This window comes from Benincasa hispida, chromosome 7, assembly GCF_027475165.1.
Source record: "Benincasa hispida cultivar pf3 chromosome 7, pf3_genome.v1.1, whole genome shotgun sequence".
Classification (NCBI taxonomy): domain Eukaryota; kingdom Viridiplantae; phylum Streptophyta; class Magnoliopsida; order Cucurbitales; family Cucurbitaceae; genus Benincasa; species Benincasa hispida.
In genome coordinates this window covers 53638134-53782312 of record NC_143484.1, presented here as the reverse complement: position 1 = coordinate 53782312, position 144179 = coordinate 53638134, and the positions used below count along the sequence as shown (strand labels likewise).

At 33.5% G+C, this 144179-nt stretch overlaps 8 protein-coding genes and 1 non-coding gene across 10 annotated transcripts; 4 read left to right on the top strand and 5 right to left on the bottom strand.

The window, feature by feature from the left end:
* The first annotated feature begins 5771 nt into the window (after positions 1-5771).
* On the top strand, positions 5772-6846 carry LOC150035246 (uncharacterized). Its single transcript, XM_090315827.1, has one exon. The coding sequence runs from the start codon at positions 6050-6052 to the stop codon at positions 6581-6583; it is 534 nt and encodes a 177-aa protein (XP_090171953.1). The 5' UTR covers positions 5772-6049; the 3' UTR covers positions 6584-6846.
* Positions 6847-9326: 2480 nt separating this feature from the next.
* LOC120081967 (phosphate transporter PHO1 homolog 3-like) lies at positions 9327-15808 on the bottom strand. Of its 2 annotated transcripts, XM_090315826.1 has the most exons (15): positions 15410-15793; positions 15130-15262; positions 14876-15015; positions 13015-13390; positions 12345-12393; positions 12146-12217; positions 11435-11564; positions 11213-11333; positions 10829-11087; positions 10637-10741; positions 10512-10556; positions 10264-10413; positions 9886-10164; positions 9658-9794; positions 9327-9557 (listed from the first exon to the last, which is right to left on the bottom strand). In XM_090315826.1, exons 1-15 carry the CDS (start codon positions 15678-15680, stop codon positions 9458-9460), a joined length of 2367 nt encoding a protein of 788 aa, XP_090171952.1. In that variant the 5' UTR covers positions 15681-15793; the 3' UTR covers positions 9327-9457. The 2 variants fall into 2 exon arrangements, with proteins under 2 accessions (XP_090171952.1, XP_038893080.1); XM_039037152.2 differs by having other exon boundaries at positions 14876-15262; positions 15410-15808.
* A 15569-nt stretch (positions 15809-31377) lies between these two features.
* LOC120081517 (O-fucosyltransferase family protein) lies at positions 31378-44658 on the bottom strand. Its single transcript, XM_039036473.2, has 8 exons — positions 43785-44658; positions 43062-43129; positions 42854-42942; positions 42608-42770; positions 36479-36768; positions 35974-36178; positions 32095-32252; positions 31378-31990 (listed from the first exon to the last, which is right to left on the bottom strand). The coding sequence occupies exons 1-8, from the start codon at positions 44047-44049 to the stop codon at positions 31717-31719; spliced, it is 1512 nt and encodes a 503-aa protein (XP_038892401.1). The 5' UTR covers positions 44050-44658; the 3' UTR covers positions 31378-31716.
* A 4427-nt stretch (positions 44659-49085) lies between these two features.
* On the bottom strand, positions 49086-55915 carry VIK (VH1-interacting kinase). The gene is made up of 11 exons (XM_039037220.2): positions 55196-55915; positions 54081-54155; positions 53537-53653; positions 52824-52918; positions 52241-52361; positions 52055-52134; positions 50947-51006; positions 50644-50765; positions 50470-50555; positions 50272-50387; positions 49086-49708 (listed from the first exon to the last, which is right to left on the bottom strand). Exons 1-11 carry the CDS (start codon positions 55535-55537, stop codon positions 49582-49584), a joined length of 1341 nt encoding a protein of 446 aa, XP_038893148.1. The 5' UTR covers positions 55538-55915; the 3' UTR covers positions 49086-49581.
* A 22669-nt stretch (positions 55916-78584) lies between these two features.
* Positions 78585-78746, top strand: LOC120082266 (U1 spliceosomal RNA). Its single transcript, XR_016530980.1, has one exon. It is a non-coding gene; the product is annotated as a U1 spliceosomal RNA (small nuclear RNA).
* A 112-nt stretch (positions 78747-78858) lies between these two features.
* LOC120080886 (Early-responsive to dehydration stress protein (ERD4)) lies at positions 78859-87842 on the top strand. Its single transcript, XM_039035554.2, has 10 exons — positions 78859-79746; positions 80166-80321; positions 81394-81457; positions 81824-82033; positions 82224-82415; positions 84193-84491; positions 84934-85210; positions 86485-86760; positions 87024-87257; positions 87342-87842. Exons 1-10 carry the CDS (start codon positions 79466-79468, stop codon positions 87495-87497), a joined length of 2145 nt encoding a protein of 714 aa, XP_038891482.1. The 5' UTR covers positions 78859-79465; the 3' UTR covers positions 87498-87842.
* Positions 87843-93947: 6105 nt separating this feature from the next.
* Positions 93948-97856, top strand: AGO7 (Argonaute family protein). The gene is made up of 3 exons (XM_039036280.2): positions 93948-94774; positions 94951-96169; positions 96281-97856. The coding sequence occupies exons 1-3, from the start codon at positions 94360-94362 to the stop codon at positions 97737-97739; spliced, it is 3093 nt and encodes a 1030-aa protein (XP_038892208.1). The 5' UTR covers positions 93948-94359; the 3' UTR covers positions 97740-97856.
* A 4943-nt stretch (positions 97857-102799) lies between these two features.
* Positions 102800-105248, bottom strand: LOC120080772 (Son of sevenless protein). Its single transcript, XM_039035398.2, has one exon. The coding sequence runs from the start codon at positions 104757-104759 to the stop codon at positions 103674-103676; it is 1086 nt and encodes a 361-aa protein (XP_038891326.1). The 5' UTR covers positions 104760-105248; the 3' UTR covers positions 102800-103673.
* A 32327-nt stretch (positions 105249-137575) lies between these two features.
* Positions 137576-143124, bottom strand: LOC120081413 (DHHC-type zinc finger family protein). The gene is made up of 9 exons (XM_039036255.2): positions 141943-143124; positions 141736-141849; positions 140527-140928; positions 140300-140368; positions 140129-140200; positions 139585-139713; positions 139297-139377; positions 138958-139146; positions 137576-138851 (listed from the first exon to the last, which is right to left on the bottom strand). Exons 1-9 carry the CDS (start codon positions 141982-141984, stop codon positions 138069-138071), a joined length of 1881 nt encoding a protein of 626 aa, XP_038892183.1. The 5' UTR covers positions 141985-143124; the 3' UTR covers positions 137576-138068.
* Positions 143125-144179: the final 1055 nt, after the last annotated feature.

The window sequence follows — 144179 nt, the reverse complement described above, 5'->3', positions numbered from 1 at the left end:
TCTTGAACTTATTTCTTGTAAAAACATGCTGTAACTTAACTTTAAATGCATATCTGTTGTATGTTTAAAGTGAATTTTGCATTCAATAATTTATGAAATTTGGTCGATTTGCTTCCTCTCAAGGTTCTCCTCAAAAGAGTACTTTCATCATGGACATGCTCTCATCCTCTTCATGAGGTCTTCCCCTATCTATTTTCCCTCTCCCTCACAAAGGAGGCTTCAGTTAGTGATTCGTGGAAGGTGACAGAGGGTTGTTGGGACCTTAAACTCTTAAGGAATCTTTATGAATTTGACATATGTGAGTGGTCGAACTCTCTGTTATTCTCTCTAATTACTAACCTCTACAAAGCGATGACAAATGGTAATGGACACTTTATCCATTTGAGATCTTCTCCATAAGCTCATTGATTGCTCATATGCAAAATATGTTGGGTTTTATGTCCTAAAACTCGTGGTTTGTAAACATCAAAACTTATTTTGAAAATTCAATAGGTTGTTATTGAAAATATGGATTGCTTATTTTGTTTTAGAAATCCAATAAATTAAAAGACTTATGACTGTTACATGAGTACGTGAACTTTATGTGGAGACATAAAAGTGGATCTGATTCGAGTAAATGATCTATAGTATATAATGATGTTGGGTGCCTTATTCTGGTAACACTATTGGATGCGACCTACTTTGTAGTTGTTACAAAGAGTTGTAAAGTGCTACAGACGATGTGATCTTAATTCATACATGTTATAACGTGAGGAGTAGGGACGTCCTGTGCAATGGGTTTGTACAAGATCAGACCACGAAATTAGTCACTCTTACTTTATAACGTTGTTTACTGTTTAAGACTAACTATTTCAAAGCGATGACCTCGGTAACTTGACCTTAATCCTGAGTTAACTATGAACTCCTGTTTATTTGGGATTATCCTTAGATTTGCATAGCATAGGCTATGAAGCACAGACACAGATACGGCTACACGATACGGATACGATCGGATACGGCGATTCATCAATTTCTAAAAAACTAAGATACGGATACGTCTAAAGATATGCTATTTTTTATATTTTTTTAATATATATATTTCTAAAAATGAAGATACTGATACATTGAAAATACATTTTTTTTTCCTTAAAAAAATATAGGATATAGATAAATTTTGCATACAAGTTAATAACAAATGCACAAAATAGAATAGAAACACTAAAGTACAATACAAAAAAAAGCAACATCTAAGATGTTGAAGTACAATAGTTAATAAAATGCAATAGAAAAGTGACTCATATTGCAAAAAGAAGAAGAAGAAGAAGAAGATTAGAGAGAGAAGTATGAAGATAAACGAAGAACTTATTGTTGAAGATATCCAAATGGTTTATATTTTGGTGGACTTTGTGGGGACTCAAATGTGAAGATGAAGATTATATGATTCTAGTTTAGGGTTTGGTCCGTTTTTTTTTTTTTTTTTCTTTTAGTTTTGGACTCAAGTAATGAGCTTTTTAAATAGGTTACCTAATTTTATATTGGAAAAAATTAGATGAGTTACTTGTCTTTTTCTTTAAAAAAAAAGTACACATAGAAATAGATACGTCAAATCACATGTCAGATACGTATCTGAAAAGTATTTGAAAGTATAGATACGTCAAATCGCGTGTCAGATACGTATCTGGGAAGTATCTAGAAGTATCGGTATCCGATACGTATCTAATACTGATTCTTTACCTCACATGAAGTATCTGTGCTTCATAGTGCATAGGTGAGGGTTGGCTCAATAGTGTCGGCTTAATAAACCTTCATTTCAAGAGTAAGATCAAGTAGATATCTGGGGACATAGGGTGTAATATGGAATTCACTCCTACCCACTTTCAGAGATAGTAGAGAGATTGTTCCCTTAAGTGCTGACTTTGGGTCTTAAACAAGGGACCCCACCCTCTCATTGGCCCGAAAGGGACTCGGTTTGTTGATCGAATCACAAATCAATTGTACATTAAAGGATTAGTAGAACTTAAGGAACAAGAAGTAATCTCGGGGGTAAAACAGATATTTGACCCAGCCATTATTACGAATAACCTGTGAAGGGTTAACTTACTAATCATGGTTATATCGAGTGGACATAATATATCTACAGTGAGGGGAGTGCAACTGTGGGCTGTAGTGGAGTGGCCCATTAGTTGACGAATGAGGGTTAATTTGATGCAAAGAGTTTAGCCAATTAATCTCGGATTGTTGAAGCCCATGATCTGTAGGTCCACAATATCTCCTATTAGCTCGTAAATAGATTAGCTTTAGAGTAGCATGATAAGTTAATTTGAAGCGATCAAATTAGAATTAAGGGAATTAGTAATTATATGAGATATAATTACGCGTTTAATTTTGGAATTAAACGGAATTGGAGAATTAATTAACATTTAAATATGATTTAAATATTAAATTTATGAAGGTGGAATTTGTGTAAAATTAATTTAATATTTGATACTAAATTAATTAGAATTAATTGAATTATTTAATTAATATTTATTATTAATTTTGTAAAATTAATAAAGTTTTTCATTTTTTGAAATCAAAGTTGTTTTTAGAAATCAATTTGGAAATTTTAAAATTGGAAAACAAAAATTTTGGAAATATGGATTTCTCCACTATCAACCAAGTTGCTCACTAAACATCCACTTGACTCTAGCTTCAATGCTCCAAGCATGAGCTGCATCTCATGTAATCTTCTTCTTTGCATGAATGTCCTGCAATAAATAAAGAAGATGGAAATGGAATTGAGGCATGCATCAGTTGAATTTTTATAGAAAAATTTGAGTTGAAGAAGGTGTTCTTCAAGTGGATGGTGCAGTGAGCTATTCTCCAAGTTCCCTTCATTCATGCTTATTTTGAGTCTCACAACTCAATCTAAAGCTCCAAGAGAATAGTAGAAAAGATCTTGAGGTGGTTCACAACGAGATTTGGAGAAGATTTGTAGCTGAAATCGTGATTCAAAGAGGCTCTACAAAAGTATTACTTGAAACCCTCTTATTATTGCATGACCATGCTTTATTAACAGCCAAAATTAATGAATTAGAATGCTTATTGATTCTTGTTGCTTTCGCTGCATGCTGATATACTCCTACAAAACATTCTTACACCAATGCTTCCGCTGGCCCTTTCAAATCCATTTGGTCTGACCATTACCCAGAAAGATCAATTTTTTTTTTAATGGGAGCTTGCGCATAAGGGCATTCTCACTCAAGACAAATTACAACACTCCTGTTAGAGTTGGCAAAAATCCCCGCAGGTACCTGCCCTGATCGGGGTGAGGAATTCCTTGTTTGACCGGGGACGGGGAGCATATCCCCGCCCCATCCCAAATATATATATATAAACAATAGCTTTAAGTTTAGGCTACTGTTTTTATTTTTTTTATTTTTTTATTTTATTTCATAATATTGGTTTTTATTTTTTTTTTATTTTTTTTAATTTTATTTCATAATATTGTTATATATATATATATATAACAATAGCTTTAGCTATTGTTTTTATTTTTTTTATTTTATTTCATAATATAATTAACTTTAATTTTTTTATTAAATTTTAAAATAAAGAAATGTTAAAATATTGTTTATTATTAAGTTAAATAAATAAAACAATAATAATACTAACTTGTTACCTAAAAAGTGTATCGTTTCAATAGAAATACAAAAAATTATTGGTTCTAAATAAAAAAATTAAAAAGAAAAACTAATGGGCAATGATTTTTTTCTCTGCAGGGACCCGATTCCCGAACGGGGATTCCTCAACCCCAACCCCAACTCCTCAAAATGTGGAATGGGGCGGGGATGGGGATTAAAAATCCTTGCGGGAACGGGAACAGGGAGTACATCCCTGACCCCACCCTGCCCCCATGTCCAACTCTAGTCGTTGTCCATCCTTGCCTATCTCCCCCAGTTGGTGCACCCTTTGCTAAAACGACAGCAAGACATAAAGGCACCTTTTTAACTCATGCCCTTTTTCTACAAAGTTTTGGAACCACAGTCTCATCGCTTTCAATTGGACATTGGTCTTCCCTCTGAACATTAGGTGCTTCCTATTCCTTATGATTGAGGGTCACCCTTTCAACGGTAGAAAGAGCCTTCTTTAGTTGCAACTTGTCAAAGCTTTTTTGTGGTTAGTTTGGATCAAACGAAACAACTACATTTTCAATGTTAAAGTCCAACACTACAACCTCTTTTTGGAGCATGTTATCTTCATTACTATCGTGTAAATTATCAAAATTATTCCATTTTTATAGTTTTAATTGTCTTTTGAGAGAACTCTTTTGTAACTCCATTAGTTCGAGGCTTCTCTTCCCCTTTATTGTAATTTCATACATCAATGAAATTGTTTCTTATCAAAATATATGGTTGTAATTAACCGGTTAGCAGGAACAACTGTCTCGTGTTCAAAAGAATAGGACGAAGAGTTTGTTGCCAAACGACGAAAGTGGAAAGACATTAAGAGAGACAGATTATTCCTTTATTCTAGGCGTACAACCTTGATACATGAAGATTTTTATCAGTAGGCTAGTTTATAATTGTAAGGTGGTCTTAATAAATAAGAAGGAGAAGAGCTAAGATTTCATAAAGGAAGTGAACATTATGCCCACGTTAATATTGTAATCTATTATCATTTTTTTAAAGGACAACGATGAAGTGCAACCTAATCTCATGCATTCCATTTTCTTATTGGTTAAAAAAATAATCTAATTTTTTATTAAAAGATAAGAAATCGTAATGGGTTGAAATTTAAATATGTTATTTTGTAGGTGTGTGACTCGTATTTGATATTTTGTAAATATGGCAAAAACTTCAAATATGGATTTCAAATTTTTTTTATTCCATATTTGCCATAAACAATCAATTAATAGAGAGAGAAAAGTGGTAGTTGGCGACTTGAAGAGTGGTGGTCGATGGAGGTAAGGGGAGAGGAGGTGGAACAGTACTAGTAGGTGAAAGAGAGATGTTGGAAAAATAAAGATAGAGAAAAAAGAGGCGATCGGATGTGCGATTATCGACGGAGGTAAACGAGGAGGAGGTGGTGTAGCGGCCAACGATAAATAGTGTGGAATAGTGTTGGTTGGTGAAAGAGAGATGTTGGGAAGAAGGGTCTATTGCAGCGAAGAAAAATAAGTACAAGTTTTCTCTTTTTCCTTTTCTTTTTCTTTTTTTATTTTTAATTTAAGTGTATCATTATATAATATATCAACTCAATTAAGTATGTCATTATTAAGTTTATCGACAACATATTAGTCAAGTATAACAGTCAAGTGTATCAAATTTATCAGCGGTTCAAATGAGTAAATGATTAACTAATTTATCAACAATTTATCAGTCAAATGCATCATTATCAAATCTATCAATAGTATAAACAGGTACATAGTTGACAAGTATATCATTATCAAGTATATTGATAGTACATCAGCTATATCAAGTGTATATCAGTAGAAGGCATTTATGACATTTTATATCCTTTTATATATAGGTTGAGTTTTGTTTTTGCCATTTTTGTAAATATATGGGCTATGAATCTAACTAATATAATTTGTTTTGCCCTGCAAGTGTAAAATATATATATATATATATATATATACACCACATACTAGATTTTTATGGGTGAATGGGTATTCGAAGATGCGTCCAACCAAGTTTCTTTTTTCTTTTTCTTTTTCTTTTTTTCCTTTTTTAAAAATAAAAAATTAGAGCATTGGAGCTATATGAGTTATATTTAAAAAAAGAAAAAAAAAAAATTTGAACCCTACACGAGTACATCTGTTTTGAAATCCTTGGGGCTGAATTTAGGATCAAAGTTAAGTTCATACTTAACAGGAGTGAAAAACATGGTAGCTTTCCGTATTCTCACAACAAAAATTACAGTCAGCCCTCATGCTTTGACCTTAAGAAACCCCTGTTGAGTCATTCCTTTCCTGAGGGTTTTGGGGGTTTAAGCCGGCGGTGCAACGACGAACGATTCCGCCACAACAAGCCTAGCGACACCATCACTGCCAGCTTCGAATCCGATTGCTCCTCCGGCACCAGCTAGGATGTCCACTTCGGAGTCGAAACTCCAAGACGCAGAATCAAAAGCCGCCGCCACTAAAACCCTGGAAGATCAACCACAATCGGGTTCCTCAAATCGGTCTGAGGAAAAATATTCCGAGGAATCAGCCCAATCAGGAAGGATTCCCGAAAGTGGAGGTGGAGATGAAGAAGGAGAGGATCTAGAAGAGGAAGAGGAGGGGGAATGTGGGTTTTGCTTGTTTATGAAAGGGGGTGGTTGCAAGGATAGCTTCATAGAGTGGGAGAAGTGCATTGAGGAGGCGGAGAAGAACAAGGAGGATATTGTAGAGAAGTGCTTTGAAGTAACCGGGGCTCTGAAGAAATGCATGGAGGCTCATGCGGATTATTACGAGCCGATTCTGAAGGCGGAGAAAATGGCAGAGGAGGAAGCGATTATTGAATTGGAGAAGGAAATAACTCCAAATGCTACCCAGCAAAATTCGAATTCCAAAGACCTGGAGGTAAATCCGGGTTCCGAGAATTTGGAAGAACAGAAGGCCTCTGCTGGAGGTAAGTGAAGTTGGTTGCTGCTCGTTAGATCTGATTCCTGAGGCGGAAAACATTATTTTTTTAGAGTATTTTAGTTTCTAGTCTATCTTTTAACAGGCTGTGGAAGATATCTTCCTTAAACTCTTTGTCTTAGTGCAACGGAAGCTGATAATTTTATCTCAAAGTATCATAGGAAAGAAGAGGTCTTACCTTTTTTGATTTAATTCAAACTTCTGAATAATTGTTTATGCCATTGTTGCCTAATATAATTTTTCACAATCATATTCCCTAATGCTGCCTTTGTCATTTAGATAAAGACTCCATCTGAATTCCCCCTTTCAGCTATAGTTGGAAACATAAGCAAAAATCATTTCCTATCACTTCATGTATGAACTGTGTTCTTAATAAGAACTTAATTTGTGAACTATATAACATGTGATTTTTTTTCCTTTTAGAAACTTTCTGGTTTGTATGTATGAAAATTGCATGGTTTAACTTTTCATCTGGACTTTGGAGAACTAATTTAATGATTTGTTGGTTTCCTGTTTATGGCATGGGAATTAAGCCTTGTAGACTGTTGAAAAGAGGTGTATTTGAAAGCTAACCATGTCTTGTGATTTGGAATTATAACTGTATCTTAGTTATAAGTTTTGTTTTTGGTTTCTATTTATTTGATGTCTTCTACCTCGTTAGGATTTAGGTGAAAGGATTGAGGCTGTTAGCATTTTCCATTTTCAGATTGGTGTGTTGTCTCCCTTTGTAGTGAACGATTCAATGTTGTTGGCAAGAGAAAATAGAATGCTGTTGTAATATGGTGTATGATTTGTTTTAGGAACGATCTGATCGTTCTTCATAGTACTCTTAGAACACTGGTGGGATAGAATTATCAGACTTTTAGTAGCTATTATTACGTCTTAGTGATAAATGATGTGCTTATGAATTTTAATTGTGTTTGGGGCTTACAATGCCCCCATTTCAGGATTTTATAGATCCTTTCCCATAATAGTTACTCACAAAAGCTTTTTGTATTTTAATTAAGAATGAAATGCACGAGGAAATTATTGACCACATATTGGTTTGAGATTTAGACTTTGGTTACAGGCTTCTAATGTATGTAATTGTCGAACTGGCATGAAAAAGTACCCTCCTTACCTTCAAAACCGTATGACTTAAGAAAAATTAATGATCATTCCAAAATAGTGAGGGCAAAATACTTGGAACCCTTAAGATGACATACGTAAGGATCAAGGAGAGCTTGAACATGTTCCTTCTTTTTCCTCCTTTAAAGGTAACTGGAGTTTTGTGATTTGAATCTTGGATGTTTAGTTGCACAATTTGATCTTTTGCCAATTAGGCTGTCACTGTGAATTATATCAAGAAGAATTATGTGTAATTAGTATGGAACCAGTACTATTTATTGCATGAATGTGACCATTTGACAGTTGCAAGATGGAAAGTTTCCTGATCGGTCAGAAAAGTTATCTACACTGGTATACTTTCTTTCAAACTTACGGCAAGATGAGCCATTTGAGTGAGATGGATCGGTCAGGTTTATAGTTCTTTTCCAAATTTTGGTGTACAAATTCTTGAGATATAGGAGGTTGAGATTAATAAGATGGCTCACAGTAAGCCTGTGTTTTTGTTCCAAAAGTTCAATACACTCACCCCTTAAACACCCGGAGGGGTGTCATATTAGGAGTTTGCTTTGATGCTTTGCAATCTAATAGTTTTTCTTTTCAGATGTACACTGAAGCTAGGTTCTATCTATACTCTTGAGGTCCATCTTATGCTACTTGTAAGGATGTTTTGAGATGAATGGTGAGATAGGGTTCTTTAGCTACTGAACTCCGAGTTGCAAATATATGGTTGTTGCATGCACGTATGTGTTTGTGTGCGTTTGAAAACTTGGTTGTCATTTCAGCTACAAAGCACAAAACTTGCATGTGTTTTATTGTTTTTTTTAAAAGGATACAAAACTTTTCATTGAGAATATGAAAAAAAATTAATGTTGAAGGATACAAAAAGAGATTACAAAAAGAAACAAAAATACTGCATACAAGAAAAACATTAGATAACTAAACAAGGGCAAAGCTAATAACTGTAAGCCAAAGCTTAATGATGTTCTAAAAAAACAGTCCAACAACGATAGATATCTTGAATTGAGACTCCTTCGAAGGATTTGGAAAAATGACACCAAGAAGAAGCCTTAAACGAGCCAAATCAAACTGAGCAAGAGAACATTGAGAAGAGTTCTGAAAAATGCGGTTTCCTTTCCTGCCAAAGTTTAGAAAGTGATGCCTTTACAGCATTCATCCATGTTCATGTTGATTTTACTCTGTAGGCTTCTCATGTGTGCATCAACTTGGTATTTCAGAGAACATAACCTTCACTAATGTAAACACTGATCACTCTTCAGGCTTATTACAGGGAAGAGTGCCAGTAGTTTCTCTGTATTTCAATTTCCAGTTTCTGAACCTTTCCTTTGTACGATTACTGCAATTGTGGTTGGATCTTTTCCATCTCCCTGCTAGAATGTATAGGCCTGTCTACCAGAGTGTCTTACTTGTAGCAGTATAGACAACACGCGAAATTCGTGAAGTCGTTAGATGTGAAAGAACACTGTGCTGTGTGAGAAGTACCGGAAATAAAGGTGGGCAGCACAGTGTTCTCTCGGAAATTGTTCATTCTGTGCCCTTTGGATATAACTATGATCGGATTGCAGTGATTGTTCCTTTTTTTATACTAATTCCATTAGGTTTGAAGGAATCATCAGAAGGTCAAAGATATTGCAATGATAATATTGCAATGGTGTGTTATTAAATATATACGGTAAAGAAAAAAAAATTGTTTACATTTAGAAACAAGTAAACTGTATATGTTGAAAGAATACTGTCCGAAAAACTTCAATCATCTTTGTCATCATCTTCATCATAGTTGAAAGGCAGTGGTACAGATTTGAATGCACGATACTTCCCAACATTGTTCAGATGCTCATTCTCCAACCTAAACCAAAAGGGCCAAGTCAATAAACCATTTAAGATTTCAGAAAGAATTGCAGGCAGTTGAGGAAAGATCCTTAAAGAACTGAATTTCAAAGTCATACCTGAAGAAATTCCATATGCCACGACGAATGATCTCGAGGCTGGCCACTATTGTAATCAAACCTTGTGTATGCAGGAAGGAGAACTGGAAATCTAACACAGTTTGCAGCCAAGCAAACCTCAGTAAAACATTTAAGACCTGCATTTGATTAATACAAACTTGTTCAGATTACTAGAATAAGTTAACTCTCATCTTTCCTTTTGCAGTGAATATCCTATGAGAAACCCACCATTGCCACATAGTATACACTGTTGTGACCAACAAGTAGCTTGTCTCTCAGCCATCGGTTTTTTGAGTGGCGCTGCAGAAGGCCCCAGTCGATGGCGATGTCCCAATATGTGCATATAATGGCAGCAACAGCCGAGAAAATTGCAGCTAGCACTTTCCAGGTTATTCCCCTGTTCAGATTATAAGCTGTCCTTAAGCAAACAGCTACAATTGTCAAGAAGTACTTGATTCCATTATACCCCTGCATTGCGTCTTTCTCCTCATACAGTCGCCTGAGACACTGCAAGAATGAGAATCCAACAAAAGTTTTTGTGTAAGTGATATAACTTTTACCTGTTTTAGATAGAACTCAAAAGCTGGATGATGACAAGATTCAAACCTGAAGGAGACGTGACCAATATGGAATAACAGCAATGATGAAGCTGAAAGTGTTGAATACGGTGTTAGTTGCACAAGTATTCCGTCGATGTTTGTAATCTCCCCAACCGTAATAGCAAATGTAGAATTCCAAGCTACGAAGTGCTTGCACCTGAATCGATTCGAAGTAAATTGTTTCAGTATCTAAGATGGAGGTAAATTCTTGAACTGAAGAACCTTGTGAGAAGAAAAAAGCTTGATGCAACTAACCTGGCTGGTTAACTGATCTGCTAAGAAGAAATCGGGAAAGATGACCTATCAATGAAGAAAAGTATCTGAAATTAGAGGATAGTTCAACCTTCCATAATGGTCAGAAGTTTGAATCTCTAGCTTACCGTGTAGAGAGGAGCACATATGCAGTGGTACACAGTTCTTATGAGGAAGAAGCGACTCGAGCGATATAAGATGTTGAGTGGACATAAGAAGACTGCAATCACAACCTACAAGCAAGGACAAAGACCAGATTTTTAGCCACAAGTTAATGGCTTTATGGCCAAATGAGTAGGTTTTTGTGAGATCAATCTTACAAGGAGCAAAACTAAAGGGAGAAGTTCAGTCACTGCTTGATATGACTTTGTTACAGGGTCCATCTCCATGTCAAGATTAGAAAGAACACAGGCCAAAGCAAGAGTTGCCACAGCAAAACTGGGAAGGAGAACCTCTCGATATGCCAATTCAGTGCCTTGCTTGAAACCAAATATGAAGGAATAATTCACTTGGTATCGCCTCCAAAAGTATATGTTTGCTGCATACATTAGCAGGTGCAAGACAACGAATCCGAACAAGCTGCATTAAACAAGCAGAGGAATGAATAAGAATACTAATGTTTTAGAAAAATGTTCGGTTACTATTCACTTCTCAGAAATGGAAAACAGAAAACAAGAAACGAAAACAACAGCCTTTTAAGTTACCTATAAAGAGGAAACATGGTTTCCATATACTGGGTGCTGCCTTCTTTGTCTATTATATGCCGGGCTCGTGTAATAAAAATGAGGGCGACAACAAGAGCTATGGTGCAACCAGCAAAGAAACCTGAAATATTTGTTCGAGTTGACCAAGAGTTTGAACGTCAATTAAGGGAATTATGTGATGGAAAAAGTTAGAAATGAAAGCAATTCATGATGGTTATTTACCAACTGAAAATGTAGTTCTATGTCTTTCTTTCTTTGCTTTGGGTCTCAAGATGTTCATTCCTTTGGTACGATTGGCATTGCAGAAGTGTTTGATAAATGCAGCTTCCACCCTCTCCATCAATTTGGAAACCTGGTTTAATGCCAATAATGTCATCAGCAGGACTCGAGATATTACTTAAATACGTTCATCTTTATTAGAATATAATTGCAATTGTACGATCAAATTCAAACCATTCATCTTACAGAAAAATTATCCGTATCTTAACTAATTGAACTATGCTCGTGTTAGTAATATTATTCAAACGTGTCAAAAAGGATGTGATAGTTGTGTTTATACTTGGACTGTTTTTTACCTTTCTGACAAATTGGACTATTTCATATAATGCAATAGTAACATAAAAAGATAAAATAAGAAGGGGAAAAAACTTGACCTAGTGGGTATTTAAAGTCATTTCTAAAATCTGAGGATAATAACTTTGAAAATTGTAGGTAATTGTATAAAAATATATACAATGTGGTAGGTGGGAATGGAAATTTGAGAACTTTCAGTCTTAACTTCTTGAAAAATGGGATTGAAACATTGCATTTTTATATGTCCTATTGGACAAAACACTTGCTTCAAAAAAAAAAAAAAAAAAAAAAAAAAAAAAATTGTTCCATAATTTCAAAATAACTAATTAGCAGCTAAAGGATTTTGAAAATTCAAACAACCTCATCAGAACTCCCAAGATAAGAGCTGTCCACCATCTTCATATATGACTTTCCTGCATCTCTTGATGTAATCTGCACCCATTATTATCAAATTATATGCATCCAAAATTAGAACTTATAAGCTGAAATAATATATATTTATGCTCTTTTCAAAGCTCATCTCTTGAATATAACAAAGAATTCAAGTTGAATGTTTTACCTTATCATATTTCTTCATTATCTTTGAAAATGCCAAAGTATTTAAGAAGCTGTTTCATCCAGAGGAAAATTTAGAAAATTCCATACATTATTAAAAAAAAATAAATAAATAAAAAGGAAGAAGAAGAAAAATGATGCATATTTATAAAGCCTTGCTTGATAAACATTTAGGTCCTGCTTGATAATCATTATATTACTTTCACCTCCAAGTTTCTTCCATCATTATTTATTTTTTTATCAATGGTTTAAAAAACTAAACTAAATTTTGAAATCTAAAACAAGTAATTTTTAAAATTTTGTTTTCGTTTTTTGAAATTTGGCTAAAGATTCAACTATTGTACTTAAGAAGCAAATCATTGTAAAAATAATTATCAAACGGGATTTTTTTTTTTTTTTTGAAAATTTAGCATATTTTCTATCGATTTCTTATAAGAAAGGAATAATAAAGTTGAATTCTTAACTAAATTTAAAAAATAAAAACTACTTTTTTTAGTTTTCAAAAATTATCTTAATTTTTAAAAATATTGATAAAAAATAGATAACAAAAATAATAGATTTAGAAGTGAACATGATATTTAAAGGCTTAATTCTCAAAACTAAAAAAAAAAAAAAAAAAGATCAAATAGTTATCAAACTATCATTACGAGACCAATTATTAAATTTAAAATTACCTGAAGCTCTTGAGCAGCCTAAGCTTGTGGTAAAACACAACAAAAGCCTTCTTGAGTTGGTTCTCAATTTTGTTGAGATTTTCTTTGTTGAATTGAAGTTCAGAATTTTTGGGAAAATTGAGAAGGCCTTTAATGGTGGATCTTGGGGTCTCTAGAGTTGTGTTCATCGTTACACGGTCAAGAACTTCAATTGGAGGTGGTCTGTTGGCCTTCATTTTTCTTTCCTGCCCTTCATTATCTTCAGTACCCTTTGATTTCTTCTCTCCATTTTCATCTTTGTTATCATCTTTCCATGATTCCTTGTTTGGTTTATGGCTGCTATGCTCATTGTGGCTCGACCCTTCTTCTATGGAATCCATCGCTATATGAACTCTTCCTATGCAATTAACCAGAATCTCTAAATTCAGACACTTATTTAATAGTGATAATGTCAAAAAAAAAAAAAAAATACAAATATAGCAAAATTTAAATTCAGTTCTCGAATCTATCAATAAAAGAAGTTTATCAACTTTAGAATTTATCACTAATAGATTTTGTTATATTTGTTATTTTTTTTTTAAATATTGTCATGTACTTAATTATTTAATACTGATTAATGATTACAATTAGTCTATTGAAAAGTATTTTTGAAATGAATGGTGAGAAATTATTGCTATAAAAGTATTTTTATCACTTAATTATTGCTATCAATAAAAGAATTTATTGTCATTCTAATTATTGTCCAGCCTATCAATAAAAGAATTTATCAATTTTAGAGTTTATCACTGATAGATTTTGTTATATTTGTTATTTTTTTAAAATATTGTCATCTACTTAATTATTAGTCCTAAAAATAATAAGTTATTTTGAAAATAAATTATTTTTATCGAAATCTTCAGAATATTAAAAACACTTTAGTAAAAAAAATACTTCTAAAATAAATGCTATTCTACGACTATATTTGATTCTACTCTACAAACCCTAAAATGATGGGTTGAGTCGAAAAATAATACTAGGGTTTTATTTTATTTTTTTTGGACCATTACGAGACATTAAACCATCAATCCTTACAATAAAAATACTCTTTTCATACAAAATCTTATCATATTATTTAGTAGGATATACCGTGTTATACATATATTCTCTAACTTATTAAGACCTCATTTAGTAACTATTTCGTTTTTTGTTTTTTGAAAATTAAGTTTATTTCCTCTCTGTTTCTGAAAATGATTTGCATATTTCTTTATTACAATAATTGAATTATTAATCAAATTTCAAAAACAAAAATAAGCTTTTAAAAGTTAATTTTTATTAGTTTTAAAATTTTAGTTATGTTTTTTAAACTATTGATAAAAAGTAGTTTACGAAAAAAGAAATTTGGAGGTAGAAGTAATGTCTATAAAATTAATTTTCGAAAACTAAAAACAAAAAACTAAATGATTATCAAAGGGCTTAAAACTTTTAGATTTAGGAGTACTTTTAAGTCATATTTGCTACAAACTAAAGGCTCTTTGTCATCTCAATTTTGATAATTTCCTCCATCCATATTGATAGTCATTAATTGAGCCATATATTATTCTAGAGAAATAGTGAAGAAATATAAATAATAAAAATAAAAATATATATATACACACAATAGTTTTAATTATTATTAGAAAAAATTGCAAAAACCACCGTAAAATATAGTGAAAATTATTAAATTAAAAGCATTGAGTCATCAGACTTATTAATTGTTACAATTTGTACTGTTCTTTTAACACTTACACAAGTTAGAGGTTCAATTTTCATGGTTAAAAATTGGAAGATATAATTATAATTTCCATAAAATTTTAGGGTAGATTTTACAATTTATCATTTTTATTAATTAGGTTAAAAGACTTACTGCTAGCTCTGACCCCAGAAGGAGTGGAAGATGACAAAGCAGCAGTTGAAGCAGCAATATCAGTGGCCAGCCTTGTAATCTCCTCCGTCCGCCGGTTGCCGGAATAATCCCAAACACCCTCTGGATTCTCCACTTTTATTCTGAAAGCAATTAAAGCATTCATTTGTTTATTCAACACACTCGCCTCCTTCACCACTTCCTCCACTTTCGACTTATAAAACTTGTCTACTTTATTGAATTCCCTATCCAACGACCTGAAATACACCAGCTCATACTCTCCTCCTTCCTCGTCCGCCATCAAAAACGTCGTCCGATACTTCTTCGTCCCGTCCCGGTTCACCGCATTCACCAATATCGCCTGCTCCTCCACCGCATCCTGAGGCGAACCTGCACACGCGATCACAAACTTATAACAATTCTTATAGCCAAAACTTAATTCAGTAACTACTAAATCACTCCATCGACCTAAAAGTATTATCCAACGTTTCTAAGAATGAGTAAAACAAAAGACCGTCAGCATGAGTTTTACCAAACCTGCAGGACTTGTTGGATGGCTGTTCGGGCCATGGGCATGGGCATGAGCGTGGCCGTGGCTATGGCTGTGGCGGAGCGTTAAGCCGCTAAAAGCTCTGTAGAGAGTGAGGGTTCTCCGGAGCTGACCGGAGTGGCTAGTAGGGTGGTTTCTAGCGTGGGTTTTGTTGAAAGTGTCAATTTGCTTCAAGAGAGATTTGAGAAAATCGTAATCCATGTAAGCTTGTTGCCATTCTGGAACCATTTGTGCAGTAAATTGTTTGCCGAACTTCATATTTGATGATGTTGGGGAAGAAACTCTTGTTTGTTTGCATAAAAAGAGAGTTGCAACAGAGAGCTGATGTGTTCTGATATATATATATATATATATATATATATATATATATTTATGAGTATGAGAATAGGATATAGTGGTAGAGGAAGCCAAAGAGGAGTATTTATAGTCGAAAGATTCCAAATATGAAAGAGACATTTCAAAAGGGTGTATTAAATTATTAATTTATTTCTCATAACTTTTGATTAGTATTCATTACATTAATAATTTATGAAAATGCATGAAATTTTCAAACAAACGGTGGGAAGAAAAGAAAACACGCGTCCATGCACTAAGGGAGAAAAGGCTTAGTCGGTTTCATTTCATTCATCTTATCATTTCCCCTTCTCCTTAGTGTATTTCCTTTTAACACTTCTAAAAGTTATAAATAGCATTTTTCCTTTAGTTAAAAGGATTTCTTTTAGAAATTAATTATCATTTGGACTCCATATATTTTAAATTATGTATCTAATATCCTCCGACATATTCAAAATTTTAAATAAATATAAAATAAAATTTTAACATCTCATTGGATAATTATTTGATTTTAAAAAAATAATTAAATTCATAAACACTACTTCCAAGTAATTTTTTATATTTTGTTATTCATTTTCTACTCACATATTTTTAGAAAACCAAGTTAAGTTTTGAAAGTAAACTAAAATAAATTGTAGTTTTCAAAAACTTGTTTTTGTTTCTAGAATTTAACTAGGAATTTAAGTGTTTTTTTAAGATAGGTGATAACCATGATAGAGAAATGGAAGGAAAACAAGCATAAATCTTAAAGACTAAAAACTTAAAAGAAATCGTTATTAAATGAAACTTAAAATTTCAACTTTATGTTGAGTAGAAACGTGAATATAAATAGAAAACTGTTGAAAATATTTTCAAATATAGCAAAATAATGTCACTATCTATCAATGATAGACAATAATATTTTACTATATTTATATATAAGTTGACTCGTTTTCTAATATTTAAAAACAATCTTGTATATGTGTGCATGTGTCTAATAGGTCAAAATTTATTAGATGTAAAATTAAAAAAATTTAAAAATTTATAAGATACAAAATTACGCATTTAAGAAAATTAGACTTTCGTTGAAATTTAGAATTAAATGAACATATAATTGAAAGTTTAAAAATTTGTTAGATATACGTATTCGACCTATAAGTCTTTATTAAATATTTTTAAGGGTAGTTTTTAGAGACCTAGACACAATTCTATTAATAGACTAAATTTGTAAATCTCTCCCCAAAAAAAATTGACTTATGAAAAAATCACTACTTTTTCTCATTCAAAATTTAACAGCCATTTTGTTTTTCTAACGTTCATCCCTCCTAGGTTGGTCAAATAGGTAGGTTAAGATTGAGGAGCTAATTAAGTATTATTAAGAGAATATATATATATATATAGTTTTGTAACTTTAATTAAGTCTAATATAACACAACTGAATAAGATATATGTAAAATCAGTGATTAAAAAAACTAAGATATACAATAAATTCGTCCATATATATTTGGAAGGATTGATCGAAAAAATCATTAGATTTGGAGATTAAAAGAAGTAGGATGAAAATTTAGGTAAGAAAATGAAATGATATATTAATATGTGGCATGGAAAAAACAAGAATAAAAAAAAAACATTGACTGAGTTTTAATTTTGTGAAAGAAAGGATGAGAGAGATTGTGTCAATCAGATCAATTTTCAAAGGGAACACTGTTCAATGTAAGAAACTTCGGAATTCGAAAAGCTTTTCTTTGATTCTCTTTATTATATTAAATTATATTAAATTAATTAATTAATTAAGATTTGTTTTGTTAACTAAGAATTCGTTTTTCAACAATATGCCCAGCCCACTATACAAAATTGGCCATTATTTTATTTCTTTAGGGGGAAAAAAAGTACAAAAAGCATTTATCAGGCGATCTTTGAATTAGAATCGTTATCTCGACTCGGAGTTTGAAGTTTTAGACCCGAAAACTAAAATAATAATAATATAATAATAATGTTGACTAAAGTCTAGATTTTTTTTAGCTACCATCAGTTTCTATATTTTTCATAAAATGGTTATTATGAGATATCTAGGATGGTCGTTTTTATTATTACACAAATCTTCATAATCATGTTTTCTGATTTAACTTTGGAATTATAGTCTAGTAATACATATTTAGCATGTTTGGTAATTTTTGTACGGTTTTAGCAAAATAGTGAAAATGTTTACTAAAATGAACATATGATTTTGGTTTCAAATCGTTATAGTTAAAAACATCATGAATTTGGGTATACTACTGCTAACTCTACTCTAGTTATTGTTGTTGTTATTATTATTATTATTTGTATTATTAGTTTGAGAATAGAGAAAAGCGTGAGAGTTGTACAAAGTTTTGATAGAATACTCTTGTAATTGAGATCGATGACAGTTTTGTGTGGTTATAACAATATTTTTCACATAGGGAATTTCTTTCTTGTGAGTCATAGTTTTTCTTCCAAGTTTTGAGTTTACTACTTAAATTTTTTGTTCCCTACTTTCGTTTTTTTTTTTTCGATTATTTTGTTGCTTATTCTTATTATAGTGATATTTGTTCGATGTATGAGAAAGAAACTATAAAAATATCTCGAATTTATAATAGAATCCTACACTTGTTAGGATTATGAGTTAGCAATATTTTAGCATTTTTTTCCTTTATCACTAAACTATAAAAATATCTCGAATTTATCATAGAATCCCATAATTTTTTTCTTTGTAAAGAAAATTATGAAAATTTATGTATATTGCTAAACTAATATAATATGAAGGAGACACCGTACTAGAATTCATATTTTATTGTCATTAATAATATTTAACTTTTAAGAGACAAATTTAGAATCCCACATTTGACATGTGGGCTTCATATGGAATAATTTTTCCTTTAACGCTAAGGTTAACAACAAAACAACTTTTTCAAAAAAATTACTAAGCCAATCAAAATCAACAAGTTAATATAATCGTATAGTTAAAAAATATATACTAAAAATGGACAATTTAGATTTTTTTCCCCTAAACTAATGTAATTATTTTTTTAAAAAAAATACTATTCTATTTTCTAGAATGATTGACCAAAAGCTTAATATAAGAAGTTCAATAAGTGGAAATCAATATTAATTGGAGGAAATAACATTGCAAGATTTGAGCATCTAGATCACTTGCTCTGATACCATTTTAAACCATCGATCGATCCAAAAGCTTATGAAGTTTAATATTTTACTGGGCAAATTGCAAAAATCACCCTAAAGTATGGTTATTAGAAATGTGATATTGGCTAAATATATTTTTTTAAGATTTCTAGAGTTCTCCTTAGGCTTTTAGGAGTTGTCCCTGTTTTTGTTTCTGATGGATCTTGTCTTAGAGGATGTTTTTCTAGATGTCAAATTTGCAGAATATTTTTTTTCAGATTCAACTGATCCTGCAGAATATTTTATTTGGGACATTTTCTTTTTTAATGAGCTGACGATTTTATCTGGAGATATTTTTCATCATTCCACTGTGCTGTTTAAGTCCAAGAAGTACTCATGCTAGAGTTGTTGCACATATCATTTGAGAGATCATTGTGAGAATTCTATCGAATACATACTACATTGCATTGATTTCAAGAAGAAGATTTTGTGTTGTGATCGTGATGGTGTGTTCTTCACTTGCGTTTACAGTAAGCATAACACAACAACAAAGGTCGCTCGGTCTTAGGAGGAGCCTAAGACTTTATTGATCAAGAAGGATTTCTCAAGCCTTAGGAGGGGCCTAAGATGTTTATCGAGAAAGGAGTTTTCAAGACTTAGAGGGAGTCTAAGTTCTCGTGTGAAAGGAGTTCACAAGTAGAAGTAAAAAGGGAGTCTCACACACTTAGGAGGAGCTCAAGTGTTTCAACACTGATATTCACATACTTAGGGGGAGTTTAAGTTCGAGAGAGATGGAGTCTCACATCTAAAGGGAACCTAGATGATTAACTTAAGTCGAATTGTACAGGTGTGTAATTTTTGTTATTTATAGATAAGTACAACGTTGTAATTATTTGATTTATATATATATACTATGGCCCACTTAGTTCATGGGAATAAGAGATAGGAATGGGAAATAATATTCTGTCACTATATTTGGTACAAGTTTTTAATTTTGGGAATGGAAATATCTTATTCCAAAGTATTTCATATTCTCATCTTTGGAGGGAAATTGAACCTTCAAACTTATACAAATGTTACAATTTATACAATTATATAAGTTTGAAGGCTTAATTTTACGGATATAATTACAACTACCAATTTAAGGGTGGTTTTTGCAAATTGTCCTATTTTATATCATATCATCTATTATATTTCCTTTACTTTTCAAACTATCCAATATTAGGATCCCTGTTTTTGTCACTATTTCTCAGACCAGTCTATTTAGGTCATCTTATCAAAAAAAAATACATTTAAAAATAGAGAGGAAAAAAAAAAGAAAAAGAAAAAAAAAAGGGGAAACTCCTTTGTCAACAAGTCAATTTTGTGCCAAACAAAAAGACCCTCTGGTATTTTCCAAAAGCTAAAAAGTTGTAATAATTTATTTCAACCACTTTCTTTGACATGGTTTTACTTTTTCTCAGTTGAGTGCTCTGCCTTAGAAATTTCCAAGTATCATTTTTTTTTTTTAAAAAAAAAAAAAAAAAAAAAAAATTATATATAATTTTCATACTTTGGAGGTTGGTTTGAGTTCAGTCCAAGTGTGGAAATGCCAATTAAATATATTATAAACCTCTATCCTTTTGTTGCTTAAAGTTTACCACTAAATTCATAATTTCAATCACTTTTTTTTTAGACTTTATCCTTTTTACAATTTGATTGAAATGTAGACATGTTGATCCGTTCATATTATGAGAGATTATCACATTTTATTATCGTAATCAATGATTAAATGGTAGATTAATTTTATAAAGCTGTCGTCATGCATGACTCATATGTCATTTCACCACCAAACGTATTTTTTTTTTTTTTTAAATAAGAACTTATTTAAAGACTTTTCATGCTAACTATTTTCTTGAGTATTTGTTTAAATTTTAATTTTCTAGACCCATGCAATGGTTTTAATTTCTAGTCTAAGACGTTTTAACTACGTAAAATTTATAGTTGTTATTTTAATATATATAAAAAAGTTTAGAAAGATTATAATTAATAAAATAGTCCTTTACATTGTTTGACTCGAATAATATAACTATTTGAAGGGAAAAATAAAATATGAACTTATGAAATTTTAAGGAGTAAAGAGCGTGATTGTCCATTCAAACATATCGTCACTATTAGATTGTAATGTTTCATTTGTACGATTTAAATCACGCTAAGGCCATACATGAAAGAATACATTACCTTATTATGTAACCAATTCGATCAAAATGTTGCAATATAAAACAAAGAATGTGATTGCCCATTCAAACTTATCTCCACCATTAAATGATGATATTATACGTACATGATCTAAATTACATCCATACATGAAATTATATACCACTTCGTCGTATAACTAATTTTACGAACAATCACCTCAATTTAAATAGTGATAATGAGTGACGAAATATGAATTTTAAAGGATGTAAAAGGCAAAATGAAATTGTAAAAAATTCTCTCCGACCCATTTGATACATAGTAGATAATTTTAAACTTCCCATTTTTGTGTGTTTTTACCTTTTAGGAAGATATTTTTAGCATTAAATTTGGATAGTTGATTAATGGCACCGTCTAAAAGAATTCAACAGCGACTATACACTTGAAAATAACTTTACACATCGATGAGATAGACAAATTTTCTTTCTCTTCTTAATTTCATATATTTTTTGTTTCTGAAATAACAAAGTTTTTAAATTTACTCATTTTGGTCTTCGTCGAGCATCAGTTATATCTTATATCACAAAAATGGTAAGTGGAAAGATCATTTCTTTGACCATTTGGACCTCATTTTTTTTAGTAAAACTTTTAATGGATATAAATATCTCAACTGTAATAGAACTTTCACAAAGATATTTAAACCTAATAACAAATAATAAACATATTGAATATAAAAAAAGAAAATTATATTTTTAGTCTCTAAATTTTGAAGAATATGTGTATTTGGTCCCTTAATTTTAAAATGTATCTTTTTAGTCTTCAAGTTTATAAAAATAAGTCTATTTGGTCTCTAAATTTTCAATAGATACCTTTTTAATACCCAAATATATAAAAATGGGTTTAAAAGGTTCTTGAAGTATTTTTTATTTGACTTTTTAAAAATAATTATATGATACTTAAATTTAGAAAAAATAGTTTTGGAGAGGATGTGATTTTTAAAAATTATTCTTCTAATTTAAAATGTAATATAATTATTCAAAATAATAGTATAAAATTATTTGAGAAACTTTTTAAACTTATTTTTGAAAACCCAGGGATTAAAGGTATATTTTGAAAACTCAATGACCAAATAGGTTATTCTTATAAACTTAAGAACTAAAAAGGTACATTTTTAATACTCATAGATCAAATGCACATAGTGTCCAAACTTGAGGACCAAAAGGTAATTTTTTTCGATAAAAAAAAATTTTGGTACATCTCAGGGTATACAACCTAATCATAAGGTGCCATGTGACCATTTTTTAAAAATATATATATATACCGATTTAAATTAAATCTCACCATTATAGAATAATATTTAAGAAGTAAAAAGATGTTTCCATTCATTAATAAATAAAACGATCAACTAGTTTGATTACTTAATATGAAATAAAAACAATAATTTATATAAATATAATAATAATAAATAAATATAATATATTATTTGGAAAATATGAGAAATTATGCAAATAGAAAATATGAAAATGGAAATTTGAAGTGGTATTTCTCAGCAATGTTGTGTATTCTTTAAAACCACAAAATGCCACTATTTATAGGTAATTTGGCAAGTAGGATGTAGTTTAACATGAACACCAAGCATCGATAATTACAAGACTTATGGACAACATGAAGATTAACACATGGCTTTTAGGACACTAAGCATTGGACATCTATTTTTATAATATTTATAATACTTCCCTTTAGATGCCCATATATATATATGAAATATGTCTCGTTAAAATCTTACTAGAAAAATAGAAAAAATTTAGTTTAATTCTATCTTTTTCCTGTCATGACATAGTTTTTTGAAATCTCATTATTATCTTTAGGTATTTCACTTTCCTCACAAGTCATGTCAATGATTTATCCTCAACCAAGTCTTTTTTACGATTAATTATATTTCGTTTTCGAGAATTTTTATCTTTGGAACTCACTGGTCTACCACGCTTCTGGAGTGTTCCATATTCATTAGTAACAACTTGCTGTATTGAGATTGTTGGGTTTTATGCTCTAAAACTCGTAGATGTAAATGTAAATAATTAATTGTCATCAATAAAGAGTTATCGATATTATTTCAATAAGTGATATCAATTGTGTTGTTTTCGTTTTATCTTAATAACCCTAAATCCAATAAACTAACATCCTAGGTTGTCTTATGAGTCCTGAACTGTATGTGGAGACATACAGGGATCAATATTCAAGATACAGCCTAAAGGGTCTATAGTATACCTTATCCTGGGTGACACTATGGATACGACCCACTTTGTATTTGATACAAATGCAATGATCCAACACATTTGTGTAGGCGACATCTGAGTATGGGGCTTCCTATGCAATGAGTTTACATAAGACCGGACCGCGAAATATTAACCACTAGATGTAACTCCGTTGACTATTTAGATTTCTATTTCAATATGATGACCTGGGCTACTTAGTCTTAATCCTAAGTGTATTATGAACTCTTGTTCACAAGGGATTGTCCTTTGATTTGTATGGGTGAGAGTGGTCAGTTTATCGACTCAATAAGCCTACCAATTTAAGGACAAGACCGAGAAGGGAGCTGAGAACATAATAATACAAGATGGATTTCACTCCTTCCTAACTTTAGGATAAGTACATGAATGTTCCCTTAAATAGTGTCTCCAGGACTTGAAGAAATGGCCCTACCCTCTCACCGGCCTGAAAGAGATTTCTATTTAATGAATGGACCATAAACAAGTTGTTCATTAGGGGAGCACTGGTACCTAAGGATATAGAAGTAACTCAAGGGTAAAACGATAATTTGATTAAACTAGTATTACGAACACTTGTGAAGGACTAACTTGCTATTATTGGTCTATGTCCGAAATATATCTGTAGTGAGAAACAACTATGGGTCTTTGGAGTCTACCCACAATTAATGAATATTGATTAATGTGGTTAATGAGTTTAATCAATTAATCTCATATCGTTGGAGCTTCTGATCTGTAGGTCTATAAGGTCCCCTTCCTAGCTCGTAAGGGAAATTCAGGTAAATAATTTCTTGAATAGAATTTGAAATGTTCAAATTCACTTAGGCAAATAATATAATGTTTAATGATATATTATAATATAAAGTTTATATTTTAATTAAACTTTATAATAAAATTTTAATTTTGAATATAATTCACAATTAATCTATAGGAGAATTAAATATTTGAAAGAGTTCAAATATTAATTTAATATGAATTGGATTCATATTAAAACTATATGTTATAATTAATATGTATTATATGCACATTAAAACTATAGGTTAGGAAAGAAATACAATTGAATATGATTCATTTATATGTTAAATTCAATATTTGATATTTAATTTGATAATTATTTAATTGGAGAATTAAATATTAATTTGATTTGATTTAATTTGATTTAATTAATTGAATTAAAACTATAAGTTATATGAGAAATATTTCATTTAAATATGATTTAAATGAAATCATTAATTAAATAAGATTTAATTAATTATTAATTTAATTAATATTGAATAATTTATTTAATTTTAGTTAAAAGTAACTCCCAGAAACGTGGGATGACTTCCACGTTTCACTCTCTGTCCTTTGATAAAACACCTACAAAATAATTTATGAAAACGGAGGTGTTAATGATTTTGTGATTCTTTTACAAAAAGGTTTTGTAGAAAGATTTTTCTCTCCATAAATTATCCTTATTTTTCCATAATTCTGGTTCTCACAAACCAATCCTCAAGGATTCTCAAAGAATAGGAAGGAAGCCTTTTTGGTGGTGTTTATTTCAATTAATTGGAGAATTGGTCATATTGTTTGAGTCGTCAACGCATGTTAGTAGCTATTTCCTTTTTCTGTATAATTTTTCCTATAACATGCTTAACCTAGATTTAACTTACAGTAGGTTTAATTTTGTAAATCTCTATAACCCAAGTGTATGGGTATTTCACGAATTCCTAAATTAATTTCGAGTATAGTCTTGTGTTTTCTTCCTCTGCATTAGGGCTTTGATCCCTATAGGAATATCAGTTTTTTATGGGACATTTGCAACGGGTATATATGACTTAGGGCCTCTTTGGTTTTCAATCCAAATTCTGTTTTTATGTTTTCAGATATACTAAATTCAGTGGATATGTGTTTGACAAACAAACAGAATTCTATTTCTGAAAATTGTTTTCGGATTCTATGATCAAAACAAAGTAAATTTTGAAAACAATATTTTTATGTTTTCATATATCTAGAATTTGAGTTTAAATTTTAAAATGCATAATTGTATTAAATAATGTTTAAAATATTTAGAAATATAATATATGTCATGTTATAAACTCAATTCAATTTTTAAAAAATTAAAATATTTATTATGGATTGAAACTAAATCGCCTAGGTCATCGTATTGAAATAGGAACAAAACTAGTCAACAATGTTACATCTAGTGGTTACTATTTCGCAGTTCAGTCTTATGCAAACTCTTTACATAGGATACCCTCACTCACATGTCATCTACACAAACGTGTTGGATCATTATGTTCATATTGAATATAAAGTGGGTCGTATTCATAGTATTACCAAGATGAGGTACCCAGTCTTATCCCTATACTATAGACCCTTTAGTTAAATCTCGAACATTGATCCAACATTGATCCCCGTATGTCTCCACATACAGTTCAAGACTCATAAGGCGGCCTTAGATGTTAGCTTATTGGATTTAGGGTTATTAAGATAAATTAGACAACAATACGAACAATAACATTTATTGATTGAACATCTATAACTCTTTATTGATGACGGTCAATTGATAACATTTACTATCTATGAGTTTTAGGGTATAAAATCCAATAAAATCCCACCTGAACTAAAGCTCTAGTTAGTGGGTTATACACAATCAAAGGTGGGATTATTGTAAACTAAAGCATCCATATATCTATTACATAGATGACCGAATCTATCATGCTAAATAGCAAATATATATGGATTCATGAACATCAGGTTCATTGTTGCATATGTTTCAATTACTCATATCTGAGTATAATACAATCTAGAAGATAAAGCAGATAAAGCAGATAAAGCAGATAACTTTTCTAATATACGTTTTTCATTTGAGACAGTAAAGATAATACATAGCTATTTCACATTATTCTTATTATCAGTCTCAATATGATAACCATTGCAACGTATATCTTTAAAACTTAGAAGATTTCTCTTTGATTGACTAAAGAACAATGCATTGTCAATTGTAAATTTTGTTCCTCTAGGCAGAATAATACTTGTTTTTCCAAACCCTTTAGCTAAATTTGCAAAATATGATATAGTATTGACTTTTGCACATTGTCAATTTGAAAAAATATTTTTTATTTGTAAGTATTATATGTGTAGTTGCATTATCTTCTAGACATAATTTTTCTTTGCTCATTTTTTAATCATCCAACATATGAAAATGATCCATGTTTCTTCATTAAAAGAAAATAATTACAATAAGAAAAACAACACTTCGAATATATAAAAGTTAACATTACTAAAAAAAATGAAAAATTTCAAAGAAAATGACAATATTAAGTCTAGATATTCTCAAAGTTAAAAGAAACACTTGATGTTACATCAACTGTGTCAATCTTCTCTTCAGGAGATTCAAAGAAGTTCGTCACATCTAAATTTGTCGTATGGGATGGTCAAATATGTCATTATACCGGTATGCAAAATTTGCTTTCACATTTTCCCCTTTTTTCTTCATGAATGCTTGATAGAGATCAATTAAGTGTTTGACGTACGACAGATACGTGGCCAACGTCCAATCATTCCGTATTGGAAGCATTTATTTTCAACATTTTTTTATCTCTTATCTTGTGGAGTTTTTTCTTTGTGATCATTATTTTATATGGTTCCTTTGAAATTTGAACGATTAGAACGACCACCACGAAAATAATAATTATTTTTTCCTCTGCCACGGTCACGACCTTGACCACGATCATGACCTCGACCACGATTATTAACATTCACAACATTCAGTTCAGGGAATAGTTTTGTTCCAATTGGTCGAGATACGTGGTTCTTGATCAATAACTCTTTATTTTGTTCGGACACGAGAAGACATGAAATTAGTTCATAATATTGTTTAAAACATTTCTCTCGATATTGCTGCTACAGGGGCATATTCGAGACAAGAAATGTAGAAAATGTTTTCTCTAACATATTAGCATCGATAATTTTCTCTCCGTATAACAATAATTTCAAATTTATTTTAAATAAGTGAAATTGTAATCACTTATTGATTTAAAATCTTGTAGCCTCAAATGCATCCACTCATAACGAGCTTTAGGAAGAATAATTGTTTTTTTTATGATCATACATTTCTTTCAATTTTTTTCACAAGATACGGGGATCTTTTATTGTAAGATACTTCATTTTCAATCCCTTTTGAAGATGATGACGAAAGAAAATCATAATTTTTGTTTTGTCCTAACTAAATGTCGTATTTCCTTCTTTAATTGTTTCTCCAAGGTTTATAGCATCCAAGTGGATTTCGACATCAAGTACCCATGACAAATAATTATTGTCATTAATGTCAATGGCTGCGAATTCTAGTTTCGTAAAATTTGTCATGGCAACACTAACACAAAACATTTTATTTATATTAGAAATTTAATAGGTACTAAATATGTAAAACAATATTTAATTTATTAATTATAATAAATAGGAAAAAAATCGACTTACTTTTAGGACCTACCTTCAATGAGGGAAGTGATGGAAACTCGTGCCGATAACGTGTTGTGAAATTTAAAAGCACAACAGAGCACAACGAGAACACATATGGAGAAAATATAATATAATAATATATAAATATAATAATAAATATAATATAGTATAATATAATATGAGAAATATGAGATATTATGCCAATAAAAAATATGAAAACGGAAATTTGAAGTGGTATTTCTCACCAATGTTATGTATTCTTTCAAACTACCAAATGTCACTATTTATAAACAATTTGGCAAGTAGGATGTGGTTTAACATGGACACCAAACATCAATAAGGCACATGGACAACATGAAGATTGACACGTAGCTTTTAGGATACTAAGCATTGGACATCTATTTTTATAATATTTATAATAACCAGCAATTTTTTTTAGTGTAACTATCATAAGCTCTTACATTTAAATTTTAGAATACTTATGTCATATAGTCTGTCCCGACATCACAAAACCTTTTTGTGGAAAATAAGTGATACTATTGGTTATCGTCTATAGAGTATAATATAAAATTCTTTGAGAAATTATTTTAAATGACAAAATTGTTCAAAATATTTACAAATAATAAGAAAATATCACAGTTTATCTGTGATATAACATGATAGACTACTATTTACATCTATCATAACATAGATAGACACAGATAGTAATCTATCATAGATAGACAATAAAATGTTGCTATATTCGTAAATATTTTTATTCATTTTCTTATTCCGAAAACAATTCACATTTTAATTTACGATGGATAAAATATATATTCCAATACCCCATTGGGTGTAAAAAAAAACATTAGAGGAAGGTATTAATTACCCTTTAAAGGTCACGCTAAAAAAATAAATCACGGTAGTCTAAAATATAATTTTAAATTTTCTAACAAATAAAAATGATCCATGATGAATACATATATAATTTTTTATTACCAACAATTTTGTCATCAATATGCTGGAATTTAAAAATACCCACATGGGTTAGAAATTAACTCATGTCAATTACTTGCATAAATTAACTAAAAATTAACCAACTTAAAGGAGTGATAAAAAAAATGTTGCAATTTATTAATTACAATTCTCAAGTTAACACTGTACTGGTAATACATTAAAGAAAGAAAACACCATGATCTTTATGTTCCGTCATAGATAGAGTCATTGGGAGAAAATATATATATATCATTGACAATACCCGTGATTAATAAGAATTAGACAAATATTCAAATTTGATTAGAATAAATTATAATATAAGGTAAGAATCTATATATATATATACTTGTCGCGTGGTAGAAATAGAATAGAATATTTCTCAAAAGAAAAAAAAAAAAATAGAATAAGAAGACTAGTGAAGATAAAATGGTCAATAGCATTGAAATTACAAATTAGAGCCATTCCAAACTGAGTACATGGTTTTTAGTCAAAGTAAGCAACAACTCACCAAAAAGCCTAAATTACGTTAAAAAAATGACTTTAAACTTTACACTACGTGTCAAACCTATCATTAAACTTTAAAAAAAATTTAAAAATTAGTCCTAAACTTTCAAAATTTTCAAAACTACTCTTAAACTTTCAAAAAAAAGTTCAAAAATATTTTTCCTGTTAGTTTTGTATGAAAACTATTAATGTTATATTTTAAAAATACCTACAAACTTTCAAAAGTATAAAACTACCTTTAAACTTTAAAAAAATACTTTTATCGTGGGGAGATTTTCAAAAATAGAAAAATAAGAAAAACTATTTACAGTAAATAACAAATTTTCAATTTTCTTCGATAGAGACTATAGAAACTGAGAGAAGTCTATCACCGATAAACGTTGATAGAAGTCCATCAGTGTTCGTCAATTTTTTCTTTTTTTTTTTTTTTTTGCTATTTCTATAAATAGTTTGATTTTTTTTTATCTATAAAAATTTCCCTGTATATAAACAAAAGTCGATTTCGTTGTAAAAAAAACTCTAATTTTTACAGTATTTTTATTGTTCTTTTTCTTCTTGTTATAATCTACTTAATTAAAGTGGGCAGCTTTGTTTATTTAATTATTTTTTCCAATAAACAAATATCTAACTATTGACGAAAAGGGAGTAAGAGGGTATTGAAGAAGAGAGAAAAATAGAGACATAAGAGGGTTAGTGATTTCTATTCATATACTAATGATGAGGATATTTTTAAATTTTTCTAATTTTAAGGGTAATTTTTAAAATTCTGAATGTTTAGAGGTATTATCGTTATAAAACACTAACAGTTTCCATCCAAAGTATTTTTTAACTCTTTTTAAAAATTAAAGATATTTTAAAATTTTTTAAAGGTTAAAGATATTCTTGGCACAAAGTATAAAATTTAGGGATATTTTGTATAATATAGCCAACTAAGAAAACACATGGTTTTTAATTAAATTAATAAATTGGACCTAAGTCTTGAAGAACATTCATGATTCCATTCTGGTCTTCCCTATGGTCATCGTTTCAGAGCACCTGGCGGCTTTATTTTAATTTAATATGGTCGTTTCCAAGTTTTTTTTTCATCTCCAAATCCTACCAATTCATTGACATAAAATAGAGATATGGCCATTCGTTTTTTCATAGCAAAAACTGGACTTGTTCCTACAGAATTACGTTACCCTTTCAGAATTTTCCAATACCCTCAGCTTTAGAGCCAAAATGTTGACCAGAAAAAATGGTAAAATCAACCCTACATACTTTTCACTGATTGATTGGTAGAAGATATTGACATTGTATTTTGAATCAGAGCACTGAGGTTAGTTAAAGAGTTAGAACTAAGACCAACGGATGCCATAGACCAATGGCAGCTTTGCTTTTTGTATGAACTGTGGGCTCATTCTTGATAATAGTAGAAATTTCCAGGAAAACGACAGATACAATCTACAGTAAAATTTTGAATTTTGTTACCATGTAATGTTTTTATATTTACCTGATTCTGGGAGAGTGAACAGAAGTAAAATATCCAATATGCTTCGAGATTTTCTCCTCATTCAACTTCTAGTAGTCTAACAACATAATTAGACCGTTACTACTTCTTTGGGGGGGAAAAGAAGAATAAAATAATGAACTGAAAGTCAGCAAAATTTTATCCAACAAGAAATGGATTCTTGTTTTAGCATATGACATAATCACAACTCACAACCATTTGGTAATAATAGAGTGTAATGCTTTGAAAAACTGTAACATGTCCCTCCCTTCCCCTCTTTTTTGTAATTGTTTATTGAACCATATGGACTTGAAGATTTCTACATTTTCGTTTACGGGTATTCCATTCAAAATATCTACAGCAATTGGCCGGCACCTATCAAGCCTCTCTAAGTTTTTACTTCTGCTCCGTTGTTTTTAAGTCTTATGTTTATGCTCTCATTCTGTTGTGTTGCATTTTATTACTGTCTTACGGCTTTTGTCTTTAGTCCCTTGTGGTAAGTTTACGCAATGTCTTGATTGGAAAGTTTCGTATCTTTTTCTTAAAAAAAAAAAAAAAAAAAAAAAAAAAAAGTTCGCAGCAGAGAAGTGTAGAGCATGGGATTGCTTTCAGTTTTGAGTGAAAAGAAGCAAAAACTGGATTTGTGTTAGTGTGGAAGAGCAGAAAGCTCATACCTTGAACAGGCTCTAATAAGCATCTGGAAAAATTGTTGACATCTCACATCTGATACAAATGATAAAATTTTATGGCAGGATAGAAGTTACATAAAACAAATAAAATTATATAAACAAATGATTGGATGTCCAAGGGAGAATTCTGAAGGATTTTATTTATATTTCTTTGTATAAAAACTCTCAGGCTCGAGTATCGACATAAGCGGGCAGTGTGCAATGAAAGTGAGAAGATTATTAGCTCACCAACATTGAAGTGAAAAATTCCCCCTTGGAGCGCCATGAAAGTTGGCTCTGGATTTGGTCAGTGACGGTTAAAGTACTTTACTTGAGTTATTATGGCTTAGCGAGTCGTCGCAGTTCATTCCCTCACAGAAGCATTCATGAGGATTTGCATAAAAGTAATCTTCTTCCTTTGGCTTGTCTGGAATTGCCCTTCGTTGCATTGGCTGACCCTGTCTTTTCTCATGCGCCAATCTTACAGCAGCTGCAAAATCATCCCAAGAAAGTGTACCATTCTGGTGCATATCAAGTAATTGCACTAGCTTTTTTCTATCCAGTATTATTGATCTCTTAAACCCCAGGTATCTGTGAGCAGTATAAATTAAATCATGAGAGTTTTGAAAACTTCAGATAGAATTTAGATGCCCTACGTTCACGATAATAAAACTGGAAGAAAGCGATTGGCATACCTACGGTGACCTTCAACAACTCTTGCCATGTTACCATCATAGGTAGGAATGAAAGTGTTGCTGGCTACAGAAACCATAAAATCTAAAGCTGCCATTTGTGACGAATGATTCCGGAATAGCTTCAATTCTTCTGGGGATAACAATGCTTCCTTTTTCACCTGCAATACAATGGAGTAATACATCTAAGAAGAATTAAAATTCACTGTAGTCTAAACCTTAAAAGGCGGCTTTCTTGGCTACTACAATGTCCATTGATAGAATAGCTCACTTTTCTTGACAAAAGGCCTTTTTTTTCTTTTCTTTTTTTTCAGTTTTTTTCCTTTTTTTTCTTTTTTCGTGGAAATGAAAAAACCAGCTTGAAGTGAAAAAAAAAAAAAAATGGATTTCCCAGAGAGTTATGCTGTTAGAAGTCTCAACCAATTGTCTTCACAGACATTTTCCCAATCGGTTGCACCATTTGGAAAATTCATCCAGATGATTTCCAATGTTTTAAAAGGCCAAAGTGTGAAACCCGGATCTCAACTTCCCTACTTAAACAAGTAATTAAGGGAATTAACTAAGTGAAAGTTAAATCCTATGTTGAAGAGAAGGAAATTTCTAAGTGTTGAATAGATTTTTCTTGAGTAGTTTGGAGATAAGCTTTAACTAGTGAAAATTTTGGCTAAGTGTGAAGCCAAAAGAAACCATGCGTTTGGTGTTAATGCATAAGATGAGGCTAAAGAGAAAGGCAATCATGCGTTTGTAAGGTTGGACGCATGATTGACCGAGACATTGGCAAGAGACATTGCCCAAGTTGCTCATGCGTTGAGTTTGTGTGAGCGAGAGCAGAGAGAGCGAGATGTTGAACGCGAGGCGCTAGGCAGACGATCGTATAGCAGTGAGCGGCGCTACACGATGAGGTAGGCGATCGTGTAGTAAATGAGCGGCATTACGCGATGAGGTAGGCGATCGTGTAGCAAATGCACAGAGCTCAGTGATGCGGTAGGCGATCGTGCAACAAGGTGCGGCGCTAAACGATGCGAAGGGTCGCGCTAAACGATAAGCGCTATACGATGGACGATAGTGTTAAGCACTGGGGCGTTGGCACTGCACGATCGGCATCAGCGCTAGACGATGACGCTGGGCGATGGCGATAAACGATGAGCTTAAACGATAGACGATGCGCGGGCACTAAACGATAAGACTACCCGATGGTGCCACACGATAAGTGTGAGCACTACACGATAGGCAGAATACTAAACGATGGGCGTTGCGCGATAGATGCAGGCGCTGGACAATGACGCTCTGCGATGAACAGATGCATTAGACGATAAGGCGTCGATGCTACACGATGGAGGTAAACGATGGGCACGACAGCTAAGCGATAGACTATGCGCAAGATCGTTGAGAGCGAGATCGTTTACTAAACGATTGAGCTACACGATGGGGCGTTGATGCTATACGATGGACGCAGATACTAAACGATTACAGCGAGAGATTCATTAAGCGATTGAGTCAAGCAATGATGTGCAAGAGCTGCACGATGGACTAAGCGATGGAGCGGTGTTGAGGCTTGCGTTACACAAGGTTGATGAGCTCATCCGGACAAATGGCTATACCAAGAGAAGTTTGAGCTTGAGTTAGTAGGATCTGGACGAATTAAGTTTCATGCAAAGGAAGTCTTATGCATGAGGAAGACAACTCAAGTAGGTGAATGGCATGGAAGTAGGTGAATGGCAGCAAAGGAAGTAGGTGGTGGCAAAACATGATGCAAACACTCCAAAGTAGGAGGTGTCTTGCATTGAGACTTGGTAAAGATGATAAGGATCGTTTCCTTTGGCCTATAAATACCACCACAAGATGTCTCTCCCATTCAGAAGCTAAATCCTCTTCAAAGAACATAAGGAAGAGTGTTAGAAGATGGATTTGGAAGAGACCATGCGTTGATCATGAAGGGCATGCGTCGGTCATGAAGTTCCAAAAGGAGGAGATGCTGTCGGACAGTGAAGTCTGGAAGTAGCATCAACTTAGTACGAAGATTTCTCCCAGAATATTCGTGCGTTTGGAGTGATTCCAAAGCCACCTGAAAGCTGAGAGAGTCTAGTTTTTAAGGTAGGGTTGCCGGAGAAGAAGCTCCAAGGAATGGAGCTGGAGAGTGAAGAAAAGACAGAAGGGTCAAACTGTTGGGTAAGCTTGGGCCAGTCTTGATGTTTAGAGGATTCCGGCCAAACCACAAGAAGTTCTGAGCTAAGATTTTAAGGTAAGCTTCCTAAGACATTTTAGAACATGTTGGTAGAAGGAAACATCCCGAAATAAGGCTTGGGACTATGAGTAATCTGAGCTTTAAGTTGAATCTGGATCCTATGGTTCAAAAGGGAGCCCGAGGTGATCAAGGAACTTCTAGAAAGGAGGATTCCTACCTTACCAAGGTGAGTGGTATTCCCCTTAAGTCCTAAAGTATATCTTTTAGAGTAAATTGTATATGCTTATGTTATGAATGAGTAATTAGCATGAGAATGAGAATATGTGAACGGGAGGGTCAGGGGGTCAATAGACCTAGTTCCTGAGCCCAAATAGAATCTCACGGGATGGTCAGGGGACCGAGAGGTCTAGTTCCTGAGCCTGTGGGGGGAACCTCGTATAGAATGGTCAGAGGGCCGACAAACCTAGCTTCTGAGCCCATAAGCGGGAAGCTACGTGCACATAGGAGACATTAGGAACAAAGGGAAACGCAAGAGAGTAAGCATTTATGATTAGTAACAGTTAACTATCTACCGTGCATGTAGATAGGAGTTGAGACCAGACTCATTCAAAGCAGAGATTTGAGTATTAACCTCGTATTTATGATATGCTTGTTATTATGAGTTGAAATAGACTCTAGAAGTTGCTTACCACTCACTGAGCTTTGTGAAGCTCATTCTTTTCTATCATGTTTTCTTTCCAGGTAGCGAAAGATGAGGAGTTCCTGGGTGCTGCTAAAGTCAAGGTCTGCCACAAGCCACAGTCATACTTCCAGGGTTTTAGAATTATTGATGTAAACTTTGTAGTTAAGCTTTGGAGTTGTATAAACATTACATTGTAGTAATAAAATGAGCCTACTCAATCAGTTGTTGTTATTCCCTTGACTTAAAGTTTACTGAGTGTAGTAAGGAAGAGTTGGACAGTAGGTATCACAAGAGGTTGGTATCTACGGTCCCTCATGCCTCTCCTCGGGCTCAGGAGACGGGCTCGGGGCGGGGTGTGACACAAAGGCAGCCTTGAGGCTTTTCTTCTTCAAGAGGCGGGGCGTAAGCTTCGAGGCAGTATGAGGCGTAAGCCTCAAATAGTAAATTAAAAACATTTTGCAAAACCTAAGTTGGTATAAACAAGTATTGTTAAACATGATAGTCATATAAAAGTGTAAAAAGAAACTTCGCCCACACAATTTTCACTTAATAAAAAATTCTAAAAGAACATCTTCATCATTATTATTACTACTATTATCATTAATAGGATTGATTTATACTATAAATGTCTACCTTCAGCTTTCTTAAGGTCACAACAGTAAAAATAATCCTAGTTCAAATTCTCACAACTCAAACCTTAATATTCTTTAAGAATTAGGCATATCACTATTATTTTTCTAACCACTAGGAGAGGCATACAAATCTTATGCCTCAGTGCGTTTTCACAAAGGTGCAAGCCTCTTATGGCTCAACAAATGTCTAAATCTCGAGGCTAAAACTTAGAGCTCGCCTCAAGGCGTAAGCCTCAATAGCTTTTTAAACATTGTTGACTTCATAATACTATATATAATGTCGTCTCCTCTGAGTTCCAGCCAATCGCCTTCACAGACATATTTCAGATGAAGTCACATCAAAAGGTGAAAATTTGAGCACAAGATATTATGATAGTACTCACAATCATTGGGAAGGTTGCCCTAAGAGTTGCAAGTCTCCGTTCACTACCATAAATCTCACCGGCAGCAATATATATTTGTGTCTCCTTGTTAAAACCCAAGGCCTGTAATGTCAGTGCTGCTTCCTCCGGGGTCAGAGGACATAGACCTTGTGATCTCCTCTCATCAGACAAGATCTCTTTCTCCCTCCACCAAGGGAATGCATATCTGGATAAAGTTCAACTATAGAGATTAGTATTTCACCTGAGCAGCATCTCCAGATGCTCAGCTTGGTATAAAGCACAATGATTGCAGAGAGAGTTAAGAGACTAGAAGGTTATATAAACCAGAATATTTAGAGGGAGAAATAAATATAAACACCTAAAAAACTTGCTCTTGCAATTGAGAACCACCGACACAATATTTTATATTCCTTTTTTTTTTATATCAGAAAATGGTAGTGTATAATTAGGCATATCATGAACAGTAATAATGAAAAAATTTCAGTGACTGGATCAATTTAGAAACCTCATCTGTTTGAGCTCGTCAGCTTCTTCCTTTGTACAGCCATGTGTACAACCTGAAAAGGCCAGCATATCCATCTCGTATCTCAGATGCAAGACCACAAAAGGACCCTTTTCTCGAAGTAGACGAATTAACTTATGACCCAGTGTCTCAATCTGAGGGGAGAATTTCAGTGCCTGGAAATTAACACGACACCTGAGTTTTTGTAGATAAACTGGGAGTCCATTGTTTGCCAAGCGTGTATCTGTTTTATTAAAATGTAACACTGTATGCTTCTTAATGAGAGGAAGAATCTGCATATGGATTTTAAGGCATTAGATTAAAAGGTCAGAAGGAAACATAGAGATATAGATAAGAGTATAAGATGTTTCTATAGTTGACCATAAAAAATATTCTTAAAATTTCTGTTTCTCAAGCTCCAACTTTAAACTGCTGTGGAAATACAATGATATGCAAAAATGATTATGAGTCTATGACTTATCTAAGATGTAAATAACTGCAACCAACAAGAACAGAGAGAAATGTAATACCAGTACACCAAATCATTATATCACAAGCCATAAAGTATAAAAATATACATTAAACACAACTCGACAAGACAAAAGACAACACATTCATCTAAAAGAAATTAGGACATACAGAACAAAGACATGAAGAATATATTTATTTAATAAAATGTACTTATAATTAGGGTAATTGTTTTAAGCAATAAAATTGCTGAAAATATTTTTAGGCACAGCAAAATGTTAATATAGATCGTGATAGACTGCGATAGACTTCTATCACTGACACTGATAGATATCTATTGCGGTCTATCGCCGATAGATAGTGAATTTTTGCTATATTTATAAATAAGTTGACTCGTTTTTCTTTATTTGAAAACAGCCCAAACTATAATATTTTTTAATAATAATAAGTACTACTAGAAAAAAAATAAAAGTAAAAATAAAAAACATGACCATACTCAAGGATTTAATGGGCATTATTTTGTTCCCTGAGTTTTGAGGAATAGATGCGTTTAGTCTCTCGTATTTTAAATTGACCAATTTAGTTCCCAAATATTCAAAAATAGGTTTAAAAGGTCTCTCTATTCAAAAAAAATATATTACAAAATTGAACAAAAAATTGCCTAATGCTGAAGTGGCAAGATGAGTTGTAAAAGAACTATTTTTTTTCATCTCGTCTTTCTCTCAACCCCTCTTAATGTTGTCTCTTTCTCTCTCTTATCCTATCTCCACCCTCTCCATTGCTAAATTTCCAAAAAAACTGAAAAAAAAAAATAGAAAATCTTTCATTCTCCTCTCTCATATTATGCCCCTTTGGCTCTTCTAGCAGAAAGAAGAGAGAACAGAGAAAAAGAAACCACTCTGTCGACGTTTGTTCAAAGTCCATAATATGTCTTTGCATTGCTCGGATTGACACTACTATTGAGAGTGAAAAAATATCTGCAAACTCAGGGGAAAAAAAAATAGAAATTGAAAATGGGAAATGTTTATGAGCACCAGCTAAATAGAGCAGGCATACCTCTAAGCTAATTAAACTTCTTTTACACAGATTCAAGAACTTGAGCTTCTCTGGAGCTATATATCAACAAGATCACAGTGTTGTAGCTGCTCGAGATCAAACAATTTCTCAAGAGCTCAGACTAGAAATTAACTAAAAAAGAGAACAATCCAAGTAAAAATTAAGTATGAATCAACAAATGCATCTGCTTGTGTTGGAGAGCTATAAGTGATGATCAAAGTATCCGAGAGAAAGAGTGGGAAGGTAATGCGCTTTCCATCTTTTCCGGGATGCCTTTTAGTTTGTTGCTTTGAGTTATCTCCTCCAGATACTATCTCAAAAAGATTTTTTTTTTTTTTTCCAAATTTTATGAAAATTTAGCAATGGAGAGGGTGGAAAGAGGATAAAAGAGAGAGAATGAGAGAAAGAAAGAGGGCACACGAAGAGGGGGAGTGAGAAAGAAGAGAGATGAAAAAACAGTTTTTTTACAACTCATCTTGCCACTTCAGTCGTCAATTTTTGTTCAGTTTTTCTTTTTTTTTAAAAAAGATAGGGACTTAAACCTATTTTGAAAACTTAGGGATTAAATTGGCCAATTTAAAACATGAGGGACTAAACGTACCTATTTCTCAAAACTCAGGGACCAAAAAGGTATTTCTTCTTTTTTTTTTTTTATTAAAATAAACTAATAGATCCCGAATATATTGAAAGATAAACAATAACGAAAATACAAGATAAACCAAGTGTTTGACGTACTTGGACCCTCCCCTCCCGAAAGACTCTCAAGCCCTAAATCATTCACCAAAATGTTCCTTGCTTTTCCCCTTCCCTATCCTTGTATTTATAACCAAACTTCCCTAACAAACTATTTATCTAATTACTAATATACCCCTAATCCCCTAATAACCCCTAATACCCAATCCTGTCAGAAACATGACGTATTAAGCAGAAGCCAAGGAAAAAAATTTAAAGAAAAAAAATGGGCAAGGGGGAAGAGAGATCCCCCTCCCTCAAAATGAACAAGCGAAAGAGGCTAAAAGTATAGCTTTCCTGTTTTATTTGGATCGTGGACAAGCTGTGATTCCAAAAGAATTTCCCATTTTTGGTGCACCACCAAGAAGCTATAAACGGACTGTTGCTACAAAAAGTATCAAGGAAGAAAACCTATCCTAAAAAATAGGACGATTTCTCTCAAGCCAAAGATTTCAAAGAAGCACTCTGACTGACATGGGCCATAAAACCTTTCCTCTCTCCCAAAGAAAGAATTGCAAAAGACCTTCCAATCTAAGTTGATGAAATCTATCGAGTAGTTATAAGACAATCATATTATATCTTAAACAATTTTAAAGAAACAAGATAAATCTTCAAAATAACTGTCGCAGTGATATTCTTTTAATTTGAAAAAGCGTGAGAACTAGAAGTCCCATCTATTTTTTACAGTTGTAGAAATTGATAAGACACACGGTTAAAGAGGGTAGCAAACACATTGATCAAACCAGAAGGGAAAATTGCCTATGTGACTAAACCATAGAGAAAATTTCCTATTTAACAACTAATCCTTTCTGCTGTCTCCACACTTACTCCACTTTATGCCCCTTTAGATATCAATCACCAAGCACAACTCTAAGAGTGGTGTTTGGCTCACCAACATGAGTTGAGTTGAGTTGGTATAATATACCAACTCAATGTTTGGCCCACTAACTTTCAATGTTGGTGGAGTTGAGTTGGTATATTTTACCAACTCCCCCCAACTCTCCCTTCTTCCAATATTTTCAATGGCTCCACCCATCAGCCACTGTCAGTGACTATCGCTACCATACTCCGATAACCAACTCCGGTCTCCGACAACCACCTCCAATGACAACTCCGATGACCAACTTGGGGCTCCAACACCACCTTCGATGACAACTCTGACGACCACCTTCGCACGACCAACTCCAACGACCAATTCCGGGCTCCGACAATCATCTCCAATGACAATTCCGATGATCCAACTCCAATGACCATTTCGCGTGACCAACTTTGATGACCAATTTCAACCTCCAACAACAAACTCCAATTACCACTCCGACAACCACCTCCGACTACAAACTTCGACAAAAATCTCCTTCAATGACCACCTTTAAGCAAGCAACCTCGATGACCAACTCCAGGCTTTGACAACCACCTCCCACGACAAACTCTAGCAACCGACTCTAATACCACCTTCATGCGACCAACTTTAGGATCCAACAACCACCTCCGACTACAAACTTCAGCGAAAATCATCTTCAATAATCAACTTCAACGACCACCTTCGCACGACCAACTCCGGGCTTCAAAAACCACCTTCGACAACAAACTCCAATGACCAACTCTAATACCACCCTCATGCGACCAACTTTAGGCTCCGACAACCACCTCTAACTCAAACTTTAGCGAAAATCATCTTCAATAATAACTTTGACAACTACTTCCAACTATTATATGATTGATGACTGTTAAAGTATGTTGTAGGGTTGTTGATCGTATCAATAATAGTATTCTGTTTACATTAAGTGCAATATTTATACGTAGAAATTTGTAAAATATATTTTTATTTAATTGAATTCACATAGTAAATGAATGTTAAGAATATTTTGAAAAGTATGTATATAGTCGAAAAGTATACAACATATAACAAAAAAAAAAAAAAAAACCCATAAAATTGAGATTTTTTCCTATAACATTTTCTAACAAAAATTAGTGAAAATTTGTGATTTGTTCCCTGATGATCCTCCAAATTTGAAGGAATTGAAAGTGAAACTGTTGAAGAAATGTGGTGACATTCAATTGATTGCTAAGATGATGGGGGAGATCTTTTTTAAAAAAGAAAATCATGATAGAGTAGAAATACAGTGCAACAACAAGAAGAAGAAGAAAATGAAGAAAGTGATGATGAAATTCATGGAGAAAAATTAGAAATCAAAAGTTTTATTTCTCTTTGATTTCTCATTTTATTTAACCATATTTATGCAAGCAATGTAGTGGGTTAATTGTTGTCTATTACTCAAAAAAAGAAAGAAAGAAAGAAAAATTTTAAAAATTAAAAGAAAAAGAATTGCTGTCCATATTTTATTTAAACAAAATGGGTAGAATTATTGAATAAAAAAAATTCAAAACAAAAATAGTAAACATAAAAGCAGATTATTTAGAGTTTAAAAAATTGCACTAGATATTTTAGACGTATGAACTCAACTTCGCATCCCAAGCACAGACATATAAACTCTACACATATATGAATTTTACAGTATATCTGAAGACATTTTATCTCAACTCAGCACCCCAAACAGCCCCTAACTAATTTTCATCTTCTCTCTTGCATCTTGCTTTTTCCTTGTCTCTCACCCTAAACATGCCCAAACCACATCTCATCATGTCTGAAGTTTGTCTGCATGCTTGGCCATGTCAATGTACCAAATATGTCCAACACCAACACTCGCATCCTGGTAAATGCTTGGGCGACCTAGCCATGTAGCATTTGCCCATATAAATATTTTTACTGAGTTTCATGTATGCTTTGTTCATCAATTTTTTGTCTCACATGATCTGCAACTATGCTGATAAACTGAAATCATTCTTGCAGAACGTAAGAAAGAGTTAAAAGTATCATCTTCATTCCCCTTTTTCAGCCACTTGTCCAAACGACTCCCTTCTCCTCGAATATTGAAAGAGCCCTTTGAGGGCATAAATTTTGCAAATAAACTGAATTTCTTTGGCTGTTTTTCTAAATATTGACAATTACATCTGGACTTTTTATAGAACAGAAAATAAACCAAACTTTTCCCGATCCATCATTTTCTCTGACATAATAGGGCGCATGCGTCAAGAGCAATCCAGCATACATAAAATGCTAAATTTAGAAATGCCTAAAACAATTATCAGTTCCCATCATGTGTAGATGTCTTGATCCAATTACATTGGATTCGCTCATAGAAGTTAAAATATTCCTTAAAACTTCACAACTCGCATCATTCAGTAAAAAAATTATACGGGCCTATGGTAGGTTTGCAATATATCATCTCTAGAAACCATGGGACAACTGACGTGGAGGGGTCTACTAAGCGTTTCCCCAACAGTACCTCCTTTTGCCCTTAGACATCAATGTGGGTGATGATACTTCCAGAAGATTTTGGAGGATGTTTGGTACAATAACAATCATCTAAGGGATCTATACAAGGCCGGTATAATCTCTCTGAGCATGAACAAAATGATTTGCACTCCAGTTGGGTTGGCAGATGACCTCACTAGGTTCAAGTAAAGGCAACAAAAAGTTGACGGTACTCCATGCCCACAGTAGCAGTGAAACCACTGAATCAGGGAAGACTCAATTTAGACCAAGCATTCTCTGAACAAGATAATAATCTCAAATCTGCACTTGGTTGGTGTCTACATACAATTTGAAAATATCCTAGATTCATCATTTGACCATCCAAGGAACCTAAATTTGCATCGAATAAGTCATATGAAAAACTAGGCGTGATGATGATAACCCATTATTTCCGCAATTGAATGATGAACATTCTCATGCACTACCTTCTGATCTTGGTTGTGTATATATATATAAAAGAAAGATGAAAAATAGTACAAGTGAGAAAATGTAATACAAACCTGTTCTAAATAATATTTTTCATTTGACCAGCTAACTGGAGGCATGGCAAATGATATAAATCCATATTTCCTATTGAACTTTTTGGGTAGTCTCCTGACAATGCGGACTTCGTCTCTCAGTGAATCAATAAAATGCTTCACATTAAATATGTCATCAAAATTGCTGCACGAGAGCTCAGTGTTAACATACTGCAATTTTTGTAAAAGAAAGTAACCAAATCACAGATTGCAAGAAAAGGAACATACCTAGGGTCCGCCCAAAAAGATGTTTTATCAAGTTCTGGGACAACCAATGTCAAGTTCAAAAGGCGAGCTACGGTCACCATATCACAGATCTGAAATGCTTAATTAGATGAGTCCAATATAACATCCTTTCAAGGAAACTACAAACAATAATAATGGGCACAAATTGGGAAAACGGGGGGAAAGAAGTAGCAAGTCAAACAGTGCACACCGCAGCACGCATCTGATTTAAGCCCCCATTGCAGGACACCCGAAGATAACCATTACTTGAATAGTTTCCTGCACAAATTGAGGTCATAATTTTAGAGGTTGAATGAAATGGAAGCCAGATTAGAATGGATGAGTTATACAAGTAGCTCAACAGTGATGCCAATAAAGTTCCATAGCTTATTTTATTGGAAGAAAGTAAAGGAAAATAGATTCCACAAATTTAAAAAGGGTATAAATATCATTGCTTGAAACAGAATAAGCACTTCTATGAAATAAGCTTCATTGATCAGATAACACATTTCGACATCAGGTAATATATAGAAGAACATTGGTAATTCCAAAATTCATATATATTTATAATACCAAGCAAAAAAAGACCAACAACCAAGAGGTGTCAGTGAACTCTATAGTCCCTGCTCTAAAGCGAAACAGATCTACTAGCCGAACGATTCAATGATTCTATTCCACAATGAGATAAACCCTTTTTTTAACCAGAAACGTAACAATAATAAGGAGATAAACTAAATCCCATTATAGCTACCCTCGTATGCATCGTTTTCAAACGAAGACAATCCAATGAGAACGGTGATTATGTTGATACCTCGAGACATGCCCTTAGGCAATACTTACAAATTAAGAACAAACGTATTTATGCATAGCTCATTACACCTATTAAACACATTACACCCCACAACGAAAGACAGATTGAGGTTAAGGAACTCACTTGCTGGAAGAAGCGGCGTTGATTGAATAGACTCTTCGACGTGTAGAGAGAGCGGAATCCCAGTAAATTGCGAAATCCGATTGGTTATATTTGATATAAAAAGGGGATGCCATAGCTTCCCAAATGCAACAAGCTGAACCAAAAATGTCCAAAGCAAAATGCTGGAACAAACACGAACAAACCAAACCTGCAAACGGGTCCTCGGAATTACAGGAGCTGGGAGTTTATCGGACCTGACCTGTATACTCTCAGATCTAACTTCCATTGCTCCGCTAAACACCACATTGCTGCCTCATTCAAAGAACCCACCAACCCAACCAATTCCCACTTTCAAAATATCCATTTTAGGGCTTAAGATTTCCAGATTTCCATCACCGTTAAGGGATTGAAGCCCGCTCAACACCCAAGAACGGGGAAGAACAGCTTATAATAAACTAAATTGTCGCGCAAATGGGTTCAGCTCGAGGAATCAAATCTCAATCGATGGAAACCCCATAAAGCTGAATCGGGCAATCGGCAATCAATCAACTTCAGGTAACGGAATATTTGGATATACAAAATGATGGGGGTGCGGGGTGGAGGTGGCGATTCACGAGCTAAAAATGAAGAAAATTAAACCCGAACAACTAAATAAATGCCTTCTCAACTAAACTTTGCCGCAAATTTCTGCCCTTTCCTATTATTTCTAAATTATGAAACTCAAATAGGGAAGAGAATGATGAAAATTGCCGTGGGACTTCAAAATAATGACTAACGTTTTGATGTTGAATCAAATACTAGAAAGTCTATTAGAAATTTGATGTGTTTAGTTTATTTTATTATTTTTCTTCAGAAATGGACGAATGTCACCCTATTTTTATAAACAACTAGCTCTGCTTCTGCTGGAGAAAATGACATTTCTTACGATATACATATATCATACCTAGTTTTAGAGTATAATTTGTAACATCAATGCAAAATCAATTTATAAATTGATTGTTGTTTTTAATATTTATTTAAGTGATCTAAAAATCCCAACAACTTGTGATTTGAGTTCTAGATTAAATTAATTCACGTGTTCATCTAAAAATAATTTAGATTATATCGAATCAATTTAAAATATTTTAAAAGGTATACATATAAATAATTCTTTTCCATTATTCGTTCTCAACGATTTTTCAATATATATATATATATATATATTATTTTTATCTTTTCAATTGAAATAAGTTATTAAAATAACTAAATATGTGTTTTAAATATTATCATTTGACTTTTTCAAAAATAAAATAAAATAAAAATGAACAACAATTCAACTCAACTCATTCAAATATTTTATAGTTAAGTTGGGTTCATTATTGAGTTGTTTGGGTTGAATAATTTTTAACTTAAATAAAACTCATTCTAAAGGTACTACAATTCATTATGTAAATGTATAAGGTGGTTTAAGACCATCTTATTGACTTTTAAGAATGCGTAGAGCGATAAATTGAGTTATAAAGTTTGGAATTAATATGTTAGAATCATGAAGTCTGTGTTTGAGGAAAATATGTCCACAAGGTGGGGCAGGGTCGAGATGCTAGGGATGTTATTTCCCATTCTCATCCCATTCCTCGTCCTAGTGAAATTTTCCGTAGGGATGGGCCGGGGATTCCCCACACGGAATTAATGAGGATCATGTTCCCACGGATAATTTTGTCCGTTAGTTTTTTTTATTAATTTAAATCATTAACATAGGCAAATTTCAATTAAATAATTAAAACTAGTACTAAATTATTTATTATGGCTAGTTTTAACAATTTGAATTTAAAAATAAATTACTCAAATTTTGGCCTAAAAAACTAATAAACTCTTTTTAGTATACATAAATAAATATAAACCAACTTATTCACATATATAATTTAAATCTACATATTCAATTTAAACATATTAATTATCTTGACCAATGAACGACCAAACTTGAAATTTAAATGTAATATTTATATAATAATAATAACACGATATTAAATAAATAAATAGTGCCTAATCGGGACCAGGGCAAAGATGGGGAATGCATTCCCTATCTCCATTTAGCTCACGATGAGTTTTTTCCCCACTTCCTATCTCATTTCCCACCTAATCGAGGAATCCCCACATGACGGAAAAATTGGACACCTCTAATTTGAGGTACACAATTATTAGATGAAGTTCCTCCTATATGTGCAAACTTCGATAGTATTTACTATTGAAGTTGAGTTATTTAACACCAATTTATAAAGTATGTGGACCAAACACCTTAAGTGGCTGTTTAGAGCACTTAAATGATATAGAACATAGAGAGTTCTGATGTCTGGAGAATTCTTATCGAGTATGGACAATCGAGTATGTTCAAGCACTGAGATGATATACGATATATGAAAAGAAAATGACGGTGAGATACGAAACACGTTCCGAAAATGGGTCTACAAACAATTAAAATCGATGAGATAGGATAATTGGCCTTCAAACACTAAGATGATATATGATGCAAGGTATACCATCTCATGTTGAGTCCCCAAACAGTCCCTAAAAATTTATATGGATCAAAATTAAATAAACCAAATTAAAAGGTTATATTCAAATAAGTAAAGAAATTCTCATTCAAAGCTTTATTTTGTTTCAAATTTTAAAAGTTTATTCGGACTGTGAAGATTGAAATAAAGAAAATACATTTCCACCTTCTAAGTTCCATGTTTATTTTCAAAAAGAAAAAGAAATCACTTTTGATTTCAAGGATAGTGATAAAGAAAACGCATTTCTACCTTCCATCTATTGTTAACAAGTTTTGCATGGGTTTAGAAGAAAATAAAATACATTTATATTTTATAGAATAAATTGTTTTAAATGACAAGACTGCTATAACACTTTATATCAAAAGTTTGTTATAATGTAAATAATTGGTTCATTTTCGTATATTTGAAAACATCCAAAATTTACATGTCTATATTTATAATTTTAAAAAACAAAGCTAATTAAAATGCCCGTTTGAAATTAGAAGAATAAACAATCTCAATTTTTTTATAGAAAACTGAAATTAAAAAAAAAAAATTAATATTGCAAGATGGGGGATTGAAACTCTAAAGTTGATAGTATATGTTCGATTCAATTGTACTCATTTTGAAAAAAAAAATTGTTATTATATAAGAGAGATTATAATTTATATATAAGAGAAATGATTGTAACACTAATGTAACCACTTAATATTAAAAACGAATCATACTTAATCTAAAATTTCATAATTCAATACAACCAAACTCACGTGAACAATCCTAAATTGAAAAAAAGGAAAATCATAAACAAACAATTCGAAATAATGTTTGAATGAGACACTTTATCTAAAAAGTTCATGTAATCCAATCAGCAAACATAATCGATGGTCTTATTCCCTTTTTTTTTTCTTATGATGAAGATATAAATAATTGAAAATGATTAGATATTGATTGACAATAAATATCATGATTAAATTTAATAAGAAGAAAATGGTGCAAATATTTGCCTTTCTAATGGTGAATTTGTCAAATGTGTAAAAGAATAAACTTTTGAAAAAGGATTATAATGGCCAATGCTGAAAAATACATTGAGATAAACTTTGACTTCAAATAAACTTTACGGCTGGTGGATGGTTTGACAAATACAACATGAAGGCTATCCAAACCCTTTTGACTTGGAAAAAATATATATTTTTAAAAAAATATATTTTTATTTAAATATTTTCTTTATAAGAACGAAATAAAATATATTTGAAAAGTTATTTTAAGTGGTTGTCAAATACTTCGATTTCTTCTAAAAATGACTTATTTTTTAAATTAAACACTTGAGAATATATTTCAAACACACCCTAAAAAGATTTTAAAAAATTATTGATATGAGCCTAATTTAACTTATAAAAGAAGACACCTAACACCGAAAATTCGTATCCCTATGAACTAAAAAATGAAAATGTTGTCTTCAACTCATCAACTATTCCAATAATTGAAAGAGATAAAAATATCAAGTCTTCTTGTAATAAAATGGAAAACATTATTTAGTGTAATAGACATTTATATACATAATAATGAGTTTTTTTGTTCTCATGATATTGAGTGCAATTTGTTTTGATTTGATTTTTTTTTTTTTTTTTTTTTGTGTGTGTGTGTGTGTAAAAAATAAGTTAAGTGGGCTATTGATGGGTATTAAGTTAACAGGGGAAAAAAAAAACATTAGTGTTGGTTATTATCAAATGCATAAGAAAACAGTGTAATGAAATAAAATTTTATCTTTCCTTGTAACCTGGGAAAACAAGAAATGAATAAGACTTTGTTTGATAAGAATTTTAGTTTAGTTTTAGTTTTATAGTTTTTCTTTTTCTTTTCCGTTTGTAATTTATACTCATTTTCTCCTAGTTTTTTTTTTTTTTTTTTTTTAATTTTCTTTTTTTGGTTTTCATATCTATGAAAGTACTATTTGAACTATTCATGAAATTTTAAAACAATTTTTTTTAAAAGTTTACTTTTAGTTTTGTGATGGAAAGTGGTGTTTCATTAATAAAGAAATTTAGAGATAGAAAGTAGTGTTTATATTTATAAGCTCAATTTTTTAAAACCAAAATCCACAATTTGTTATTTGTTTTTTATTTTTAAAAATTAAATCTATTCTCTCTTCTTTTTTTTATAATAATTTGCAACTTTTGTAAATATAATAATTGAGTTCTTAACCAAGTTTAAGTACAATAATTGAGTTCTAAAAAAAATTAAAAACTATTTTTTTTAGCTTCCAAATTTTGACTTGGTTTTTAAGAATATTGATAAAAAGAAAATAACAAAACATACATTTTAAAGATAGGATTGGTGTTTATAGATTTAATTTTAAAAAATAGAATAGATAAACAATAAGGTCTACTAAACGATTATCAAATAATGTATACATTTTTGTATTTGTAGATATAAAAGTGAATTTGGGGTAATCAGATTTGAAGTCTCAGATTCACGGGTGGTTCGGGCTAGCAAGTCAGCAACGGAAATTTTATATCTTCTGCCATATTCCAAATCACCTTCACAACATAATCGACTTTCCTTGGGCCTTCGTCTTCTCAATTTCGGAGTTTGATGACCGAAATAATAAACAAATAAACAAACAAGAACAAGAACAAGAACATATATAGTAATAGTAATACAGTTGTAAAATAATAATAATAATAATTATAATGTACATTCCCCCGTTTCTCTTCTCTCTGTGACAAGAAGACTATAAGAGGGAAAACTCGAATATGAACCGTGGTTGATTGTTTCTTTTAAATGGGCGAAAGACTAATCAAGAAACAGAAAATTGCCACAATCATCTATTCTACATTTGCAACAAACTAAATCCATTTTTTACACCAAAAGACAGTCAGAGAAGCCATGGAAGTAGAACTACATAGAATGCTTGTGTTTTCTTCGTTACCAAAACTAAATTACAATTGAAAGATGAGAAGAAACAGTTCAATCCTATGAAAGACCATTGAAGAAGGCCACATTTTGGAGGAGTTTCCTCCACGGTAAATGGGACTGGGATTTGGAATGACGATACTAGAGCGAGCTGGTGAAGAAAAAAAAACGAGAAATTTCAATCAAACTCACAGGCTCTGTTCAAAATCAGCATTTGAGCAGAGTGAAAACAGGCCGTAAATTTTTTTTGTTTTAATCTTTTTTCCCACAATCTCTGCTATTCGAGAAAAACTTGCAACTTCAGGGGCATATAATCGAGCAGAAGAAAGCTGAATGTTAGGAACGGCATACTATACTGCATTCACATTTGAAATTTTATACCATCACTTTGAATGTTATGCATTAAACAAATTCCAGTGATGATCAGTTGGCAGATTTTCCTTGATCTTTTCAAGTCTTTTGAGAATTTCCAAGAAAGATGGTCTCTTGTTCATATCAGATGCCCAACATTCTTCTGTTAACCTGGGAAAAATGAAACCAGAAGAGGAAAAAAGAAGAATTAGCAATTTCTGTCCGTGTTCCCGTTTACCCTTATGATAACGAAAAGCTATCTACATTAATTGGATCTAAAAGGCAAGTGTTTTTTACACGAGAAGATCCGATCTCAATGCCGGGAGTAACATTGAGAGAATGTAAGATCAAGTGGGTGATATTAAACTTGAGAAAAAAAAAAAACCTAAGATCTCATTTGGTAACAATTTGATTTCTTGTTTTGGTTTTTAAAAATTAAGCCTACAAATCTCACCTTCATCCATTGGTTTCCAAGTTTTGTTGACTACATTTTAGGAGTCTTTTTAAAACCAAACCAGATTTTAGAATCCAAAAAAAATAGTTTTTTAAAAACTTGTTTTTGGTTTTAGAATTTGGCTAAGAACTCAACTCCTTTACTTAAGAAAGATGTAAATCATGGTAAGAATTGAGAGAAAATATGCTTACATTTCAAAAATCAAAAACCAGAAACGAAATGGTTACCAAAAGGATTCTAAATGATTAGGTTGAAAAGGAAATAGGAACGGCCAACTTACTCTCTCAGTACAGGAAGGTATCCTTTCGCACGGAACATCGGTCTATGACCTTCAGCCACGTACTTGGCAGCTTCATATGGTTCATAATTCGCCAGTGGAGGGTCTCCCTCAAGCATCTGCACCAGTTGGAATGTTTCGTGTCAAATGTAGTATCTTGCAATTAAAGTTTATGACTACTCTTGTGAATGCAAATATTACCTCGTATAATATCATCGCAAAAGAAAACACATCCACCTTCTTATCATATTTTCTGTGCTTAAAAACTTCAGGAGCCATATACCGGTCTTTTATCCACATGCACGACATGATAAAGAAGATTTAAGCAATAAAGAGTTATATAAAACTGAAAATAACTGTATGATAGGTACTTACAGCTCCCGGTCTCGCCAGTCATTTTGTAAACATCATGTGAATTCTGAACCTTGATGAGCTTGCTTAGACCGAAATCACCAACTTTTAGATGGTCCGCACCAGAATTGACTAAAAGAACGTTCCTGGAATTTCAAAATACTCTTCCAATAATACAGTAGATGACAGAAAATTCAATCCGAATCTACGATGAATACAAAATGACAGCAGAAACTGGTGATATGGTTTTCAAGTCTCAGATATTAATCCGTGGCAAAAGTTTTTGGAGTGAGAGAGATTGCATGCTGATAGAAGTCTGGAGCTCACCTTGGTTTTAGATCACGGTGAATTATAACATTTGGCTCATTGTGGAGATAAGCCATTCCCCTGGAATAGGAATTGTTATCAAACTGATTAGAACGATTAGTAAACTCCCAAGGAGCAAATATTCGACTTGGTTAAACATTAGATCGAGATGAATTACTTAGCTATGACCATTTATTTCTAGAGCTCAAGAACGATGAGATTTTAGATACTCAGGTATCAGTAAAAATATCTCAAACAATCAGATAACCTTATTCACAAATAAATTGTACATGACCCCGGAAATTAGTGAAAGTTTAAACATTTGGTTGTGGATGTATAATTTTGAATATAAACAAACGAATAAGATTTAGATGTTCAAAGCAATCCAACGTGATAAAGCAATACTGCATATTCACATCCAACTGAATAGTTTAGACATTGCTTTATCCACATCCAACTGAATATCATGCAGCGCCATTTTCCAAATAAAGCAATAATGCATAGTATTTCTTTCCATTTATTTCATCAAGTTTTTCCATTAGGCTGATCCATCATATAAGATGTTCAAAGCAATCCAACGTGACAATTTATCAAGTAAAATGGCTCCTCTCACTATGCATAAAAAACCAAAATCAGGCAGCTTGAAAATTAAGGACCATATTTGCAACTTGCAAGCATTTAGAGAAACCCGATACTGAAGCGGTCTCAACTCATGAAAAGTAAAGTACGAAGATAGCACAATCCAATTAAAGGGAAAGGAAATAAATCTTTTGATTTGTTTTTTTATTTCCAATAATCTTCGAATAATCTTATTTCTTCTTGGCAAAATATTTAAGAATTCATGTTCTTTCACATTAAAATAATCATGTACAAACATTTTTAAGAAAAAGTTGATGAATTTCACCACAAATCAAACAGCAGAGCTTAAAAGAAAATAACAACAATACATGGGAGAATGATCTTCCATTTTTCTAAGTGCATTGAGAAGCCAAATTAGTGCAACATTCGTTCATCTGGTAATATCCAGTGCAAAACTATAAAAACCTTGAACTACTCTTTTGTTTCAAAAAAATCTTCAGGGCAACTTATTTCTTTTTTATAAAAGTTTTATGGAATCAAATTCTTTTACCTGGCGATGTCCAGTGCAAAATTGATGGCCGTTGCAGGACTGAGTGAACCTTTGTCCTTGAGGTACTGGTGAAGATCGCCCTAAGGGACCAATGTCACCAAGCAAGAGCATGAGTAAATTACCATTTAAAAATAACAAAACCAAAGAAATTTTGGTATCAGAATAAAAATAAACTCCATCAGTTACCCCTCTTAAATATTCAGTGACTAGCATAAGTGGCTTCTTCTCAGTGACAGCTCCAAGAAATTGGACAATGTTAGGGTGGCGTAGCTTCACCAACAGATTAACCTCATGTCGAAAGTCCTGACTGAATGAGAAAAACCAACACTTACAATTAACTCCAATCCCATTAACTTAGTAAAGATTTAGATGGTTATTGTAAAAATAAATTAATTAATTAATAAGATTCACAGAAAATTTTATGGAAATAGTGGGTAGGAGGCTTTAAAGAGTAAGTTTTAGTTTGAGAGAGAAAAGAAGACAAAGAAGAAGAGGGGTTGTGGTGGATATTGGAACTGGTGGAATTAGTATTTAGGCCGTTGGCGCAAGGAAAAGCAACAGGAAAAATAAATACAAAAGGGAAATTTTCCGTAAAGTTCACTGTTCTGTTGTACCTTAGGAATACGTACATTGTTTTAGAAGTCAAATACTTTTATAAACAATCGTTACTTTCTTGTTTTATTTCCTTCAACATACTTTTATAAACAATAGTAACTAGACAAGGTACAGCTTCATCAGATGGAACTATCTAAAAGATATTGGGTCTTACATAACAAGTCTATCATCCGAAAGTGATGGAAGAATACGTTTGACAGCTACGGGGGTTCCACGCCAATAGGCCTTCAAAATTTCCCCGAAGGACCCCTGCAGAAGACAGGAATTCATAAGTGAAACTACTCTCTTAATGAATTGATATTCAAACTAACAAAGCGTTCAAACCACAAAAACAAAACAAAAGGCCCAACATTAAATTATTTCAGCACTCATATTGGGGGAATAGATTAAAGAGGTTTTCTGGAACACGTGTACAGAATCAAAGGCTTTTAATTTAAAGATGACACTTCTTTTCCTAAATTTAAAGATAGTATTAACCTCAGTTCTCTTCCATAACCCAGTTTTTTACACACATTTAAAGGTAAAACTACGGGGGAGAAAAATTTTCCAGTAACAATATAAGGTAACTGGCTGAAAGAATCTTAGGCATTCTGTTTCAAGAAAACTTAAATCTTAAAGTCCTTGGTACGTATCGGCTAAAAGTTATTAATCTTTTCAATCAACTAACACGCTTCAGACCTGTACTTGCATTTCTTGATGCAGTAACTAGCAGAAAAGATTTTTAGCATTGGTAAACAAATCGAAGCCAATACAGGAACTGAAATAGCACAAGCAACTTCCGAGTTCAATCATCATATGGGATGAATTTCAAATTCTAGGATGGCAAAAGTCCTGCTTGCTGGGAATTTCAAGAAAGATCTTTTGTACCTTGCCAATAATAGCTGAGTTTGAAAAATCCAGTTCAGAAGGATCAATTTCCCAGTCACATTTATTTGGCAGAGGAGGAGGAACAGGCTTTGGTTCAAAATGGCTTCCATTTTGGCCCTGCAACACATATTTTCATTCTCAAAACAGAAGTTAGTGAGAAACCAAATCCTGATATGAAGAATATTCAGTTTCTCTTGTTACCTATCAAGAACATTCACAGTGATGAAATATCTTATTTTTTATTTAGTCAGCTCAATAACATGTAGAGTAGTAAGACTAGGATATAAGATAAAACATATAAATGAAATAGAAAGATAGCAGTAACATTGAAAACTCGTAGAAAATGCAAGGAAATATGAGATACTACCAAACATAGTATGAATGTAAATAGAAGCATCTGAATTTCACAGTAATCAAGAAAATATGTATGCTTGGGAAGAAGAATGAATAGTAAAAAAGATAAAATTATACGAACAAGGCCAATTGGCCCATGCATAGGGTAGAACACAAATACAGACAACCCAAAGGGAAGCTCTTCACTTACGTAGGAAAGGCCACCATACGATTTTAAAAGCTCAATCATGCCATGCTTTTTAGCTCCTTCCGCATCAGCTAGTGGCTGTCATAGATGAGACAAGATCCTTGTAAATCCAACCAGAAATGCTGGGGGATTAAAAAAAAAAGAAGCTAGACTGCGTTGAATAGGCTGATGGTGCTAAGTGGTTTACACAAATGTTGCACTCAATAATAGTACTCTAAACAGTCACACGAAACAACTTCAAACAGAGAAACAGAGTATACAACTAGGAAGTATGAGAGCAAGCTTATTTTGATCGTTTGATTTTTTTTTCTTTGTTTTTTTTTTAAGAAAAATAACTACTTTCATGAGAAAAAATGAAAGAATACAAGGGCCAAGAAAAAACACCCTACCCACAAAAGCAGCCCCTACAAGAAAGCAGACCAACTGTGCAAAATGACACCTATAGGATAGTTACAAAAGATAGAGTCAAGAAAACTACATCCTTATAAAGTAGCAAAATGTACAGAGCCGCTTAACTCCACTTAAGGAGAAAGAGCAACCTTACAGCAATGGACCACGACCAATTGCAAAATAAAATCAATCCTTCAGAGTTGACCAGACTTAAATCCCATGCAGTGCAAGTAGTTCAAATAAACCGCGTACGGGAAATCCTTCTCAGAGTAGTACAATCGTAAAACCCTTGAGCTGCAGGCATATGCTCGTTTTGATTGATAAATTTAGTCTCATGCCCACACATACAGTGGTACAAAGAAGATACAGGTTTTTGAACTCCAAGAAGTGCATATAAAATAAGAAATAATTGGGGCGGGGAAACGTGGCACGAGGTTATTTAGGATTGAAATGGGCTTCTTTCTTGAGTTATTTTGTCCTCCTGAGATTTAAGCCGATAACCGCGGATTGGCCACTGACCTAGGCTAAACAACACTAGACACATGCTTGAATTACCGTATTGACTTGAAACTAAAACGTGCCGCTATCCAAGAAACTCGAATCAAAACCAAATACAGAAAGAGCGAATGTAAAAAGAAACGTAAAATATTAATCGAGCTACCATATAAACACAAGAAATAGTTCCTATAAACGACCATTTCCGTATAGAACAGGCAGATAAAACTTACAGTGTTCTTCCAGCGATCTTGGGCATTAACATCAGCACCGTGTTCAATCAAACACTTGGCAACTTCGATCCAACCATGAAGCGATGCAACATGAAGAGGAGTGCGGCTGTCGTAATCTCTAGCATGGACGAGGGATTGATCCTCCTCTAGGAGCTTGCGAACAGCACCAGAATCATTCTGGTGAGCGTGCCACAATATCAGCGACGTTCTACTCACTCTCGCTTTCTCCTTTTGCTTCTCCTTGCTCGTCCCCGACGCCGATGACAACGACGAGTTTCCCTTGCCTCCGGAACTTCCCGGCGCCGGCAAACCACCGGCAGTTCCGGAATGCTCAGAGCTCATGACCAAAAAATCCGGATCTTCTGGATCGGATCGAAAGGGGAAAAGAAACCGAACCTGTTCCTTGACTTGCAATTCAATTGGATTGAATGTGGCTATGGATATTTTTGGCTTTATGGATTTCAAAATTACTTAATGGTAATTTAAGAATTAAGATCATGTGAGTGAGAAAGGGAAAGTCAATAAAGAAATGCCAAAATGGGAATAACTCGCATCCGAATCTGAACAAGTGGAAAAAGGGAAGGATTTTACCTTTTCAATTGTATATACATTCATCTTCCTCAACTTTTACGCTCTATTTTGTCGTTCATCATTTTATCATACCAACTGTCTTTCGCTTCTTTTTCCTCTTTGTTCTTCTGAAATAACTAAAAAAAGTACAAACTAATCCATAAATCCCTAAATTTCCATAAAAACAATCATTGGGTTAGTTTTACTCGTTAGATAATAATTTAGTCTCTAAATTTTATTATATAACAATTTAGTCCACGTACTCTAAAATTTGTAACAAATTAGTCTTTACTATAGAAATTATAATAAGGTGTAACGAGATTTCATACATAAATAAACTATTAAACTAATTAGAGACTCCATATTGTTGTAAAATATAAAATTTACATTATAAAACATTAAAAATTGACATCTAATTTTGATATAAATTTTTACATGAGGGACTAAATTGTTATAATTTTAAAAGTATAGTGTTTAAATTGTTAGATACTAAATTTTATAGACCAAATCGTTACAAAATTGAAAGTATATGGATTAAATCAACCTAAAATTCATGATTAAATAGTTATTTTAAAAAAATTTGAGGAACTACCCAATTTAACTATAACACATGTCCATCTATCGGTTGTGTTTTATCTAAATTTTGTGTTTTTAAAATAAATTATAATTTTAATTGGGAAAAATTAGAATTTAATCCTTTTTACAATTTAACCATTTTTATAATACGTCCAAAATTTTACATAATAGATATTCTCATTACTATATTAAATTCAACACAATGTTTTAAGATTTTAAATGGAATATTCAAACATCTTTCTAATTGTTGATGGAGGACATATCACACATGAGGCTTTAATTTATTGAACTAGGTTTGAACTAGTAATAGATTCATTTAATTGTTTTTATTTAGTTTAATAATGGTAGAACGAGAGATAAAATCATCTTTTAAAATATTAATTAATATTTTATCTATTAAATTATAATTAAATTGATATTTTATCTATTAAATTATAATTAAATTGATAATAAGTTTATGATATTATACATATCTGATAAGTGTTATACTGATAATTATCCAAAAAGACGAAGAGGTGAGTCTCATATTATAATTCCTTTAAATATAATTGAACGGATATAACTAGAAAAAAAGTCAAACACTTGTTTGTTAAGAAATGAGAAGGAGATAAAAACAGGAGATTAATTTTTATTTTTTAGTAATAAAGTTGGCAACATGATTATCACACCATCTTAAAATTGTAGGTATTATTTGATAACTACTTAATTCTTGAAAATCGAGCTCACAAGTAGTTCGTTCACATATATGTTTTTTTTTCATTTTTGTCTCATTATTCACTTTTTGCTACTATTTAATTAAAAAAGAAAGGCGAATTATGAAAAGAAAAAACAGTTTTAAAAAACTTTAGAATTTGATTGACAATATTAAGTGTTTATTGAGAACTATGGTGAGCTTTAAAAATAAAAATAAAAAAAAAAACTACAAGCATAAATTTAAAAAATATACACTATAAATAAAATCGTTATCAAACGGATTTAGAGGTCAAATTTATGATTTAATTTTTTTATACATATAACATTTTCTTTATTAATGAATTTCTCAGTTCTATACAAAAATATGAGAAGTTATAATCACGACCCATACTGTTGAAAGAAAACAAATATTTTATAACATATGTTTTTTTAAGATTAGGTAGGACAGAATAATTAAACCTCTAATATTGAAATCTGTTGAGGATTACCCAAGATAAGGCCTAAGTCCAACGGGTGTTGGGATAGAGCATAAGAGAGAAACGACCTAAAAGGGAAATGTCGGTGCCTTGGGATGTGGGCCGACTAGCTGAACCGGTAAATATATACCAACTAGGAAATAGCTGAGCTGAGACCGGACTAATACCATGCAACCTCGAGCGATAGAAACATCCTTGATACCCTTGCCATCACACACAACCGTGCAGCATGTGTAGGATTGGCTTATAAATTGTCTGATTCAATCATCCCAAAGGAAAGAGTAAGTAATCTAAATAAAAACATTATTTTTTTTTCCGTACTTAGCTGAATTAGTCACTTATAATACTAACTTAAACATCAAAGTACTATAAGCTCGACACCACATATATGGGTGTGAGGATCTCTTACGTCAACTCAGACAAGATCAAGACCAAACCAAAAGGAAGCAGGCTGGAGGTCAATGTCACCGGGAATTCACGATGCAACTCAAGACAAAACGAGATACAAGCACCAACAAAATCAATAACGTAAACTTGATGTCAATTGAACTATATTTATATTTAGACCATTACAGAATATGGGTATTAAAAATAATTGATTTTTTAATCTTAGTTATAGTTCAGATTATTTTATCACATCATTTGGTAAAAGAAAAAGACAGTTTTATAAGCTAAGTTGCGGTGGCCAGGGGAGCGGATGCCACGCCACCAGTCAAATATATCATCCTCCTGTCCGTGTGCCTTCAAGTATGGCCTACATGATCTTTCAAATAAAATAAAAAGGAAAAGGAAAAGGAAAGAGTATGGCCTAGATGAATTGAACGGCCGTTGTGAAATTTTAATGAGTAAATTAAATGCAAGACTGGTTTGTTTCTTACTGGGTAGGACAGAATATGACAGCTGGGAAATTGAGAATTTGGAGAATTTGAATATGTATTTTTATTTTGTTCTGATTCCTACGATATTGAACAAATCTTTTGAATACAATAATAATCAAAATTATATAATTAAAGACAAATTAAAACCAATAAACTATTTGTATTAAAATAAAAAAAAAATTAAAAAAAAAACTAATAGCTTCTAGTTCAAATCTCTGTCTCCAACTTAAAAATAAAGTTTTTTTAAAAAAAATTTGAATGATTTGATATATATTAATTTCAAAATTTTATCTAAACCAAAAAATAACCTTTAATATTAATATTGTTGTTTTCAAAACTTATTAGAGAAATATTGTTGTTTTAAAACTTATTAGAGAAATATTGTTGTTTTAAAACTTATTAGAGAAATATTGTTGTTTTGGGAGATCGAGGCTAGAAGTCGAGGGTTCAGGATTCGACTAATGTAGAGGTCGAACGTTGAGAACTCGACAAACAAAGAAAAACTTGAAAACAATACGGGTTGTCGAGGATTGAAGTTTCGACATACATAAGTCCAAACTTCAACCCTCGACAAGGAAAAGGAAATCTCGCTAATTTTGTGATGAGAATCTCGCTAATTTTGTATATTAGGTTGTCGAAGGTTGAAGTTTTGACATACTTAAGTCGAAACTTCAACCCTCGACAAGGAAGATTGGTGGGTGAAGCTAATTTTGTGATGAGGATCTCACTCTAGAAGGAAATCTCGCTAATTTTGTGACGGGGATCTCGCTCTAGAAGGGAATCTCGCTAGAAATGTGGGTTGAATCTCGTGAGCATCGCTAGGAAGACAGTTTGTTAAAAAAATGCTTGAGGATCTCGCTCTAGAAGGAAAATCTTGCTAATTTTGTGATGAAAATCTCGCTCTAAAAGGGAATCTCACTAGAAATGTGGGTTGAATCTCGTGAGCATCGCTAGGAAGACAGTTTGTTAAAGAAATGCTTAAAGGATCTCGCTCTAGAAGGAAATCTCGCTAATTTTGTGATGGGAATCTCGCTCTATAAGGGAATCTTGCTAAAAATGTGGGTTGAATCTCGTGAGCATCGCTAGGAAGACAGTTTGTTAAAGAAATGTTTGAGGATCTCGCTTATGAGGAGGATCTCGCTCTCGCTCACAATTTCGCTCTCTCTCACAATCTCACTCTCTCCTACAATCTCGCTCTCTCAATCTCGCTCTCTCTTACAATCTCGCGCTCTCTTACAATTCAAAAATATGTTATTGTTGTTATTTTTTCATTAATGATTATTAGCTTTTTTTCTCATTGGTCATGTATATATTATATATATTTCTATGGAAAGTAAATAAATTTATTGTATATTCAATTTTTTTATTATAAAATTGTACACTATTCTTTTAATTAAGTTGTACATTATTCTTCTAATTAAGTTGTATATTATTATTTTAATTAAATTGTACATTATTCTTCTAATTAAGTTGTAGATTATTCTTTTAATTAAGTTGTACATTATTCTTCTAATTAAGTTGTACATTATTATTTTAATTAAGTTGTACATTATTCTTCTAATTAAGTTGTACATTATTCTTTTAATTAAGTTGTACATTATTCTTCTAATTAAGTCATACATTATTTTTTTAATTAAGTTGTACATTATTCTTCGAATTAAGTTGTACATTATTCTTCTAATTGAGAAACAAATATTTTTTTAATTGAGAAATAATTTTTTTTTTCAGATCATGGTTTTAAACCCATGACCTGTTGATCCCGATGTTTTGTACGACCAATCCATTCATCGATCGTCTGTTGTATGGCGAGATCGTATTATTGGAGAAATATCTTATAGATGTCGAGAGGCAGTTATCCATCACACTATCCCGCTCCACCCTCGAATACTACCACTATTGCGCACATCTGGATTCTATGGGGTTGCCATATTATGATTTATTCAGTTGGACTGGCATCTGATCACAGCCTTGGTCGAGAGATGGAGGTCCGAGACGCATACATTCCATATGTTTGTTGGATAGTGCACTATCACTCTACAAGACATAGAAGTGTTGTTGGGGTTACCTGTTGACGGTGAGCCGGTCACCGGAGTGATGTACGATGACCGGTTAGAAGTTTGTCAACTGTATCTCGGTGCGACCCCACCTGCCGACAAGATTAAAGGATCGAGGTTAAGTTTAATATGGTCAGGAACAAAATTTCATGAGCTCACAGATGATGCAGATGAGGAAACCGTCGTAAGATATGTGCGAGCATATATACTACAAATGATGGGTGGAAATATGTTTTCAGATAAATCAAGTTATTTCGTTCACTTGATGTTCCTGCCACTGTTAGCTAACCTCCAAGATGCGGGTGGTATTCGTGGGGTGGAGCATGCTTGGCATGGTTGTATAGACAACTATGTAAAGCAACAAGATCTGAGGTTCGAGAGATAGCGGGGCCTTTCATACTTTTGCAATTATGGGCTTGGGAGCGATTTCCAACAATGGCTCTACAGCTACAACATGTTAATGACGCTCAATTAGTTAGACGAGCCTACGTGTAGTTAGCCAGTATATACATGTTTGATTCAATTGAATGTTGTTTTAATTTAATTTAATTTTTATATCACTGATCTAGTTAATTTAAATTCTAAATTATCAATTTAAAAATTTAGGTGAAGAGAAATTTTGTGTGACTAGGACAGCCACACGTGTAGTTAGCCAGTATATATATGTTTGATCTGCTTCAACCTGAACAGGTACATTACACTAAACCTAATTGATCATTTTATACATATTTTTATTGTATTTGTCTTTAATATTCTATAATATAATATTTTGTGTTTCAAGTTATTTGGGAGTCGTACAAAATTATTATGCATACTTTGCTTAATTTTTGTATGAATGGTCAAAACATATGACGGACGATGAATCCTCTCATATGTTTTCATATTGGTGAGTGGCATCTTCCTGACAGGGTGATGAGACAATTCGGTTTTTAGCAGGATGTCCCATCGCCTTGTAATACTGAACCCGTACTGTATGATATTGACCTAAGGACTGGAGATTGGTCCGAAAAAGTTGCACATTTGGTAGTGCGATGGCACTATCATGCAAGGTTTATTGCAGTGGGGGTTTCTCTTGAACAGTTTGACACAGATATCACTACAGGATATATTCATTGGTATAATAATATCACAAGGCGTTACGTCACTCGTTTTGTGGGTCATCTGATAAATGAATATTATCTAATTATTTTAAATATTATCTAATTGTTTTATAATTCACAAAGATCGAACAACCGTAGACTCCGTGAGGTTATGAATGATCCGAACCAGGTTCTTGCTATATGTAGTGACAACCAAAGCTATATGGAGGAAATTCATTATATGTACGATATACCTATTGTTCCTCCACCAGCTCCTAGACGTAGAGGACCTGTTCGAGAAGAGGATGAGTTTGATGGGGTTGCACATAATGTGGAAGAGTTGCCCCCTATGATGCAGACGTAGAGTCAAACTAATTAGGTTAGTCCGATGATGACGATGTCAGCATTTGATTCAGGACATTATGACTCAGAAGCTGGTCCTTCGTCTTCATACGTGCATGGACATGGTCGGGGTCGTGGAGAGCATAATGAATATTTATATTATAAAGCGCCTGCAGAGGTACCAGAGCAACATCAAGAAGAACCCGAGCAACCTCAACTTCGAAGTCGACGACGACAACCAGCTTGAAATCGACAACGTCAGCCTTGTGAGACACATTGATTTTTGTAATTATTTAATTTATATTTTTTTATTTTTATGAGATATTATTATTTTTTTATTCTTTTTAGAGTTTAAATAAAATAATAAAATATTTTTAGAAATTGTTTTTATAAAATGGAAAATTAAAAAAAAAAATGAAGAAAGAAAGAAGAAGGTGGAATGTGTAATAATTAAAAAAGAAAAAAAGGAGAAATTTGTATGGATACTCTCGCTATCTCGCTCTCTCATAATCTCGCTCTCCCAAAATCTTGTTCTCTCTCTTACTCTTCCTCTTTCGTTCTCTCCCAATACAAAATTATTTTTAACACATCAAATAATTATGAGTGTTATGACGATTTTGATTGGGAAGTTTAGTGGCAAAAAGAAAGAGATTCATTAGCTCATTATTTAGTCAAACTTGCTGAGATGACATAATCCGTAAAAATTATTCAACAAGCTTTAGAAGGAATTCTAGGGGACCTTATGAAAATTTAGAAATACGATATTTTGATAGAGGAAGGTCTCCAAAATGATAATGTTGAGAAGGGCAAGGTCGAGAGTTCAAAGTTCGACCTACCAATGAAAAGCGAAAGGGGAACTAGGTCGAATTTTGAACCTTCGACTTATTTATAAAAAAAAAAAACAATAATATTTTTACAAATAGTTTGAAAACAACAATATTTTCCTAAATAGTTTATAAAAGGACAATATCCTTTTAATTTTCCCAACCAAAAAATATTTTAAAAAATCGTGATCTCTTAAAAAAAAAATTGTGATGATTATATTATCTATTAATTAGAAACTTTGATTTAAACCCAGGTTTTTTTTAAAAAATCGTGATAATTTCCTTATTTAAAAAACAATGGATGATTTGATTACAATTTTAATTTAAATCAAATTATTTCAATTTTTTTATACAGATATAAACCCTTAAAACTTAATTTGAAACATATAAAGACATCAATTAGTGTATTTAAAAGAGAGAGAAAGTACGAGCATGAAAAAATAGTAAATAATAAATGAAAACTTGTGCATTTACAAATATTAAAAACGAAAAAAATACAAAAGCATCGAGCACAAAACATGAAACAGTTAAGTTTACCGACCTCCAAATTGATTGAAGCTTGATAATTTTTTCTAACATAAGCAAGAATAATCAATGAAAATGAGAACATATGTAAAAAAAAAAAAGAAAAAAAAAAAAGAAAAAAAGAAAGATAAATGTGGTATTCTTCTTGGTCTAATGCTACAAACAACTACCAACAATGTTGCTATAATGAAAATATATATATATATATATATATATACCATAATGCTATAAACAAAAGTTACAATAAAAAAATAAATAAAAGAAAATGGACCTGATGAAAGAGGTTTAATCTAACTATTTATAGAGAAAATGAGAGATTTTTTTTTATGACTTTTTTTTAAAGAAAAATATCATTTTTCATAGCTCCTTTTAGATTTTAGATACATGTTCATAAAAAAATGATAGATTATTATTTGTTATAGATGTTTTCAAATATAGAAAAATGAATTAAAATATTTACAAAATATAGTAAAATATCAATGACAAAATAAACTTTGTCATAGAATATAAAATTTTACTATATTTTGTAAATATCTTCAGCAGTTTTACCATTCACAATAATTTTCCTTTTTATTGCTCTTTTTTTTTTAAAAAAAATAGATATAGATATAGATAGTATGTAGATTTTTTATTCTTATTTTCTCTCTCTAAATCAAAATTAGATTTTTAAAAATTTTATTATGTTTTTCTTATTTTTTTCATAGCTCCTTCGGATGTTTGTTTCAAGGGTTGAGATTGGATGGGTTAGGCATCCTAAGCCCAACCTTGTCTGGGGCATGGATTTAGGAAGTTTCGGCTTCCTACATCATTTTCTCATGGGTTTGAATAGTGTTTCCTATTCAAACCCATGGGTTATCCCTCCCCCTCTCCTCCCCATTTTTCTCTTCTAATTTAATCTAGGAAGTACGTCGGCCAACTTTAACTTCGACAGCCACTTCCAGCCAACTTCGGCACCATCTATGGTGACCACCGCCGACCAACTCCAATCGCCACCTCCGGCGACCGCCATCGACCAACTCCGGTCACCACCTCCTACGACCGTCATTGGCCAACTCCGGCCACCACCTTGGTGACCGTCGTCGGCCAACCTCCAATTGCCACTAGCCAACTCCGACCATCATCGACCAACCTCTAGCAACCCCCTTCCCCACACTGGCAAAATTCTGACCACTAACTCCATTGGCCACCCTCCGACTGCCGCCTCCAGGGACCGCCACCAACCAACCTTGAAAAACATTAATAAAAATACTCTTAGTATAAACAACCTGTTTATCTTGGAAATAGTTAATTAGTTCAATTCTTGAGGATGTTATTTTATTTATGTTAAACTCTATGAATTCATGGATGTAATTTGAGCTTTTCCTGAATAGAATTTGATAAAATTGGATTGACAGCTCGAGTTTATCCAATTCTTGTATGCAATTTTTACATGGCGTCTTTGCATGATTATAGAATCGGTTGCGAAAATTAGGAATTATTGTATGAGCTAACTTTTTCTAAACTTGTGCTTGTATGCCCTAATTTAGTTCCATCCAATCACGCTATGAATCTAGGCTTTCCAATTCATAGAGTGTCACGACAAATAACCCTAATCCTTAATGCAAATTAGGATTAAACATGAATCTCGCTAAGAAAGAAATGTTTTTGACTAATTTATGGTCAATTGAATTATGATTCTTAATTGACTAATTGGGTTATTAGGTCTCCTTAATAGGTTGTGGAGTTCGTGAGTTTGCATTTTCTTTTTGAATCCAATGATAGAATTATAATCTACTGAACCCCAGGTCCCTCTGTGATCAAAACTATGCTACCAACGGAGCCTATCATTTAATGGATATAGGCGGTGAGAAACGAGCTAAATTTCTTCAAGCAAACCCCATTCTTAGCTTTTGGAGCTTGCTTTAGTCCATCGAAGCATATAGATCTGTAAATCGCTTTTTTGAGCTTGTCGAAAACGTCCGGGTCAAAATATGGCTTTCAAATTATGTTCTGAATTAGCTGCCTGCAAAAGGGAAAGCCGTGGAAACGGTAGACTCGCCAGTCAGGCACACCGTGAGGCTGACTACTAAAGGCAATGAGAAGATCTAGGGTAGAAAGTAGCTCCCCAGTAGCTCAAAGAAAGTCTCATCCCGACTTGGGGTTGGCTTGAGAAAGAGAGTCTCACTCTTGTCTTCTTTGCCTACGACTGCTTAGAATGATCATCCTATTGATTCAGAGGCATACGTTATTCCCAAGAGCCTTTTTATTGAGAACTTCAAACTAATTTTGTGCTATGTTTGTCTCCGATTTTACATATTTTATGGGTTTTTTTATTTTTTATTTTTTAAATTTGATTCTTTCACAACAAATCCCCCCATTTGCATGGAATTCTTCAATTTTCTTTGTTAGTCCATAGTTTTCTTGAATATTCGACCTCGTACTTACTGTTTGTACTACCTTTTAGGTTTAAGTTGGCTCAGTGAACACACATTATTTGCTTAGTTAGAAGCTGTAGGGGACAACAATTTTCTCGGCTAACAAATATGCAACATATAAATTATATAATTTAAACATACATCACATGCATATTAAACTATATAAAAGGCATTAATAGACCGATATTTGGCACCCTAATTAAATAAATTAAAGTAATATAATCGAATTATATTAATTTAATTACAAAAACATAAAAAAAAAAACAAATAAAAAAATGGCTGCTAGCTGCTGAGACTCGAACTGACATCTCCTTCGCACGTGCCTGATCACGAACGGACATAACGTTGCGACACCATGGAAAACGTATGCATTCTGCTTCACGTCATAGCATCGCGATGCTAGGGCACGACATCGCGACGCTACGGGGATTTCATGCCTCCGCCTTGCATCGCAACATCATGGCACTAGGGTAGTAGTGTCACGACACAGCAGTTCAGAAACACGAAATTTGTAGCAAAATACCTCCATTTTCTGGCGTTCTTCATAGCATCATCAACCACGAACGACATTGACTTATATTACAAACTCGATTGCTTAAATAAAATTTTCAAAACACACGGGCACTTACAAATTGATCAAATCAAAAGCAATATGGATCTAAATGCCAAATATCTTAAACATCTACTAAGTGCATCCCCCCCCCCCCCCCCCCCCCCCCCCCCAAAAAAAAAAAAAAAAAAAAAAAAATCAAATGAATTTCACAGCATTCATCATATGAAGACACTATAGACAAAAACACCCACTATAATCAAAATTGATATCCTAAACCAAATCAAAGACAATCTATTAGCTCTGATACCAACTGAAGAGGTTTAATCCTAATACGGAAGTGAATTAATGTCCTGCCTTTGAAATGGGATTGGGAAAAATCAATTTTGATTTTACAAAAATCTAATTTAGGCTAAGCACAAATATTTTTCATGTTAGAAAAATTAGAGATTAAAGGATATAATACTTTTGTAGAAAATCCAAATCTTCACGAAATTTCCCTTCCAAGGTCACAATCAAACCTTATGTGAAAACCCCATCATTTTATCCAACAAGAACACCACCAAATGGAGTCCTTGTTATTCTCAGGATACGATGATGAAGGTGTGGGCTTCTTGAATTTTTGGCAGAGGGAAGATCTTTGAGAGAGAGTGAGAGCAAAATTAATCCAGATCAATATAAAAGTCTCCTATCTCTATATTTCAGAGAGAGGAGAAAGGGAGGGAGTTACTTCCTTCCCACGTTGTGCAAAAATAACTCCTTAGTGGGAAGTTATTTTATTTAATATTATATTTACTATAATTAATATTAAATAATAATATTAACGTAATCTTAATAATATGGTTAATCTTACTATTAGTAACCATATTATATGCATTTATAATCAAATTATAATGCAACCTCCTCTATTAACCTATAGATCTAATATGAATTGGATTCATATTAAATACTAATCTATAATATAAAATCCATTAAAAATATTTGAATCACATTCAAATATTTCTCTCTCACATATTAGAAAATTTTAATTATAAATCATATTTATAATTAACTATATATATTATAATGCATCGATATACATTATATATTATATTAATCATATTAATATAATTAATTACTCAAATTCCCATAAATAATTTGAAAAATTCAAATTATTCCAAAAAACAATTAATTTTTGTTTCTATCCTTAGTGAGCTAACAAGGAGACTTGTTGGACCTACAGATTAGAAACTTCAATTATTCGAGATTAACCAATTGAACTCTTTAATCAAATTAATCAACATTCATTAACTGTCAGTCACTCCACTAAAGACCGATAGTTCACTATTCGCACTGTAGATCCATTTTTGTGTCCGCTGGATATAACCAATCAATAGTAAGTTGACCCTTCACAAATTGCATGTAACTACAGTTGAGTCAAAATTGTCATTTTACCCCTATAATTACATCTAACTCCTTAAATGTCACTTATTCTTCTAATGAACAAACATTATATTAACCATATTAATATAATTAAATACTAAAATTCTCATAAATAATTTGAATCATTCAAATTATTCCAAAAATAATTAATCATTGTTTCTATCCTTAGTAAGCTAACAAGGAAACCTATTGGACCTACAGATTAAAAGCTCCAATGATTCGAGATTAACCAACTAAAAACTTTAATCGGATTAATCAACATTCATTAACTATCAGTCACTCTGATAACTCGTAGAAATACAAGTTATTGTTCTCATAGAGTTGGAATAATTAGAATTTTTAGTGATATAAACACACTCGTTATGAAAGAAAATGCATGAAATTCCATACTTGTGATAAATGCATACAAAAATATCATTTTTAGTAAGAATCTACTTCACTAACGCATTTCAATGTAGGAACCAAAGAAATTTACTGAGCGTTGTAGCCAATGCCAGCGCAAGGGGTATGCATCTGAGAATATTCGACGCATGAAGGATACATCAGCTCGTATATATCATGTCAAATCACCACTTACATGCATGGGCATCTGACTGACGGTGTTTGAACATTTCAAAAGTGGCAGGCGGCTATTCCAAGGTACGAAATTTAATGCAAGTCCAATCACCAAGTTGTTGAGATTTGTCTATAAAAGGAGAAGCCACCTGCAGAATCAAAGTTAGACATCTTAGAGCCCAAATAGTTAGAAACTCTATTAAGCACTAGTAGATAAACTCTGTCATTTGCAAGCAAGAAGTAGGAGGGAAGACACCATTTCATCGTTGATCAAGATGTGTTGTTGGAGAGAAGCTCGAGAGAGATATCTTTTTCAACTCCTCTACCACATTGTTGTAGCAAGCATTAAAAACAAGCTAAAAAGGACAAGAGATTGAAATTTGCGACTTGACTTCTTCTTTTTACACTTCATTTCCATTAACCATTTCATTTCACTAAGCTTATATTGTTTGTATAAACACTTGTTATCTTTAATTCAATCTTATCTCTGGCCATTTATCACTTCTTTACATGTTTATCTTCGAAATTGTGTGTGTTTGTGAATTTTCTAACTTAATGAGAGCATGAAATCTATAGCTTAAATCTCTGTGATTAGTTAATTAAAGTGATTAAGTAGTTAAGTCACTCGAGAGAGCAATTTAACCATTGAATGCATTAAGTCGGGGCGTGAAGTAAGTCTAGAGATAAAGTTACTCGCGTCTTTTGATTGTTCTTTATGACCAACGCATGCACCCTATAGATAGGATTACATGTGGTTTTCACATCGAGAGATGATGAAATTAGCATGAACTAAACAATAGAATTTCCAATGTATAACACATACATTTAGATTGTAAACAAGCATATGTATCATCTCCATCTCATCTTCATTGTGCTCATATAGACTTGCTAAACTTGCTAGGAAATCGACGCATACCACTTACACTTAGAATCATTCATCCATAAATCTCTTTCTCCCTCTGAACTTCTATTTCTTCTTGCATACGTGTCATTAACTTAATGTAAATAACCAACATTTCTCGAGTTAATTAGGAAACATATGTATTGATCCAAAAACAAGGTTTGTGTTAGAACATTCTAGAGTCATTGTGTTTGACCCTGGACTTACCAGGAAACTTAGGTTGGATTTATACTTGAGTCTAATTTGAGAGAACTCGTAAGCATTCACAAGGAGTGCACGCATTCACTACCAACGCATCGTCTGATCTTCTTACAAGAGAGAAATCAATCTATCATCCTATTGAGGTTGATGCCTTAAATCTCGTAGGGTTCTATAGTTTGTAAATACTTGTATGAACAAACATTTTGTGATTTATAATATATGATATTTTATTCATTTCAGTATATGAAATATTTGATATTTTAGTTGCATTAACCATGAATCAATAAACTAAGATCCATGGTTATCGTTGTAACTTAAACATATATGTGGAGACATAAAAGTAGATCGTGTTTTAAGTGATAACCTAAATGGTCTATAGTGTATGACAAGGCTAGATACCTTATCCTTGTGACACTACGAGTATGGCCCACTTTATAAGTGTTACAAATGTTGTAAAGTGCTACAAATGATCTTATCCTGATCATTCATGTATTAGACATGCGGGCAGGGATATTCTATACAAAGGAGTTTGTATAAGACCGGACCATGAAATGTTTAGTCTCGTTATATAACGTCGTTCATAATTGAGACTTTCATTTCACTAGGATGACCGTAGGTAACATGACCTTAATCCTGAGTGGGTTGTGAACTCCTACCTATAAGGGCGGTCCTTTGATTTGCATGAGTGATAGCAGCCAGATAGCCGACTCAACAAGCCTACCATTTTAGAGATTCATCTTATTGGGGAGCTGGGAACTCAGCTACACAAGATGGAATTCACTCCTTCCCCGAAGCAGGGGTAAGTAGATAAATTGCTCCCTTAAGGGTTGATTCCGGATTTTGAACAATGTGAGGCCACACCCTCTCTTAGCTCTAGAAGGGTTTAGTCATACTGGGACTATGATCTATTATTAATTAGAGGGATCAATGGTACTTATGGAGTTAGATGTAACTACAGGGGCAAAACGATAATTTGGCCCAAGTGTACTTATGAGCGATTTGTGAAGGGTCATTATACTATTGATTGGTTATATCCAATGGATGCGAAAATATATTTATAGTGCGAAGAGTGTAACTGTCAATCTTTAGTAGAGTGCCCGACAGTTAACGGATGATGGATAATGTGGTTAAAGAGTTTAGTCAGTTATTCATGTACCGTTGAAACTTCAAGCTACAGGTTCATAAGATCCCCTTGATAGCTCAATGAATTTACGTTGAGAATCAATATTTGGGTTTATTAATTTCGGTCTTTGAGGTTAATCATTCCGATCCATTAATTTTGGTGAATGTACATGAGATGTATGTTTTTATTATATGCCATATAGTTTTAAATCCCACCATAGGCTATGCATTTGTCATGCATTATCTTTATATTGTAAGGGTTATGATATAGTAGCTTGCATGATTAAATTACTTCAAGAGCATGCTCGTGCATCATATAATATAAGCATTATATTTATGCATGCATCATCTTTATATTATAAGTGTTATAGTATAAGAGTGTATGGAAGCATGTATGCTTAGTTCATTACTTTTTATATAAAAGTTATATAAAGTAATGAATGGACATTGCATGAAGCATGTCATATAGGTTAAATTTATAAGAGTTATAAATACCTAGTATAGCTTAACAATGTGGATGATTTTGGTTGTTTCCTTTTATAAGAGTTATAATGGAAATTATAACTAAAATCAATAAGAAAGACATGCATGCAAACTTAGGCTTGAATCATGTTTTAAAATAGTTTTAAAATTTGATGGAGATAGATCTGAGATTACGGTTCTAATGAGATTAGAAACCTAAGTTTAATCTTTTAATCAATTTAATAGGATTAAATTGACTAATAAAGGATTAAATATATACCAAATCTTTCTATAAGGGACCTTTTGTCTAGGTTGGGTTACTTAAGCTGATGGAAACGGAACACCCCTACCTGGGAACCTACCTGGAAAGGTGAATTAGATAGATTTGATGCATGCATACAAATTTGATGATAGTCCGTTAAAGTGTTTAATGGGACTTGATTCAAACTTGTTTAATTATCAAAAGCAAAAGTTGTTTTTGAGCGAATTAAACTCACACTTAGTTAAAATCAGTAGTCGGATTGTCTAAGTTAATGAATCCCTATGTAGAACATTCAGTGAGAGGTACTTAGGGTATATGATACTTCACTTAAACCTATTCACGTTTCTTCCTATGTTCACACCATGAGATCTATTCTCGGCCTCAAGGCACCCTGGGAGTGTCCCTTTAAAGGATGGTGTTTGGGTAGGTCAATACCAAGGTGAATGGAGAGAATGTTCATAATAAGTGAGAGCAGGATGTGTGACAACATATCCCACGGTTTCTCTCATTAGGTTGGATAACGTTTTGTGCATCGCCTCAAGGTACCCTGGGAGTGTCCTTCTAAAGGATGACAGTTTTGCACGACTATTTATCTAATCTCTTGTATAGGGATAAGGTCGCTTTAGTCTCTTGTCCTAAAGGATGAACTTCTATTCGCGAGGGATTGCCCTTTGATTTGTTTGGGTGAGAGTGGCTATTTCGTCGACTAAATATGCCTATCATTTTGAGGATAAAACTGGGTGGGTAGCTGGAAACATAATCATACAAGATGGGTTTCACTTCTTCTTGACTTCAGGTAAGTAGATGAGTGTTCCCTTAGGTGGTGTCTCTAGGACTTGAACAAAGGGCCCTATCCTTTCACTGGCCTGAGAGAGGTTTCTGTCTAATGGTTAGGCCTGTTGGAATACATAAACATGTAGTAGAAGAAAACAAGATCATTAAGCATTCTAATTCCTTAATTTTGATATCAAAATAAACATGCTCATAGGGTATTAAGAAAGTTTCAACACATACATTTGAAAATCCTCTTCAAACACGTATTTGAGCTGTAATTTTCTCAAATTGAAATCGTGGACTACCAAGAGATCTTCTCTACTATTCTCAACCTTGAATTTTAGTGGTGGAACTCACAATTGAACTGAATTTATGAAGGAAAATGGATGAGTTTTCAGGTGAAGGAGAAGAACTCCGCATAAACTTTTTTCAGTTCTCTCTCTTCTCTTCTGATCAAATTTAGAGTTTTATCACATTTTTTCATGTAGGTATTACTGGAGATTGCTAATGCCACCTCAATTGGACAACATGAAGTAGGATAGGTGGTTTAATAGTGAAGAAACACCTCCCTTTTGATGAATTTTTGGATGTTTCCACTAACATGAAATTCCATTTCTCAAATTCAATTTTAATTAATACAAAATTAATTTAAATTAAATTTTCAAAATTAAATTTCTCGAATTGAATTAAATTTGAAAAATAATTTGATTTTAATTAATTAAATAACAATTTAATATCAAATATTAAATTAATCACACACTTAATTTGAAATATGAATCCTATTCATGTAATTAATATTTAAATATTATAAACTCTCCAATTTTATTTAATTTCGATAAATTAAATGTTAATTAATTATATCAAATATAATTATACAAACCCTAATTTGAATTTGAAATATTCAAATTCAAACCTTAAATTCAATTTGAACATTTCAAATTAGAATACAATTTGAACACTTCAAATTGATATCATTCCAAGTTTACTCAATTTACTAATTCAAGATGTTCATGTTTTACGAGCTAGTAGAGGGACCTTATGGACCAATAGATTATGAGCTCCAACGATTTGAGATTAATTGGCTAAAACTCTTTAGATCGAATTAATCAATATTCGTTAACTATCGAGTCACATCACTATAGCTCGATAGTTGCACTCTCCTCACTGTAGATATGTTTGTATCCACTTGATTTAACCATGATCAATAAGTTGACCATTCACAGGTTGTTCGTAATAACGGCTGGGTCAAATGATGTTTTACCGCCGAGATTACGTCTTGCTCCTTAAGTTCCACTAATTCTCTAATGAACAATTGGCTTATGATCTAATCATTAAACAGGATCCCTCTCGGGCCAATGAGAGGGTGGGGCCCCTTGTTCAAGACCTGGATTCAGCTTAAAAGAACAACCTTCCTCCTATCCCTCAATTGGGTAGCATGAATTCCGTCTTGCATCCTATGTCACCAGCTATCTACCCGGTCTTACCCCTAAAATGGGAGGCTTATTGAGTCGGCGCTGTTGAGTCGACCCTCACCTATGCAAATCTAAGGATAATCCTGAATAAATAGGAGTTCATAGTTAGCTTAGGATTAAGATTGAGTTATCTAGACCATCTAAGCGAAATAGTCAGTCTTAAACAGTAAACAATGTTATAAAGTAAGAGTGACTTATTTATGAAGGGAATCTTATACAAGAATACCTCTGAGCGGAAGTAGATCATTTCAAAAGCATTGTGACAGAATTATCACATTTACTTTCACACATAATACTAAATTATCAACATGCTTAAAGATAAATAAACAGAAGAACAATTAAACTTACCAATTGAAGACTCTCTTCGCAGCAAATCTCGCTTTCGCTAGAACGACAAGCTACCATTCAGTAACACCCAATCGTCTACCATGAACAGTCTCCACACGAACAAATGAATAAAAAGGGACGACACCACCACTTGGAACTCTTAGTATTTTTTGGAGTGAGAATCTAAAGAGTGGGCTCTGTTCGGATTTGGTAGATGGGAGGAGGAAAAGAGATCGTATACAACGATCAAACAAGTGGGAAAGAGACTCATCTATCGTATAGACAAAATGCTTGATCGTTTAGGTGAAGTATATGATCGTATAGGAAAAGCTAAGCGATCGTCTATACGATCGTTTAGTAAAACTCTGGCGCTAAACGATCGTTTAATAAGTAGCGCACGTGGTGTAATCGATCGTTCAGTAAACAACACTATTGTATGGGCTCTGAACTCAGAGATGACTTTTTAGAATCGCAACACACCGTGAGCTATTTAAGCGTCTCAAAACGATTCTTCATCTTACTCATCAGTTACGAAAACAGAAGAGACGCCGATCAATTATCCCATAACTGTCCAATTAATAATAATAAATATAATCATATTATATTCATAACCTATGGTTTAATATCATATATTAACCATATTATTTTCTCTCCACTATATATAAATCATATTTATATCCAATTTCCTTCAAATTAATATATTTCATACATAAAGTCAATTATATCATATATATCCGAACTCCCTCTCGTCAATTTGAACATTTCTTTAACTATCGAGTCATGTCACTATAGCTCGATAGTTGCGCTCTCCTCATTGTAGATATATTTGTGTCCACTTGATTTAACCATAATCAGTAAGTCGACAATGCCTAATGATCCTGTTTTCTTCCACTGCATGTTTTTGTATTCCAACAGGACCATAAAACAGGTTGTTCATCATATGAGCACTGATACTTAAGGATGTAGAGGTAACCCAGGGGTAAAATGGTAATTTAACCCAACTGGTGTTACGAACACTCGTGAATGACTAATTTGCTGTTATTTGTCTATATCTGTGGACACAGAAACATATCTGTAACGAGAATAGTGCAAATGTGGGTATTTAGTGGAGTGTACTCACAGTTAACGAATATCGATTAATTTGGTTAATGAGTTTAGCCAATTAATCTCACATCATTGGAGCTTATTATTTGTAGGTCCATTAGGTCCCCTTCCTAGCTTGTAAAGAGCATTGAGGTAATTTGTCATTAAATTGAATTTGAAATGTTCAAATTCATAATTGATAATTTTTTTTAATGTATGTTGATACTTTTTAATATAAAGTTTAATTTTAAACTTTATTATTAATTTTGGATATGATTCGAAATTAATAAATGAGAGAACGAAATATTTGAAAGGTGTTTAAATATTAATTTAATATGAATAAGATTCATATTGAAAACTATATGTTAAAAATAACGTGCATTGAATATGCATTAAAATTATAGATTAAACAGGAGAAATGTTTTTTTTAATATGATTTAAATGATCATTTAATTAAGAGGTATTTTTTAAAAATAAAAACACTTAAAAATATTTACACTTTATATCAAAAGGTTCAAAAAATACAAAGCACTTTTAGAACTTTTGCTATAAAGCGTAAATATTTTTGGGATTTTTCTATTGATAAAAATTTCCCTTTAATTAATAAATTAAATTAAATTGTATTTAATTTAAGTTAAACAAATTGACTTTATAGGTTTTGTTTCTAGAATTGATGAATCTATTTTGATAATGTAGTTTTTATTTAAAAAATATTTCAATTGAAAATGTCATTTTGAATTACGTTTTGGATTTTGTATGTCAGGGTTTCTACTGTGCCTTAGGGTTTTCATCCCGAATTGATTAGCGATTTCAATCGATTGCATAGGAATATGAGTGTATTTTAACCAAGAAAAAGAAAAAAAAAAGAGAAAAGAGAAACGATAAGTACAAATTTTGATCTAAATTACAATGCATGTGTTATAACAAAATATTGCATAAAAACGATCGTATATGCACTATTTTAGTATTCCATTACATAATTTATCAGAAAATTAGAGATGTCTCATTCCACTGAGGATTAAAATATCTGTGGATATATCTATATATCTGTAAACTAAAGCGTTCAGTATCGATATTCAATATTCATGGATATCTCCAATATTTTTTATCCATGCTCATAAAAAATAAAAACAACTTATATATTTTCCAATATGAATACAACTACTATATCACAACTTAATTTTAGAGTAAAAACAACTTAATTATTAATCTAAATAAATTTTATCGATTTCGTGACACAGACATATTCGTTGATATCGATATTTTATCGATAGATCTGTTGATATATTCGTAAAATTGAAATTTTGATATCGATATTGACATCAATATTTTAATCTTTGCATCCCACACACAAAAATCCTATTTATTAGATCCTATATTCAAACAACTTTTGAAATATTTTCAAAGTTTATATTTAAACCATTTTTATCAAAATAGTTTAAATAAACATGATTTTTTTTAAACCACAATTTCTCTAGTAAATCCAAATAGACATTTCCAATTTAACAACATATGATCTGTTTGAACTTATTAATTTTTTAAAATATTTTATTTAAACTCTCTTAATAAAAATCATTTAAAATAAACTTTGAGTGATTGGCAAATATTTCAATTTTTTTAAATCACTTATTTTCAAAATTAAACCCATCGAAAATTAAACTAAATGGACATTTTTTTCTTTTGAGAAAATAAATCAAACATACATTTAACAAATCAACGCGAACTAGAAAACAATATATATATATATTAGATATTTGTAATAGATAATAAAATAAGGGGGAAATCTAAAAATATATCATATCTTTAAAATATCTGTAACTATGAAGTCAACTTTTAATTTTTTTTTTATAATTTCTAATTTCGCTCTCACTTGTCTTGTCGCACACATTTTTTTTTAGTTTTCTTTCTTTTCTTCGATTTTTACCTTTTTATTTTATTTCATTTCTCCAATTTCTTCTTCTTCACTTTCTTTTTTATTTTCTTTCCTTTCTTCGATTTTTGCTTTTTTTTTTTTATTTCTTTTCTCTACTTTTTTTTTAAATTTATTTTTTCCTTTCATTGATCCGGTTTTTGCTTCTTCCCTTTTTCATAAGAATTACGAAGCTAAATTTCGTACCTAAGACTTTAAAGTATCAAATTCATAAGTGACTTAACACCAACAAATCAATTATCAAGTTTGATTATTATAAAGAAACATTAGATATAAATAGCAAATGAAAATGAATTTGAAATGAACTATTTTTTTAGTCCACAAATTTGCACGATTTTTAGAACCATTTCTTAAAAGTTTGAAATAAGAAACGAAAATAATTATTAAACAAGTTTATTTCTCAACAAATGAGAAATGTGACCAATATCATATGTACCAATAGTTTTTTTCCACATTTTATGAGAATTTAATAGTATGATATCTATCGAAAAGAAACTTGAAAAAATTGCATAGATGGTCCAAAATGAATGGTACAAATTGAAATATTTGTGTATTTGCGTACCATAAATTTGTTTATAAAATCAAACGAAGAATGAAGGTTAGTTTTGGTTGTTCGATGTTTTTACGGAAGTGCCCTTGGGAGGTATCAAAATGAAAATGGACTGTACGAATGTTTGGAAAGAACAAGTAAAAGGACAATAAGGTGGTCAGTAACTATCATTGATAAAAGCTAGCACTGATGGCACACTATCGATGATAGAAGATACCACTAATAACATGTTATCAATGACAAAAGCTACCATTGTTAGCATGTTATCGGTGATAGAGAACGATCACTTATAGCATGATATCAATGAGATCATTGATAGCATGATATCGGTGAGATCGTTGATAACATGATATCGGTGAGATCATTGATAGCATCTTATTAGTGAAGTTATTAGTAAAAGAAGCTATAACTGATAATCACGGTATGAGTGATATTAGTGATACCAGTGATAGAAATTAGGTGAAATCTATATATCAAGTTTCTTTGAAAGTTCATAACTAGTTATGAAAGCCTATTATTGCCAGCCTTAAGTGTTAACATTTCAAGATTGATTCAAATTAATGAATGTCTATCAGTGATAGGGACTGATAACTACTATTAGTGATAACCACGATAAAAGATTATTAGTGATAGCTACTGTGTTAATCTTTCAAAGTTGATAGTCGTTTATAAAAGTCTATCAGTGATAGCCACGGATAGTTTTTCATCATTGGTATAGCCCAATCTTTCAAAGTTGTTGGTTTTTTTTTCAATGTTGATAATTATTTATAAAAGTCTATCATCTATAGCCATTGATAGCCTTGACTATTAATATTTCAAGGTTGATTCCAATTGATGAAATTGTATCAATGATAGCCATTAATAACCGATAGCAAATTAAAACCAATATTTCAAGATTGTATCAATATTTCTCGAATTGAAGGCTACCATTGATAGCAACTATCAGTGATAGCAATCGATCGCTGCTATTAATGATAACTTTCAATTTGAGAAAATCAGAAAAAAGGCAAGCAAAATGGTGGCTAAATGTGGGCTTTTTAGTCTTTTATCATTTTTTATTCTATATATACAATTATTTTATCTTTATACTACACATCCTATTATTTTGGACTTGAATTCCATTTATGCAATTAGTCATAAAAAAAATGACATTTAAATAACAAAAGAGAGTCGAAAATGCCGCAAGGTTCAACTCCGAGAGGCCATTCGGCCCTTCACAAGGAGAAAGTCCAACAGCCCATTTACACGTAGAACAAAATCTACATTAAAATCGTCCCACATTGGAAAAGCGTAAGAAGAAGAGAAGTTGGAAGTAGTATATAAAGCAAGAACTACACCCGTTGAAACATACTTACCTGGACGGGGTCAATGGGTGATCAAGAAGACTCATAGCCTAGGTTGGTGACCTCCATTGCACTCAGGAGGGGTGCCCACCTAAGGTCTGCCTAAAGTGGCAGAGCCTACGTCATAATTTGTGACAGCGGGGGCCTGCGTTCGCGCGGCCCCTTCCCAATCATAGTGCAATAATTTCTACCTTTAACTCTAGCTGTAGGGAACCCTAACATATGATTCTAATTGATAATTTATTCGAAGTGGATTAATGATTATTAATTTGTAATGTGCACCTTAAGTAAAATGATCATTAAAGTCTCGTTCAAACAAAGCTAGCATTTACAGATAGATCGAGCGCGCGTTTCCATGTTTTGTTTTAGTTTTATCTTCTCGAAAATCGAAGCCACCATGCTTAGTGTTTTGTTAAAGTCACTGTCTGATCTTGGATTAGGGTAGTGAATCTTCGTCTTCACGATAATGATCTTTACCAAGTGATTTTGGATTCCATTTTTGCTGTGGCTTTTTCAGATTCCACCGGAGGAGATTCTATTCCCTTCTCAAACCATCATTACTCCGTCAATTACTATACTCGTTGCTCCATTTTCTGTGAAAATACAAATTGAACTCTGTCAGTTCAATACAACTATCTTTTTCTCTCGATTGCGACTTGTTCTTGTTGGGAATTTCCATTTCTCACTTGTTTTTTTTCTGTTAGTGTTCGTATTTGCAACTGGAGAAAAAGTGCATACAGATATTTGTGGAGATCTTATTTGGTTTTCTTGAAACCCTGGCGTTTTTGTTCAGCAGTAGTGTTATTGTTTGCTTTTCTGCGATTTGGGGTTTGGTTATTTATTTAGTATACCGTTGCCTAAGATTCAAATTATAGTTCTGGGGCGATGATTGTTTCTGCACTTCTAACGTCTGTGGGAATAAATTCAGCAATATGTTTTTCGTTTCTGGTGCTATATTCTATATTGAGGAAACAACCGGCTTACTATGGCATCTACATACCACGATTAGTGGCCGAAGGAAAAACTAAACAGAGAAGTGATTTCAATCTAGAAAGATTAATACCCTCTGCCAATTGGGTGAAAAAAGCTTGGATGCTTTCTGAAGAGGAGCTTTTGACATCTTCAGGCCTGGATGCGGTAGTTTTTATGCGAATTGTAACTTTCAGGTAACTAAGTTCAATCAGTTGATTATTTTTCTATTCCATTTTCCATTTGGAAAGATTTGCATCTCCTTGAACTGAACTAAAGAAGGTTCACGGTTAGACTTATATCGTAAAGTGGAGTGGAAACTAAAAAGATCGAAGAAATAAACTACGAGAGCAGGAGCTAATTTACTTCCTTTGAAGACTAGAGACTGAAAGTAAAGAAAGAAGTTACTTGATTAATATTAAAAGTATTTCTGTTGTCTAGCCAGGCAACCAATCCTGTATATAGCAATGAACATTGCCTATTTTATTAAATTGCGTTTTCTAATCGTCCTTTTAGATCTTTTGTGTACAGCCACGTTTGTTTGATATTTGCTTAGATTAGGCAATTCTGTTCCACCCATATGTTGATTTTTTTTTTTCTCCCAAAAATATTGCAGCTTGAAAGTGCTTTTATTTGCTGGGGTCATTGGAATCTTTGTTCTCCTTCCAGTCAACAGCTCTGGAGATCAACTTGCGGATGTTGACCTTGTTAATATTTCAAATAACTCCTTGGATGTATTTACTATTTCCAATGTAAAGGACGGATCACCCTGGTATGTTCTAATCGTGATTTTTATATTAAATATCAAATGGGTGCTTAAACTACAGTACTATTAAGTGTAGATTAATTGTGAAAGTAGATATTGAATTGTTCTGATGCTCAAATGGCTTCATCTCTCTCTCACCTACCCAAACATATTATGGAAGCACACGATAGGCTGCAAGTGGTTTGGAAGTTTGATAGTTATTTTATTATTATTATTATCATTATTTTTTTTTTTAGTTTAACAACATGCGAGTTAGGGAGTTGAACTTCTGAGTTGTAACCTCATGGTCGAGAGTTCATATTTTATGCCAGTTGAGTTATACTTACATTGGTCTAATAGTTGTTTCATTTTGTATTATAATGCTTACCAAGCAAATATGGATGTTGTTGTGAAGTATTTTAACGCACTTATTACACTTTGGGTTGTTAGTGACATTTAAAAGAAGTTCTGTTTTCATTTCAAAAGGTTGGTGAGTATACCAAATGACAGGATGAAAGGCTTGCATATTCTTGGATTTCTTCTTTGATGTTATTCATCATTTTAATGCATGTCATCCATAATTCAGGAAGGTTTGAATACGCTCCATGGTTTTTATCAAAGGTCTTGCACCGTACCCCAAAATTCTCAACTGAGACGACTTAGCAGCATTTTTGGATAGCTAAAGTTTCTCAAAGTCGTCATTTATTTCCTCAAAAACCTAACATGAAGATATTTGTCTACATTTTCTGAAATATTAATGTTTTGTCGATATAATTGTCGGTGTATTAAGTTCTTTCTGACATAATTGCGGGTATTCTGTTTTGATCACCAAGTCAAATAACTATCATGTGTTTTCCTTTCCATATTCGTGTTGCCTTAATCATAACTCGTCATGTTGCACAAATTGTTAAGGGTGTAATCTTGGAAGGAAGAGCTTGCTTTGAAGAAAAAATGTATTGGCTATGCTGGTTTTGTTTCCAAGATTTATACCTCGATTAGTGATAAATGAAATTCACACTCTTGTGGATCATTACAACTTCTACTTTTCTGATTTTTAAGCAAATATTGCCAAACTAATTCAGTTTCTTCTAGTTGGCAGGCTATGGATCCACTTTTCAGCAGTGTATCTTATCACTGCATATATCTGCTGTCTACTGTACTATGTAGGTGACTAATGACCGAAAATATTTGTGCTTCTTTGTATACATGCTTCCGTGATATTTATTTAATATTTCTGCAGCCACTTGACTGGCATTCTTTCCTCTGATGCTATGGTGGTGAAAATCATTAGCATTTGTGCATTCAAAGAATGATACAGTTATATTTTGGAAGGAATGATCTGTCTTTGAAAATAAATCTATTATCTTAGCTTCTTAAGTGCGTTCGTGAGTGTGATAATACAGAGGATGTTAGTTTCAACATTACCAATCTTTACTAACACTCGGCATCTCTCTAAACTTAATTGTAGATCAAGATGATTTGTATGGTAAATTAATAACGTTGGTTAATCTTGAAGTTCAAATTTGTAGGAGTATGACTATATTTCTTCAAGAAGGATCGACTATTTTTGTTCATCCAAGCCCCTGTTTCATCAGTTTACCATCTTAGTTCGTGCAATTCCTGCTTCTCCAGGGAGAAGCATCAGCGAGAGTGTTGAGAATTTCTTTACTGAGTATCACCCTTCAAGCTATCTGTCTCATACAGTTGTTCGTCGGACAAGCAAACTTCGGGGCCTCATTGTAAGCTTCAGACTTCTATGTCCTCTCTCCTTTTCTCACATGAAAAAAGAAACTTGTATCAGGAAAACTAGTTCATTTCCTTGTCTACATGTGTTATTTTGGAGTTGCATATGAAAGCTGGCTGTTGGTGCACGAAATGTGCTGTTATAGTTATCTAATATGTTATGTTCTTTTTCTCTTCATTTCTCAGAATAATGCAAAAACATATTACAGAAGGCTCATCCACTTACAATCGAATCCCAAACACGTAAATTCTAACCGTGGCAGTTGTTTTGGATTGTTCAGAAGGAAGGTTGATCTTGTTGATCGATATGGAAAAAGGTTAGGGGACATAGAACAGCATCTGAGATTGGAACAATCGGAGGTTTTATTGGCTGGAAAAGTATGCACTTCCTTATCAAATTATTTTTCTTTCTTTTTGGTGCATTTTCAATCTTTTCTTGAATCTCAAGTTAAAAAGTAGTACATTGATAATTAATTTGGTAGATATTGCTAAAGATACGAGAACAACAGCATGTCAGATTTGGGAAATTGAATAAAGTTATGCACAGCATCTAATTAAAGGTCTTAACAAAAAGGCTGAATGTATGTATTAGTCCATGATGATCAGGTATTTCTTTTCAATTTCATCTAGATTACTAAAAAAAAAAAAAAAAAAAAAAAAAAAAAAAATCTATTTCCATATGTTAATTTTTTTTTATTATACTTTATTGCTAGTGAATATTAAAAATGGCTGGTGGTTAATTTTCATGACAATGGAGACTAAAACATTCACTTAACCGAAAAAAGAAAAATGACAATGGAGTAGCACGATCAACCTAACAGCCCAACTCAAAATCATTTAAGTGGGGTTTGGTCATCAATTTGTCTGGATACAAATTAATTGAGCCGATTTGGGCAGGGTTGGTTGTTAGAATAATTTGGATTGGATGTTCTAACCCAAATTTACAAAAAAAAAAAAGAAAAAAAAAAGAGAATATATATATATATATATATATATATATATATATATATATATATGAACTTAGTTATGCATGTCTCTTTTAATTTATTAAATTCTCCTACATTTACCTGGGCGAATGCAAATTATTTGTTTCCCAACACAATCCTACCTATGCACACCGCTAAATCTAGTAAAACATGAGTGTTCACATACTTGTTGGAATTCTTGTCAGTTCAGTGTTTCCCGCCTCTGGATAATAGACTTGCGAATATGTGAACAGACAAGTGGCTAGCATCACTCTTGAAAACCAAACATTTACATGTATTCTTAAATGTTTATCAATTTTTCTAGGTTACAATGGAATAACATATCAAATTAGAATTAAACCTTCATGATTATTGCAATAAGTTCTAGGATGATTATTTGGTTCTAAATGTTACAACGATAAAGCTTAAGGATAAAATCTCATTGATTAGGAAGGAAATACAATGAGAAGAGTTTTGTGGGCTTTTCCTTTACTCAATTGAATTTGATTTTTTTCTACCCTCAACTTTCCTTTTAGCAAGGTGGTTTCACAGCATGGAAATTCAATGCCACGTTACTGGCCTTGATGCAGTGAATTTGTTTGTGAAATGGAATTTATCTTGCGACTAAATGATATACCACAGTTCCACAATCAAATTGGTGCAATTTCCCCCGCCCCTGAAATTTGTGACTACTACATCTAATTTTGTGAGACCTGGAATCCGGCTGTGAATGATATAGTAATGGTCCATCCCATCATCTTGTAAAATTAAGTCATTATGGTTTTCAAGCATCAACACCTGTTTCGTTTATTTTTAAGTATGTAATTAAGAGTCTGCCAATTCTGAGAAGTATATTGGATAATTTTCATGATATCCAATTAGAACTTCAATAAATAGTCGTGTATTATTTATTGTTTTCTTTTGGAGTTCTTAAAGACTAAATTGGATTGTTTTTATTAAACCATTTCAACAATTTCTGTTTAGTTATTTATCTTTAGAATCATGATTTACTTCTAAGCTGGTTGTGATTCAGGTGGGGAGTGACATGGCAATATATCTCTTGTTATGCCAGTGTTCTAGGATTTCAAATTGTTAAGTAACTTGTAGAGTTAATATTAGAGGTGTCTCCTGGTTACACTGCTTGGTAGATTGAATCAAACTAATTAACATTTTTTTCTTAATTGCAAAAGGAAGTTCCAGCTGCTTTTGTATCCTTCAAGTCACGTTATGGTGCTGCAATTGCTATGCATATGCAGCAGTCAAATAATCCCGTACATTGGGTGACAGAGCAAGCTCCTGAGCCTCACGATGTATATTGGCCATTCTTTTCTTCAACATTTATGCAAAGATGGTTATCTAAGCTGGGAGTTGTGGTTGCATGTTTCCTTCTTACCGTACTATTTTTTCTACCAGTTCTCTTAGTGCAAGGACTGACTAACCTTAGTCAGTTGCAAATTTGGTTTCCGTTCCTTAAAAGCATTCTTACCATGTAAGTGGTCACTCTTCACCTTTGTTAGAAGTAGCATTTCTTTCCTCTTTCTTTCTTATTTTATTATATATATATATATTTTTTTTGAAGCAATGTCAAAAATTAAAGTTTTAGTCTTTTGAAGGCAATGTTTATATGATAGTCAATAATATAGATTTGTCATAGAAAGCATGAGTGATCAATTCACATGATTTTTTTTTTTTTTAATTTTTCAAATACTGGGATGCTGGAGTTGTCACATAAAGCATAAGAAAGCCAACTAAAAGCCCCGTGTATATATTTCCCTTTGATAGAATTGTTCGCTTGTTTTGTAATGATCAACAAACAGTCGATTGTTTTTTTGTTTGACAATATTCAATAAATGTGAAATGTTTCATGGGTGTGATTTACCTTCTCTTGCTTAACTGACATTCTGATAGTCTAACCTCTAATTATGTTACAGAACATTCATTAGTCAAATAATAACAGGATATCTTCCTAGCCTTATCCTTCAATTGTTCATGAAGATGGTGCCCCCTATTATGGAATGTCTCTCATCCATTCAAGGATATATTTCTTTAAGTGACATAAAAAAGAGTGCATGTTTCAAAGTATTGTGGTTCACCATATGGAATGTTTTCTTTGCTACTGTCTTCTCGGGAACAGCTCTGCTTCAACTTTCAATTGTCTTTGAGCCAAAGACTATTCCTACGAGGCTTGCTGTGGCTGTACCCGCACAGGTGAAGCCTTGTGTCCCTATGAACACTTTCTTTGAATCTTTTACAAATCACTGAAAATAGTTGGGGGTAATATTGTCACATTTGTATATCCTTTCAAGCCGAAACTTATATGATTCAATGAAATTTAGCGACAGTCTTTGGTTCTCACATTTATGTTTATGTCTAAATTGGCTAGGCAAGTTTGTTAAATTCGTAAGCTGTATGAACTATATCGTACAAGTCTAACCACTTTAAAACTTAGTTTCAATCATAAATTGGAATCTCACACTTCTATTTGTGGACAGAGTTCTTATCACAATAGGAACTGTTTGGGGGTTCAACATGAAATGGTATATCCCCACATCCTATATCATCTCAGTGTTTGGAGGCCTATTATCCTATCTCACGGATTTTAATTGTTTGTGGGTCCATTTTTGGAAGGTGTTTCGTATCTCACCGTCATTTTCCTTCCCTGTATCGTATATCATCTCAGTGCTTGAACATACTCAATCATTTTCGGAACGTGTTTTGTTTTTGACCTACTCGATCATACTCGGAAAACATGGACTTTTTCGGTCACCAGGACTCCCCAAAACACCTAATAATCTCAGAAGTTATTAGGTCAAAAACATAAATTTGTGATCCAAAATTGTAGGGGGAGAAAACTTTTTCCCTTTCTTTCACTGAAATTCCCTCCATTACAACTCTTAACTGTAGAGGGCTTATGACAGATAAGAGTTTACCATAAATAAATATTAATTGTCATGACAGATAGCTCTAGTTTTAGTATTTCTTATCATCTTAGGAAAGCAAGTCAATATTAACAATATTAACACCATATTTTGCTCATGTATATATTTTATTTTTATCTCCAAATTTAGTTGCACTAGTCGATTTATGTTGATATACCGTCTTTTCTCCTTGCTGAAAAGGTTTGCTGCTGTAAGTATTACTAATTTGCTATACAACCGATGAAAAGAAAATCATTGTTGTTGCTTGCATGCTTGGCTAGGCTTCATAAATGGCATACTTCTGGTGGGTGTCTCTGGAGTCATTAGTTGACTACAATGGTTTATACGATCTTGAGCAAGCACAGTGTCCTGTGCCTGACCCAAACTTCTCTGAAGCTTGAGAATTTGGAGATTCTATGACTACCTTGACATTTATCCAAAGTTGAATAAAGGATTAATTTGGGCATGTTATAGAAATAATGCATCTATTTATAAATAGAACTCGGTACTTTATATGATCATGGGGCACGGTGTTTTATATTTCTCACCCTGTCTTGATTGTAGGCTTCATTTTTCATTGCTTATGTTGTCACATCGGGATGGACGAACTCACTATCTGAACTCATCAACCTCTTCCCTCTTATTAGCAGTCTTGTAATGAAACCTTTCAGTGGAAACTCGGACGACGAATTAGAAGTTCCATCCATTCCTTACCACAAGAACATTCCAAGTATTCTTTTCTTTGTACTTCTTGGTATCACATATTTCTTCCTAGCACCACTTATTGTGCCCTTCCTTCTTGTCTACTTCAGTCTGGAATACATAGTCTATCGCAACCAGGTTTTTCATCTTCTCTCTTTTTAAATTTTGTACCAAATTTACTGTTTCATCTTCCTAGCTCCACTTCTACTGTTTCATGCATCTTCTAATTCGCCTGTGAAATATTGTTAATTTTAATTTCTATTTACGTTTTTCACCCATGTATGAAGATTTTCACGTTTTTGATTATCATACAATTTTCTTCTTCTTCTTCTTCTACTTTATTGAGTGTTTTAGGCTTTTGTTTGGCAATAATGCTTTTGTTCTTCATGTATAACGTGCAGTTTATAAATGTGTATGCACCCAAGTATGAAACTGCCGGGAAGTTCTGGCCTATTGCGCACAGTTGCATGATATTTTCTTTAGTACTCATGCATGCTATAGCTGTGGGAATATTCACACTGAAGGGGCTCCCCCTCGCATCAACTTTATTGGTTCCTCTCCCCATTTTAACGCTTCTTTTTAATGAATACTGTCGGAAACGGTTCCTACCCAATTTTTCTGCTTATTCTGCAGAAGTAAGTCTACCTGCTGTAAGCCTGCAATATTATACTTCAACTCTCTCTAAAACTGATCTTCACACCACATATTCTTGTTTTCAGACTTTGATAAGGAAGGATAGAGAAGATGAGAATGATCCTGCAATGGCTGAATTTCTAGATAAATTGGTCACCGCATATGCTGACCCGGCCTTGATGCCTGTAACCTTCACTACAAATGCCGACAGTCTAAACCGGCCGCTGATGTCTGAAGATTAAAAATTATTGATGGATATATCTTTAGTTACTGGTGGTCATGAATATTACAACATACATGTGTGATTAGGTCAGGCAAACTTGCCTACTCTTTAGTTGATGAAGAGTGTCGTTTAACTTTCAGGACCATTTATGTTTTGGTTTTCAAGTCTTTGTAACATAATACCAGTAGAAAGATCGAATAAAAAAGCCTATGATAGGGGTAAAGGTGTGAAGAATAAAGCAGAGCTGTAGATTGGGAAGAAATTGTCTTTCATTCCGAGCTTGTGGACTCTGAGGTGAGGCTTTCTCTTGTATAAATTTATGATTGATTAGAGAAAATGCAGATTCCGTCTTTTAGTTTTCAAATATCTCTGGACCAGGCCTTGAATCCACGAGCCAATTCCATCTTCCTGGCCCCGAATTTCCATGATCCATCAATATACTACACAAAAATCATCAAAATTCTCAACTTATAGTCCAAGGCTTGAATATCAGGATAGGTGATGTAGCCTAAAGGATCCAAAGGAAAGAATTCTCTAAGAAACAATTCAAAGTCTAAATTATGAACCAAAAGTTATCAAGGCAAGAAATAGAGATATTTATAGAGGGTTGGAAAGCAAACTAATCCTATTTTTAATTAATCAAATAAACTAATTCTAATCTTAATCTTAATCGATGAGGGATTTTACCAAAGATACCTTAATTACTCCAACTTTATTACATCAATAGGCAAGTAAATTATTCATCGAGGTACTGTTCACAAAGTACAGTGATCGGAAGTCCAAACAAACAGTCGTATTAGAATAGTATTATTGATTAGTGCATTATTGATGCATCCCCCTTATAGCTCTGTAATTAACTAATAAGAGTAGGACAACGTGAAGGAAACAAAGGCTTAAATTTGCAATGTTTGTTCTTATGTAGTCTTGTCTACTAAACAGTACCCAACAACTGATTCCTTCCCTCATTTCTTTAATTCAACCAGATTCTTTTTTTGAGCCATTTCTGAACCCATGGAAGCAAAACAAAGTTGACAGAAAGTAAAATAGACGAGCCAGCTCAAGTCATTCATAAGGGCCACAGTGATATAACTGTTCACATGTCATTATTTTTATTCCTTTTCATAGGTCTAAAACATCATTATTGCTAACTCCACCACTAATGACTTCTACTTTTGTCTTCTTTTGGCGCTGGGGGAGGGGGGATTTCACAGTAAATTAGGTTCGGTTGAGTTAGGGTGTCTAATTTCTACAACTGTGGTATGTTTGAAGTTTAAAATTTAACATTTGTATAAATTTGAGGGCTTAACTTTTATAATTGAAAGTTTGAAAGTATAATTGGATTTATCACTGTACTCAATGGTGGTTTTTGCAATTTGTCCATATTTATTTCGTTTATTTTTACTAAGATAGTAATCAAATTTACTGTTCTTTGATTAGATTATAATTATATGGCCTGTCTGCCGGTTATTACTACAATCTATTCGTAGAACTAATGTATCTTACTTTTGCTGATAGGTTTTTCCACTTCCATAATTTTCTGTATCTACGACTTTGACTCAGGTTCAAACTCCAAAAAATGTACAGAAGAAAGTCTCTTTCTTTCTCTTCCCCCTTGTGGGAGTTTCTATATTCATCAAAACTTCTGCCCCACCTCATCACAACCTGTGATAAAGTTTCTGATATTTTCTTCATTCTCAATTCATTGGCTACTTATTTTCAGATAAAGATGACTTCTTCTAGAGGAGAGAAGAAAAACAATCATTTGAAAGACACATATACCTCTTTGATAACTTAATGTTCTCTCCTGATGCGGAATATTTCGATTGAAAAACGAACAAAACAGACCTCAATCTAACCAGTAAATTAGGTATACCCATTAAAAATAGTTCTTAATGAGAGATATGGCATTAATTTCCTGTGAATTATATATGATGATATGAATATAAGTTTGAGTTGAACCTTATGATTATGATAAGCAGCACCACTAAATTGGCATTATGCCGCCCACCCACTATGTATTATTGGTGCAAGTATCTTACTACTGACACTTCTTGGATTCTCATTGATTGGTGAAATCCAAAGAATTCATCATCATTTCCCAAAGATTTCTTCTTTTGGCTTTAATTTTAGTCTTCAATCAAGGATGTTGCAACTTGCAATTGCAACCCCTCACAAGGAGAGGTTAAAAAGGATAATATGTCCGTTTCCTTCACTATCCACCGGTCTATCACATTCATACTTGGATTTGGAAAATGTCTAGTCTCTTCCTCTTGCTAGGATTCCATTATCCCACTGATCCAACTTTGGTCTTTTCATCGCACGAAACTATGATTAAGTAAACAACAGTAGGCCACCACTTTCCACCTTTAGTTATCATAATCTACAGGTAAATTGTTTACTAAACGGCAAGACAACAATAATTATAGGTCGTTTTCCTTGTGTGTTCTTGTACTGATTATTACTCCTAAAAAGAACGTTAGATGAAAATTTTCTATTGATTTGATTGACTTAGACTAGTAATAACTCTTCTTGTCAAGTCAAAACAAAGCCTAAAATGTTGGCCGATCCGACCGAAAGCCACAAAATTTGGCGACGGCAGTGTTATATTAATGGTGAAATTTGAAGGTTGTCGACATTAGTGGAATATGATGAGTTGAATTTGCTTATTTGACCATAAAAAAAAAACCACTATCCCAACATACAGATACAATGTTCTTAGGAAAACAATAGAAAAGAAAAGCCAAGAAAAGGCAAAAGTAGACTCACCTTTCCCCAAGTGCTCAATATCCCATTTAATATTTATCCTCCATTCACTCCCACCAATCATGTTAACGAGGAAAATGTAAAAAAAGGAGCAAAAAAGGTGGCTTTTGCAGGTGCAATTTTTTCTTTTTCCTTTTAAATTTATATTATTGTTACTTCTATTTTAGCTTTTCTTTTTCCTTAATCAAGTGCGTAAATTTGAGCGAAAAATTTGAACTGCACATGCGTAAATTAGAGCGAGAGATTTGAACCGCACTAATCAAACATTGTCGATAAAATGATTGTTATCATTGTCGTGGTAATTGGAACACCTTTTATTGTGCCTTTTTAATACTAAAAGGATCGAACTAACGTGCATGACACCTTGTGGCATGGAATTTCTATTCTTTTTCTTTTCTGTTCTTTTTTTAGTACAACAATGGCAGGAATGAGGATCAAACATTTGATTTCTAGGAAGAGACATCATGTCAATTATTATTAAGCTAAACTCGTATATGAATTCCTATTCTATTTTTGTGTAAAGTGAAGTGTAAATAATAATGAATATATTGAGTTAAACTCATTTTGGTATATGAATTCTTATTCTATTTTGGTGTAAAGTGAAGTGTAAATAATAATGCACGTATTGGTGTTTTGGTGGATGTATTATCTCTAACAAGACAGTTTCTACTTTTCCAGTAAAGGAGTATTTGGTGGATTGGATGATAATCTAAAGAAGACATTTTAGCATTTTGGTGGATGTATTATCTCTAACAAGACAATTTCTACATTTTTTAGTATGCTCATTTGTTTTAAAAGATGTATGGTATTTGTGATAGAGAAATGTCATTTGTCATAAGGACTGTTTGGTGGATTGGATGATGATCTAAATAAGAAATTATGATTATAAATTTTTGAAGCAAATTGAATGTCAAAATCAGGTACCAAACAGCCTTGTCTTTTCTATTGTTTACACATATTCTGTTGCTTTTCATTTCCTTCCTACTTGTTTTTCACTGTTTCACAATGCTACAAAACAGACACAGGAAACTGCCAACTTATTGATAATTCATTTTCATTACCTGTTGTCTTTCCATTTTTACATCTAAAGCCTTTTGAGTTTTGACTAAACAAATTCAAGTTCATTTTTCTTCATTTAATTCTTGGTTTAGCTCTATGGTTTGCAGATTTTGAAGTGGGAATGGTATACACATGTATGGGTTTAAATACACTTTGAATTTTAACTCAAATTTTAGTTAGTAATGATTTAGTTTTCATACTTTCAAATTTATAAGTATTTAGTTTTAGAACTTCAACGACCTTTGAATTTTAAAAGTTCTTATACATAATCAAAGGTGACACTTAATTTGAAGAGATTTTTCATGATAAGAACTAAATTATAACTTATTATAGTTTAATGACTAAATTGCTACTAATTTGAGAGTTCATGGACGAAATCATTATCAACTAAAGTTCAATAACTAAATTGATATTTCTCCAAAGCGTAGAACCAGAAGTTTTTTTTAGTTCCATGATGGATAATTGATGCTTTACTTACTGAATGGGTGTACTGTCATGTGAAATGCACAAGTCTTATATCACTCCTTTATTTATTTATTTTTCATTTCATAATTATAATTTATAATAACTCGTTCAAATAGAAAAAGCTCTGCTTAATGAACAAATTGAAATTTTGTTTATGGTTTGAAGGAAAAATTGAAATTTTATATATAATTTGTAGACAGAAGTAACATATACACGTGTACATCAATTGATACTTCCACCAAATTTATCAATGGCCTCAATTTAAGATTTGATTTGATAATAACCCTCAAAAGTATGAAGGCTTTTGTTTGATGGAGTCCCTTAACAATATGTGATTATATTTCATATTTATTTGAGATGATGTATTTACAAATAAAGTTGAACTGAGATGGAGAATATATTTCTATCTTTGTCTGGATAAAATTGAAGAATATATTTCTCTCTTTCATGGCAAAAATGAAGACATGATACAAAATGAAAATGACAATTATTCAGTGAGTATCTATAATTGTGGGTCATATTTGTTCTTTAAGTTGAAATTAAAGAATGGGTACAAATCATTCATCAGAAAAGTGTGGAGACTGAAGAAGTACAAACTCTTATTAAGGCATAATGAATTGACCTCCAACAGTGGATAAAAATAAAGGCTTTATTCAACCTCCTCAAGCAAAATTGCTACTATGGCAACCTCAATTCATTGGAGGAAGGGAGTTCATTTATTCCACCCTAAAATTTCAATTCTAGAATCAAAGTCAATAATTTCAAAATGTTATTTTCAAGCTTGACAAAATATACACTAAAATTTAGGTCTGTCTTTTAGGTTTTGTTTGATGATCTTTTTATTTTTGAAAATTAAATTTATAGACACTACTTCCACTTTCAAATTTCTTCATTGGTAATAGTTTAAAAAATCAAGCAAAATTTTGAAAATTAAAAAAAATAACTTTTAAAATATTGTTTTTGGAATTTGGCTAAGAATTCAATAATTGTACTTGAAAAATATTCAAATCATTGTACAAATGGGAGAAGACTTCATTTTTAAAAGCCAAAAATAAAAAATAAAATGATTATCCAACGAATCTTAATTAAAAAAATGGACAATATTAAATTGCCTCCAACTAAATGAATGTCCTCCGTGAGAAATCATAACTCAGCAACAAGGGAAAAAAAGACTCCTTCCTTTTTAGAAATTTAAAGAGTGTTTGATAGACAATCTTTTTGAAGTAAAGTGGTTTAAAGAAACCATAGTTGTATTTTATGTTTTCATATATGTGTTTGATAACAGATTCAAAAATTAAATTTCAATTTCAATAATTTTTTAAAATGTGTCTGAAAATATATTTAGTTACTCACTACACACTAGTTCGAATATAAACCATTACTAATGAATAATTTATGAACTTGTTTTATGTTAAAATTTTGTAATATCATATAATATATATTATGTAATATATTACATATTTTAATTTAACAAAAATAATTGCATATAACATGATATAATATATTTGTTGTTTTTTTAAATCATTCTTAATATAATCTTGCATTTTAAAATCATGAATTCAAAATCTGGATACACTAAAAACATAGAAAAATTGTTTTTAGAATTTGCACAGTTTAGATCAAAGAATCTCGAAACAGTTTTCGAATACAAATTCAGACTATCAACCAAACACATATTTCGTTGGACTTCGTGAATCTGAATACATAAAATAGAATCTGAGTTGCCTAATGCCTACCAAAGAGGCACTTAACAACTTTCAACGAATCAAACTCCATTTCAATAGGAGGGTTGTTACCCCTCGAGAAATGAAAAAATCTATTCATGCTATTACAACATTTTCTTCCACTCAAGATTATTCTTTGATCTGGAAAGATGTTTCTCCATACGTGTTCTCCGCATTCCATTTTGTTTTGGTGTTTGGGAGAGTTTGGTTATAGTGACGTGTGGTTGTTTATCCATAAAAAAACAAATGAGTGTATCAATTTAAAAACTTCGTCCATCACCTTAGAATTCTACCCATTTTAACATACTAAAACTAACTTAGTTGAAGGATTAAAAAGAAACGTTTTTCCATTAGTTTGAAAACAAGACTTAGTTGAAGGATTAAAAAGGAGCCTTTTTTCCATTAGTTCCAGAAGACTTAGTTGAAGGATTAAAAAGGAACCTTTTTTCATTATTTCCAAAAGAGATCCTAGCTGTGGTCTACATGCTTTGAGAGTATGCAAAGAAACTATTCCAATGGCTAATAAGTAGAGAGATGGAGATACCAATAAATCCCATGTGTCCAACCTTTACAACCAGACTTATACCCCACCTTCCACTCTTTCCATTCCAGATATACAAACCAGCATAAAACCTCCATCAGGCCCAGACATATTGAACCTTAAGAAACTAAAAACCTTCTCTCTTTCTTTTCTCTTTTCCCTTCTTTCTTTCTCTCTCTGCAGCAGCAACTACAGTCCCAGCAGGCACTGAGATACCTTACAGTTGATATAAACAAATAAAAAACAGAACCCATTTATCACTTACTGTTGTATTTCAGCACTGCACTTTCTTTCATCCGCATGAAACCATTTTCTCTCTTAATCGAATCATGGAAGAGTCAGATGAGCCCAAGACTATCAGCAAATGCATCAACAGCAACGACAACAAAACTGGGAGTTTCAAAGCTCAGAGAAACCCTCATCCTCATCCTCACCCTCCTCATCTTCATCATCTTCATCATCTTCATCACCAATATCAGCATCATCAACTATGGCAGTACTCAAATCAGTACGCCTTTTATAACCAAAACCAGTTCCAAAGATGCTGTCCTGTTCTTCTTCCCCTTCCCCTTCCCCTTCCTCTTCCTCCTCCTATTCCTCTGCAACTTGCTCTAGCTCCCAGTCTTCCTCCCAATAAAACCATTAGACCAAAACCCCACTTGCAGAAACCTTCTTGTAGGCTTAATAACCCTCCTCTAGCTGCCAACTCTGATACCCATGTTCCAATAATAAAGATTTCTCCAGGTAAAACTCTATGAATGCCCTTGTTTCTTGTGTTTTTCTCGGTTTTCTCTGTTTTATTTGATTAGGGATTTGTTGACCTCTGCATTTCCACAGTTTCTCAAGTGGAGGTGAGTGGACTGTAATCATTCTGACATTCTTTTTTCTTTTGGGTTCTTTGAACACGTGTATTCATTCAGCTCCAAAAGGGCTACGACTGAAAAGCAGTTTGCCACTTAAAGGAGAAAATGCAAAGTTGAGTGAAAGTAAACCAGAGGTATTAGTGGCTGCAAGAAGACCAGATTCTGGAGGTGTTGAAGGGCCGGTTATTCCTCTTTTAGCCAACCATTTCTTAGTTCAATTTGACCCTTCACAACGAATTTATCATTACAATGTAGAAATCTCTCCCAACCCTTCAAAAGAAGTTGCTAGAATGATCAAACAAAAACTTGTAAAGGACAACTCAGATTTGCTCTCTGGGGCTTCTCCTGCTTATGATGGCCGCAAGAATCTTTACAGCTCAATTGAGTTTGTAAGAGATAGGCTCGAGTTCTATGTAAGCCTTCCAATTCCTTCCAGCAGGATGAAAGTTACTGAAGGAGAGATTGAACATAAGCAAGCTTTCAAACTCTTCAGGATAAGTATTAAGCTTGTCTCAAAATTTGATGGTATGGAACTGAATAGATACTTGACAAAAGAGGGAGATGATTGGATTCCAATTCCTCAGGATTATCTGCATGCTTTAGATGTTGTATTGAGGGAAGGGCCAAATGAGAAATGTATACCTTTGGGAAGATCTCTGTATTCAAGTTCAATGTGGGGAGGCAAAGAAATTGGGGGAGGAGTTGTTGGCTTGAGAGGCTTTTTCCAAAGCCTTAGACCCACACAGCAAGGCTTGGCTATGAACATAGATTGCTCTGTTACTGCTTTCCATGAAAGCATTGGAGTGATTCCTTACTTGCAAAAGCGTCTTGATTTTCTTAGAGAACTTTCTCAGAGGAAATCAAGGGGCTTAACCATTGAAGAAAGGAAGGAAGTGGAGAAGGCTTTAATGCATATCAGAGTTTTTGTTTGTCACAGAGAGAGTGTTCAGAGATATAGAGTTTATGGCTTAACAGATGAACCTACTGAGAGTCTCTGGTTTGCTGATAGAAACGGGAAGAATCTAAGATTGGTGGGTTACTTCAAGGATCATTATAACTATGACATTCAATTCAGGAATTTGCCTTGTTTACAGATTAGTAGGAGTAAGCCATGTTATCTTCCTATGGAGCTTTGTATGATTTGTGAAGGGCAGAAGTTCCTAGGGAAGCTCACTGATGAACAGACTACAAGAATGCTTAAGATGGGTTGCCAAAGGCCAAAGGAAAGGAAAGCTAATATAGATGGCGTCATGCAAGGTCCTGTTGGGCCAACCAGGTAAATTTGGAAATCTCCAAAGACAGTTTGCTTTTGAATGTAATTTCTTGAGAAATTTGCTTAAGATTTCATTTTCATTTTCTAACATCATTTGTTTGCTTTGGTGGACAGTGGGGTCCAGGGAAGAGAATTCAGCCTCCAAGTTTCAAAGGAAATGACCAAATTAAGTGGGAGAGTTCTTCAACCTCCCAAGCTTAAACTTGGCGATGGTGGCCAGATTAGAGATCTAATTCCCTCCCGCCATGACCGCCAGTGGAACCTTGTTGACTGCCACGTTTTCGAGGCAACAAGAATTGAGAGATGGGCATTGATAAGTTTCGGCGGTGTACCGGATCAGAGGTTGAACATTCCAAGATTCATAAACCAGCTCTCAAGAAGATGTGACCAATTAGGCATATTTCTCAACAGTAAAACAATCGTACCACCTCAATTTGAACCAACCCAAGTACTCAACAGTGTCTCACTGCTGGAATCTAAGCTTAAGAAGCTTCATGGAGCTGCATCTAACAACCTTCAGCTCTTGATCTGTGTGATGGAGAGGAAACACAAAGGCTATGCAGATTTGAAACGCATTGCCGAGACTGGTATTGGTGTTGTAAGTCAATGCTGCCTCTATCCTAATCTTGCCAAGTTGAGCTCCCAATTTCTTGCTAATTTGGCTCTTAAGATCAATGCCAAGGTTGGTGGCTGCACTGTTGCTTTATACAATTCATTACCTTCCCAAGTACCTCGGCTGCTTCGAACCGATAAGCCTGTTATCTTCATGGGCGCTGATGTAACTCATCCTCATCCCTTGGATGATGTTAGCCCCTCCATAGCTGCTGTGGTTGGTAGCATGAATTGGCCAGCAGCAAACAAGTATGTCTCAAGAATGAGATCACAAACACACAGACAAGAAATTATTGTGGATCTCGGAACAATGGTTGAAGAGTTGCTCGAGGAATTTTATCAAGAAGTAAACGAATTGCCATCACGAATCATATTCTTCAGAGATGGTGTGAGTGAAACCCAGTTCTACAAAGTGCTTCAAGAGGAATTACAAGCTATAAAAACAGCCTGTTCTAGGTTCCACAATTATAAACCGCCTATAACTTTTGCTGTTGTTCAGAAGAGGCATCACACAAGATTGTTCCCATTCAAAGTCGATCCATCATCAAATCAAACTGAGGTTCTCGATGAAAACATTCCTCCTGGGACGGTTGTTGATACCGTAATTACTCACCCGAAGGAATTCGATTTCTATCTCTGCAGCCACTGGGGGGTCAAGGGAACAAGCAGGCCTACACATTATCATATCTTGTGTGATGAGAATCAGTTCACTTCTGATGAACTACAAAAGCTAGTTTACAACTTATGCTACACGTATAACAGGTGCACAAAGCCTGTTTCATTAGTACCTCCAGCTTATTATGCTCATCTTGCTGCTTATAGAGGCAGACTTTACCTCGAACGATCTGATTCGACAGCCCATACTCGAGGAGTATCCACGGTCTCTCGAGCTGCTCCTCCAAAAACAACGCCTCTACCAAAACTTAGCGAAAATGTTAGAAAACTCATGTTTTACTGTTGAACTTTGTTGTAGTTCCCACCACTTATGCAACCAATGGTATATCTTTGATGCCATTGATCAAGATGAAGTGAATGCCCGTGTTTCCTAATAAATGACAACATTTGAAAACTTTAGCTACTGTTGATAGATTCGCATCTGCACTATTTCTTCTTGCTGACCTTGCAAAAGATATAGAAGCTAGGCCATAAAATAATGTGTAGATTGATGAACAGTGGTATAATTCATTATACTTTATTCCAAGAAACTGTTACTTTACAGTAATTATTTTGTAATGGCCATCAAAATGATTACCAAAAATTTACAAGTAATTCCTTTTCTGCCATGTTTTATCAGATGCACAAAGTTTCTATGATTACACTTAAATAATTCCCCTATTATTATAGCTCTAAAGTAAAAGTGGTTCATCAGGTGAGTGTGTGTAAGGAAAAAGAAAATGAAGAGAGAAAAATTACAAAAAGAAAAGGAACTTTTTAGAAGAAGATATCATATTAAGACAAAGTGTTGCTGTTGCAAATGCAGAACCTACCCCAGCCTTAGATCACAAAAAGAAGCGAAATCCCTCATTCAAAATGTCCAAACTGACCCCAAGAGAAGTCCAAACCCCAAAAATTCACTACACATAGTGTCAGAAGTGCTGAAAGAAATCTCTCAGCAAAAAGCAGAGGAAAACAGAGAAGGGTATTTTGGGAAGAAGAGAGACCAAAATGCAAAAAAGAAAAGAAAAATGTAGCTGACATTACAGATTCATGCAATGCAATGCAAAACCCCATGAGGAATAATAAAGGAAGAAGAAAAGGCAGAGTGGGTTTTATTTTATTAGAGAGAGGAAAGAGAGAAGAAGTAAAGTGAAGTTCTGACTTTTGGAGTTGCCATTTTGTCTGTAGAGGAAAATAAATTAAAAATAAATAAATAAGTGGCCATAGTTTTTATTTTAAATTAATCTTTTTTCATGCTGTGTGGTTTGGTTTTACAGCTTTTCATAACCATTAATGTCTCTGCGTCAGATTAACTTTCAAGTACTGCACGGCCTCTGAATCCGACGCGACACAAAGACTATAATTTCTTGAACCCATCACCTCTCTATGGGACCCTCCCCCACACTTTTACCTCTATTTTTCTATATAATTATGTGCATTTATCAAACTCAGATCGTATCCGACACATCAAAGTTTATATCGGATATTTGGGCATTGATTCACATTTCACCATTTCAGTTTAGTTCATTGTTCACCTTCAAAAGTTTAGTCTTCATTACTAAAATGTGTTGATTTATCGAGAAAGTTTATCTTTATACCTCACCCTTAACCTATTTCGATGATAATCATTGTCAGTGACATGCTTGGATGACCACTTCCAATGTCCAACTCTAGCAACAACCACCGTTGGCTTTGATGAATACCTCCAACGATCAAACTCCGACAATCACCTTCGTTAATTACCTCCGGTGAAGACCCACTCCATCTATCTTATCCAGCGACCACTTCCGACATCCAACTCCGTGCATCTAACAACTAACTTTAACGACTAAGTCAACGGATCATATACTATAAAAAGTACACAACTAAACAAAAAAACTTGTTCGACAAAAGTATTTTTAAATACAAAATTAAAATTAATAATTCATAGTATTTAATAGTGGTTTGATATAGTAACTAACTTTTATACTCTAGAGATATTTGTTTATAATTTAATAAAAATAAAAAAAATTGGTCTTTCAATTTGATGAGGTTTTAAAATTATGGTGATGTGATTGAGAGTAAATAAAAAGTAGTAATATTGGTTGGTATAGAGAATTTCAAAGTTTTGTGTGACTTAGCTACTCAAGTTTCATTTGTTAATATCTCTTGGTTTCCACATATGATGGTACACTACTTGGATTGATAGTGATAGAAGGCTCTCGACTTATATTGTCTCGTACGAAAAGTAAATTAATTCCAACCAATTATTCTATCTCTAAAGGAATCTAATGTTTTCTTTTTTAAAAAGGTTTTCTGTCCCACTTTTATGTCTTTCGGATGATATATAAATATAATAAGGATTTTATACCATTCAGATTTATGTAATGATACCAATTTCATTTTTTTTTAATACAATTTTAGTTAAAAAGGTTACTTGGGCACTTATAATCCTTTTTGACTTACAAATATTTTTTTAATATATATATATATATGCTGACGTGGCATGCAACAAATAGGAGCGTTAAGTTTACTGGTGTTGAATTCTTCAGGTTGGCCCCACGTCTACGAGGTTGAACACAAATAAAAACAAAGTTCATATTTCACGCTTGATTTTAATATTCTCGAAAAGAAAAAGAAAAAGAAAAGAAAAGGAAAATAAAAGTTGTTAAGTGGAAAATGTAGCCCTAGAATGAAGAATGAGTTGACCAAGAAATTAGGGCTTAGTATGCATGGTCTTGAAATTCGTGTAGAAGAAGAAGAAGAATTAGAGTTGGGTTATCTTATGTTCTTCAACCGGCTCGCGCGGCTCGCGCTAAGAGTTTCTTCCCCAACTAACAGTCAAAACTTCTCTCAGCTTCAGGTAAGGTTAATGAATGAAATCCGATATGAAAAGATCAAAAACGAGATTCGAGAATCGAAAATCGAGGCGAAATTAAAGGACGGAGGAGTAGTAAATGAGAAATACGTAAAAAAAAAAAAAAAAGAAAGAAGATTCGTTAGTGTCGGTGATGGAACCTTATTCTGAAGAAGAGAGGGTCCAGCTTCAGTGCAGTCCAGTCCAGTCCAGGTAATTAGATCAGGCGGCTCAATCCCCAAGGATCCGCATGGAAGGAACGACAACGAGCTCAATCTAATACCGACATGACGTTTTCAAATTTTGTTGTGTGGCGTAATGTAGCGTCGATTTTCAAGAAAAAAAAGAAAAGAAAAAGGAAGGGTCCCGTCCCGTTCGTCCTTTTCCTCTGCCTGTTCTTGATTTAATCGGACGGAACGCGTTTTGTCTCTTTCTTTATCAAACGATCGTGAAGTTCCTAATTGGCACCACCAAAATCTCTCACTTCATCCTCCAATCTCTTTCTTTCCTCTCTCCTCTGGCTCTGTTATGTCTCTGCTCGGTTGCAGTCTACAGCTTTTCCATTGTTTGATGATGATATTTGGGTTCTTCAATTGTGGGCTCCGACCTGAAGCCCAATGAAATTGTGATTGATTCATGGTGGGGTTTTCTCCTGCCCGTACCACAAACAAGGAGAAGGGCGTGTTTGGAACTGGAATCACTTTTCAAATGATTAAAGTATTCACCTAAAATTAAATTTGAGCCGTATATCAAATAAGTTGGCTTACGATAAGCATTTGAAATCAATTTTTAATCTAATGAATTTTGAGCATAGGGTTGTTCAAATGATCCGACAATTCGAATTACCCAACTCAAAAAAATGTAAGGCTTAGATTGAGTTAATTTTTTCTATTTTGTTGGGTTGGCTAAAATAAATTTAGGTTGACCTAACCAACCGGAATTATATATATATATATATATATATATATATATATATATATATATATATATATATACTCCTTGTTTAAAGTTCGATTAATTTGTGAGTGTTTAGTATCTTTTTCAAAATCGTTTTGATATTTGTTTTGTTTAAAGTTTGTAATAAATATTATAGATATTTGGTATTTAAATTTTACTTATTAATTATGTATTGAAGATAAACTTACATATTGTTAATTAAAAAAAAGTTATAATTCAAGAACCCAATCCGACTCGATCCGAATTTTTCAAGTTGGATTGGAGACTTTATTTGGTTCTTTTGGGTTGCCAACCCAACCAACATGAATTTTCGAGATGGTCCAAAAATACATCATCAATCCAACCCTTGTATTCTTATTTGAGTGTTCATGGTTAATAATTCCCTAGTTTATAATAGGAACTCTTGCTACCACCACCAACAAACTCCGGCAACAACCTCTCGAAATCGTCGTTGGCCAACTCTAGCCACCAATTCTGACGAACACCGTCGGCCAACTTCCGACTACCACCTACCAAAAAAATTCCTTTATAATAATTTAACATTAACAAAAACAATTTTATAATATAATAAACCAGATAAACTTGTATATAAAAATACATTTTTTTATTTTAAGGAGTTTATCAAAAGTGTTCCAAAGAAAATTAATTTTTTAAAAACATACTTTCCTAAATCATTTCGAGGGAGAATAGACCAAATTTGGTTCTTACTTAAGACTATTATCTTAGATTAATCCTTTGAAAGTTGTGTACTTTCAAATTATTATTATTATTATTGTCTTACAAGTTACAAGAGCATGACCTTTTGATTTTATGTTAGTCCATATCAATGAGTTTCAAAATATGACAAATTTAGTAGAACCCACCAGATGTTCGTTTTTCTCTCAAAGTTCTGCCCCTGATGAGGCAAAGAATGAGCTCCATTCCATTTTGTTTCATTTTAGTGGTTTAAGATTTTTTCATGAAAAATTAATTACGTAAAATGAGGATTTGTGCTGAAAAATTAACTACTTAATTGAAAATTTTCTTAAGATATCGTTTAATTGATTTTTTTTTTTTTAAAAAAATTACATTAGATGGAAAATAATTCTTCATGGAACCCAATTCTTATAAAGTCCCCACAGGAATTCTATCTCAATCCTCAAAAATTAAATGAAAAATTTTATAGGGATGGAAAATGAAATGATGGCAGGACTGAGAATGGTATCTCTAAATGCAGCGGTAGAAAGTAAAGAAAATTCGAAGTTTGACCAATAAAAATTTCATATGACTAATAGCCAAAGAAAAAAGCTACGAAGACTTTGTTTTTGATGGAGTCTTAGTCAATCTCGAGATTGAAACAATGAATTATGGAGATAAGTCATAAACATTAGCTAGAATACGTTGTTAGTTGTGAGTTATCTGCATCCTAATTATATTCTGGGCAAAACACATTGATAGGAGTTAAGAGTTGAAATGAGTTAAAATAGTACCTAATTCAAGCTACTTAACTTTTATGAATAGGAAGGATATTGGAAACACACATTTTCATGGGTATACTTTAAATAAATGGTGAAAAATACTGAGCATAGATATCCATAAGGTTTCCAAGTATTATTGTCATTGAATCAAACCTCACATCACATCATTCATTATTTGAGAATTGGCCAAAGCAAAACAAGGGTAAGAAGAGCCAGTGCAGCAATCCAACTGAAGAAAGCAAGGCAATTTAAGAGAAGAAAAGTTGGAAGCTGGACCTCGAGTTTCAGGTGCTGGAGAAATCGATCAAGAACTTATTCTAGATGCCGCTCAAGATTTCGAACAGTATCAACTGAGCAAAACTGATGAAGAAATGCTGTCCAAAATGAACAATATCCTTTAGAAATCATCATAATTCACTAAAAACCCACATCTCCATTGGGAACTTCATGCATTCTTCCAAATGAATATCTTATCTTTACACTCATTTGCAGCCTTCCAACTTGAATCCAGTGTTTAAGCAAGGAAATTTGGTCACCACTTCTCTTCAACTTTCTATTACACAACATCATTTTCTCATATTCATTTTTCAGAACAAAACTCAACATTCTGACTGCCAAATGATTGTTTACATTCCACAAATAGTAACGGAATATGGCTCTTGCATTAGAAAACTAATCAACCAAACTTTTCCAAGCCTTTCTGTGATCTAACTAACGTGAAAGTGATCTTATTTTTGATGCTCCAAACTTGTGTAGACATTCTGCTTTCTTCACATCTAATGCTCATCAACGAAGCAATTATATCCAGTTGTATGAAGTATCTATCTACAATGTATGAATAGATCGGAACTCTACCGTTACAACATCTAATCTTTCACAATATATCAGATCGTTGTGACTTGACAGAAGAGAAATCAAGGCAACAAATCTATTTTGGTATCATCTAGAAAGAGATCTGTGTGTCTAATCAATCTATGAAACTATCAAATCAAAGAATACCAGTTGATCCATCAGAGACTTCAATATCCAAAATTGAATCATTTTCACCATTTGAGATCACCATACTTGAAGATCTGCAGCTGAAGTAAAAAACTGCACTCATCATAGAATCAGTAAGGACAACAAATGAATACATAACCACCAAAAGAGGGCCTTCCCAAATCCTGGAAGACCCATCTCCATAGCTTAATGTCTTAACCCTATGCTCAAACAATCCCTCCACAAACACTGTCCCAATTGTAGATCCCAGAAATATCAAAAGACCCACTTGAGTCTGATCCCTAATAAGAACACAAGATCGAAGCAATGCCCCAGGTCCTGCTACATCTTCCAACACACAGATAACAATGGCTATGTTGCAGATGATGACAGCATTAGCAAAAATAACAGAGAAGACAAGTCCCACAATCAAAGCAGCAGATACAATTAGATCAGGAGAAGACCCCAATACGTAAAAAGTACTGCAAACAGCACCAAGCAGAACCAAGAACATGGTAAGACAACCAACAATTGCAAGACACACTGAAGCGTACGTGGAGAGAAGACGATTCCATATATTACGAACTATAGCAAGAAACTGGCCTAATTCAAACCTTCTTTTCGCATATGTACAATCCACTGTATGAACGACGGCCGCTTTTGATACCAAGGAAAGAGTAAGAAACAAAGGAAAACACATAGCTGAGGAAAGAATCGACTCTGCAAATCTCTGGCATGAATGTTCAATGATAGGTATCAATGGAAGCCCACTGGACTTGGCAACTAATATCAATCGAATAGTCAGCATTTTAACAATCGACTCATCAACTAACACATTGGATAGAAACACAGCGGAAACAGGGCAAATGAGCAAAGTAGCAATAAGCACAAACGCAGTAGAATTGTAACGAAGAATCCGAACGGTTTCTCTCAAGATCTCCAATGCGCTCATCGAGTGGAACTGATTATCGGGTTGGATCCCAAAATCAGAGGGTTTTGAGGGTACAGTAAGGAAAGGAAAATCCTGGCATTCTTTGTCCGTGGGAAGAGGATCCAGGTGGATATCGAGGGAATCAACAGAGGAAGACAATTCCATTTGGAGTTAACTCTGGTTGGAGCAGGAGATCTGGGTAGAGCTAAAACAAGAGGAAGCCCATGAATGGAAAAAGACGCAGGAATCAGAAATGGGTCAGATCTGGGGAGATGAAAAGGGGGATTGGGACGCCATTGATGGAATTATGGGAAGTGGGGGAAATGGCGATTGTTGAGAGAGAGAGAGAAAGAGGAAACAGAAGTTTTCGGAGGGAAATGGAAATGGGAAGAAGAAAAGAAGGATGTGGGTAATGGGAATGGAGAAGAATAAGGGCTATTTCGAAGGGAGATTTGCGGATACAGACGTCAAATTCCGCGTTCTTTCTTCAATCTGTCATCTGTGTTGGCTTTCTTTCGGGGGACACTCTTTCTTTTCCTCAGACAAGTAATCAGCGTCAAACATCATCGCCGAATATAATTTTTCATTTTCATTTTCATTATAAATCGTTTGACTCTCTCTCTCTCTTAAGAAAAAATAATAACAATAAATCATTTTGATTAAATGAGTTCTTCTATGAACCTTCTACTATCAATTATATATATAAAATATGGGAAGAAAAACTCTTGCCAAAGCTAAAAACACCCACGTTGAATCAATTCTCTAATAACTACTTATAATAGTTTCTAGAATGGAATCAAGCAACGGAAAAACTATGATTAGAAAATAGCCCTTGAGCAATGGGCTTTAGGCCTGCTCAATATGATCAAAATAAACCACATGGGCCGCCTTGACATAATAGCTAATGGACTGTGTTATATAGCAAGTTAAAAAATAACTTCAAATCAGTTACAAATCTGTTACATTCAAGCTACCTTTAAATACACTGTGTAACTAATTGTAAAATTGAGAGAGTAAAAATTGTACAGTGTGATAAAAAATTATCTTGTAGCAATCTTGAATAAGACTCCTGTCAGTTTCTCAGTGGACGTAGGCCTCCCTTGGCCGAACCACGTAAAACCATCGTGTTCATCTTCTTCCCGATCGTCTTCATCTATCGTGTACCTTTGATCCACTAATCGTGTAGCTTTTAACCAACGATCGTTTTAGCTTTTAGCCAACGATCGTTTACTTCTGCATCTCTATCGTGTAGACGACCATCGTCTTGAACCCCATCGTCTAGACGATCTTCAGTAATTCATCGTCTAGACGACTTGTCCCTTATCGTCTAGACGGCCTCCAACTTTACATCCCTTCGCCTAGACGATGGAAGCCTCATCGCCCCTGCGATTTCCGGCAGCATTCCTCCGGTTCTCTCTTTTCTTTTCTCTCGATTTTCTCTGCAACAAAGGAAAGAAAAGTTAGTCATTCGAAGTTTACAATCTGCAGAAGTGCCAAGTTCTAATCTCAGCCATCAAAGTGTAAGGTCGAGATCTTTCATCACACGGATTATGCTTTCAACACATTATTTTGTGTTTGTGTGAAGAAGTAAGGTGGTATCCGGTATTCGTATAGGGCCTGAGTGTTTGTCAAGCCCAAAGATCAAGTGTAGTCTATGTTATTCCAACCCATATTTCTCATATCAAACCCAACAAGTGGTATCAGAGCCTGCAAGTAAGCTTTAAGATTAGTCAAGATTCAAAAGAAGAAAAATCTTGGAGCCTTTCAGTTGAAATTTGAAACAGATATGGCAGTAGCAAGGTATGACATTGAGAATTTGATGGGAAAGGCGATTTTGGTTTGTGAAAAACCAAAATTAAGGCTATCTTGGGACAACAAAGGGCTCATAAAACCCTAGAAGATTCAGCCAAGCTGCCGAGCACTGCAACAGAAGAAGAAGAAAAAAACATGGACCTAATTGCTCATGGAACACTGGTTTTAAACTTGTTTGACAGTGTCCTAAGGCAAGTGATTGATCAAGAGACAACTTTTAAGATGTGGAGCAAATTGAATGAGCTATATGAGACTAAAAATCTGCCCAACAAACTTTTTCTAAGGGAAAGGTTCTTTACCTTCAAGATGAGTGCTTCTAAGTCCTTAACAGAGAATCTAGATGATTTCAAGAGGATAACTACTGAATTCAAGACTCAAGGAGAAGAGATTGGGGTAGATAATGAAGCATTTATGCTTCTCAACTCGTTGCCGGATTCCTATAGAGATATGAAGACTGCACTAAAATATGGGAGAGATTCCCTAACTACTGACATCATAATTTCTGCTCTAAAAATCAGAGAAATGGAGCTGATTACTAGCAAGGAAGACAAGCCTATTGCAGAGGGCTTATTTGTAAAGGGAAAATCAAAACAGAACAATAAGGAAAAAGGAAAGCAGAGCTCAAATGAAGAAGGGAAAGAAAAGTCCAAGGTCAGATGCAAATATTGTAAAAAACTTGGACATTTAATCAAAGATTGCAGAACTTTGAAGTGGAAGAATGAGCAGAAAAACAAGCAATCACAACCACAACCCAAAGTCCAACCTAATTAGTCAGGTGAAGCCTCAGCTTGTGAGGACTCTTACTTTTATTCTGATGCTTTGGCTACCTCCAATTGTTAGGTAGAAGAAGAAGCTAATAAGAACCTAGATTGGGTTCTAGATTCAGGGTGTTCTTTCCACATGACACCTTATAAAGATTGGCTTAGTACCTACAGAGAGTTGGATGGAGGATCTGTCTACATGGGAAACAATAACTCATGTCTAGTGGTTGGGATTGGCTCAGTCTCACTAAAGCTAGAAGATGGAATAGTCAAGCTCTTGAGAAATGTCAGACATGTGCCTAAACTGAAGAGAAATCTAATTTCACTAGGCATGCTTGATTCTATTGGCTGTGAATACAGAGGCAAGGAAGGTTACTATGAATTTTTGAAGAACAGTAAGCCTATCCTTAGAGGGGTGAAGATTAATGGAGTGTATGTTGTTCAAGAAGTTCATAAAGTTCTCTCAGCTTTGATTGTGACTCTAAATCAGCCTACTGAAGGAGATCTATGGCACAAAAGACTCTCACACATTAGTGCCAAAGGTTTACAAACTCTTGCCAATCAAGTATTCTACCTAAGGGAGTTCATCAGAGCTTATCTTTTTGTGAACATTGTGTGATAGGAAAGGCTACTAGGTAGAGTTTTATGAAGGCTCAGCACACAACCAAGGCCATCATTGACTATGTGCATTCAGACTTATGGGGTTCTTCACCTTTTCAGTCCTTAAGTGGAGCTAGGTATTTTTTAACCTTTGTTGATGACTACTCAAGAAAAAGTTGAATATATTTCCTTAAATCTAAGGATTTAGTTTTTGAAAAGTTTAAAGAATGGAAGATCATGGTTGAAAAATTGTCTAACTGTCAAATTAAGTGTCTAAGAACTAATAATGGGCTTGAGTACTGTGCAGAGGAGTTTAATGTTTTTTGCAGACAACATGGTATAACTAGACACAAGACAGTTAGGTATACACCTCAGCAAAATAGGGTGGCAGAGAGGTTGAACAGAACAATAATGGAGAGAGTAAGAAGCCTATTGTCTGATGTTATACTTCCTGAGAAATTTGGGCAGAGGCAGCCTCATACACTATCTATACACTAAATAGATGCCCTCATGCATCTCTTAACCTTCTAACCCCTGAAGAAAGGTGGACCAAACAGCCTTCTAACCTGAATAACTTAAGGGTGTTTGGCTGCACTGGTTTTGTTCATCAGAGTAAAGGGAAATTAGCTACCAGAGCTGTGAAGTGTATGTTTTTTGGGCTTCACAGAAGGTGTTAAGGGGTTTAGACTGTGGTACCCTACTGAGAAAAGATGCATCACCAACAAAGATGTTGTTTTAAGAGAAGATGAAATGTATATGCAGAGATCTAATCCTAATGTTTCAGTACCTCAAGTGAAGAATGATAAAATTGAGGTGGAGCAAGTTTTAATCCCTACTTCTGCTCCTTCAAGTTCTAAATCATTTTTTGATCAACTACCTCATCTAGAAGAAGAAGTAGAAGATGCTACTATTGATCTCAGGCAAGAAGAACCAGAATTGAGAGGTTACAGCCTAGCTAGAGATAGGCAGAGAAGAAACATTGTGCCACCTTCAAGGTATGAAGACTACTTAGCTTTGAATACTTTTGATTTGTCTAATGATTCAGAACCCTCAACCTTTGAAGAAGCAGTGAGTTGTTTTAAAGCTAAGATGTCAATAGAAGCTATGAATGAAGAGATTGATTCACTAGTGAGAAACAACACATGGGATTGACACCTTGCCAAAAGGATGCAAGCCAATTGCATCCAAATGGGTGTACAAGTTGAAGGAAGGTTTCTCTAATGACCAAGGACCTAAATTTAAAGCTAGGCTATTTGTTAAGAGTTTTACACAGAGGCCATGTGATGATTTTAATGAGATTTTTTCTCTAGTGGTAAAGCAGACTTCTATAAGATTATTGTTGTCTATTGTGGCTCAAAATAACCTAGACTAGAGCAACTAAATGTTAAAACAACTTTTCTACATGGCTTCCTAGAGGAAGTTATCTATATGAGCCAACCAAAGAGGTATGAGGTCAGAGGGAAGGAAGACTATGTGTGCCTACTTAAAAAGTCTATCTATGGCCTCAAACAGTCCCCTAGATGCTGGAATAGAAGGTTTAGTGATTTTGTACAGAAGAATGGTTTTCACAAAAGCTCCAATGACAGTTGTATTTACATAAATACAGAGTCCTACAGTCATCCTATCTACTTGTTACTATATGTGGATAACATGCTTTTATCAGGAGCAACTATGAAAGAACTGAATAAAGTAAAAGATCTACTTAAATCAGAGTTCGAAATGAAAGACATGGAAAATGCAACAAGAATACTAGGAATTGACATTATTAGAAACAAAAAAACTAGTATTCTAAGCATTGATCAGTCACAATATTGCAGTAAATTGTTAAAGAAGTATCAGATGACAGAGGCTAAAGCAGTGACTACTCTTATTGCTAACCATTTCAAATTCTCAGCAGAAAATTCACCCAGAGAATCAGATATTGAACATCAGTAAATAATGTCAACAGTCCCCCTATTCCCAAGCTGTGGGAAGTTTAATGTATCTAATGGTGTCTACAAGACCTGGCATTGCCTATGCTACTAGCCTGGTGAGTAGATACATGGCTAATCCGGGTAAGAGGCACTGAGAGGCTACAAAGTGGATTATGAGTTATCTTAAGGGTACTTTTAATGCTAAACTAATGTACCAACAGCTTCCAGACAGTGAACCAGAGCTGATTGAGTATGTTGACTCAGATTATGCCAGAGATCTAAACAAGAGGAGGTAATTATCAGGGTATATCTTCCTATTTGGAAGGCGTGTCCTAAGTTGGAAGGCTATTTTACAATCAGTAGTAGCCCCTTCTACTACTGAAGCAGACTTCATTGCTCTTTCAGAGGCAGTGAAGGAAGGCCTATGGCTAAAGGGTCTTCTATGTGACTTCGGAATTAAACAGAGTACAGTGAAGATATTTTGTGACAATCAAAATACAATACATTTATCTAAGCATCCTCAGTACTATAACAGAACTAAACATATAGATGTTAAATATCATTTCATTCGACAGGAAATAGAAGCTAAACAGATTGAAGTTCTGAAAGTACATACCTCAAAGAATGGCTCCGACATGTTGACAAAGACAGTCACTCAACTCAAACTTCAGAAGTGCCTTGATATAATAGGGTTTGAGCTGAAGGACAAAGGTTAAAGAAGAAGACAGTCAGATCAGAGAAGCTGAAGAAAACTTGAAGTTTATTTCAAGGTGGAGATTGTTATACAGAAAGGTGAAAAATAACTTCAAATTAGTTACAAATCAGTTACATTCAAGCTACCTTTAAATAATACATTGTGTAATTAATTGTAAAATTGAGAGAGTGAAAATTGTACAGTATGATCAAAACTTATCTTGTAGCAATCTTGAATAAAACTCTCGTCAGCTTCTCCGTGGACGTAGGCCTCCCTTGGTCGAACCACATAAAACCATCGTGTTCATCTTCTTCCCGATTGTCTTCATCTATCGTGTACCTTTGATCCACCAATCATGTATTTTTAACCAACGATCGTTTACTTCTATACCCCTATCGTGTAGACGACCATCGTCTTGAACCCCATCGTCTAGATGATCTTCAGTAAAGCCCTCATTGTCTAGACGACCTCTAGCTTTACATCCCTTCGCCTAGACGACTGAAGCCTCATTGCCCCTGCGATTTCCGGTAGCATTCCTCCGGTTCTCTCTTTTCTTTTCTCTCGATTTTCTCTGCAACAAAGGAAAGAAAAGTTAGTCATTCGAAGTCTACAATCTGCAGAAGTGCCAAGTTCTAATCTTAGCCATTAAAGTGTAAGGTCGAGATCTTTCATCACACGGATTGTGCTTTCAGCACATTGTTTTCTGTTTGTGTGAAAAAGTAAGGTGGTATCCGATATTTGTATAGGGCCTGAGTGTTTGTCAAGCCCAAAGATCAAGTGCAGTATGTGTTATTCCAGCCCATATTTCTCATATCAAGCCCAACAGACTGCCTTAACACCCCCCTGCAAGCTGATGGTAGAAGCTGCAACAACATTAAGCTTGTTCTTGAGTTCTAAAAGGTAGATGCCGATAAAGATTTGGTAAGAACATCAACTACCTGTTTGGAAGCAGGAAGATGTGCATGCTAACCTATTGCTTAAGCACAAGATCTCGAACATAATAGATGTCAAGTTCAACATGTTTTGTTTTAGAATATAAAATTAGCTTAACACTGAGATGGACAACACTCAAATTGTCAACCCAGAGAATAGAAGTAAAAGATGAAATATGTAAATCATTTAAGAGTAAGTGAATCCATACCAATTCAGTTGCAACTAAAGTGAGGCACCTGTATTTAGCTTCTGTGCTTGATTGTGAGATTATAGATTGGTTTTTTAATCCCCAAGCAATCAAGTTACCTCCAAAGTATACACAAAATCCAGAGGTGGATTTTCTATCATCAGAATCAGATGCCTAATCTACATCAGCATATTGTAGGATTATATTAGCAACAACGGAAGCACAAGGATCATCTAAGCACTCAAATTCACTAATTTTGGCAAAATATAAAGCATGGAAAAAATAAGTGAGTTTCAAGACATACCTTTTGTAGAACTTCTTCAAAGCTCATTCTCCAGCTGATATCTTCTCCAAATCTTGTTATAGACCACCTTAAGATTTTCCCCACTAATCTCTTGGTGCTCTAGATTGAGTTGTAGGACTCAAAACAAACTTAAATCAAGGGATGAAGGAGAAATGCTCACTATAGTAATCTAATTGAAGAACCCTTTCTTCAACCCAAATTTTCTCTAAAATTCTCTATAGATTGCATGCTCGATTTTCACCTCAATCTCTTCACTATATTGCATATCAACATGCAAAGGAGAGAGTTGCATGAGTTGCAGCTCATGCTTGGAGAAGACAAGGCCAGGAAAAATGCATCTTGTGTAAGCAACAAGGAGATGGATAATGGAAAATCTTATTTTTCAATTTTGTGTGTTTTGTTTTTTTCCTTTTCAATTTTATCTCAAAAATAAAAAATCTATTTTGATTTTTAAAAATGAAACAATTAATTAATTTCATAAATTAATTATTAAATAAAACTTAATTAATTTAATATCAAATATTAAATTAATTTTAACACATATCCATCTTTATATATTTAAATCATATTTAAATATATAAATTCTCCTATTCCGTTTAATTCTCAAATTAAACATGTAATTATATCTCATATAATTACTAATTCCCTTAATTCTAATTCGAACATTTTAAATTAACTTATCACGCTATTCTAGAGCTAGTCCGTTACGAGCTAGTAGGGGAACCTTACGGACCTATAGATCATGGGCTCGAACGATCAGAGATTAATTGGCTAAACTCATTAGACCAGATTAATCCCCATTCGTTAACTAATGGGTTACTCCACTAAAGGTCATAGTTGCACTCCTCTCACTGTAGATATATTATGTCTACATGATTTATACTCCGCAAGTCGACCCTTCACAGGTTGTTTGTAATAACGGTTGGGTCAAATATCTGTTTTACCTCCAAGATTACATCTTATTCCTCAAATCCTATTGATCCTCTAATGAACAACTGGTTTGTGATCTAATCACTAAACCAAACTCTTTTAGCCCAGTGAGAGGGTGGGGCTCCTTGTTCAATACCTGGATTCAGTACTTGAGAGAACAACCTTTCTCTTATCCCTAAATTGGTAAGCGTGAACTCCGTCTTGCACCCTATGTCCCCAGCTATCTATTCGGTTTTACCCCTGAAATGGGAGTCTTATTGAGCTGGCGTTGTTGAGCCAACCCTCACCTATGCAAATCTAAGGGCAATCCCAAATAAACAGGAGTTCATAGTTAGCTTAGGTTTAAGATTGAGTTACCTAGGTCATCTAGGTGAAATAATCAGTCTTATACAGTAAACATCGTTATAAAGTAAGAGTGACTTATTTCTTGGTCCTGATCTTACGCAAACTCATTGCATAGGACTCCCCCACTCCTCATGTCATAACATGTACGAATTAGGATCACATTGTATGTAGTACTTTACAACTCTTTATAACAACTACAGAGTAGGTCACATCTAATAGTGTTACCAGAATAAGGTACCCAACCTTATTCATGTACCATAGATCATTTTGACTATTTACTCGAACCTGATCCACTCTTATGTCTAAACATAAAGTTCAAGTACTCATACAATAGTCATGGGTCTTAGTTTATTGGATTTAGACTTTCATACAATTTATGAAATCAATAACAAGTATATTGATTATAGAAAATGTTTATCATTTTACAAACTGCGAGTTTTAGGACATAAAACCCAACAATACTCCCACTTGGACTAAAACTCCAGTGGAGCAATATATACAATGTTGAGTTTACATGGAGAGAATAAAATGTACAAATACAATAAACTAGAGTATTACACTACCCATAAATTCTCCCACTTGCCCTAGTGATACAAAACTCGTAGACCTAGTCCTACTAGGTGACCCTCGAACAGTTTAGCTGAAAGGGCCATTGTAAATGGATAAGCTAAGTTGTCTTAGGAAGCAATCTGAGTGACGATTACGTCTCCTCTGTGTACAATCTCCTTGATGAGATGATACTTTTGTTCAATATGCTTTCCCCTTTTATGGCTTCGTAGTTCCTTTGAATTTGCAACTGCTCCACTATTGTCACAATAGAGAGTGACAAGTAGGTGCATATTAGGAACTACTTCCAGATTTTTCAGGAACTCTGAGCCATACTGCTTCTTTTGCTGCTTCGCTTGCAGCTACATACTCAGCTTTCATTGTGGAGTTTGCAATACAACTCTGTTTGATACTTCTCCACACAACTGCTCCTCCGTTTAGAGTGAATACTGACCCCGAAGTTGATTTCCTCAAATCAATATCGGTCTGAAAGTTAAAATCAGTGTATCTAGTAAGAATCAGATCCTTAGCACCATACACGAGTATATAATCTCTCATTCTTCGAAGATACTTGAGAATGTTTTTAATAATAGTCCAATGGTCATGACCAGGATTGGACTGAAATCTGCTGACAATTCTAACGGCATAGCATATATCGGGACGAGTACACAACATTGCATACATCAAACTCCCAACTGCAGATGCATATGGAATTCGATTCATCTCCTCAAATTCTTGAGATGTCTTAGGACTTTGTTCCTTAGACAGGTGAATTCCATATTTGAAAGGTAAAAATCTTTTCTTGGAATTTTGTATTTTATACCTAGACAACATCTTGTCTATATAAGATGCCTGAGATAATACCAATGTTCTGTTCTTGCGATTCTGAACTATTTGGATTCTAAGAACATATTGTGCTTCTCCCAAATCTTTCATTTGGAATTGTGAAGCCAACCATCTCTTAACGTCAGCTAGATATTCTACTTCATTCCCAATGAGTAGAATATCATCAACATATAACACCAAAAAAGCAACAGTTTTGTTGACGATTTTCTTGTATACACAGGGTTCGTCAACATTTTGTTCAAAGCCATAAGATTTGATCGCAGCGTCAAATCTCATATTCCAGGATCTAGAAGCTTGTTTTAATCCATAAATGGATCGATTAAGCTTGCAAACCTTTTGCTCTTGACCCTGTTATATGTACCCTTCTGGTTGAGACATATAGATACTCTCTTCAAGATAGCCATTCAGAAAAGCTGTCTTGACATCCATTTTCCATATTTCATAATCATAAAATGTGGCTATAGACAAGAGTATTCTAATAAACTTTATCATGGAAATTGGAGAGAAGATTTCTTCAAAATCTGCCCCCTCTCTTTGGGTCTTTTGCCACAAGTCTAGCTTTGTAGGTTTGTACCTTACCAGCTTGGTCTCGTTTTCTCTTGTAGATCCACTTACAACTGATGGGTTTTACCCCTTCAGGTTGATCTACAAGATCCCAGACAGAATTGAAATACATAGATTCCATTTCAAGATCATGGATTTAATCCATTGGTCTTTGTCCACATCGTTCATTGCTTGATTAAAAGACAATGGATCCTCTAAACCATTATCTGGTATGATGACTTGAGTTTCAGTTAAACCCATGTACTGGTTAGGCTGTTGCACAACCCTCCCACTACTACGAGATATTCCCAACTCTTGAGAAGGATGTGAAGTATCGGTTTCATCAACAACTCTTGTTGACGAACCTGCTCTATCAATAACTCTTGTTGAAGGACATGCTTTATCAACAACTCTTGTTGATGCATTTGTCGTTTCTCTGGACATTTCTTCTATTACTAGCTTACTGCGAGGTTGATGGTTGTTTATATATTCTTCCTCCAAGAAGGTTGCATTTGTCGATACAAACACTTTATCTTCCTGAGAATCATAAAGGAAACCACCTTTTGTTTCTTTTGGGTAGCCTACAAATAAGCATACTTTTGAACGGTGTTCCAACTTTTTAGGATTTTGCACCAACACATGTACTGGACAACCTCAAATCCCGAAATGACGTAAATTTTCTTTATGTCCATCTAGAGCTCGTAAGGTGTTTCAGAAACACTTTTCGAGGAAAATATGTTCAAAATATACACCGCAGTCCCAACAGCATGTCCTTAAAAAGAATTTAGTAACTGAGCGTAACTCATCATGGAACGAACCATGTCCAACAAGATTCTGTTTCTCCTTTCTGCCACACCGTTTTGCTGAGGTGTGCCAGGGACTGTGAGTTGAGACTGAATTCCATGTTCTATCAAATAGTTATGAAATTATGTGTCCATATACTCCCACCTCAATCCGATCGAAGTGTTTTAATCTTTTTACCTAATTGGTTCTCAACCTCAGCTTTATACTCTTTGAACTTTTCAAAAGTTTCAGACTTTTGGTGCATTAGGTAAACATGCCCATACCTGGAATAATCATCTATAAAGTTGATGAAATATTCATACCCTCCTCTTGCTCTAACATTTAGAGGCCCATAAAGGTCTGAGTGAATCAGCTTTAGGGGTTCTTTGGCACTAAGACCTTTTCCAGAAAAAGATCTTTTTGTCATTTTACCCTCGAGACATGACTCACATGGTGGTAATGAACTATCTTCCAACTTATTTAGATGATCATTCTTAACCAATCTCTCAATCCTGTTGAGATTTATGTGACCCAGTCTCAAGTGCCAAAGATAGGCATTTGGAGAAATCTTCCTCTTCTTATGAGTCTCAGTAGTTTTAAACATCTCTATGTTCAAAATAGCTTTGACCTCAGTTGGTTTTAACATGTACAAGTTATTTTCTAATTTTGCAAAGCAAATCTGTTTATTTCTCATATTGATGAACACTTCACCATTTTTGAAATAAACTTTATAATTTTGTTCTAGCAAACAAGAGACAGATATTTATCTTGTTGTTCGAATTGTGCATTCTCATCTACATAATTCATAATTTCAGATGAGTTGGGAGATAAAGGACGATCCTCTATTAAAACTCTTTTGGTATAATCAACCGCTAGTAATTTGTTTGTTGATTTGATTTTACTGTTAATAACATCGGAAGCAAGTATTCTAGAATTCGACATGCTGATAAAATTAAAACAAATTCTAATTAGGAAATTGTAACTAAATCCTAGATCAAGTTTTAGCAAAAAGTAATAATGTATCCATAACCATTATTTATTTGCAACGATATTTTAGTGAATATGTGCTACCGTGGGGCAGTCATATACTCCTTTACTAATACAAAAAAATTTGACCAAACACTATCCCTGGAATAACTCTTATTTCTATTGTCTCTGGAATAACTCTTATTCCTATAGTCGTTTAGTTATCATTTTCGGTCAAGATCTTTATTAACAACTTAGTAATTCTTGTAAGTGTGAGCCGCCATTTTCAAATCTTATAGGATGGTATAAACTTGCCTCGAAATAGAAGACAACATCCAAGACGGAACTATAAAACCCTATTCATTTTACTGAAGTCTAGGTTGTTCTGAATTGTATGTTACAAATCTTCGTGGGGATAGCCGTCGCTAAACGACTAGCAAAGGGCCGCTTAAAGCTAATCAGCAGACGCAACATAGGAATCTCGCAGTTCAGACTAATGGAGGAGACCATAGGATACATTGACACATATCCTTCACCCACTTACTATGAACTACTTCCTCCGTTTACCTTTATATTGACTCATACAAAACACTCTCCGTAGAGAGGCCACTTCCAGGGTGACACGAAACGTCATATGAATCTCACGGTGTAAACTATGTGGAGACGTGGCAGTTGAAATCTATTTATCGTATAATAGACTTATATTTGAACAACTTCTTCTTATTCACCGAAATCTAGATTTAAGCTTAAAAAAAATACTTTCCGTAGGGAGGTCACTTCCAAGGTGACACGAAGTACCGATTAAATCTGGATTGTGAACTCTTAGAGACTTGAGAGCTAAAAATAACGTATCGTATATGTTATTAATCTTCCACTTAAGTTTTTTAATAACTCTATCATATAGAGTTATTAAACTGCCACTGAAGTATTCTATTTGAGTAGATTTATACTTAGGTTCTTTTTGGCTAATAAAATAATCCTAAGTCTATGTGGTTTATCTAAGTATAACTCTTATAATTGGATTTTAACCTACGATGTCTAGGTGATAAACCATTTTATTACCTCACATCACTCACGTATGCTCATAAAATCGGTTACCAACGCTCAATAATTCGGCCATAATCCCCATAGAAGGTGTTCTGTAAACCGTCAACTTAAGTACCCCCAGCCTTAGACATGATTATATATCAGTTGATTTTGTAACCTCGGTTTTATAAGTTCTAACAATTAGAACAGGTGGTCAATCTACGTGAGTATGCATCTGTTGATTGTGAATTTTAAATGTCTAAACAAATTTTATAACAACTTATAAAACTTTAGACATGCTAAATATCCATAACATACATGAGGCATTCAACATTTAATATAACATTTATATTAAACACAAGAAACCCTAACATGCATACTATATATTATAATAATTATAACATACTTTCAATGCATGTAATATAGTGGGATTTTAAATCTAAATGGTATACTATATGCATATACAGGATTTATTTAATTATAACATACATCAAATGCATAAATAATTAAACATAGACTGATATGGTTTTAGTTTTGGCAAAAACGAGCAAATAGAAACCTAAATATTACAATCACCTTCAAAACCGTCTTTGAACCGCTCCAAATTGAACCCAAGCACCTTGAACAGGACTGGATGAATCTGAACCGAACCATCAACGTCTGAACCGGACCAGCCAAAAATACTTTGAGGCTGAATCGGATTGGACCTTGAGAAAACTGGTCGAACCGGTTGCTCTCGGTCTAACCTCAAAGTCTTGCAAAGGTCGATCATGTAGCGCTGAAGGCAATCGTCTAGCTTCATCGCCTTGTGTTGTGAAGAACTACATGATCGCTTAGTGTTTTCCTCAACTAAACAATCCTTTAGCTTTATCGCATAAAACTACACGATCGCTTAGTGACTACTGAAGCTAAGCGATTGCTTAGCTTTATCGTATAGAACTACATGATCATTCAACTCCGTCGCTTAGCTATCACTTAGTTCTATCGTATAGAACTAAACGATCGCTTAACACCATTACCTAGCCCTTCATGTCATCGTTTAGTATCCGCCGTAGCTAAACGATCGCTTAGCTTCATCGTATAGAACATCATCGCATCACTTAAAACCATAGGTGAGCGATCGTTTAGTTTCATCGCATAGAAACTTCAATGCATCGCTTAGCACTTCGTCTACACGATCGCTTAGCTCCGCATCTAAACAATCGCTCAGCGCTATTGCGTAGCACTTCATCGCATCGCTTAGCACGCATCATAGCTAAACGATTGTGTAGTACCATCGTATAGTAAATTCAATATATCATTTAGTTCCCACACCAATGCTAAACGATTGCTTAGTGCTATAGTATAGGAATTTGAACGCATCGTTTAGCTCTCGCGGTTACATGATCATCTAGTGTTCAACATCACAACGACCAATGCCCATTGCTATACGATCGTTTAGCTTTTCTTCACATCATGTAGTGCCTGGAGCTAGATGATCGCTTAGCAACTGAACCTCAACAACGATTTTGAGCAGAAGTTTAAAACTGGAATAGCAGCTTGGCCTCCTTAACTTGTTTCTTCAATTACGTCTTAATTTGAACTCTAATGACTCCAAATAAATTACAGACTCTTGCTAACACATAAAAGCTCATAAACAAGAGCCAATTACAAATTTAAATGAGAAATTAAAGAGAATTAAAAATCCAAAACTCAGAAAACCATATCTGTGCATCAGTTTCATATTTCTTATATAAAACACCCACCAAACCAAAATTAAACCGAATTGAATGTTTATGCTCTGATACCAATTGTAGGATTGTATCAGAAACAGCGGAAGCATAAGGATCATCTAAGCACTCAAATTCACCAATTTTGGCAAAATATAAAGCATGCTCTTGCAGAAAAAATAAGTGAGTTTCAAGACATACCTTTTGTAGAACTTCTTCAAAGCTCTTTCTCCAGCTGATAACTTCTCCAAATCTTGTTACAGACCACTTTAATATTTTCCCCACCTTAAATGAGCCTTGAGCGCAAGCGATGACTTGGTCTTCTGCAAAACAGAGTAAAGTTTAGCTTGTCCTCCATCTTTTTGGTGTTAGTGGGTGTAATTGCAAACATTTATAATTATTGTCATACTAGGTTAATTTTCATACAATTGACGCATAATTACTAACTTTTGGCCACAATATCTAGATAAGGTGGCATATATTTTTACAAGTTATCAGTAACATAGTATGAGAATACATAAATTGGAAAGCTTTATTAACACTATAGAAATTTCAGAATGAGTAATCATAGCATGCTGTAATGCACCAACAACACCTTGATATAGAAAGGTATCATGAAATAATTCCCCTTGTCTAGCAGAAAGAATATGACCACTTATCATGAATGTAGAGATTGGTTTAGCATCATTCATCTTTGTTCTATGAAGTAATTCTGAAATGTATTTTGATTGAGATAGGAACATACTTCCTACCTTAGGGTAAGATACCTCAATACCTAAGAAATAACTAAGTGGAACAAGATCTTTCAAAGTAAAATTTTTATTTAAATTATTGATCAAGCATTCAACCTTAGCAGAAGAACTCCCTATGATAATAATATCATTAACATAAATCAAGACATAACAACATGAACAAGCAGATGATCTTATCAGTAAAGGCTATTAGCTTTAGATGTATGAAAGCCAAACAAATGCAAACTAGAATTCAAGCATTCATACCAAGCCTCTAAAGCCTGTTTAAGCCAATAGAAAGCCTTTTTGAGTTTGTAAATCAATGGAATATTACTAGACTTTTTAAAACCAGAAGGTTGTTCCATAAATACAATTTCAGTAAAAAGCCCATGAAGAAAAACATTATTTACATCAAGTTGACGAATAGACCAACTCTTAATTAAAGCAAGTGTTAATAAAACATGGATGATGACAAGTTTAATAACAGGGCTAAATGTTTATGTGTAATCAATATCAAGGGTTTGATCAAACCCTTTAACTACCAAGCATGCTTTGCATCTAGCAATGTTACCATCAGAATTACGTTTTATTTTAAAAACCTAATTGCAACCGATAACCTTTTTATAATGAGAATGAGATACTAGATCCCAAGTATTATTTTCCATAATAGCATGATATTCTTCTTCTATAGAACGTTTCCAATGAGGATGTTTTAGAGCTTCTTTAACATCATATGGTTCAGTTTGAGTATAATCAACTAAGTAGACTTTGGGTTTAAAAATTTCACTTTTACCTTGAGTTATCATTGGATGAGTGGAAGCCAAAGGTGTTTGAACAGTAGGAGTATTTGAATTTGATGAAGCTTGATTAATAACAAGAACAAGTCTAGAAAGGACAGAGTTGGAGAACCTGTTTCTCTTATAGTTGGAGAGCTCACCTGACCCTCAGAACTATTAAGTGAATCTATCTTTAAAGGATATACATTAGTAGAATTCGGATGGCCAATGTTATCAGTAGCTGGAATAGAGTAATGACTATCTACATAATGGTTCTTAATCAATATAGAAGATAAAGTTGAGGAAATAGGAGGAACCAAAACATTATTGGAAGAAAAGCAAGATTTAATGGATGAAGTGACAAATAGAAAAGACATCTCATAAAAATTAACATGTCTAGAGATAAAAAGACGACCATTATAAGTAAGACATTTATAACCTTTATGAAAAATACTATAACCAATAAATGTACATGGTTGAGAAGGAAAAAATAGTTTATGAGTGTTGGGATTGGTGTCCTAATTCTCCTGATAGTCTCGTAGTTTGTAAACATTTTGTAAACATATTATTATTAATAAAATAAGTGTTATTTTATAAGCATTTACTCAATCCAATAAACTAAGATCCGTGGTTATTTCATGTAACTTAAGCATGTATGTGGAGATATACAATGAATCATGCCTTAAGTAATAACCTAAATGGTCTGTAGTATAAGGATAAATGAGGGATACATGGTGATGCTACGGATATGGCCCGCTTTGTAGATGTTACAAGTGTTGTAAAATGCTACAAATGGTCTGATTCTGACCATTCATGTGGAGACATGCGAGCGGGGTATCCTGTACAATGAGTTAGAATAAGACCGAACCATGAGATGATTAGTCACTTTATATAACGCCATTAATAATTGAGACTTACATTTCACTAAGATGATCATAGGTGACATGACCTTAATCCTAAGTGAGTTGGGAACTCTTGCTCATGAGGGCGGTCCTTTAATTTGTATGGGTGAGAGTGGCCAGATTGTTAACTCAACAAGCCTACTATTTTGGGGATTCGTTTGATCGGGGAGCTGGGAACTCAGTTACACAAGAAGAAATTCACTCCTTCCCCGAAGTAGGGGTAAGTAGATAAATTTCTCCCTTAAGGGCTGATTTCAAGTCTTGAACATAGTGGCCACACCCTCTCTTTGGAAGAGAGGACTCAGTCATAGTAGGACTATGACTTATTGTTCATTAGAGAAATCAGTGGTACTTAAGGAGTTAGATGTAACTATAGGGGTAAAATGGTAAATTGGCCCAGTTGTACGTACGAGCGATTTGTGAAGGGTCATCGCACTGTTGACTAGTTATATCCAATAGACACAAAAGTATATCTGTAGTGCGAAGAGTGCAACTGTCGCTCTTTAGTGGAGTGACCAACAATTAATGGATGGTGGATTCGTGATTAAAGAGTTTAGTCAATTATTCACTTACCGTTGGAGCTTCAAGCTATAGGTCCATAAGGTCCCCTTGGTAGCTCAATGGGTTCAAGTTGAGAATAAGTTTTTGGGTTAGTTTGAAATGTTCAAATTAACAAGAGAAAATTTAATTATATGTGATATAATTGATTTGATGTATTAGATACAATAATTGGAGGAATTAATATAAATATAATTTATATTAAATACTACAACATAGAAAAAAGAACTATGGTTTATATGTTTCAAATGATGAAATATTAAAACTATAGGTTATAAATATAATATGATAAGATTATAAATATAATATGATAAGTTGGTTATCATATTTATTTATAATATATTAATTATATAATAATTATTATTTTTCTTTAATAACCGATTGAGTGGGAGGTTACTGGAGGTTATGGTATCTGTAAGATAAAAAAAAAAAAATTGTTTTCCAAATTGGTCAGATCATTCATTTGTGTCGTTTGACAAAAGAAAGGACTATCAAGTAAAAACGTTTCACTAAACGATAGTGTCTCACAGACTATACAATCGAGTACCGAGTTTACTATACATAGTTACTCGTTTACTTGTTGTTACACGATCGAGTAGCAAAGTCTATACGATAAGCTTCTTCTTTCTAAACGATCGAGTATCTAGTCTATACGATAGACTTAATCCATCTCCCACTTACTCAATCGTCTACTTGATCGTCTATCTCCTCCTTTCCTTTATCCAAAGTCACACGGAGCTCACAACTTCAAGATTCTCACACTGAGAATACCAAGGTAACACTTGTGGTGATGTTCCTGTTCAGTTCGAGGTTCGAGGATCAAGTTGGACTCGATAGTGATCGATGATTCATCAGTTCGTGTTGTTGGCTATTCCGTTCGTTGAGATCGTGTTCTGATCGAGTTGCTAAACGATCAAGGGATACTTGAAGAAAGGTTCTTCAAAGGTTTGTATACTCTATCCCTGTTTGTTCATTCTTTTAAGAAGCATGCTTGTAATTTACCATAATCTGTTCTTGTAGACTGTAATGTATTTGTGTTCTTTCTCAATGGGATTTGGAACGATCCACTTCCACTCACAGGATCTCTATATTTAGTTTTCCTTCAATAAGTGTTATAAGAACGTAAGCAAGGAAAATATTTACACCCAAAAACCTTTAAAGAAGGAGAATTAGGTTCGAGACTTAATAACTTCTCAGTCCCATTCAACACAAGGGTTGGTAATCGATTTATAAGGTAGACAACAATAGTAAATGATTCATCCTAAAATTTTAAAGGTAAAGAAGCTTGTGCAATAATGCCATTTTGTTGGGATGTATGAGGATGTGGAGACGCGATTTTCTGTGCCAAGTTGATTAAGTAATAGTATGAAAGATATAAATTTTCTTCCCCAACACCACACCCACCCCCCATACACACACACACTTAGTTTGTAGTCTTAAGATGAAATGTCCTAATAGCTTTTCACTAAGAGTTTTGAACTTTTGAAAAGTAGAGAATACCTCAGATTTAGATTGCAATATCTAAACCCATTTCGAGATAAAGAATGAGCAGGTCCCCATAAATCACAGACAACAAATTGTAAGGGGGTAGAGTAAATATTATTAGAGCGAGGAAATGGCAAAGCATGATGTTTTCCAAGAGCACAAACATACAAAACTTCAATTTATTTACATGCTAGGAAGAATATTTGAACTATTGAACTACAATTTTAACAACAACGAAATGAGTATGGCCAAGACATCTAAGCCAAACATCCATACTATCATTTGAAGAATAAGAAAAATTAAATATTGTATGAAGAACTTTAAGCTGAATAGTGTTTGGAATAGTGGAATTTTTGACATATTCTTGGGATGGCTTAACAAACGATAGAGGCCCTCATGGAGTATCCCTTAGAGTAGTATCTGACCAATAACCTGATCCTTCAGATAACAAGAATTTGGGTGAAATTCAAAAAATACACAATTATCTCGAGCAAACTGAAATACAATTATCAGACTCTTTATAATAGATGAGATATGAAGTAAATTTTTAAGAACTAATGAACGATTAGGATTTGAAGAAGGAAGGATAGTTGAATCATAATGTAAAATAGGCAAATCTGAACCATTTGTTGCATAAATTTGACTTTCTTCTCCATACTCAAATCCAATATAAAGATTGTTGAAATGATTGGTAGCTCCAGAGTCAGGGTACTAGTTACTGTCAATGTTTAAATCCAAGGAAGCCACCATAGCAGTCATCTGTGAAAGACCAGATTGATTAGAAGACTGAGGAAAGAGAGAAGGAGAAAAACTTGACTGTCGTTGATTGTTCCAAGAGGGAGCATATCGAAAGAAGCATTTGGAAGTAGTGTGTCCAAATTTGGTGCATATTTGGCAATGTGGTTTGTTTCGATTGGTTTAGTTGTTATTTCCACAATCTTCAAAATTTTCACGACCTCCCCACACCCACGCCCACGCTAATTCTGATTATACTGATTATTAGCATTATTTTTCCTAGAATTTTTTCCTTCTCTATCTGAATTATTGGATGCAAGATTAGCTGAAGGTAGAGAACCTTCTAGACTTACAATCTTGCTTTCATTTTGTGTTTCTTGGTTTAATAAAAGAGTCATAATTTCTTGAACAGATGGGGTGTTGGTATGAGCAGTAATGACAGAAACCATGGACTCAAACTCCAATCCCGAATTAGCAAGAATATATAAAATGTGATTATCTTGAGATATAGGCTTACCTATTGATGCTAGAGCATCAACATATTGTTGTATCTTCATAAAATACTCTTTAAGAGGCATGGATTCATTTTGATGTTTTGAAGTTTGTTTTTGAACTGCATGGTCTGAGTAAGGTTTCGTGCTGCATAGATACTCTATAAGGTATACCAAATGTCTTTGGTTGATGTGCAGTTGATCATTTGGGTTAAAATGCCCTCAAACATGGAGCCTAGAAGCCAAGACAAGTTCAGACGATCTTGATGCCTCCAAATCTTGTATTTGGTACTCATCGTTCAAACGATAGTAGATGGAGACTCAATAGTCATCTGATACTTTGGAGGTGGATCATTTTCTAAAAATGTTTCTAATCTATAACCTTCTAGAGCTGTAGACATATGAAATTTCCATAACAGAAAATTATCATCAGTCAATTTAGTGATTAAAATTTTATTACCCAAATTAAAACTTTGAATAGAGTCTTCCATCTCTGTCGTAGCCATGGAGAAGCAAAGATGGAGTCTACTGGAAAAAATTAAAAGAAATCTTCGAGAGAAGGAATTGAAGAACAGAAAGGCCCTTTGTTGTTAGACATTAACTTTGATATCATCAAAACATAGCAGGAGTATAAAAGAAGAGATCAAGAATGCAAGAGAAAACCCTATATTTTTAATTATATCAATGGGAAGATGAACAACTGTTATATAAGAAAAATTTAGGAAGAAAAAACTAACTCCCTAGGACTTGTACTAGGTCATTACTACATGCATGCATATATCTTAAACGATACTTTTTATGAATTGGCTGAATCCAAATAAAATTTATAAAATAAATAACTTTTATTAAAAACTAAATAAATCTTATATCAGAGTACCCTTAAAAAAACATAAAATAACATTGAAAAATTTATCTAAAACACATTGGTCTATGAAAATTTGTATATTCTCTCCGTATATATAATGTCTTAAGATCTTTAAAATGAAGACCACTGCTGCTAAGTCCAAACCATGTGTAGGTTAGTTTCATTCACGATTCTTCAACTGACGAAAGGCATAAGTAACCACTTTACTATGTTGCATTAACACGCATCCCAATCCTTTCTTGGAAGCATTACTGTAAATAACGAAACTTCAAATCCATCTGGCACTATAAGAGCTGGTGCAGAAACCAAATTTCATTTAAGATCCCAAAAACTTTTCTCATGAGGCTTACTTCAAAAAAAGGAAGCTCCCTTCTTGGTCAACTGAGTCAAGGGAGTGGCTATACAAGAAAATTCTTTGACAAACCGACGGTAATAACCTGCCAAACCCAAAAAACTACACACGTTGCTAACTGTGATGGGACAAGGCCAACTCTTAACTACCTCAATCATTTCAGGGTCCATGGATACTCACTCTTCTGACACCACATGTCCCAAAAAGGATACCTGGCGTAGTCAAAATTCACACTTTGAGAATTTGGCATATAATTATTCGACTTCAGTCTCCAAAACTTTTCGTAAATGCTCATCATGTTCTGCCTCTACCTTGGTATAAACCAGGATATCATTGATGAAAATATCAAACTCAAATTTGTTGGGGTTGATGCTCTAAATCTCGTAAGGTCCTATAGTTTGTAAATATTGTATGAACAAGCTCTTTATGTGATTAATAAAATATATGATACTTTATTCACTTTGTCTATAAAATATGTGATATTTTAGTTGCATTAACCACAAACTAATAAACTAACATCCAAGGTTATCTTTGTAACTTAAACATGTATGTGGAGACATACAGATGGATCATGTTTAAGTGATAACCTAAATGGTCTGTAGTAGAGGCTCTTTTCGCGCTCTAAAATCGGGTTTCAACCCGGCTACGAACCGGGTTCAACTATTTCACAGGACTTTTTCAGATGAAAAGCAGCAAGCCCATAGCATAGGAAGTTGTAGCTCAGTCTATCTTTCTGCCCAGAATGAATGCCCAACGGAACCTACTCCACTGAATCGAGGTACTTTCTCGTTTTCCCTCGTGGATGACGTAAGATGGATAAAGTGGGTACTTTATCATGGTGACACTACGAGTATGACCTGCTTTGTAGGTGTTACAATTGTTGTAAAGTGCTACAAATGATCTAATCCAGATCATTCATATATTAGACATGCGAGTGAGGATATTCTAGGACCACGAAATGTTTTGTCTCATTATATTATAACATCGTTCATAATAGAGACTTTCATTTCACCAGGATGATATAGGTAACATGACCTGAATCTTAAGTAAGTTGTGAACTCCTGCCTATGAGGGCGGTCCTTTGATTTGTATAGGTGAGAGTGACCAGATCGCCGACTCAAGATGCCTACCATTTTGGGGATTCATTTGATTAGGGAGCTAAGAACACAGCTACACAAGATGAAATTCACTCTTTCCCAAAGCAGGGGTAAGTAGATAAATTGCTCCCTTAAGGGCTGATTCCGGGTCTTGAACAATGTGGCGCCACACCCTCTCCTAGCCCGAGAGGGGTTTAGTCATAGTAGGACTATGATATATTATTCATTAGAGGGATCAGTGGTACTTAAGGAGTTAGATGTAACTACAGGGGAAAATGGTAATTTGGCCCAGCTATACTTACGAGCAATTTGTGAAGGATCATCGTATTGTTGGACACAGAAATATATCTGTAGTGCGAAGAGTGCAACTGTCAGTTTTTAGTGGAGTGCCCAACAGTTAACAGATGGTGAATAATGAAATTAAAGAGTTTAATTAATTATTCATGTACGTCGGAGCTTCAAACTATATGTCCATGAGGTCCCCTTGGTAGCTCAAAAAGATTTAGTTGAGAATTAGTTTTTAGGTTAATTTGAATTGTTCAAATTAATAGAGAGATTTAATTATATATGATATAATTAAATTGATTCAATTATATGTGATATAATTGTTATAATGTATTTGATACATTATAGTTTAATTAGAGGAAATAAATATTTGAATGAGATTCAAATATATTTTCTATGAATGTGATTCATAGTTGTTAAATTTAATATAAATATGATTTATATTAAATGTCATAAAATAGAAAAGAAACTATAGTTTATATTGTATATGATACAATATTAAAACTATAGGTTATATGTTATATTTGATATAACATATAATTTCATATAAATATAATATGATAATTTAATTATCATATTTATTTATATTATTTTATTATTATTTGAATAATAACTTCTCCATCTTTTCTCTCCAACCACCTTAGTGGGTGGTTATTAATTTTATGGCAAAAGGAATAAAAGAAAAGTGGTTTTCTCTTCTTCCTCAACATTTGCTATTGCAGATTGGGAGAGATTTACAGAAAAGTTATGTGTTCTTATTTCTTAAAAGCTTTTTCAATCTTCTTCTCCCTCCACCCAAACTATCCCTCCTAACCAAAATAGTCAGAGCCCACCACTCCTAGGTTCTCACCCCAAGAATACCAATGGCTTTTTGTGGTAGTGTCCGAGTTACTGTTCGAGGTTTCGTTGAAAAAGGTCTTCAAGGAGGAACGTGACTGTTCGAGGGAGTTTTACGAAGAAAAAAGTCTTCAAAGGTAATGTATCTTGAACCATTTTTCTAGTAAAAGCATGTTATAATTTAACTTTAAATGCATATCTATTGTATGTTTATTGTAAGCTTAGTTTTCAAGAAATAATGAAATTTGGATGATCTGCTTCCGCTCAAGGTTCTCCTTATACGAGTTCCTTCAAAATTAACATTAATTGAGTGTTTAAATCATGTTCTGATACCAATTGATGGAGTAAACATACAAAATGCGGAAGCTTACTAAATCATCAAACACTCTAATTACACTTAATTTGAGTATAAAGCATGTTAAAAAATAGTTTTTCATAAAGAGGGTTTTTAGAATATATACCTTTGTAGATTCCCTCCAAATCCTTGCTAATTTCTACAAATTTGACCTTCAAATCTTCAATAGACCACCAAGAGAATCTTCTCTACTATTCTCAGCCTTGGAATGAGTTGTGGAGCTCAAAATTAAAAGGGAATTCAGGTGGATTGAAGAGGATTTTAGAGCTTTGTTAAATTCTACAGAATTTTAGAAAAAACAGCATGCAAAATCTCTTTCAATTCTAAAAATTGAAGTATATATTCAACTCTAACATGCAAGCACTTTCTCAATATTGTTGATTGACACCTCAAAGAGCAATATTAAAGTGGCTAGGTGTTGAATTATGGATTAGTCTACTTCAAATTGAAGAAGTGGCATAAATCCACTAACCATCTATTTTCCAATTTTAAAATCAAATTTAATTAAATTAAACAAAATTCAATTTCCAAAATTGAATTTCTTAATTTTAAATTGATTTATTTTAGATAATTATTTAAACAAATTTAATTAATTAAATAATAATTTAATATTAAATATTAACTTAGACACCTAATTCAAACATGAATCTCTATTCATGTAATTAATATTTAAATATTTTAAACTCTCTGAAAATGTTTAATTTTAATAAATTTAACCTTTAATTATATCGAATATAATTGTCCAAACTCTAAATTGAAATTGAATACTTCAATATTCAAACTTTAAGTTGAAATTTGAACACTTCAAATTGAAACCCTAAATTGAATTTGAACACTTCAAATTCACTCAATATTCTAATCCAAAATTTAATCATTTATGAGCTAGTAGAGGGACCTTATGGACCTACAGATCATGAGTTCCAATGATTTGAGATTAATTGGCTAAACTCTTTAAACTGAATTAATCAATATTCGTTAATTACCGAGACACACCACTATAGTTTAGTAGTTGCACTCTCCCACTGTAGATATATTTCTGTCCATTTGATTTAACCATAATTAGTATGTCGACCCTTCACAGGTTGTTCGTAATAACGGCTAGTTCAAATACTGTTTTACCCTCGAAATTACATCTTGCTCCTTAAGTCTCATTGATCCTCTAATGAACAATAGGTTTGTGATCCAATCACTAAACCAATTTCCTTTCGGGCCAATGAGAGGGTGTGACCCCTTGTTCGAAACCTAGATTCCATACTTAAGAGAACAACCTCTCTATTATCTCTAGAGACGGGTAGGAGTGAATTCCGTTTTGCATCCTAAGTCCCTAGCTATCTACCCGGTCTTACCCTTGAGATGGAAGGCTTATTGAGTCAGCGTTGTTGAGCCAACCCTCACCTATACAAATCTAAGGATAATCCCGAATAAACAAGAGTTCATAGCTAGCCTAGGATTAAGATCAAGTTACTTAGGTCATCGATTTAAAGCAGTCAGTCTTAAATAGTAAACAACGTTTATAAAGTAAGAGTGACTTATTTCTTGGTCCTGGTCTTATACAAACTCATTGCATAGGACACCCCCACTCGTATGTCTCTACATAAACGATTCAAGATCACATCGTTAATAGTAAACAACGTTTATAAAATAAGAATGACTTATTTCTTGGTCTTGGTCTTATAAAAACTCATTGCATAGGACACCCTCACTTGTATGTCTCTACATAAACGATTCAAGATCACATCGTTTGTACTATCTACAAAGTAGGCTGCGTCTGAAAGTGTTACCAAAATAAGGTACCCAAACTTATTCATATACTTTAGACCGTTTTGGCTATTTACTCGAACTTGATCCATCTTTATGTTTCCACATAAAGTTTAAGTATTCATAATAGCCATGGATCTTAGTTTATTGGGTTTATTTTATACAAGTACAATTTACCTATTCAACAACAATTTTTTTTTTAATAAATGTCAATAACATCTTTATTGATAATAGAAAATGTTTAACATTACAAACTGCAAGTTTTAGGACATAAAATCTAACAGTTCTTTGATTTGTATGGGTGAGGGTGGCCAGTTCACTGCTCCAATATGCCTACCATTTAGGGACAAGACCAGAGGGGAGCTGGAAACATAATAATACAAGATGAAATTCACTTCTTCCCGCCTTAAGGGTAAGTAGATGGGTGTTTCCTTAAGTGGTATCTCCGAGACTTGAACAAAGGGCCCTACCCTCTCATTGGCTCGAGATGGGTTTCTGTTTATTGGTTGGACCATAAACAAATTGTTCACTAGAGAAGCATTGGTACTTAAGGAATCAGAGGTAACCTAAGGGTAAAACAATAATTTGGCCCAGTTGGAGTTACGAACACTCGTGAAGGACTAACTTGTTTTTATTAATCTACATATGTGGACACAAAAATATATCTGTAGTGAGAAGAGTGCAGTTGTGGGTTTTTAGTGAAGTGTGCCCACATTTAACGAATGTTGATCAATTTGGCTAATGAGTTTAGAAAATTAATCCCATATCATTGGATCTTCTGATCTATAGGTCAATTAGGTCCCCTTGTTAGCTCACTAGAGGATATTTAAGAGGGATGATTTGAATTGTTCAAATTAATTTGAGGAAACCATATAGTAATGTGATTAATATATAATTGATTATGAATATGATCTATAATTCAAATTAAATTGAAAAGTATCACAAAGAATTAATTAATAGAGAGGTATTACACATATACATATGATGTTTATGATAATCAAGTATATATATATTAAATTGGATTTAATGTATAAACAATTATTTAATTAATGTGCAAATTAAATTAAATAAATGTTATTTAATTGTGCTAATTAATTAAATAAGTGCTATTTAATTAATTGAACTAATTAATTAAATAAGTGTTATTTAATTAATTAATTGTGAAAATGGAAATAAAAAAAGATTAGGAAAATGGCTTGACCCTTCTTTATATAAAGACCTTCCTATGGCCCCTTTGGGAGACATTGATACATACACTGACAATATACAATACACAACAATACACAAGTGTTATTGTGCAAAATTTTCCCTAAGCCACAAAGAGAATCTTCTCTACTCTCCAAAACCTTTTCTACTCTCCCTCTCCCAATAGTTGGATACCACCTATTCCTCTATTGAAATCCTAGAGAATAACGAGGTTACTCTCATGGTAGTATTCGAGATTGTTAAAGAAATCGTTCATGATCAAGATCGTTGGAGGAGCCGTTCATTGGAACTTGAGGATTTTTCGTGAAACTTGGGAATCTACAAAGGTAAGAATGATTCTAATCTTTTTCCCTAAAACATGCTATATTACATGTTTATATTCTGTTTTAGTATACTGAATCTGTTTATGTAAGAATCGAATTGCAGGATGCAAGGCGTTCACAACGCTTCCGCTGTGAGATTCGATCCCTTTAATTGGTATCAAAGTCAATTTCTTGCACCCTCGTTCTTTGTAGTTTTTGAAACAAAATCAGTTTAGAGGTGGGTTCAATATTCAACATTTAGAATGCTTGAATGTCGACGTAGAGTACTTTTAATTTGATTAAATTGTGAGGACCCATTGTATTTTTTGGGCAATTGAATTCTTGCTTCGAGTCTGTAAGTCCGTGTCGATCGAAAGAGCAACATTGTTGAAGAGATCGGGAAGTTTGGGGTAAGTTCAGAGCCAAAAATGATGTGAACAACAACATTCTGTTGCTTACGTCGCGACGAACGCAAAGCAGTCGTAGCATTGCAATGCTGCCCTCAATGCTTTGAGTTTCGAGGGAGTGTTGGCGGCACGCGCGAAGATAGTTTGGTTGTAGCTGTTTTGACCTAATTCCCTTTGTATTATTTAATTAATATTGATTAATTAAATTAATATAATAGTTATATTAATTTAATCAATTAATATCATTAGGGTGCCAAAATTGCTCCAATTTTTGCTGTTTAAATTAATTTAGTTATGCATTGGATGGATGTTTAAATTAATCTTTGAGTTTATATTACATAATGTATGTCATATAGATTTAAAAATACCCACCTTAAAATAAACATGTACATGCATCATAAATAAATATAAAGGGTTATATTTTATAGATGCATGATTAAATTATGCTCATGCATCATGATATAAGTGTTATGTTAGTGATGTATGATTAACCTAAGCATGTCCATGTATGATACTATATATTAAAACTGTTATAATAAATAGTGCATGTATGTGAATGCTTATTTTTCATGTATGATTTATATAAGTGTTATACTAATCAAATGAAAATGGAATTTGCATAAGCATGACATTACTTAGATAAATATAATTGTTGTATTTAATCGATGTCTTTAGATGTAAATTTATAGGTTTTAATAAATCATTAAAATATAAGTGTTATAGTTTTAATGAGATAGTTTAAAATCTATAATCAAGAGTTGCATGCAAACATAGGTCCAAATTAATTTTAAATAGCTTAAAACTAATCAAGCTAGACTTATGTTTTTTTTTCTAATGGGATTAGAAATAACGGTTAATCTTTTTAATTTGTTTTAATAGGATTGAAATGAATTTAATTAAAAGATTAAAATTATAAAATAATTGCCCATAAGGGGCCTTTGTTTAAGGAAGGCTCTGTCTAGGGGGATATTTAAGCTGATGGAAATGGAATACCTCCACCTCGAAACCGACCTAAAAGGTGAATTGGACAAATATTTTATAAGCATGTAATAAATAATTGATTTTATTAAAAGGGATTAATAAATGAAATCAAGTATTGTTAAATTATTCCATATAAATGTTATAATCAGCAAATTTAAAGAGACTTAAATAAATTCATTAGTTGGGTTTTAACTAAGTATAATAAAATCCTAAAAATATTAGAACACTTTAGTGAGAGGATATTGGTATATGTGATATATCAAATTTTAGCTCCCACGTCTTTAAGAGTTCACATTGTGAGATTCATGCTCGGCTTTGTGTCGCCCTAGGCACGGCCTCCTTTCGAAAAGTGTTTGCATGAGTCAATAACAAGATGAATAGGGAAAGTGTTTGTAGTAAGTGGGAGAGGGGCGTGTCAACGTATCCTACAGTCTCCTCTATTAGGTTGCATCGTGAGATTTTTATGATCTATCTACATGTCGTCCTAGAGCAACCATCCCTTCGGAGGACCTGATCATAGGGGTTGAAGATTAACCTAATGAGGCACATCTTTGTCTGTCTCAGATAGACAATGATAGGTAAACACTAATATCTATTTCTATAGTTCCTATATTGTTTGCACTCTATATTTCTATATTTGTTTAGTTGAGTGAATCTATTATTGATAACTTTGAATTGAGATAGATAGAAATAGAGCATCATCTTCGTCTATTTGAGATGGACAGTGATAAAGTTCTATCACTGTCTATCTGATAGAATACTATCTCATATAGACAGTGATAGATCTATCAATGTCTATCTGAGATAGACAGAGATAGTATTCTAACTCTGTCTATCTTAGATAGACAGTGATAGGCTTTATTGGTAAATACTAATATCTACTCTATATTTCTATATTTGTTTAATTGAGTGGATCTATTATTGATAACTTTGAATTGAGGACAAAATGGTTGCAATTAGGTCCTTATTAAATAACCAGAATCGTATTCAGGTTAGATTTCCACGTCGCATAGTTTTTACTGGTCAATTTCTCATTTTTAAGCAAAGATATGATTGTGGAAAACATGTTAAAACATACAACAATCATTGAACGTATTAGTTATATTTTTCATAACCCATTACTTAATAATCCAATCAATTTAACAAAAACATATGTAATCATAGAACCCTAATTAAAATATTGATTTTTGTTTTTACAACAATACTTCAGAGGTTTAGAGCAACAACCACTGAAGGGTGATCAACTACTCCTCCCCCAATCACTAATACCAGAATAACTCTTATTCCTATAGTATTTAGCTACCGTTGTTTCAGTCAAGGATTCATTAATTAACTTAATTCATTCTATTAATGTGACCCTCCCATTTTCGGATCTCAGAGATACGCTTCAACAGGCTACCGAAGGAAAAGCAACTGTTGAAGATTAACCTAATGAAGCACTATCTTTGTCTGTCTCAGATAGACAATGATAGATAAACACTAATATCTGTTTCTATAGTTCCTATATTGTTTGCACTCTATATTTCTATATTTTTTTAGTTGAGTGAATCTATTAATGATAACTTTGAATTGAGATAGATAGAGATAGAGCACTATCTTCGTCTATTTGAGATAAATAGTGATAATTATCACTGTCTATCTCATGGATTTCTATCAATGTCTATATGAGATAGACAGAGATAGTCTTCTAACTTTGTCTATCTTAGACAGTGATAGACTTCAATGGTAAATATTAATATTTGCTATATATTTCTATATTTGTTTAATTGAGTGGATCTATTATTGATAACTTTGAATTGAGGAAAAAATGGTTGCAATTAGGTTCTTATTAAATAAAAAGACCTAATTGTAACCATTTTGAAACTACAAGAGGGTAATTGATCAAATTGAAAGTTCAGGAGTGTGATCGTAACCAATTCCATAGTTCATGGGTGGTTTTGCAATTTTCCTTTCATTTTTGTCTTTTGTCCTATGAAGTTACTTCATAAGACAAACTTACAACATTATGAAAAAAATAAATATGTCTCGTGAAAATGAATAGATTGTCCCATAATGTAACTTCACGAGACAAACTTACAATATTATGAAAAAAATAATTACGTCTCGTGAAGATAAATAGATTGTCCTATGAAATTACTTAACGAGACAAACTTACAACAATATGAAAAGATAAATATGTCTCGTGAAGATAAATAGATTGTCCCGTGAAGTTACTTCACGAGACAAACTTATAACTTTACAAGATTAACGACAAAATATCTTATTTGTCTTGTAATGTTGTAAGTTTGTCTTGTGAAATTACTTCACGAGACAAAAAAATTACTTACGTACTCAACTTAATGAGAGAAACGACTACTTTTCAACATAAAAAAAAAAATAAAAGACTGCTTTTTAACATAATTGCCTCTTTTGTATAAAAAAAATTGTTACTAAATTTTGATGCTTTTATGTAAAAAAAAATGGTTTCTAAATACTTATATATATATATATATAAATTTGTTACTAAATTTGGATACTTTGCATTAATACGATTCTTTTTAAGAAGAACTAAAACATTATAAAATTTTCAAATTGAGTTTAGCTTATAGTAATTCACATGAACCTTTCTTTGAAGTCAAAGCCTCGAACCTTATTCCCACCATTATTGTATTAAAGAAAAGAACATTACAAGTTTAAGCCATATGGATTAGATGATTATCAATAAATTATTGCCAGGTTTTAAACTATAAGGTACAATAAGACTATATTCCTTGGAAAAAAAACTTTATTTATTTGAGTAGGGAAAGAGACCACAAATATATGTGGCACATGTTTATAAAGTGAATACACGTATAATATTTTTTAAAGAAAAAAGATTATTAGGTAACAACTTAAGATTCACTTGAGAAGACGACGATTAAAAAAAAATCTAATACTATCTTAGTACTAACTTCTTTCATTCACTATTTGACATGTCATTAAATGATTTATTAATTTAATATTTATTTATTTCGTAGGCCCTACATGATTCTTAAGTGTCACTATTGTAGTAAACAATGAATGGAGATAGTATGAAAAATTTCTCATATTAATGTAGTACTAGAATTTTTCTCGGCGATGATGAGGTAACCCCAGTTATTTTCTAAAATCTTTACCAATTTATTTCCATTAGTTTATTTTTCAAATTTCCATATTTATTTGATATTAAAATGGAATAAACAGGAAAGGTGAGGCTCTACAAAATGGAGTGGAACATTTGTGTTTGTTCTCACTTCTCAACGCATCCGAATTGCAAAAGTGGTGCATCAAATTTAGATCTCGAAGAAATGAAGTTGAAAGCATCAAGCAAGTATAGATTCTGTTCTAATTAGGGTCCAATAATGTTTAATAAACTACACCACCAATGCTTCATCGATAACTTATGAAATGATATCAAAATCCTGGTCTAAATCTAGTTGTGGAGTAAATCTTCAATGTCGAATAAAGATGTAGCGGAACCTCTACTTATCTTTCAAATAGTATGATATTGTACACTTCAAACATAAACTCTCGTGATTTTGCTTTTGGATAGGTTATCGCACTTATATACTTTGGTTGCATTTCTCGAAAGAGGCTTCTTTCAAATAATCATCCATCTATTTACCTCTCATCTAGGTTAACTACTCTTCTCTATATCATTCTATTAACCTAAGAAAGTTCAACCACAAATCTCTACCATGACTACATTTTTCAAAGCTCACTACTTTTGTATTCAACACTCAAGAATTCTATCGATATTACTAAGTTAGGATCATGGATATTATACAACTTGTTAAGGACAACCACCCTCTAAATATCTCTACAATGATATTGATATTATCCAATTTAAATATTAGTCTTACTTCTTAACGTCGAAAAGACTAAAATAACATTGAAATTTGAAATTTAGAAAATTTTATAATATAAACACAATTGGCACAAATGACAAATGTAAAGGTAGGATGACAAAATGGAATTTCGCCATTCCATGGAGAGATTGCTTTCTCTAAAAATGGGACAGTTGGAGATTGCAAAGTTCATCAAATAGGTCATGTATGGGTACAGAATTGACAACATGGCTAGAAAAAAAAAACTGTAGTGTTGACGTTGAAGCGCATCACTAAAGATGAATGATAACAAGAATTCATCTGTTGAAACTAACACAGGTTCAACAAAAGCAATCCAAGGAATTCACTTCATATCAAACTAAGGTAAATCCGGGTGTTGCAAGTAATAAACTAATAAATTCGATTGTCAAGTTTGGCATCAGCTAACTCGCAAGTTTCCTATTTTCCCACATCTTCTGTGATGCCTTTGATTCACTGATTGCAAAGCCAAGACTACATTTCACTTTACGGATAGGCTGTTTGATTGGTGCTTGAATTCCTTGGATGGAGAATGAAAGAATTGCCGACTTTGCACCATGACGATACTGAGATAAACCTGTTCAGTAAACTCATAATCGGGTATGTTTGCTGTTAATCTGGTTAGAAGATGATGCTTGCAGTTGGGCAAGCCTCTCATCCTGATCTGAACCATATAAGACATTGTTCCAGCTCATCGGTCGTTGAACAATCCTCGAAGGAACTCGATCACTGTCCTCCCCGCCTGAAGCTTCATATCCATCACTAGTCGACCTTGACAATGGAAGTCCCTTTTGAGCAGCTGCATTAGCTGCAGATAAGCCTGTGAGTCTCTTGGACTCTTCAGCTCCAGAGGAGGATATTCGGAACGGATGGATGTCGGGCGAGTCCAAACTGCTCTCTGGTGAAGAGGCGACCATGGTGGAGCTCGACATTGCTCTGCTTGTTTGGAAAGCACTGCGTGCTTCAAGTTGAAGAGGACCAAGGCTGGTTGATGTGCCAGAGAAACTCTTTTCGACAGCTTTTGCTGGAATATTTGTCAGGTGTTGCATAGGTAGATCAACTGGAAGACGCACCCGCTTATTCCCTCGCTTCCTATTATTTTCAGGGCGTGACACCATTCGGTGACCACTACTGCCAAAACCACTATCTGTTTCTTGTTCAAAAGAAGTTGCTGATCTAACCACAGGCTGCAGAATTTTGGACTTCTTCCTTGCTTCTGCAGCAGCCTTTGAAACCTCTTCAGCATTTAGTCTTGCCAGAGTCCATGGGCTGATCCTCACAGCAGCAGGGTTCTTTTTCTTTGTTGCTTCTTCACTAATCGTCCTCTTTCCTAGAGAGCTAACAGATCCCGTCTCGGGGGGAATCACATCAAACTGAAAGGAAAAAGTAAGAAAGGGTAACCAACTGCAAATGCGATTGCTGTGCAATATTTTATAACAAGCTCCAATAAGCTACAGAAGATAGACTTGGTTACATTACCTGATCCTCGAGAAACAAGCGTGGGGGAGTGCACCATGCACCTCGGTGGAGAGTAGAGAACGAGCTCGCACTGCTTAGTCCAGTTAATGAGCTGACAACAGACATTTGAGGACTTTGCTGGCCACCAACTCCCTGTTGCTCTTGCTCCTGCTCCCTTAGAGCTATGATATAATCATATGTTGTGATTCCCTGTTTCAAATGTAGTGACGTAGGCAATTAATCAATCATACTGTCAAGTAATCGACCCCGCCCCCCCAAATTATATATCCACCTATATATCCCTCCAGGAATGTATCAATAATAAAAGCAGAGAAAGGAACATGTAGTTGCTATACTTGCCTTCTTTATGAGAAGGATATGAAAAAAGAAGAGTTGAGCAAGTGGCAATGTTGCTATCATAGCCAAGATTGTACAAACCGCCTGAAAATGAAAAGTTATAATGATCAGTTTACAATGGATGCCGATGTTATTCATGCTAGTTGCAGGAAAAAAACAATACAATTTGCACAACATTTCAACTTCATTGAGCAAACCAATCATGCTAAAAAGGAATCAATCTAGATTGTTGCTCAGAATCCAGAAAGGCAAGGCAAACACAGAAGCCAGGCAATGGTCAGAATCACTTACCACTACAATAATGAAAGGTGCCAAAGAAAAACTGCTACCCAACTTTGACGAGATCTCCACAGAAAACCGTTTCTTCTCGACAAAACAGCAAATCAGCACAAGGATTCCGCTCGACCATTGTACAATAAGCTGCAATCTCAAGCCCAAGGTGCACAAACCATGTATAAACCTGTCAATAACTAATTAAAATGAAACTGACATGAAAATAAAGCCTTACTCTGGTGGGATGGTCTTGAGGTGCTGTCATGTTGCAAGGAAGGATTAGAGTCATATCACAGAATTAAAGGGTAGTAGGTGGGTTTTGAAATTCAGAAAACTTCTCGGTTGATTTGAAAAGATGTTAGAAACCTAAGAGCAGCTATAGTAGAAAGAAATCGATGTATCTATGGTTGGGCATAGCTCTTCCAAAGCTCAGCATATTAAGAATTTTCTCTGCTATCCAATTGTTACACTTTGCAAAGTAGGCTAAGGACCAAGGTCAAAAGGACGTGACGAAGCTAGGCTTTGGAAATAATATAAGAACAGAGAGGAGGCTCAAACTTACCAAGAGGAGAGAGGCAACCATGAGGGTGAAAAATTGTCGATAGTTCTTTCGGCCAATACAGTTGTTAAGCCACTGCAGAACCAGAAAGTACACAAATGGTGAGAAAAGAAAACTATTCGTGAAGCTGGACTGAGGAAGGGAATGAGGTGAAAATTTAAACATTTTGTATACCCTGCAGTGGTGATCAAAACGATCGACACATTTATCACAAACTCTACAGTGCTTGCTGTACTTGAAAACCTGAACCAGAATATTGTTTAGATTAGTTAAAGACCACCTCAATAAACAAACAGTAAAAATTCTTATAGGCAGGAAAAATGCAATAGATTGTGAATACAATTACATAAACTGCAGTAAAACAGGTTTTCTGAAACTATGAGCTTTCGAAGTTCAATCACCTCAACTTCACACAAACTGCAGTAAAACATGCCATCTTCACTCATGTGTTGCTCAGAAGATTCCTCTTTTGAACTCAAACAACTGCACACATATGCACAAGGGAAGCATGCCAACGAAAGGCAGGATAATTTCTTTGATGGTGCACTATCCTTTTCTGTCTTCAGAAGGTCCTTAGAATTTGCTTCTGCACCAGTCGTATCTTTATCGACAGATTTTTCTTCCATGGAGGCAGCATTGGGATTGCGTGCGAATGTCACTGATTCCCCACCAAATTTAGAACTTTTTTTATGAGAACACTTCCCTTCATCCGGGATATTGACATACTTTTTAGATTTAAACACTCCCGAGTCTGCAGGGTCAGCTGCCGCACACCAGATATATAGGCCAAACACAGATGTAATCTAGAACAAAAGAGATGTTGTGAGCTTTCATGATAGAAGAAAATGAAAGACCAAGTTCCACAAAAAGATAACAAGGATAAAGAGCAGGCAGAATGAAGTGACTTGCACATTTCATTTTCCAGATCTTGGAATATATTATCAGCACAAGCCCTGTATTTCGCCTCTGAATGCTTAAGACATCAAATATCATACACATCATGGAAAGAATTTGAGTTCCAAAACTCATTCTATCCACCACAGATATAATCCCCAGACCCAAATTTCATACCCATCAGAAGAACTTGTGTCTTTTGCATTCATCAACCTCATCTTTGACATATAAATTGGAATTTTATGAGACTAGTCAGGTTCCTTTTCCTTCCAACACTAATAAACAGAGTTTGGAACCTGTCCCTAAAATTTGAGAAGCAACCCATTATTCCAGGGTACAAGACCACGAGAAATGTTGATATACACAACTGCCCAGAAGCTATAAAGTTCATGCCTATTTTGGGTTGAAATATTGGACCTCCGTATCAGGCAACATTAGCTTCATAGTTCAGGAAGAGGTTGAATGAAGGGAACAAGTTTCCTCGGAAATGTCCAATATGGATTTAAAGAACGGCCGAAACTAGATCATATTGGACTGAAAAGGGGAGATCCAGTAAAAGAAGAGATCGCCCATAAGTGGGGAAACATTAAAATCAAGGAACCAAAAGATTAAATCAGAGACAAACAAACGCAGAAGGTATAGATCTCAGCCGTTCGAACCATAATACATGAGAGGAAGAAGAACATTACAAAAAGGACAATGGAGAGAGAGCTTACAAGAGGAGTATAAATGCCAATCATAACATACTGAAAAATCTTCTTCCCAACAAAAGGAGCAAAGAAGACATAGAAAGCAAACCCCAGAGCTAGAAATACAGCAACCGCAACAACCTTTAAGAAGAAGAGAATCACACAAAGAATGTTAAATTCGTTGCAAACAAATGTATGATGAACAAAAAGAGAAAAGGGGGAAAAATTACAAACCTGGAGAGGATGGTAAGGAAGTTGCCATCCATGCTTCCTCATTGGGCACACCCAGAAGAATACAAAGAATAATCAAAATGAAGGAACTGAAGAAAGCAAGAAAAGAACAAGGAAACGCGATGGGGTTTCCTCCTTAAGCCTAAAATTCAGATAATTAACTCCCCCTTTTCTCCATTTCCCACAGAAACTACAAAGATTTGCCACTGAAGTTTAGTCATATTTGGGATTCGAATCGAAAAAGAAAGGAAAGATAAGGGTATTGCTGAAAAGAGAATGTGGGCATTAGAAGAATAGACAGCAAGGATGATTTGTCTGGCTTGCCTGGTTAATTTGGCCTGGCTTTGCAGCCATGGAAGCCAAAGGAGAAAGAAGAGAAAAAGGGTCTGGCTTGGCTTGGCTCTGGGTTTTCTTCGTTTGCTTGCAAAAGCTTCTGTAAGTAAAGGAATCTGTGAACCCGTGAAGGAGAGAAGAGAAGTGAAAACTAAAAAGGGAATAGAAGCAGGCCTGGGTTTTGCTTTCCAAGCCTATAATTACATCGCAACCTCCCTTTTACTTTAATTTTTCTTGTTTCTAGCGACACCCTTTTTCCCTGGGCAAATCATGTGTACAGAAGAGAAGCCACTGCAATTTGCAAATTGCAATGCAACGGATTGATGTTCATAGCTCTCGTTTTCTAAATCGCTCAAATAACAAAACCCATTTCCCTTTCTGGCTTCTTCTTCTTCTTCTCGACCAACAAAAACAAACAAAGTAGACTAAAGAAATTGGACCCCCTTAAGGCCTAAAAGCCCAAACACCTCTTAGCTGCCGTTACTTTCACTATTTTGAAGCCAATTGAATTGAACCAAAACATTAAATCACTCCACTACTCCATTAAATGTTCTTCTGCTTTTTCATTTCGAATCTGTCCTTTTGTATTGAATTGGTAGTTGGTACCTACAAAACGATTCGACACCATCTTTTGTATTGACAATTTCATTCTGTTCCTTCATTTTTCTTTTTTTGAAATTATATGCAACAACAAGAAAGTACAAGTAGAACACAGTGAATACTAGATTGATTTGACAAAACTTCAAGCCTTTTAAATTAAAATTTTGCCTTTGGGTCTTGATTTTACACTTCCCACATCATTTTTTAGTAAAATCTTATCTGGGTGATGAAATTCCAAAAAATGAAGTTGATAAATATAGTTTAACGAACAAAACTTGAACTTGAATAAATTACAAAGCTAGAGAATGACATTACAATAAAGGAAACGTGAGATGTGGGTCAATGGCTCACTGGATTGTGGTGTAGTTTAGTGCAGTGAGTTTATTGACTAATTTTAGCCCTTTTTTTCTTTTGGAAGAAAAAATAAAATAAAAAAGCAAAGTTTTGTAAATGAATTTTGGCATTTTGTTGTCAGACATTGGGCTCCATGTTAATCAAAAAGGAAAAAAAGTTTATGGAATTAGTCTAAATAATAAATGTTAAGGCAAAAAAAAAAAAAAAAAAACTATTTAAGAACGTATTCATAAAATATTTCTATTATTTTTCAAGGTTGCAATGTTGGATAATATTGAAGATTGTGTAATTTAAACTAATAAAAAGGTGAGTATTTAGTAACCTATCGAAATTTAAAGTGTAAAACCAAAATCAAATAAAAATAAAAACTCAAATCGATAAGATGGTAAGATTTGTATCTCTATTATTTTCAATGCTTCAATATTATCTTTGATGTTTTGATAAATATTGCAAAATTAGGATGTAGAATAATATCTAAGTCGGGTGACGCCACTCAACTTTTAAATATGCTAGAAAAAAAATTAAAATAAATGAAAAAGTTTATGAACATTTTAACTAATTAAACATATAGAATTACCATCTACTATTGAATCTCTCGAAATTCCAATCCAACGGAGATGATCAAGAGGTACACAAGTCATCATAGAGCCTCACTGTAGATAACCATTACTCTGAACATAAAATTGAAAAGATAATTAAATATTTAAAAGAAATGCAAAACAGCAGCGTTTTTCTAACCAGGTAGCCCAAATGCATTAAATTCTGTTTGGAGGACTCACTGTCGCTCCTCGGTAGGGTTTTTAATATATATGCACTTTACCAGCACGCATTCCTAGTCGAGTAGATTTCCAGAATCGCGTTGACCCGAGGAATTCTCTCAACCGTCAATTTCGATTCATCGATCTTCTTTATCTTCATTCGTCATCTCATCGAATCATCCTGGATCGTCTTCG

Excerpts from the sequence above, each read along its gene's own strand:
- LOC120080772 (XM_039035398.2), bottom strand. The coding sequence starts at position 104,759 with ATGGAATTGTCTTCCTCTGTTGATTCCCTCGATATCCACCTGGATCCT.
- VIK (XM_039037220.2), bottom strand. The coding sequence starts at position 55,537 with ATGAGCTCTGAGCATTCCGGAACTGCCGGTGGTTTGCCGGCGCCGGGA. Across the intron at positions 52,919-53,536 it reads ACTCAGCTATTATTGGCAAG|GGGTCCTTCGGGGAAATTTT; the intron begins GTACAAAAGATC and ends TGTCTTCTGCAG. Across the intron at positions 50,556-50,643 it reads GACTGGCGAGACCGGGAGCT|ACCGGTATATGGCTCCTGAA; the intron begins GTAAGTACCTAT and ends TGTGGATAAAAG.
- LOC120080886 (XM_039035554.2), top strand. The coding sequence starts at position 79,466 with ATGATTGTTTCTGCACTTCTAACGTCTGTGGGAATAAATTCAGCAATA. Across the intron at positions 81,458-81,823 it reads TCTGCTGTCTACTGTACTAT|GAGTATGACTATATTTCTTC; the intron begins GTAGGTGACTAA and ends TCAAATTTGTAG. Across the intron at positions 87,258-87,341 it reads TTTCTGCTTATTCTGCAGAA|ACTTTGATAAGGAAGGATAG; the intron begins GTAAGTCTACCT and ends TCTTGTTTTCAG.
- LOC120081517 (XM_039036473.2), bottom strand. The coding sequence starts at position 44,049 with ATGGAAGTTAGATCTGAGAGTATACAGGTCAGGTCCGATAAACTCCCA. Across the intron at positions 42,771-42,853 it reads TCTTTTTGGGCGGACCCTAG|CAATTTTGATGACATATTTA; the intron begins GTATGTTCCTTT and ends GCTCTCGTGCAG. Across the intron at positions 36,769-42,607 it reads AAAAATATTATTTAGAACAG|ATTCTTCCTCTCATTAAGAA; the intron begins GTTTGTATTACA and ends ATCCATATGCAG.
- AGO7 (XM_039036280.2), top strand. The coding sequence starts at position 94,360 with ATGGAAGAGTCAGATGAGCCCAAGACTATCAGCAAATGCATCAACAGC. Across the intron at positions 94,775-94,950 it reads AATAATAAAGATTTCTCCAG|CTCCAAAAGGGCTACGACTG; the intron begins GTAAAACTCTAT and ends GTATTCATTCAG. Across the intron at positions 96,170-96,280 it reads GGTCCTGTTGGGCCAACCAG|TGGGGTCCAGGGAAGAGAAT; the intron begins GTAAATTTGGAA and ends TTTGGTGGACAG.
- LOC120081967 (XM_039037152.2), bottom strand. The coding sequence starts at position 15,680 with ATGAAGTTCGGCAAACAATTTACTGCACAAATGGTTCCAGAATGGCAA. Across the intron at positions 13,391-14,875 it reads TTCTGGGGTCAGAGCTAGCA|GAAGAGTTCATATAGCGATG; the intron begins GTAAGTCTTTTA and ends TTAATTGCATAG. Across the intron at positions 12,394-13,014 it reads AGGCTGCTCAAGAGCTTCAG|CTTCTTAAATACTTTGGCAT; the intron begins GTAATTTTAAAT and ends TGGATGAAACAG.
- LOC120081413 (XM_039036255.2), bottom strand. The coding sequence starts at position 141,984 with ATGAGGAAGCATGGATGGCAACTTCCTTACCATCCTCTCCAG. Across the intron at positions 140,929-141,735 it reads TTGGCATTTATACTCCTCTT|ATTACATCTGTGTTTGGCCT; the intron begins GTAAGCTCTCTC and ends CTTTTGTTCTAG. Across the intron at positions 139,378-139,584 it reads CACCTTTCATTATTGTAGTG|GCGGTTTGTACAATCTTGGC; the intron begins GTAAGTGATTCT and ends TTTCATTTTCAG.
- LOC150035246 (XM_090315827.1), top strand. The coding sequence starts at position 6,050 with ATGTCCACTTCGGAGTCGAAACTCCAAGACGCAGAATCAAAAGCCGCC.